Source organism: Corythoichthys intestinalis, chromosome 10 (genome assembly GCF_030265065.1).
Source record: "Corythoichthys intestinalis isolate RoL2023-P3 chromosome 10, ASM3026506v1, whole genome shotgun sequence".
Taxonomy (NCBI): Eukaryota; Metazoa; Chordata; class Actinopteri; order Syngnathiformes; family Syngnathidae; genus Corythoichthys; species Corythoichthys intestinalis.
This window is the reverse complement of record NC_080404.1, coordinates 39,715,802-39,821,545: the sequence shown is the minus strand read 5'-3', so window position 1 is coordinate 39,821,545 and position 105,744 is coordinate 39,715,802. Positions and strand designations below refer to the sequence as shown.

General features: G+C 39.0%; 5 protein-coding genes and 1 long non-coding RNA gene across 10 annotated transcripts; 3 read left to right on the top strand and 3 right to left on the bottom strand.

Moving 5' to 3' along the window:
* The first annotated feature begins 1,312 nt into the window (after positions 1-1,312).
* Positions 1,313-18,946, top strand: csgalnact2 (chondroitin sulfate N-acetylgalactosaminyltransferase 2). 2 transcript variants are annotated; one of them, XM_057848497.1, is made up of 8 exons: positions 1,313-1,457; positions 4,689-5,447; positions 10,636-10,852; positions 10,946-11,047; positions 13,027-13,205; positions 17,397-17,491; positions 17,557-17,638; positions 17,699-18,946. In XM_057848497.1, the coding sequence occupies exons 2-8, from the start codon at positions 4,796-4,798 to the stop codon at positions 17,989-17,991; spliced, it is 1,620 nt and encodes a 539-aa protein (XP_057704480.1). In that variant the 5' UTR covers positions 1,313-1,457; positions 4,689-4,795; the 3' UTR covers positions 17,992-18,946. The 2 variants fall into 2 exon arrangements, 1 of the variants encoding a protein (XP_057704480.1); XR_009064650.1 differs by lacking the exons at positions 13,027-13,205; positions 17,699-18,946 and having other exon boundaries at positions 17,557-17,606.
* sec23ip (SEC23 interacting protein) lies at positions 18,580-48,091 on the bottom strand. Of its 2 annotated transcripts, XM_057848496.1 has the most exons (19): positions 47,894-48,091; positions 47,272-47,440; positions 46,926-47,175; positions 46,642-46,852; positions 46,360-46,553; positions 44,559-44,648; positions 43,995-44,115; positions 43,826-43,915; positions 41,793-41,934; positions 41,523-41,731; positions 38,666-38,754; positions 38,395-38,550; positions 38,222-38,317; positions 34,570-34,722; positions 34,342-34,497; positions 32,905-33,007; positions 26,859-27,041; positions 26,623-26,791; positions 18,580-19,156 (listed from the first exon to the last, which is right to left on the bottom strand). In XM_057848496.1, exons 1-19 carry the CDS (start codon positions 48,024-48,026, stop codon positions 19,075-19,077), a joined length of 2,796 nt encoding a protein of 931 aa, XP_057704479.1. In that variant the 5' UTR covers positions 48,027-48,091; the 3' UTR covers positions 18,580-19,074. The 2 variants fall into 2 exon arrangements, with proteins under 2 accessions (XP_057704479.1, XP_057704478.1); XM_057848495.1 differs by having other exon boundaries at positions 18,581-19,156; positions 46,926-47,440.
* Positions 48,092-48,846: 755 nt separating this feature from the next.
* Positions 48,847-65,189, top strand: mcmbp (minichromosome maintenance complex binding protein). The gene is made up of 16 exons (XM_057848790.1): positions 48,847-49,008; positions 49,297-49,388; positions 49,469-49,609; positions 49,711-49,752; positions 51,724-51,811; positions 51,886-52,026; positions 54,781-54,908; positions 56,569-56,666; positions 56,739-56,911; positions 57,388-57,511; positions 57,586-57,703; positions 60,578-60,743; positions 60,845-60,978; positions 61,494-61,661; positions 61,755-61,843; positions 64,884-65,189. Exons 1-16 carry the CDS (start codon positions 48,942-48,944, stop codon positions 65,008-65,010), a joined length of 1,896 nt encoding a protein of 631 aa, XP_057704773.1. The 5' UTR covers positions 48,847-48,941; the 3' UTR covers positions 65,011-65,189.
* inpp5f (inositol polyphosphate-5-phosphatase F) lies at positions 64,591-88,555 on the bottom strand. 3 transcript variants are annotated; one of them, XM_057848786.1, is made up of 20 exons: positions 88,110-88,555; positions 86,171-86,251; positions 85,559-85,695; positions 82,171-82,299; positions 81,849-82,034; positions 81,702-81,758; positions 79,263-79,461; positions 78,508-78,687; positions 77,015-77,082; positions 76,126-76,250; positions 75,963-76,040; positions 73,979-74,099; positions 73,675-73,803; positions 73,466-73,583; positions 73,183-73,381; positions 73,038-73,109; positions 72,885-72,958; positions 72,566-72,694; positions 70,877-70,964; positions 64,591-69,128 (listed from the first exon to the last, which is right to left on the bottom strand). In XM_057848786.1, exons 1-20 carry the CDS (start codon positions 88,204-88,206, stop codon positions 67,970-67,972), a joined length of 3,426 nt encoding a protein of 1,141 aa, XP_057704769.1. In that variant the 5' UTR covers positions 88,207-88,555; the 3' UTR covers positions 64,591-67,969. The 3 variants fall into 3 exon arrangements, with proteins under 3 accessions (XP_057704769.1, XP_057704772.1, XP_057704771.1); XM_057848788.1 differs by having other exon boundaries at positions 64,592-69,128; positions 81,849-82,016; XM_057848789.1 differs by lacking the exons at positions 85,559-85,695; positions 86,171-86,251; positions 88,110-88,555 and adding an exon at positions 85,299-85,504 and having other exon boundaries at positions 81,849-82,016.
* A 5,093-nt stretch (positions 88,556-93,648) lies between these two features.
* Positions 93,649-100,447, bottom strand: bag3 (BCL2 associated athanogene 3). Its single transcript, XM_057849115.1, has 4 exons — positions 100,084-100,447; positions 97,020-97,355; positions 96,577-96,927; positions 93,649-96,500 (listed from the first exon to the last, which is right to left on the bottom strand). Exons 1-4 carry the CDS (start codon positions 100,279-100,281, stop codon positions 95,754-95,756), a joined length of 1,632 nt encoding a protein of 543 aa, XP_057705098.1. The 5' UTR covers positions 100,282-100,447; the 3' UTR covers positions 93,649-95,753.
* Positions 99,572-103,203, top strand: LOC130923421 (uncharacterized). Its single transcript, XR_009064704.1, has 3 exons — positions 99,572-99,905; positions 101,188-101,289; positions 102,823-103,203. It is a non-coding gene; the product is annotated as an uncharacterized LOC130923421 (long non-coding RNA).
* Positions 103,204-105,744: the final 2,541 nt, after the last annotated feature.

Sequence of the window (105,744 nt, the reverse complement as noted above, 5' to 3'; positions counted from 1 at the left end):
AAGGTTAGTAAACACTGTTATGAACCTTCCCCACCAGCTAAACACTCCATCGTGTTTAGTGTGGTAAAACATGTGATTTTTTCTCTCTGGCAAGAGATCTGTGTTGAGAAAGAGTGTGTGTATATAATGTAAACATGATACGAGTCATACACACGTGATTTTTATGGAAAATAATTCAATTATTTTTGTTTTGATGGTAATAATGTCTAGTTGTGGCTGTGGCTTAAGGCTCAAGGACTGCATTTATTTTAATTTCATTTAGAATATTTTGATATTTATTTTAACTTAACATTATATTTATGTGCCAATTTGCTAATATGTTTTGTTAAATAAAAATCTTGGTTTTTTTCAACCCAAATATCGTAAAGTAACACATTTTAGAGCTGTAATTGCAATACCATGAAACCGTGATATTTTGGCTTAAGGTTATCATACCGGCACATGCCTGCTTGTCTTCCAGATATGCTACACATACTTTCATGCACAAATTATGATTTTTTTGTTGTTGTTTTTGTGGTGGGCAATAAAATACATATAACAAAAAGAAGGTAAATAATTCTAAATTCTAAAAAATAATTTTAAAAAAATTAGGACCTAATGGGCAATAAAAATATATAACAAAAACAAGGTAAATAATTCTAAATTCTAAAAAAATAATAATAAAAAATTAAGACCTAATTTTTAAAAAATGGTTAAAAAAAAGAACAACAAATACATAAATTCAGATATGTGAGGCCTGTGTGCATTTTGTTATTGGAATTTTATTTATTTACTCATTTATTTATTAAATCTCTTTGGATGCCATCATTTGTTCGCTTCCAACCCTTCCAGTTAAAATGGATTGGACTTCTATTGCCGCCAATAAGTGTTTTCAATATTAATTTCCCACTTTTACGAACTACCACAAGACATCATGTTTGACAGTGAATATGTTCATCTTATGAGAACTTTTCAATTGATGTCCACTGTAGTGACCACTGTCATTGCAAGGGTTAAAAATTGTGGGGTGAATTTTTTTTTTTTTTAATTGACACTTGTTAATTCAGTATTCAGATCACACTGCTCGCAGTAGCAGCTCAAGCCGCAGCTCAAATGCACCTCAAATTGGAAATGTTACATTACATTCCATGCAAGTTATAAAGACAAGGATACTCTGAAATCGTAGATTTGCTGTGGAATTTTTGCGTGAATTATATTTTGGGGAATCTTCCCAACCTTTTTGTTAGCTAGGTATCAAATCTTACATATATTTTTGTTATTATCAGGCGCGTCAACGTGTTCTCTGACGTCATTTAGTAGCTAGGCTTCTATTGGCTGGTGGCAGAACGGAAGTGGATGGCAAGCCACTCTTTTCTTTTTGCTCCGTGGCATTTTGCAACAGAGGCTGACTGTCGCTGTGGGTTTTGCTCCGACGTAAGGCTTTAAGAGCCAACGGCGTGGGACGCGCACACGATGAGGTGAGGAATTGGTTTAGCATAGCAAACTTCCATCGCGGAACGTTTAATAGACAGACAAATATATGGAAACCGCTTTATGTAGTCCTGTCCCGCTAAGCTAACAGCACAACGTGCTTCACTTCCGGTTTAGGCAGTTCAAAATAATTGAAAACGGACTAAATGAGTGATGGTCCACTTTTGAATATTCTTAAACTAATTTTAAAATATTATTTTACATATTTAAAATTTCGTGTAATTTATTCCCCAAACTATTAACACATAAAATCACATGAATTATTGTATTTTCCAATTATGATTTAATTAATTTGCTTTAAAACAGTTGCTCTTTTCTACACAAATCAAAATAAGAATTAAAAAAAAAAACATTGTTTTAGTTGACTTTATTCGAGTGTCTTTGGCTTGGCATTAGGGCTGCAGTTATCGAATATTTTAGTAATCGAGTGTTCTACTCAAAATTCCATCGAACAATCAAGTAATCGGATAAAAGATTTTCTTTTAGGTGAAGAGCAATTATAAATAACCCTGAGAAAACCAGACATTTCCCCCAATATTGAACCATTTTTAGACAATGTCTTTATTTTCGTTACACAGGGTGTTCCAAAATGTTTGACCCCATTTCGTAGGCCAATAATTTTGACAATTTTCGTTGGAATTACCTCAAATTTTCACAGCTTGTGTAGAAACGTTTCAAGTTTTTGTGTGTAACATTTGGCATTTCTATCTTTTCAGGTTGAGAAATGCCGTTCACGTCAAAAGAAAAGGCATTTTGCTTGTTAGAGTATGCTCGGACTCAGTCACCGAAGACAGTGCAGCTTGCCTTCTTCACAAATTTTACAAAGAAGGCACCAATTACAAAACAAATTAGGACTTGGCACCAAAAATTTCAAGAAATTTCAGCGAGTTTGGCACAAGCTCGAATACCGACTCGACGTGTGCACAGTCACAGGTGTCGCTCATATTGAACATTTATGAAAATCTGTCATAGAACCAACAAATATTTGTACTTTTCTTTGTAAATTTAACCATTAAAACATATGACCTTCAACATATAGTGTATTTAATTTCATTAAGATCCATCAAGAAGTTTCCGAGATATGGGCATTTAGTAGGGGTGCACGATATCCATTTTTTGAAACCAATACCGATATCGATAACTTCCTGCTCCTCAAAGCCGATACCGATATCGATAACCGATAATAAATATATAATTTTTTAAATGTATATTCACCCGAGTTTTTGAACACCTGGAGGTTTAAAAAAATAATAATGGTGGATTCAACATACATTTGCCTTTGACCTCACCAGAATTTTCATAATGACATGAACATTATTATAATGAACAAAACAAAGACAAGAACAGTCTTGACTTCAAATAAAGTGCCGATATTTATTTTTTCAAATAAATTAATTTGAGTCAATCACAATCAATTAGTCATTATAATTGAAGATGTGTTTCCTGAACAATGAGCACTGAACTAAAACATAAACCCAACAGGTATTGTGCTTTGTCATCAGATAAAAATATTTGGTGCTACAGGAGACTGTTGTGGTCTTGGTCCATGAAACAACTTTCTTAACCTGGAAGACAGGTTAGGACAGCAAGCCTATCAATAACCAAAAGGCCTCTCAATAACTTACTAACTTATAACTCACACTGTAAAATGCAAACATTATATAGTAAGGTTGATCACTCATTCTTCATAACAAAAATATGGTAGAACAAAATGGATTAATGACTTGCCTTATAATAATCAATATAAACGGCAGTGAGTGAACCCATATTCAAAAAAGTATGAGGTTTCTCTGCAAAGTATAAAATCCTACCAAGCATGCTGACAGGACTAACATTACACGACAAGCATTATATGTATGCACAGCATAGCAAACTAGCTTGAGTTACTAGCCTTAAGCATTGGCTGGCTTCTATAACACAACAACTTATGAAGTTCTGTACATATGACCCTTCACCACCAAAGTAAACATATATTTCACATCCACATCTTCAGAGCTTCGCATCCTATTTACATTATTGGGATTTCAATTCTTGGACCACTCTTGTTTAACATCTATACGCTTTCCTTAGCTCAGATTATGGAACAGTATGACATCTCCTATCACACCTATGCAGATGACACACAACTGTACATTTCTGTGTCCCCACATGATTATAGTCCCTTAGTCTCCCTGAGTAAATGCATTCATCAAATCAATGAATGGATGTGCCAGAATTTTCTCCAGTTAAATGTTGAGAAGACAGAAGTGATCATTTTTGGGACAAAAAAGAAAAGGTCAAAGATAAGCAGGCACCTTAGCACAATGTCACTTACAGCTACAAATCAAGTCAGAAACCTTGGCGTAATTATTGACTCAGACCTAAAATTTGATAGCCATCTAAAGTCCGTCACTAAATCTGCTTATTACCACCTAAAAAATATAGCCAAAATTAAGGGGCTTCTGACTCAACAAGGCATGGAAAAACTTATGCATGCATTCATTTTCAGCAGATTGGACTATTACAATGGTATATTTACAGGTTTTGATAACAAATCAGTCAGGAAGCTGCAGCTAGTACAGAATGCTGCAGCCAGAGTCCTCACAAATTCAAGGAAGCTGGACCACATTACACCGGTTTTGAAATTGAAAATGTTCATTCGCTGCCACCCTCCCAGTTCAAATAGATTGGACGTCTACTAGTGATAAACTCATTCGAATTCACAGCAGAAACTTTTTTTCTCTTTATTAGTTGTTTGTAGAATATCCTAGAATGATTTCCTGACCAATGTAACAATCATAGTTGTATCGCCATAGCGTCAGATCATCTTTATCGTGAGCTTTGTATTGCAAATCGTATCGTATCGGGAGGTACCAAGAGGTTCCCACTCCTAACAATTATACTGTGAATACTATACATATACCTAGGTTTATTCGGTGGAGGGCAAAAATGTGGTGGTGTTGCGCTTTTATTTTCTAAAGAATAACTATTAAACAGGAAGTCGAATGTTGTATGTATTGTTAAACAGTCGTAGCGGGACAGTTGAGTCTATTTGCGAAAATCATGTTTTTTGTGTGAACTTTGGAGCCAGTTTGACTGTAGTGTTACGTAAGTGGCGTCAGTCTGGTAGAATCTGGCTCGGAAGGTGACATAAATCATACTCTCTTCCAAACAAGCCTTCATATTTTTCTGGGTTTGATTGCATGCGCATCTTCAAAATTCTTCTTCCTCTATTGCAGGTGACAACCGCATGGATTGCAGGGGAATATTTTGCCCAAAGGAATTTCCGAAAGGAATCTGTCAGATTTTTTTTTTTATGTAATGTCTCGCGAGACATGAGAGCGCAATGCCCAGACGGGGGTTGCTGGTCCACGGCCGGGTCCGCTGGCTTTTCCTGGGCCTCCTCCTGCTGCTGGTAATGCTGTTTTTCACCTACCTGTTGGAGTGCACCCCTCAGAGTGACGTCAACAGAGTCCTTCCCGGCATAGCGGGGGAGCCTTCCGGAAAGGAGTACTACCAAGCTCTGCTGCAGGAACAGGAGGAGCGCCACCAGAACCGCGCCTCCAGTCTGAAGCGGCAGATTGCGCAGCTCAAGCAGGAGCTACAGGAAATGAGCGAGAAGTTAAAGCTACTGCAGGAGAAGAAGGAGCTCCCCGATGCGCAGGGTATGGGGGAGAATAGGGAGCAAGAGCCGGGAGATTTGTTGGACTATCTGCACTCTCAGATTGACAAAGCCGAGGTCAACACGGGGGCTCGCTTGCCAAGCGAGTATGCCGTGGTGCCCTTTGAGAGCTTCACTTCATCCAAGGTTTACCAGCTGGAGATGGGACTGACGCGACACCCGGAGGAGAAGCCCGTTCGAAAAGATCGACGCGACGAACTGGCGGAGGTCATCGAGGCGGCGCTGGAAATAATTAACAACCCTGACGAGGAGGACGGCGTGGAGGACGACGTGCCGATGCAGAAGCAGACCTACAAAGAGGCCCACTTCATAGAAGGTAAAGTCACTTCAAACAGGCTTACTGACTACAATTTGCTCAGTTACTGTGCCAAGATATTTGTTGTTCAAAATGCTGAAAAATGTACGTAATTCGGATTAATATAATAGTCAACTAATCAGCGATTATTTTTTAGATTTGTAGACTGGTCATTTAATATATAAATTACATGATTTGCTGTTTATATTAAAGGTCGCCCGATGTATCGGTCAGCCGATATCAGGCTCGATATATGGATCGGCTATCAGCCAATGTAATAGAATAGTTATGTTCACTGTTTGTGTGTTGATCTTTCTTATAATGAAATTGAGCAAATAACCCTACAAAATTATTCTAACACGCCATGCTTAATGCTAATGCTAACGAGAACGCAAATGCTATGCTAACGCTACGAGCCACCTAGATAATCATCATCGCGTTTGCATTGAGGACGTGTTTTGGACGCGTTTGCACCCCCCCTCAGGCAGGCGGATGTGTGACAAAATCAGACAACTTGCGCTACGATGTTCAACCAAATTGTAGTAACATGTAGAGGTGTGCAAAATTTCCGATTCTTAGATTATTCGCGATTCGGCCGTGGAAGGTTCGAGAACGATTCACAAACATCCAAATTCCGATTATTGAAATATGCCAAGTAAAGCAGAAGTACAACACACTCAGCGTGCCGCGCGGTCTTCGGGTCGCAATGAGGAAGAACGCAGCGAGAGTAGCTAAACATCATGCTTCTCATTACCCGGCCCCTCGGGTAATGCCAATACTCAACTCACGGCTCTAGCTCAACTCATGCCACGAGATAAAAAAACACAACAACATACCTGAATGCTGCCGAAAAGCTGCTACAAAGTACGTCATCCACATAATGTTACGGTAGATATCATTTATATAGGACTAGATGCATCACAGATATGGTAGCGTTAGCAGCATATCTAGAAAAAGCTAGATGCCGTCGTTAGTAAACGGCCGCCATCTTAAAGCAGTACACTTCCCTGCAAGGCTGTTGTAGCGAACCTTCCAAGCAAACCTAATTAACTTTTTATCTAAAATACTCCTAAATCGGTAAAATATTGACTTGAATCTATCTTTAAAATAGTTTTAAAACTTTCACATGTCGAAAGTAGACAAAAGGGAAATTATGGAATAACGGGAGCAATTTTAACAACTTAAACGATTGATTCACAACATTAAATTAATTGAATGTAGTTTAAAGCTGCTGTTACAGAATGGGGACTGGAGTTTTTTATTTACTGTTATTTTTGTATATTTGTTTACTGCTATATGTTAACTTGATAGTGAAATAGTAGTTTGGTTTAGCCTGAGAGTATTTTTGAACAATTTTGGAACTAATGTACAAAACATTTAATTAAAAAAAAAAAAAGGAGGGGGGGGGTGCATCAATAATCGTTTTATAATCGAATCGGAGCCTCTGAATCGTAATCGTAATCGAATCGTTAGGTGCCCAAAGATTCCCAGCTCTAGTAACATGCCCCTTCACATCCTCAGAAGCGGTAACTGTGTTGCAAAGATGGGAAAAGTAATTAATCAGATTACTTACTACTGAAAAAAAATAACGCCGTTAGAAACGCCGTTATACTCTAACGCCGTTACTAACAACACTGATCTACTGATCTACTGATCTGAGCTGCACTTCTACTCCCGTCCAGTAGTTGGCAGCGCACAGCAGCATTGCCTTGTAGTCTGCTGAAGTAACAACTAGGCCTGTCGTGATAACAAATTTTAGTAGGCGATATATTGTCTCATAAATTATTGCCGATATGCGATACTGTTGTCAATTTCTTAAACTAATTCGACCATTAGTGACAATACATCCTAATAAATCACCCATTCAAATGCAATAATGTGTTATTCTTAAATAAAACACAAACTATATTAAAAATACTAAATATTAAAAAAAAAAAAAAACACAAAATGCATAATGAGTCATTTGAAAGCTAGGTATGAGCAGAATATGAAATAGATGAGAAATCCAATGCCATTTTTGTTCTCTGCCAATTAGAGTCCATCAAAAGTGTTTACACAGTATTTGATTCCAAATGACTGTCATCTAGTTCTGCAAAGTGCACGTTAGCAAATTTGAAACCAAATCATTCATTGCCAATCAGATTTTTCATAAAGGGTGTCATTTTAAAGCTATTCTTAGTGTGGAATCTGAAGTATGTGAGATTAACTCCAGAAATCGGTATTTATATGTTGAGCATGACATGCTTTTAGCTTTGATGTTCACCGGAAGTACGTTCGCTAAGCCGCTAACCATAAGCTTTACACTCCATAAAAAAAAAGTGCACTGCTCTTTTCGTCATGCATGTGGTGTCAGTAATAGTTTTTTTATTTTTTATTTTTTTTTCCTTTTGCAAATGCTGTTAACCAGCGATATTTCACGTTTGAAGTGTCAACTTTTAACCGGAAGTTTGCGTTTTGGAGAAGACTGCCAATGTTTAGCAGGCTAAAGTGGTTAGTAAGTTGTCTTTTTTTCCCCATTAGCCTTAATGTAGCAATGCTAACGTTTTACAGTGTTTAATATAGATGTGTTTTCTTATTTTGTATGTCTGAACTTTAATTCTACGGCGTGTTGATGACCAATAAACATCTGTGAAAGGAACTGGAGTCTCATATGCCGTCAACACGCACGTGCACATGCACGCACAAATGTATGCACGGACGTACGCACACGGCGAAAAAAACGCAGCCGGGAAAATTACCGCCCTCATTTTTATTTACCGTGCGATAAATGGACTTATTGCATATCGTGACAGGCTTAGTAACAACAATATCAGACTAATCCGAGTGAGATTTGTGTATGTTGCCCTCTTGTGGTGGCTCGGATTAGTGCTGTTATATGTCTGAAATTTGGGCTAATTATGGCTTTGACCATAGAAACGGAGTATTTAGAATTCTGCATTTAAGCAGGTTTGGACTAAAGCAGATTTACACTAAACAAGAAAAAATGTTACTATTAAAGCCACATGTTGTTCAAACATATAAAAAAAACATGTTTACTTAAATTCTGGATGAGGTTTCAGGAATAAATTGATACAAATGTACTTATGTCCATTTTGATTTATTTTTTACTAAAGTGATATACAAATAGTGCTGCAACGATTAATCGATTAACTCAAGTAATTCGATTAGAAAAAAGATTCAAATTAAATTTTGCTGCTTCGATTAGTCGTTTGATTAATGTGGCGTTGTAATGGTTTGCTTTGAAAGTGTTTGCATTTAGTTTTTATTGATTTGGGTGGATACACTGCCGTTAAGTGGCAACAGTGAATGACATAATTTATTTCACATGGCTGAATCCAGCTGCTCCCTGTTAAGACCAACAAGTTTTTGTTTGAGCTAATGTTTAATGCATTCGTAATTTAGTTTATAGGTATATTTAGCCGTTTTTTGTGAGAATATGCTTTTGAACCATTTGTGAAGCGCATTGTAAAAAAAAAAAAAATTAAAAAAGTTAGCAATTTATAGCATTTAAGCTAGCGGACTTTTGCTATGTAAGTTAGCCAATTGTTCATTTGTTGTACTTAGATTCTCTTTTTTATTTTTTTATACTGTTTGAGGCTCACTCAGATCAGGTGTTTTAATTTTTTATGTTCCTTATCCGATTACTCGATTATTCGAACTAACTTGTCCATCGATTAATCGACTACTAAAATAATCGATAGCTTCAGCCCTATATACAATTATCGCAATAGTTGTCTTCAAGTGTATCATCAGGATTAATTGGGATCGAATCGAATCGTGACCTGTGATACAAATCGTATCAACCCTAAAATGTACCTTTATACAATTCCTCTGGCTTAAACGCTGTTTTAGACTCCCGCGGACACATTCAAACTATAAACGATTCAAACAAACTGGTGGTTTGACCGACTTGGTGGATGCCGTGTGTTAAAGAAGGCGGGGCCAGCAGAGGGTGATGCTGCGCTCTGATTTAATGAGTATATCAGTGCTTACCATGCGAGAGCCATGCAGACAGTGCATGGAAAAATAATATTTAGTCTGTGGCGCTACCGCAAGTTTGAAATGAATTATTTGGGGTTTTTTTTACTAAGGAGGCGGAGCTTGGTTCCTTGGTGGCAGAGCTCCGCCCCACTTTAACCCCTATATATAACTGAAAAGTAGGGTTATTCCGATCATGTTTTTTTGCTCCCGATCGTTTTAGTTTGAGTATCTGCCGATCCCAATATTTCCCGATCCGATTGGGGTTTTTTTTTGCTCCCGATTCAATTCCAATCATTCCCGGTAATTTTTCCCGATCATATACATTTTGGCAATGCATTAAGAAAAAAATGAATAAAACTCGGACGAATATATACATTCAACATACAGTACATAAGTACTGTATTTGTTTATTATGACAATAAATCCTCAAGATGGCATTTACATTATTAACATTCTTTCTGTGAGAGGGATCCACGGATAGAAAGACTTGTAATTCTTAAAGGATAAATGTGACTTTGTATATTGTGACTAAATATTGCCATCTAGTGTATTTGTTGAGCTTTCAGTAAATGATACTGTAGCCATTTAACTGTTCTGCCCAAATGCATGATAGGAAGTGCAACCATGACTGTGCGTAGTGACACCAATTGATATATCTTCTCTGCGTTGGGAAATAACATAGGGTGTAAAGAAAAAGACTTTCTTCCCCACGTTGCTTACCCACGATATATCTAATTGTTGAGAGAGGGATTTTAAGGCTTTAGCCAATTAAAAAAAGGCTTCAAAGACTGCCAAAATTCACTCTACTCATTTAACGCTGCCTTTTAGCTCTATATAGTGTATGGGTAAAACGGCACCATTATAGATCAAACGCGACAATGCGTGAGTGGGTCGTGCAGTGCATGCATTAATTGCGTTAAATATTTAACGTGATTAATAAAAAAAAAATTTAATTACTGCCGTTAACGCGAGAAATTTCATAGCCCTACTTTAAGCCAAAACTAACTCACTAACTGGATGAGTGTAAGACCTTTTGTCTGTAACGATAAATACAATTAGAAAACGATTTAATTAATAAATATATATATATTAAAAAAAAGGCATGTCCGATATTTTTTTGCCGATTCCGATACTTTGAAAATGACGTGACATCTTTACTGAAAAGGTTGATTATGGTGTCTAGACAAATGCAGAATAAGTTTTATCTCTTCCTTTCATGTGTTTGCAGGCATGCATAGGACAGAGCGGGACAAAGGGTCACTTTACGAACTCTTCTTCGCTAAGAAGGAGCTCAGCACCATCCGCCACGTCACCCTTTTCAGACCTTTTGGTCCTCTGATGAAAGTCAGGAGCACGACCGTAGACACATCGGGAATGATCATCAACATCATTGTGCCGCTGGCGGGAAGAGTTGAAACCTTTTTACAGTTCTTGCACAACTTCAGGTAAAAAACGTTTTTCTTCCTGACGTGTTCCAGCTTGTGTTGTTCTTGTTATTAGCGTTGTAGAAAAAATGTAACACTATTGACTGCTCTTAGGAAGGTGTGTGTACAGCAGGACAGACGCGTTCATCTCACTGTGGTTTATTTTGGCCATGAGGGGCTCCAAGAGGTCAAGTCGTCTTTGGAATCAATGGCAAGGTTTGTCCTTCTACGGTCTTTCGGACGGGGCGTGAATATAGTGGAGAGCTTAGGTGTCGGACATATGTCACTGGGTCAGATTTGGCGCGTCGTGACATTTTGTTTGGCCTGTGAAAGTAAAACATCTTGCTAAAATTTTGGGACTACACTACAGAAATCAGAGAATATTTAGTGTTTCATTTTTCCTTTTTGTTAATTTTTAATTTAATATGATAAATACATTTTTAAACATACAAAAGAAAAGGGAGTACTGTTTTTTTTTTTGTCTTTTAACTAAAATAATAAATAGAAATAAGAATATTTAATGCTTTTCAACCTTGTGTTTTGTTATTTAAATGTAAAAGAAAAATGAAACATTTACTATGTTTGCTATTTTTAATTAAAACACATTAAAATATATGTACAACAGAATATTTACAATGTTTTTCCCATTTTGTTTTTGTAATTAAAATATGTAAAATATTAATGGGGGAATACTGTTTTTTTCCTTTTTTATTTTGAATAAATGCTTTTTTTTTTTTTTTTTTTTACTATTTTTAGTTTTATTAATATATGGTAGTGTTCATTTTATAGTAGCATATATAGTTGTATTTATTTGACTATTTCCTCCTTCTTCTTTTTTTAATGTATATGAGTAAATACTAGAGAGGTCCGATCACGTCATTTTCAAAGTATCGGAATCGGCAAAAAAATATCGGACATTCCTTTTTTTAATATATATATATATATATTTTTAATTAAATCGTTTTCGAATTGTATTTAACGTCACAGACATAATGTGTTACACTCTTCCAGAGTCTTTAGTTTAAGCTTAAGGTAGGGGTGAGAACTAATATTTTTTACATTTATCACGTTACAATATTTAATGCATGCGCTGCACGACCCACTCACGCATTGTCGCGTTCAGTCTATAATGGCGCCATCTTACCCATACAGTATATAGAGCTAAAAGGCAGCGTAAAATGAGTAGAATGAATTTTGGCAGCCTTTGGAGCCTTTGTTTTAAATGGCTAAAGCCTTACAATCCCTCTCCCAACGATTAGAATAATCGTGGGAAGCGATGTGGGGAAGAAAGGTAGTAGTTGATCTTTTTCTTAACACTGTTATTTCCCAACGCAGAGAAAATATATCAATTGGTACCACGACGCACAGTCAAGGTTGCACTTCCCATCATGCATTTGGGCAGAAGTTAAATGGCTACAGTATCATTTACTAAAAGCTCAACAAATACACTAGATGGCAATATTTAGTCACAATATACAAAGTCACATTTATCCTTTAGGAATTACAAGTCTTTCTATCCGTGGATCCCTCTCACAGAAAGAATGTTAATAATGTAAATGCCATCTTGAAAATTTATTGTCATAAAAAACAAATACAGTACTTATGTACTGTATGTTGCATGTATATATTTGTCCGAGTTTTATTCTTTTTTTTTTAATGCATTGCCAAAATGTATATGATCGGGAAAAATTATCGGGAATGATTGGAATTGAATCGAGAGCACAAAAAAAAAAAAAAAAAAAGCAATCGGATCGGGAAATATCGGGATCGGCAGATATTCAAACTAAAACGATCGGGATCGGATCGGGAGCAAAAAAACATGATCGGAACAACCCTAGTAAATACATTTTCAAAAATAATGAATAAAATCCAATATTTACCGGTACTATTTATTTTTTCAAAGCAATTGTTAAAAAAAAAAGGAAAATATTGTTTTCCCTTTTGTTTTCTTATAATAAAGAAAAAAATGAAAAACAAGTAGGAAAAAAATGTGCTATTAAGAGGCTCCAAAAAAGATTCAACGTCTCAAGCGATCGACTGTCAACATATTTGTCGATTCGTTTGACAATTGATTAGTTGTCAATTAATAGTGGCAGCCTTAGTCATATTGGACTTGTGAAGAAACTCAAAACTACGACAAGATGAGGTTGACACCCCAGATATATGTAACATCCATTACTTTTATTTTTTGTCAGGGAGGAGAATTTCTCAAACTACACTCTAATCCCAGTGGATGAGGAGTTTTCCCGAGGTCGGGGATTGGATATTGGCGCGCACGCTTGGAACAAAGGCGATGTGCTGATGTTTTTCTGCGACGTCGACATCCATTTCACCTTGGACTTCCTCAATACTTGCCGGCTCCATGCGTCTCCGAGTATGTTTTGACTTCTTGTCATTTGTAGAACATTTCAATCAGTTTGTTAAATAATAGACGTCCAATCCCTTTGAATCCAGTGTTCATTCGCTGCCACCCTCCCACTAGCTTAAATGCTACAAAATGCTTAAGTTTTTTTTTTTCTTCGCAATATTCTTAACAAATCATTCAAACACATATTCTTACCAAAAACAAAAACAACTACTAAATATACCTGTAAAATACAAAAATGTACAACCTTATGTTAGGCTTAACAGGGAGCAGCTGGATTCAGCCATGTGAAGTGGGATATGTCCTATTCACTGTTGCCACTAGAAGGCAGTGTATCCACCCAAATCAATAACACTAAATGCAAACACTTTCAAAACAAACCATTACTAGGCCACTCTAATTACACGAAACATTGAAGCAGCAGAATTTGATTTGAAGCTGTTTTCTAATCGAATTACTCGAGTCAATCGATTATTTCTTGCAGCACTAGTATTTAATTATAAGATACTGTGTGTGTGTACGTATACTGTGTATGTAAATATGTATATATGGCGGAAAACACTCAGGTGACTTAAAGTCCCAATTTGGCCAAATTTCAAAATTGTCCTACATGCACGTGTGTTACATCATTGGAAAGCTTAACATTTCAATTTTCTGGGGGAAGAAAAATTTTGAATTTGCATTTAAAATTTTAAGACACAGCTGTGAATGGCCTTAGCCGGTTTTTGGGGGGATTTTATGCGTGAAACATGGTAAAATAACAAGGGTCACAATGCAGAAATTGCAGACATCAAGGAGTGGCCGACATTTCTTTTTCATATATTTGCCTTTTTAAACGTTTTTTTTTTTTTTTTTTTTTTTTTTTTTTTTTTTTTTTGTTTGGATCGATTATTTATCATCTAACATACCGGTGGAAAATGCAACAGTAACAAAAAAAAGTACAATTGAGCGATAGTTATGAGGTAGATATCCGTGACTTATTTACAGACACCATTTTTTTTTATTGTGACGTCATTTGTTTTCAAGTTTAAAATATGCAAGTGAATAATTTTTTTGTGTTTTTTTGTTGTTGTTGTTTTTAACAAAATTTTAGACATCGATTTATGATTCTAAGCTAAAAATGACAGACATTTTGAATAATAAATATAATTATTTCTTTTTATGGCTGCGTTGAAACAAAAGCGGTGGCGCGACGTCTGTAAACAGGGGTTTCCAGGGTAAAATGGCCGAATTAAAAATAGTTTGGGGGCTTAATGCGCCATGAATCTGCTATGGCAGCATATAGACATATTATACACAGCAGTTCTTTTGGCTTAAAATACAGCAGTTTATTTTAAAGAGGGGTGCAAGAGCAGAAACTGCTTTTTCAGTCTTGTCTGTTTTCCGCCATATATTTTACATATACAGTGGGGAGAACAAGTATTTGATACACTGCCAATGGGTTTTCCCATTGGCAGTGTATCAAATACTTGATGATGATACTTGATGTATCACACATGCATATCGGTCAATTTTGAAAGTTGGCCAAATTATGGGTCTCAGAGCGGAACTTCCAAGTCACCTGAGTGTTTTCCGCCATATATATATGTATATATATATATATACAGTGCCTTGCAAAAGTATTCGGCCCCCTTGAATCTTGCAACCTTTCGCCACATTTCAGGCTTCAAACATAAAGATATGAAATTTAATTTTTTTGTCAAGAATCAACAAGTGGGACACAATCGTGAAGTGGAACATTTATTTAAAAAAAATTTTTTTAAATTATTTTTAAAATTTAAACTTTTTTAACAAATAAAAAACTGAAAAGTGGGGCGTGCAATATTATTCGGCCCCTTTACTTTCAGTGCAGCAAACTCACTCCAGAAGTTCAGTGAGGATCTCTGAATGATCCAATGTTGTCCTAAATGACCGATGATGATAAATAGAATCCACCTGTGTGTAATCAAGTCTCCGTATAAATGCACCTGCTCTGTGATAGTCTCAGGGTTCTGTTTAAAGTGCAGAGAGCATTATGAAAACCAAGGAACACACCAGGCAGGTCCGAGATACTGTTGTGGAGAAGTTTAAAGCCGGATTTGGATACAAAAAGATTTCCCAAGCTTTAAACATCTCAAGGAGCACTGTGCAAGCCATCATGTTGAAATGGAAGGAGCATCAGACCACTGCAAATCTACCAAGACCTGGCCGTCCTTCCAAACTTTCTTCTCAAACAAGGAGAAAACTGATCAGAGATGCAGCCAAGAGGCCCATGATCACTCTGGATGAACTGCAGAAATCTACGGCTGAGGTGGGAGAGTCTGTCCATAGGACAACAATCAGTCGTACACTGCACAAATCTGGCCTTTATGGAAGAGTGGCAAGAAGAAAGCCATTTCTCAAGGATATCCATAAAAAGTCTCGTTTAAAGTTTGCCACAAGCCACCTGGGAGACACACCAAACGTGGAAGAAGGTTCTCTGGTCAGATGAAACCAAAATTGAACTTTTTGGCCACAATGCAAAACGATATGTTTGGCATAAAAGCAACACAGCTCATCACCCTGAACACACCATCCCCACTGTCAAACATGGTGGTGGCAGCATCATGGTTTGGGCCTGCTTTTCTTCAGCAGGGACAGGGAAGATGGTTAAAATTGACGGGAAGATGGATGCAGCCAAATACAGGAACATTCTGGAAGAAAACCTGTTGGTATCTGCACAAGACCTGATACTGGGACGGAGATTTATCTTCCAACAGGACAATGATCCGAAACATAAAGCCAAATCTACAATGGAATGGTTCAAAAATAAACGTATCCAGGTGTTAGAATGGCCAAGTCAAAGTCCAGACCTGAATCCAATCGAGAATCTGTGGAAAGAGCTGAAGACTGCTGTTCACAAACACTCTCCATCCAACCTCACTGAGCTCAAGCTGTTTTGCAAGGAAGAATGGGCAAGAATGTCAGTCTCTCGATGTGCAAAACTGATAGAAACATACCCCAAGCGACTTGCAGCTGTAATTGGAGCAAAAGGTGGCGCTACAAAGTATTAACGCAAGGGGGCCGAATAATATTGCACGCCCCACTTTTCAGTTTTTTATTTGTTAAAAAAGTTTAAATTATCCAATAAATTTTGTTCCACTTCACGATTGTGTCCCACTTGTTGTTGATTCTTGACAAAAAATTAAAATTTTATATCTTTATGTTTGAAGCCTGAAATGTGGCAAAAGGTTGCAAGGTTCAAGGGGGCCGAATACTTTTGCAAGGCACTGTATATATATATATATACATATATATATGGCGGAAAACACTCAGGTGACTTGGAAGTTCCGCTCTGAGACCCATAATTTGGCCAACTTTCAAAATTGACCGATATGCATGTGTGATACATCATTGGAAACCTTAAAATCTCAATTTTCTGGGGGAAGAAAAATTTTGCACTGGAGGGCAGAATTACAGACGCCATGACTTTAACGAGATATTATCGCATACTTATTTTGTTTTTATCCAAAAACTCCATGCAGCATGTATCACTGAGTATCAAGACACAGTTGTGAACGGCCACAGCTGGATTTTTTGGGGATTTTATGGGTGAAACATGGTAATATAACAACGGTCGCGAGGCAGAAATCGCAGACATTAAGGAGTGATCAAGATTTTGTTTTTCATATATTTACCCTTTTAAACGTTTTTTTTCCCCCAATTTTTCTTTGTTTGGATCGATTCTTTAACATATCGGGGAAAATGTGACAGTAACAAAAAAAAAATACAATTAAGCGATGGTTATGAGGTAGATATCCGTGACTTTTTCACAGACGCCATTTTTTTCATTGTGACATAATTTTAAGTTTAAAATATGTGACTGAATAATTAAGTCTTTTTTTTTTCTTAAACGAAATATGAGACATAAATTAATGGTTCTAAACTAAAAACGACATTTTGAATAATAAATATAATTGATTACCTTCGTTTTATGGCTGGGTTGAAACAGAAGCGGTTGCGCGACGTCTGTAAACGGGGGTTTTCAGGGTAAACCGGACAAGTTGAAAATAGTTCGGGGGCTTAATCCGCCATGAATCTGCAATGGCAGCATATAGACATATTATACAGAAGTTATTTTGTCTTAAAATACAGCAGTTTATTTTAAAGAGGGGTGCAAGAGCAGTCTTGTCTGTGTTTTCCACCATATATATATATGTGTGTGTTTTTTTTTCTCTATAGATAAGAAAGTCTTCTATCCAGTGGTGTTTAGTCTGTATAATCCGGCCATTGTTTATGGAAATGCGGAGGTAGCGCCACCTGTTGAGCTACAACTGGTAAGCCATTACAGTTTAATCTTAATTTAAATTACAATTGGGTCATCAATATCCGTTTGAAATAGGTTCACAAAAAGGATGCTGGTTTTTGGAGAGATTTTGGCTTTGGAATGACGTGCCAGTATCGCTCCGATTTCCTCAGTATCGGTAAGCACAGATCTTTAATACTTTGGCATCCAAACATTTACTAATTCTTTCCTCTTCTAGGGGGTTTCGATCTTGATGTGAAAGGCTGGGGTGTAGAAGACGTCCACTTGTACAGGAAATATCTCCGGAGCGACCTAGTAGTTATTCGGACGCCGGTGCGGGATCTTTTCCATCTTTGGCACGAGAAACAGTGCGCGGACGAGCTGACTCCAGAACAGTATCGCATGTGCATTCAGTCAAAAGCAATGAACGAGGCCTCGCACCCCCATTTGGGGATGCTGGTGTTCCGGGAGGAAATCGAAGCTCACCTGCGCAAACAGGCCTTTAAGCCACAGAACAAAGGAGAGGAATGAGCAAAGCCTGTGAGATGCTGATGTTATCAATGCACAGCTGTAGACAAATGAATGTACAAAGAACTATGTGGCAATCTGAAAAGCAGATGATCCAATTGCTGCTTAACCTGCTGCATTTCTTATACATTTGACCCGCAAAAGTCGAACTATTTATCTGCTGTAAAATGGACCAATCAGTCGAGCCACAGTTTTGCTTGCTGGTATGATCAGTACATTTCAGCAATTTGTGGTCATTTGATATTTCTTCTACCAAGGTGAACTTCCACTTCTTGCATTATTGGGCTAATGATTGGGTTTTAATTGTATTTTTTTTTTTTTTTTAAATATATATAGTTTGTCGAGCCATATTGTTCAGTTAATATTTATTAGCTGTTTAATAAAAGGGACCTTTTTTAATTTCCTATGACGGTCACTGTCTTAATAAAGATGCATGTTGATGTGACTGAAGGTGCAAAGATCTAATGTGAGCATGAAGAACTAATATTAGGTCAGATGGTACCAATCTGTATTTTTAATTCTCCAAAACGTGTTAGTCGGCAAAGCTTCTTGGCACTATTTATTTCCAGGGCTGGACTATGTTGGAATGGTACTCTTGTAAATAATATTACAAAATGTTGTCTTTTATTCATGTGAATCGATTATTTTGATCTCTTACCACCTCCACTTTTCTTGCAGTAGAGGCCAGAAATTGAAAATCACTCACGTTGATGTGTGATCTTCATGAATGTTACTGAAAATATTTGGTAGAATAGTGTATTTCTTGGGGAGAAAAAAAACAAGTGAACACAAAGGCCATTTTCAAGTAAATGGTTTATTGGTCAATTTGCCCGTTGAATAATTGCTGCTACTTGATTCTTATCTGTTTCTGATCCAAGTATACAGACCTTTTCTTGGCCAGCTCTATAATTTATACTATGTTACAATAAACTTGTGAAGTCTTTTAAACTGCGTGTTCAATTGTCATTAAAGTAGTTTAATATGGTATTATACAACTGCGTACAGTAAATCAAAAGGATAGAAAATAAAAATGGCATGAAATGAACCAAATTGGGAAAAAGTCTTTAAGGATGGGGTTGCATTATGCTAATGAGCCATGTTTTCTGGTTGGACCCCCATGCTTTTGTAGATCTCCTTGAGGATAAGCAGAACTGTGTCTTCAGATTGCCTAGAAACACAAATTTAATAGTCATTATTCCTAAAAATGACCAGGAAACATCACATTTTTCAAAATTTGAATTTGTTTCTAGGCGTGTTAACCCTTAACATGGCAAGCGACTATTTTTGATGGTTAAAATTAGGGGTGTGACAAAATATCTAGTGATATATCGTGATATTTTGTATCCCAAAAGGTTATCGATATGCTCCTGCCAAGAATCAAGATATCGTTTTAAAAAGCTGTCTGTCTAAAAAAATAAGAATTAACCAACAAGTTGCTACCAAAATCATCCACCATAATAGTATCTTATGCCCCTTTCCCACTGAAACTACTGGGTCAACGCGCGTTTTTTCCAAGCCGATGCAACCCACTAGCAATTGGCATTTGGCACGTTTCCCATTGACAAAAAAAAAGCCGTCTTTTTTTTTTTTTTCACCCGTCTAACCCCCCACCCCTCCTCAGCCGTGCGTAAGCTTACGTGACGTTACCACGATAAGATCAACGTCGACAAGTGCGACCGAATTCATTCATTTCAAGGAAGTAAACAATGCAGAGCATTATGGAAGCCTACTTTCCGTTTGTGTTCTCTGTTTTCATGCTTTTTACTGCCCTCAAAATGGTTGAAATGCGGCAAAGGGTCAACACTCTGCTTGTGCTGAGGCAACGTAGGTGACGTGAATTCTTCTACTAGCTTTGTTGTTAGCATCGACGTAACTAGGCGACTGGCACGTTGTTATGACGCATCACGTAAGAGCCTACGTCACCACGTAGATTAGGGTGTTGACTGTTGACCCGGGGTTTTGCTTTCAGATTGCACGACGATCAGAGCCGAGGTGATTTTAACGCGGGTCGCTTGGCGGGTTGATTGACACGGGTCGCTGCACCTTTCCCACTGCCACCAAAAGCTGATTGTTAGTGGGTTGACACGGTTTTTTTGGCCACTGGGAAAGGCGTATTTGTTAACTCTAAAACTGCATTGATGGTGCTCCACGCCCAATCCATTTACACTGGGAACGTTCGTTCTTTCGAAACCAGAGCATTCACAGTCGTTCTGTCCGATTTTCAGGGCATTTACAGGTCACTTGCTGTTCATTTTAGGGCATTTACATTTTCTGTTGAGTTTGAGTCACTACCAATTCATTTGGGTGATTCCCTGGTCACTTACTGTTCTGTAACTCAAACAGGAAGTGACCCATAAAATACCCCAAAATCAACAGGAAGTAACTGAAAATCAACAGGGAAATGACCTTAATGGCCCAAAATTACCTCATTGGCTGCCACTACTGGCCATAGACGTTCAATCCGTTTGAAGTGGGAGGGATGGCAGCGAATGAACATTCGTTCATTCGCTGCCACCTTCCCAGTTCAAATGGATTGGACGTCTACTAGTGATAAACTTATTCCAATTCACAGCAGAAGCTTGTTTTTTCTGCTTTTTAGTCGTTTGTAGAATATCCTAGAATGATCTCACCAATGTATCGATAATCGTTGTATCGCCATATTGTCAGATCATCGTTATCGTGAGCTTTGTATCGCAAATCGTATCGTAAGGTACCAAGAGGTTCCCACTCCTAGTTAAAATATTCACATTTTAGGTCATATAGAATTCTAGATGACCCAAAATGTGATACTTGAAGAAAATAAGTATTTTTACACCCTGCAATTTTGTAAGTTCTTCCACTTAGAAATCATGTAGGGGTCTGAAACAGACTTCATAATTGTATTGACATGTCACATCTGTCAGCCACTGCGAAACACTTTCAAGTAGGGGGCCGTCCTACGGTCTGCTTCAGTTATTCGCAGTTAGTCAACATATTCAGCGATCCAACACCGGATTTAGGTTGGAAAACGTACAAAAGCTGTACCGCATACAAGAAGCATTGTTTCAGGAGTGATTTGTTCGAGGATTCAAAGTAGTTATATTTTTTGTGCCATGCATGCATTTTGAAATGTGGAAAAAAAACAATGAGAGAAATCAACCGCTACGGACAAGCATCATTCTTCGGTTTATTTACGTAAAATAAATGCTTTTTTTGGGGGGGGGGGGGGGGGGGGGGGGGCTTTTAACCAAGAATCAAGACTGTTTTACGTCCACATCTATAAAGAGGGATCGAAGCATTTATTCACAAGAATTTTCACCGGAAAAGCTCTGTTTACATTTGGCGGCCGCACTGACTAACAGACTAGCATCGTACTTCGACATATTCATGTAAAATAAATGCTAACTGCACGTTTTTTTTGTTGCTTTTTAACCAAGAATCAAGACCGTTTTACATCCGCATTTTCAGCGTAGGTCAGGGGTGGGCAAACTATTCCACAAAGGGCCGCAGTGGGTGCGGGATTTAGTTCCAACCCATCATGAGGCTAGCCTTTCACCAGTCTGGTGTCTTACAAATGCAATCAGTTGATTGCAATCAGGTGCTTCTTGTTTCTGCTCAAACCTCATTGGTTTTAACAGTCTGTGCTGAATCAGTTGGAACAAAGACCAGGACCCACTGCGGCCCTCGAGGACCGGTTTGCCCACCCCTGGCGTAGGTGCATGTCCACTGTGTGAGAGATAATCTAAAAAGAAAAATAATCATACATGATTTCTAGATTTAACTACTTATTTGTGTGATACTGCTGCAAATAAGTATTTGAACACCTGAGAAAATGTATGTTAATATTTGGTACAGTTGCTTTTGTGTGTAATTACAGAGGTCAAACGTTTCCTGTAGTTTTTCACCAGGTTTGCACACTGCAGGAGGGATCTTGGCCCACCCATCAGTCTGGTCAGGTTTCTGGGCTGTCGCTGAGAAACACTGAGTTTGAGCTCCCTCCAAAGGTTTTCTATTGGGTTTAGGTATGGCCACGCCAGAACCTTGTTATGCTTCTTACAGAGCCACAGTGTTGTTAATCTTACTGAAAAAAAGTAATTAATTATAGTTACAAATTACTTCTCCCAGAAAGTAATTGCGTTAGTAACTCAATTACCTGAATGTAAGAGTAATTAGTTACTTGGCAAAGTAATTGGTGATAATTACTTTTTTTTTTTTCCTCAAAAAAAAAAAAAAAAAAAAGTTTTTTTGTGAAGGTTTTTGGTACAATTGGCCCAAGCCCAATTCTTTACACTAATTTACCCTTCACCCTGAATCAACTGTTAAAAGTTGTTAAAATTGCTCCCATTATTGCATTAGTTCCCTTCTCTCTACTTTCGACAAATGAAAGTTTTAAAACAATTTCATCATTTAATGATATATTCAAGTCAAGATTTTGCCGATTTAGAAGTATTTTAGATAAAAAGTTACTTAGGTTCGTTAGGAAGGTTCTCTACAACAGAGACGTAATAAAAGGTCTACTGCTTTAAGATGGCGGCTGTTTACTAACGCATCTAGTGCCGTGTCTGTCATTTTGCATCAAGTTATATCTATATACAGTATATGCAGTGTTGTTAATTTTACTTTAAAATAGTAATTAATTACAGTTACAAATTACTTCTCCCAAAAAGTAATTGTGTTAGTAACTCAGTTACCTGAATGTAAGAGTAATTAGTTACTTGGCAAAGTAACTTGTGATAATTTTTTTTTCCTCAAAAACAAAAAACAAACAAACAAAAAATAAAAACAGGTCACACAATGTGAAGCTTAAAGGATTTGGGGGACAATTGGCCCTAGCCCAATTCTTTACCCTCCACTTAACTAGACACAAGGGTATTGCGATAACTAGCTAGTAACCTTTGCTATGTGTGAAAGTCATTTAAAGTTCTGAATCAACCGTTAAAGTTGTTAAAATTGCTCCCGTTATTGCATTAGTTCCCTTCTGTCTACTTTAAACATTTGTAAGTTTTAAAACTGTTTCATCATTTAAAGATAGATTTAAGTTAAGATTTTGCCGATTTAGAAGCATTTTAGATTCAAAAAAAAAAAAAAAAAAAGTTACTTAGGTTCGCTAGGAAGGATCTCTACATCAGGGCCTTCCTGAGAGGTCTGCTTTAAGATGGCGGCTGTTTACTAACGCATGTAGTCCTTAAAACATGTTGGCAATGCAGCTGTGTCAGTTTATGCATCTAGTTCTATAATATGATATCTACCGTGTCATGTGGGCGTAGTTTGTCGGCTATGGCTACAGTCAGGTATTATTGGAGCCACCTAGCATCGCGGTTGCAACGGCGTCTTCCCCACTGCTGCTCTGCTCTCGTCCCCGTGAGTCCGTTTCTCTCAGACTTTTTTTATTCAACCAACTTAGTAACGCATAGTAACGCACGCCTTTCCCGCCTCAGTAACGGTAACGGCGTTGCCAAGATGAGAAAAGTAATTAATTAGATTACTAATTACTGGAAAAAAAATAACGCCGTTAGTAACGCCGTTATATTGTAACGCCGTTATTAACAACACTGCGGAGCCACTCCTTGGTTTTCCTGTCTGTGTTTCGGGTCATTGTCACGTTGGGGGACCCAAGCATCCTGATCTCTCTGTCGTCTTCAGATGGATTGAACGACATTTATGTTTCCAGTTGCTGTGTGAAGTGTTAATAGTAACGAGGTAATGAATCCAGTTGTGGCTAAACAATAGCATATGACAATGTTGAAAATAAGAAATGTTTGATTTTGTACCGTATTCCCCTACCGCCCCCACCCTCACCCAAACTCGTCAGTGCTGACGAGTTCAGTGAGTGTGTGTGGGGGGGGGGATTATGCCAGCGAGGGAAAGCCGGGCCTGTTTATTCTTAGTAGGGGTGCAACGGTTCAGTTAGCCCACGGTTCGGTTTGAACCTCGGTTTTGGGATCACGGTTTCGGTTCGGTTTCGGTTTGCGTATTTCTTTTTTTTTTTTTTTTTTAAACTGCCTTTATTTTCATTAATTCATTCATTTTCCATGCCGCTTTTCCTCACGAGGGTCGCGGAGGTGCTGGAGCCTATCCCAGCTAACTACGGGCAGTAGGCAGGGGACACCCTGAACTGGTTGCCAGCCAATCGCAGGGCACAAGGAGACATACAACCATTCACGCACACACTCACACCTACGGACAATTTAGAGTGTTCAATCAACCTACCATGCATGTTTTTGGGATGTGGGAGGAAACCGGAGTTCCCGGAGGAAACCCACGCAGGCACGGGGAGAACATGCAAACTCCACACAGGAAGGCCGAAGCCCGGGATTGAACCCTTGATCTCAGAACTGTGAGGCAGACGTGCTAACCACTCAGCCACCATGCCGCCCTGCCTTTATTTTGCTTTTTTAAAAAAATGAAATAAACAATTAAAATGTAAACATTTTCAACTGTTAAAATGCCTCTTAGCTCTTTAGCTAGTGTAGTGACTGACTACTGAAATACACACACAGTAGTAAAAAAGTTACTTGGCAAAGTAACTGGTGATACCTTTCATGTTTTTTTTTCTTCATTCATTAAAAAAAAAAAAAAAAAAAAAAAAAAAAAAAAACCCAAAGTAACCTTTGCTATGTTTGGAGGTCATTTAATGTTGTGAATCAACTGTTAAAGTTGATAAAATTGCTCCCGTTTTTGCATTAGTTCCCTTCTGTCTACTTTCGACATGTGAACATTTTAAAAACTGTTTCATCCTTTAAAGATAGACTCAAGTCAAGATTTTGCCGATTTAGGAGTATTTTAGATAAAAAGTTGCTTAGGTTCACTCGTAAGGTTTACTACAACAGAGCCTTTCTGAGAAGTTTACTGCTCTAAAATGGCGGCTGTTTACTAACGCTACCGAGTCTGTCATTTCGTATGTAGTCCTATATGCATGTGACATCTAGGCATAGATTGTATGTTGTCGGCTAAGTCAGGTAATATTGGAGCCATCTAGCCTAGCATCGTGTTTGCTACAGCGTCTCAACATACACTCTTCCCTCTCCGAGTCTCTGACTTTTCTCGCGTCATTCAAGCAACGCATTGTCTCGTTGCAGAAACGGTGACCAAATCCCAACGGATGAAAAAAAAAAACAAAAAAAACGTAATGCACGAAAAACGTGCAGATTTTGAACGTAGTGTACGGCGTACACATTCAAAAATGAGTGCTCACTTGTACAAATTACGACGAGACCGTACAATTTGACAGGTATGAATTATGGTGGATCCTCACAGTTAGGTAATAGCACTCTGTAGCACGGGACGTCCAACATCCAACTATCAGTGGTCAGGGCGAAACTACGTGCTTAAGCGAAATCATCTTCGATGGCTTTGCGTGCCATTTCATAAATGTTGGGGATTATGTTGTTGGAGAAATATGTCCGCGAGGGAACAATGTAACGCGGGTCAAGTGTTGCAAGTAAATTAACGAAGCCCGCCGTGTGTTTTCACTGGTCTCATCTTCGGGGTTGTCCTACCCTGAGAAAGTGATATCTGTTGGTGATGCTGGCTGAGATGCCGGAGTCATGTTATAAAAGTGTTACCATTAGCATGGGGAACAAGCGCTGAGCAATGCTTGTATTTTTTTTCTTCAATATTTTTGCTCCCTCCGCATTGTAATCCACGGGGAAACTAAAATGTTGCCACACCGCAGATTTGAAAGAAGCCGGTGCTTCCTCAAAATTTGGTCTCTCCACTCCTCCGCTCGCCATAGCTATTTGTTTTCTTTCTTGTTTCACTTTCACTTCGCTCGTAAGCGAGAGAGGGCGTTACTCGGCTTCTATTACACAGGTGCTTGACAGCGATCCGACATTTACTTGCGGGGCGGGAATTTCTCCACAGCGGTGCTTCACGTCACACACAGGCACACAGAGCTCGCTCAATTCATTCCGTAAGCGTTCGGAATACATTAATTACAAAACCGAAAAGGTGCGGTTCATAAAGGCGTATTGAACAGTGCAGGGCGAACTGAACGGTTCGGCTTTGAACCGCAAACCGTTGCACCGCTAATTCTTAGGTGTCCTTTTATCCTGGTAGCCTCCCTTTTTTTGTCTCCTCGGACAAAACCTTTTGTCTCTTTTGTTGCTCTGCCATCTTTGCAGATTTCGCGCCAAAGCGTTCGCATCGACTTCCGTCTTTATAACGAATGGGGAAAGGGTAAGTGACGTATGCCGTAAAGAAGTCAGCACATTTATAGGTTTTTTGTGTGTGGCAGTGTTCCCGCCACCCTCCTCAAAGTTAATTAGTGCTGGGAAAGCGATACAGACCCTCTCAAGATATAAAAGAGGTGTCATTTTGATAGTTGTCAGTCGACATATCATCACAAATGTTATGAAAATATTTTATAAAGGTTACTAGTTGCTTTAAATTAGTGACCTATAAAGGGTAAACTCATTGCTTGCCATTTACAGCGATAGACGTCCAATTGATGCCAGGACTGGCTGTGAATGCTTATGTTTGAGTGCCATTGACGGCACTTGACATCCAATCCTTTATTGACCCTGAACAGTCAACATGGATTGGACGTCTAGAGCAGTCAACGGAAGCCAATGACAGTACTATAAACGGTTAACAATTCACCGCCAAGCTTCCTATTGACATATATAAAAAATAATAATAATAAAAGACTGATACCAGTAGCAGACATGGCTCTGAAGGGCAAACAGGTACTCATTAAAACTCTCGATGGGCTTCTCCTGAAGGACGAAATCGATCCGATTCCCTCCATTCAGCATCCCGATATGAACCTGAGGCTCCTCTTCTTTTGGGGGTTCAGGGATCTCAGAGCTTTTTTGTTCTGAAACTAAAAGTGGAACATGAACACGACCAAAAGAGCAGATCCGATTGGTATTAGTACAAGAGAGGCTCACGATCTTGCGCTCTTTTCTCCTGCTCTTCAATTTGATTGGCTACCATAGCCAACTCAGCCTGAAGTTGAGCGGACGAGGTGTGGGCGCGTGCAAAGTCGTTCAGCGTCTGCCACGCACTCTTCAACGAGCTGATGAAACCATGCTTCAGATCTGAGCCCATCCTGGAGAGACTCTCCTTCAGTTCTGGAAGAAAAAAAAAATCATTAAATAAGGGCTAGTCACAGCGACAACATGTTACTATTAGTGTTGCACCGATACCAGTATCGGTATCAGAACCAATGGGGCACTAAAATGACATCGTCGGGGAGTAGCTAAGAAATTATGTACTTTTCGAGATTTAATTTCCAACCACTGGTCGACCAACCAAACACAGCTGTCAGCCAAAAAAAAGGCATCCAATCATCTTTCGGCTGTGTGGATTTCTCTCGTTGACGTCCCATGTATTTCAAGTGGGAGGGCTGGCAAAATAAGAACCAAAGTTCTAGCGCTGTCAATGGTAGAAAATAAAATTTGTTCTTCTTGCCAAGATTCACCATCCCACCAATTCAGTTATCACTAGTGGACGTCCAACCCATTTGAAGTAGGAAGGTGGCGGCGAATGAAGGAATGTTCATTCTCTGCCAAACCTCTCACTTCAAATGTATTGGATGTCTAGCGCCATCAATGGCAGGCAATAAGTTAAAGGTGCTATAGACCCTACTCACCAACGTCACAGAATGACGTGTCGCTGTATCCGGCCGCCATATTGTCCGTCATTGTTTATCCGTATTCTCAATGGTTTCAATTTGTCGTGCAATTTATAGTGCAATTCATGGAAGCCCGGTGCTTTCAGACGCTGTACACTCATTGGATGCGTTGCATGAAAGGCGTTATGTGGAAAAGCTTCAGTCTATCCATTCGCCAGATCCATATTTGATGCCTAAATCGATATTTTTCGACCCGCTGTCTTCGCCGTCTCTGCCTGACATCTGCTACCCTGATATCTACAACTATCTTGTCCACAGAAACTCAGCCTATTCTCACGAAACTTTGAAAAACTTTAAGAGCAACATTACCCCGTGTGACCCTTTACTTCCAATTTTCTAAAATGGCGACAATCAAAAAAAAAAAAAAGTTGACTGCGATGGCCAACGCTTCAAGGATAGGTGGATATTGGACTATTTCTTCAATAAAACACGCAACAACTGTGTCTGCCTCATTTGGAAAGAGACAGTCGCTGTTTTGAAAGAGTTCGATGTGACGTGATAATGATATTACCGAACAAGACACGCTGACATGTACGACAACATTACAGGGAAGATACGCAGCGAGAAATTATAGCAACTTGAAGCTTGTTTAATTTCACAGCAGCAGTATTTCGCAAGAGCCCGAGTGTCGAACGAGAACGCAACAAAGACGAGACTGTTGAAATTATGAATAAAAAATAATAATAAAGCAAATGTGACACACAGAAGGGCTTGATAAAATTTGTTTAAATATATTGTTCTATGTAAATCAGCCAAGGTAGCCCCCCGCATTTTTACCACACCAAATCTGGCCCCCTATGCAAAAGGTTTGGACACACCTGTTTAACTGATGATCCGTAGACGAGGCCAGCTTCTTTCACTTGGTACCAGCTAAATATTATTCAAAATGTAATGGTGGTGGAAGAAATAAGCATCTTGAATTTGAAACTGTATGTTGTCGGCGATTAGCCTCGCAATGATCTTAATTGTGGTTGTCAGCCCAAAACCCTCTAAATATATATTAAATGCATCTTACCAGATATAAAATGACTACTACATAATCCGTGGTAATCGTTTAGAGCCCAGTTTTCCCGTCGAATTGCAGCAGTCCATCTCGCTCTCCTCTCCGGGTCTCTCGGAATACGGTAGAACTTCAAGTCTCTCCGTCTATCTTCTCTGTTATTGCAACCAACCGCCACACACGCCTTCACTATTTTGATTATTAATGTTAACGAGCAGAAAAACACGTCAAAATAGGAGGAATTTACGTAGCGGTAATGCGTCAACACGACGAGTTGACGGACAATATGGCGCGGATGCGTGGTTGTGACGTCATGTGAGTAGGGTCTAGGAGTGGGAACCTCAGGACACCTCACGATACGATACGATTCGCGATACAAGGCTCACGATAACGATTATATCACGATATAGCGATTATCGATATATTGGTCAGAAATTGGATACATGAAATTCTTCGATACAACTGTTGAAACGAAAAAAAGAAAAGATATTTGAAAATAGAAAAAATACTGTTTAAGTCATTTATTAAACAGTGACACCTTTTCTGTGCAACATTGCTGTAAAATATAAATCTACTGCAAATTGTGCCCCTGCACATATAGAGGAAACCAACCACGACCACTGATATTGCTTGGAGAGATCATGATGAATGGCACCCTTAATTTCTTTAAAGTTTTAAATCTTTAAAAAATAAATAAATAAAAAGTGCCGTAGGTGTCAGCAGTTGAGCTTGGAGTGGGGCAATGATAAAATTGGTGGGTGTTTTTTTCGTATATGAACTTTGTTGCTTGGTTTGAGCACTTCCGCTATCTGCTTCAGCATTTAAGATGTCAGACTTGCTCAGTCACAGTCTTCCTCACCTTAAAAACAAACAAAATAAAACAAAAAATATTAGCTACTTCATAGCGTTTGAGTTGAAATCCTGATTTTTTGTGTGTGTTGGAAGTATTGAATTAAAAAAAAATATGAATTGAATGTATAGAAATTAAAAAATCAATAATTACCTATTTTTAATATGTAGGCTACATCAATAATTACCTATTTTTAATATGTAGGCTACATTAATTATCATGCACATCACTTTATATATCTTGGAACCTATTCAAACCATTTTTATAGCTTATTGTATCAAAATGACAGTAATAACAGTTTGTGTAGTAAACTAGATGGAAATTGGTTCTCAAATAAATCGGTAAATTCATGCGGGCTTGTTCGATATTCATTTTCATCCAGTTTAGGGTCCTGGTTTATTTTATATCATTCAACACCAAATGTCATCAAAATAATACATGTAAATTAAAAAGTCAATTACATTGCAAAACTTTCTTACCTCAAGTGATGAAAGCAAAGCTCACAAACTCCAGTGTCCACTACGTCACCAGCTCCCAGTGAAACTTATTTTTCTTAGACAATTTTTGCATACAGCAAAGTCCTTGTTCACCTTACTTCCTTTCTTGTTGGTGTAAAATCTAAAGTGTGTCCCCATGTGTGATTTGTAGCAATATTTTTCTCATTTTTTCCTCCACCGTTCTCACGGAGCTTTTTTATTTTTTCAACCCACTTGGAGCTTCTTCTCTAGACAACTTATGCGCACTTTACCCTCACCGCCACTCCCGAGCGCCCCTAGTGGACCGCCAAGGGATTGCTCAACAAACATTGAGCAGTTTACAGCATCCATACTCCATTGTATGGCCAATATGTTAAATAAAAGTATCGATTCTTGGCGGGAGCATATCGATAACCAATCGGGTTGCAAAATATCGCGATATATCGCTGTATCGAGATATTGTCACACTCTTAGTAGGGTCTATATGGAGTTTGTCACTTTTTAACTCGCGACTGCCAATGTGTAACTGCAGCAAATCAGATCAGCACCAGAAACGTATAAACAGCAATGTGATTATTATTTTTTTTTTTACTGTTAGAAACAAGTCTGAAGTGGGTTGGAAACGTTTTTTTGCCAAGCGGAGACTAGGTGAAGGCTCAGTGAAACAGCACTGCAGCCACAGAGACACGCATAGACGTACGCAGGTTCGCCCAGAATGTTCAACCTGAACACTCGCTATTGAAGGGAAGGAAGAAAGCTTTTTAGAGCAGTCTCAGTTCAAATGTCAGGGCTCTGTGTCATAGGCTGAGTTTGACTTTTGGGTGGGGGGTGGGGGGGGGGATGGCACAAACATGTTGATGACCCCGAAACGCAGTGTCAGCAATAAAATTAACTTACAAGAATATTTATAATAATAAGTTGACAATGAGCGTTTTTTTGTTTCCCATCATTCTTGAGGGGAATTCTAAATCAGGCTGCTTAAGCAATACTTTTCGCCAAGATGGTCATCCATTGAATATGGTACGCCCGTCAGTGTCGTGCCAATGTAGTTACCACCGTCAAAAATTGTATCCCCTGAGCGGCGCCATATGGAGGTAGATTTGTGTCTTAATTATTCAATCAAAAAAAACAAGCTGTTTCAATCAAAATATATATTTTCAACCCAAAAAAAATCGCTTCAATAGAAAAAAAAAAAAGTGTTTGAATGTAAAAATAAATTTGAAACTCAAAAAACTCGAAAGATGTGAAAGCTATTTTTCTTTTTTTTTTTCCTTGGATTGAAGTTGTGCCAAATTTGCATATGGCCACATTTTGGCAAGGACATTTTTGTCTTTATTATTCAATCAAAAAATAAGTTGCTTAAAAATACATATGTTTAAAAAGAAAAATCCCTTCAATCAAAAAAAGAAAAACTTCAATCATACAAAAAGTTTCTGAATGCAAAAAAATATTTGAGATTGAAAAGTTGGCATTTGAACACGTTATTTTTCATTGGAAAAGTTTTCTTTGATTGAAGCAATCCTTTTTGTGTTTGGGCCATATAAAGGGTGGGACATTTGTGTCTCATCATTCAATCCCTCAAAAAGTTGCGTGGGTATAAAAAATATTTTCAATCATAGAACAAAATCATTTGAAAAATAAAATTGCCCTCCCCTATTTTTTTTTTTTTAAATGATAATTATATGCAAAGCAAATTACCGTCTAAGGTGCTAGTCACATGATCTGTTCGAAAAATAATTTTGACCCATTATAAAAATATATGTTTTTGTTCATTTCATTCATTTTTGTTGCAGTTTTATTGCTTTAAAATTTCTATATATATATATATATATAGAAAAGTGAATTACATGCAATGACACTTGTTGGCCTCCAGGGGGCCAACAAGTGAAGTATGGGGGTGGGTCAGTGATGCTGTGGGGCTGTTTCTCTTCCAAAGGCCCTGGGAACCTTGTTAGGGTGCATGGCATCATGAATGCTTTGAAATACCAGGACATTTTAAATCAAAATCTGTTGCCCTCTGCCCGAAAGCTGAAGATGGGTCGTCACTGGCTCTTTCAGCAAGACAATGACCCTAAACATATGGCCAAATCTACACAGAAATGGTTCACCAGACATAATATCAAGCTTGTGAAACAATATAGGAGAAGATTAGGTTCTGTTTTGTTGGCAAAAGGTACAAAGTATTAACACCAGAGGTGCTAATAATTGTGACACGCATTATTTGATGTCAAATAATTATTTTTTTAGGTGGGATTTTTTTCCCCACTGAATAAATGCACTTGTATTGAAGGTTGGGTTTTTCTCTTTTTTTCCATTAAGCTCCCATATTATTTGAATAAAAAAATATATATATATTAGAAGCTAAAAAACACATCTTAACCAGGGGTGCCAATAATTATGGAGGGCACAGTACTATCACCAAGTTGACGTTGTCCTTGGAAGACACTACAATATGTGCTCGCCTGCCAATGTTCATTCAGAATAGTTAAAAAGATATATTTATTATCTACCTATTTTTGGAGTAAATGTTTTTATTTTTACAGACGAAAACATTTTTCGTAAACGTGGACTGAAACTGGACGAAATTAGTCCTGAGTTTTCGTCAACAAAAACTCGACGAAGATAAACACATTTTGAGATGTCCAAGACTAATAAATATTATCGTCCAAAAGACTAAGACGAAAATTAAAAGGGCTGCCAAAAACAACTTTGCATGGAGTAGAAACGTATTTTAAATAAACACTAAAAATTCCGTTTAGAACCATTAAGCAGTGTCTGACCAAGCCATGATAGCAATTACTTTACAGTCACGTGAGTACGCAGTAACAATAGTTTTAGTATTCCGACAGGAGTACAGAATACTGATACCACACAGCCGGGTGTCGGAACCAGTATACGGAACCAAAAAATGGCAACACTACCTATTATGACAGACTTTATTGAAAGAGCCACACAATGACATTTTTGTACTCACCAAGATGCAGCCTTTTCCTTCCTTTGTGATGAGGTATCAAAACTGGCTTCAATTCCAAGTCTGGTATAATCATTGGCTCAATTCTGTATGCCACTGGGTCCAACTGAAATAGATGAAAGACTAATGCATCAGCCAAGTGGACAGATGCTACATCACGTACATGTGGACAAAATTGTTGTTTGCCGTTATGAGATTCTGACGGTATGATAACCTTAGGCAAAAATATCACGGTATCGCAATTAGTTGTAAAATGTGTTACTTTGAGATATGTGGGTTTAAAAAAAACACTTTTGTATTGAACAGGATTTTTATTTTTCAAAATATACTAGCAAATTGTAACATAAGCTTAATGTTAAGTTAAAATAAATTTAAAAGTTAACAAATATTCTAATTAAAATAAATGCAGTCTTTTAGGAGAGCGAAAACCCACAGCTTAACATTATTATCATCAGAACAAAAATAATTGATTTTCCATAAAAAGCACATGTGTAAGACTCGTATCATGTTTACATTATACACACACTCTCTGTCTCAACACAGACAGTTGCCAGAGAGAAATAAACACATGTTTTAAGACCACTAGACACACTATACACGCTACAGTTAACTCTCGTAGCTGGTTGGAATCGTTAATAACCTTTAATTTTGTATAAATGCGAAATCATATTGGAGGTATTACCTCCTCAGCAGCCACCTTCCGCAAACATGTTTTACATGTCGGTTGGCCCTCCTCCTCCAAGCCGTGGCATTCTAACTTTTCTAACTGTAGCTGAAGTATTCCCATACCAGCGATTTTGTTTTCTTCCATGGGGGGAAAAAATTTCAGGAGTTTCACCCCCTTCAGCCATCGTGTAGCACAGCTAACTCACTGACACTAAGCAACAACCAGTGGGGGAGGGCTGAGCCTTACACCTGCAAGTGAGGGATTTCTCCCTGCAATCATGGTACATAAAAAATAGCTGATGCCATAGGGACGGTATGACGGAAAATCTTTAAGGTTTTGAAACCGTGACGTTTTCATACCATGGTATACCTTGAAACCGGTTATCGGCACATGCCTATACCCCGCTTTTCAGAAAGAAAAAGTGGATACAGATTTTATTTTTTGAATGGATAAATCAATTAAAAAAATCTATAAATTTACAATTTATTGACAGGAATAGAAGACTTTATTTGTATTTACTCAGGTTTAATTTTTTTTGCATGAATCAATTAACAATAGAAAATGTAATTTTATGTTAACTAGGGTTATCTTTGTTACATTTTTTAGAAAAGAAAAAACCCCAAAATATTTCATCTGAATTTTAACTCATTCTTTGCCATTGACAGCGACAGCGATCATTCGCTGTCATCCCCTCTCAGTCCATATAGATAGGACGTCACTATCGCAAATAACGAGTTAATCACATAGCCCTACTTTGCTTTATTTAGGCTTACCGGATGGTAAATATTGAAGAATCCTTTGCATGTTGGCAGCTGATAGGTCTCCTCAATCTTCTCCAGGCCCCTGACGGTCAAGAACATGCCGATCGGAGATCCCAGCGCAAAGAAATTCAATGGATTGAAGTCTAGATTGTGGTAGACCACAGACACCTGTATGCACATTCACATTTCAACACCCTGTCAAAAAGGAGAATCGGCAGGAAATTACATGACTACACATACTTGTCCAGTGCCGACTTCAAAATAGTTGTAATCAACATGGATGGAGGAGACACCCGCGGGCAGATTTTTCTCAGGAGCGGTCCCAACAGCTTGGGCGGGCTCTACAACTTCACTGACCGCCTGGACTTCAGCTTTCTTCTCTTGGGCAGCCGTCTATGTAGGGGTGAACGCAGTTGGGTCATTTAAAATTGCAGTGCTATATAAAAATAAAACTCCTATGATGGGCCATTTTATGCCACGATACAATACATTTTTAAAAAGAATTATACAATTATGGCTGCTTTTACCCCACTCACTTTAATTTTGAATTGACATTAAACTGGTTTACAATGTTAAATGTATCAAGTAGTGCTGAAACATCAAACTATCCAGTGTAAACAGAAGCGGCAGAGTAGCAAACATATTTTTGCTCAAATTTAAAACGATATTAATTTATTGTCTAATTAACATTGCTATTGGAACGAATCGTGTTGTCTGTGTGGATTATATTTTTAACCGTCTTGCTTGCATTACTCAAGTACAATTGGCAGGAAGAGACAATTAGCTAATATCATGAGGCAGATTGGTAATACATATAGTCCCTGGGTTACAACGTACCCGACTTAAGTGATTTCGACTTTACGACTTTAGTTTTTGTTGTTGGTTTTTTTTTTTTAAGCCGTGTAACAGTGTCTTGTCGCCATCTCTCAGCATTGATGGTAAGTACAGTATATTATTTGTCATTTAACTTTGTCATTTATAAAATCTAAATGCTTGATTTCTAATTGCTGTGCATAGCTAGCATTTCATTATACTATACGTGCGGTCTGATTTCCTTTGTTGCGCTTTGGCCAGCGCTAAATTCCTGTTAAGTTTCGAGCGTTGCTTTCACGTTGGGAAGCTCGGGTGAACGCCAGTTAACATTACAACAAGGCAGAGAAAGGGTAAACGGCGCAGCTCAGTGATGCCCCCCGTTAGCTCGCTATTGCCCTCTAGTTTATTGAGCAGCGTTCGTTTTCACCACTAGACGGGTGATTATCTAATTTATGTATATAATATATGTAAAAGCTACCGTTTTCCTTGTTGAATTGCCCAAGATTAGGACCATATTTCCCTCGATAATATTGTACAATCATTGAGGTACGTTTTTGTAAGCAAATATGTCTCTATTGATTTACTTCATAGCATTATTACGCTCTGTCATGATGTATTTTCTAAATGTGTGTTCATAGTTTGACGGTGACAAATGAATAAATGTCAGTTGTAACGGTGGTGTGATCAATGTTAAGGGAGCGAAGAAATATATATCTACCTTATTTTTTTACTTTATTTTATTAATATGATATAAAATACAAGTTTTTCAATAGAAGGCTACTTAAAGGGTTAATTCCGACTTGTGCGGAAATTCGGGTTATGCAAGCGTAGAAATGGAACTCGTTCGTAATCCGCAGGCTACCTGTCATGTACTACGATGGCACATAGAATACAATCAATGTAGCAAATCATGGCAATTTAGGCGCCATCTTCTGGCCAAAATGTACACTGCAGGAACAGGTCTATTACGGCGAAAATGACAAAAGAAAGGTAAAACCGCGATAGAAAGTCATATAGCAATTTAGCAATACATACGTACTGTATGGCACCACTTTGAGTTATGTGTTGTTACGATTAAAAAATATAAGGAAAAAGTGAAAGTTTTGATTTACATTCTCTAGCAAGCCTGTTGCTTACTAGCTGTTAAGCTTTTTACAAAAATATATCTTAGGGTTGGTTGTCACTATCAACAGTTCAAAAGATTTGAAAGTGAAAGCAGCCTTCTGTTGTGTGCATCGTGTAAACAGAATATTAAAAACAAAACTCCAGGGTATAAAATCAAGGCAGTAATACACATCTATTAGTAGTGTGGTGTGTAGGCAGTGGGCACACCAACATATGAGGAGAGAACAGATCTTATGCCGGTCATCACTTTGTTTCAAACAGTGGATCGCCTTCAGAAAAGATACAGTGGGGAGAACAAGTATTTGATACACTGCCGAATTTGCTGGTTTTCCCACCTGCAAAGCATGTAGAGGTCTGTAATTTGTATCATAAGTTCTCTTCAACTGTGAGGGACGGAATCTAATACGAAAAAACAGAAAATCACGTTGTATGATTTTTAAATAATAAATTCGCATTTAATTGCATGAAATAAGTATTTGATACATCACAAAAATCGAACTTAATATTTGGTATAGAAACATTTGACAGGTACCAAACATTTCCTGTAGTTCTTGACAAGGTTTGCACACACTGCAGCAGGGATTTTGGCCCACTCCTCCATGTAGATCTTCTCCAGTGCCTTCAGGTTCCGGGGCTGCTGCCGGGCAACACGGACTTGCAGCTCCCTCCATAGATTTTCTATCGGGTTCAGATCTGGTGACTGGCTAGGCCACTCCAGGACCTTAAGATGCTTCTTACGGAGCCACTCTTTAGTTGCCTTGGCTGTGTGCTTTGGGTCGTTGTCATGCTGGAAGACCCAGCCATGACCCATCTTCAGGGCTCTCACTGAAGGAATGAGGTTGTCAGCCAAGATCTGGCGATACATAGCCCCATCCATCCTCCCCTCAATATGGTGCAGTCGTCCTGTACCCTTGGCAGAGAAGCAGCCCCAAGAAATGATGTTTCCTCCTCCATGTTTCACGGGTGGGATGGTGTTCTTGGGGTTGTACTCATCCTTCTTTTTCCTCCAAACACGACGAGCTGAGTTTAGACCAAAAAGTTCAATTTTGGTCTCATCCGACCACATGATCTTTTCCCATTGCTCCTCTGGATCATCCAGATGGTCAGTGGCAAACTTCAGACATGTCTGGACATGCACTGGCTTCAGCAGCGGGACCTTGCGTGCGCTGTAGGATTTTAATCCATGACTGCGTAATGTCTTTCTGATGGTTTTCTTCGAGCCTTTGGTTCCAGCTCTCTTCAGGTCAATGACCAGGTCCTGCCGTGTAGTTCTGGGCTGATCCCTCACCTTCCTCATGATCAGTGATGCCCCACGAGGTGAGATCTTGCATGGAGCCCCAGAACGAGGCAGATTGACCATCAACTTGAACTTCTTCCATTTTCTAATAATCGCTCCAACAGTTGTTACCTTCTCACTAAGCTGCTTGCTTATTTTTTCTGTAGCCCACCCCAGCCTTGTGCAGGTCTATTATTTTATCCCTGATGTCCTTACACAGCCATTGTGGAGAGGTTGGAGTTTGTTTGTTTTAGCATGTGAACAGGTGTCTTTTATACAGGTAACAAGTTCAAACAGGTGCAGTTACTTCCGGTAATGAGTGGAGAACAGGAGGGGTTCTTAAAAAAGAACTAAGAGCCGAAATATTTACTAGTTGGTAATGTATCAAATACTTATTTCATGCAGTTAAATACAAATTTATTATTTAAAAATTATACAATGTGATTTTCTGGATTTTTGTATTAGATTCCGTCCCTCACAGTTGAAGAGAACTTATGATACAAATTACAGCCCTCTACATGGCTTGCAAGTGGGAAAACCAGCAAAATCGGCAGTGTATCAAATACTTGTTCTCCCCACTGTATTGATGTTCATTTCTGGACCGAATTTATTAATTTGTCATAAAAGCGATGTAGATGTTTTCCACAAATGGAAATGCTAATTCTCTGACAAACTTGCCTGTTTAGCCACTCTTTCTTTGACATATTTGGCAATTTTTTTCCGGGGGCCAAGGGGAATTCCCATCTCCTTCAAATCCTCCATTGTACACATGAGCTAAAAGATTGGCACACAGATCCAGTCAAGTCAAATTAGCATGATGTGAGTTTGTACTAATATCAACTTTGACTTACCAAAGATTCAATGTCAATCTTCTCCTCGTCAAAGGTGCTCTTGTACTCGGACAGACCAAGATGTTCTAGCGCAGCAGAAAGGTCTTCCAATTCCTCTTCTTTGGGCTCTTCCTCCACAGCTGGAGGGATGACTGCCTGTGAGTCAGGGGCTGCCACCTTCATTTCAGAGGCAAATCATAACAATGACTTTGAAGCTTAATTGTTTACTGCTCTCGAAACAACCATATCCATGTCACTATGTTAAAGTACAAAAAATAAAACTGCTTGTAACCTGTTTGGCCTCTTCGTTAGTGGTGGGCAACGCAGTAGGGGTCGTGTCAGTCTTTTGATTTGAAAGCAGGTCAAAAAGGATAAGTGACCCTGCAATGACAAAAAGCATGAGGAAACAAGAAAATAAAGTGGAAATTAGAGATGTCCCGATCTGATATTTGGATCGGATCGGACGCCGATATGGGCAAAAAAATGCGCATCGGTATCGGATCGGCCAACACGGAAAAATTCCGATCCAGACTTCCGATCCAGTTTTTTTTTTTAAAGTCCAGTCTGGGTTTTCCAGCGCACCGATTTACATAATCCATTCCAGTTTTTGCTTCGGTTTCCCTAAAATCCGGTCCGCATTTTACGGCAGACCTTCAACACACTACATTTACATTACCGTCTCCCAGTTTACCGAGAGACTTTATCGGTAAAAATGTCAGCTGTGTGGGATCATTTCACCTTAAAGGACGACAAAGACGAAGAGGCAGAGTGCAACATATGCCACAATAAAGTCAAGCGTGGTGGTAAAGCTGTAAGAAGTTTTAATTCAACCAACCTAATCAAGCATTTAGCGAAATACTACCACAAAGAATATAAGGAGTATGTTAAGAAAGCCGAAGACAAAAAGAAAGGTCCTACGCAACTAACACTGGCAGAAACTTTTGCTATCCGTGACAAACTAGCACTCGACAGTCCCAAAGCCCAGGGAATAACAAGAGTCATTGCCGAAGAATTCATTCTGGATGACGAGCCATTATCTCTCGTGAGTAAAGACGCACCATCCAACACTTAGAACCACGGTACAACATGCCCAGCCGTCATTACATCCTTGAGCGATTCGAGAACGATTCACAAACATCCAAATTCTGATTATTGAAATATGTCAAGTAAAGCGGAACTAATACACAGCCCGGTCTTCGGGACGCAATGAGAAACGGACTGCATTGTGTCCCGAGAGTAAACATAATGCTTGTCGTAGACCCGGGTAATGCCAATGCTCAACTCACGGCTTTAGCTCAACTCGTGCCGCTGGATAAAAAACACAAGAATACCTGACTGCTGCTGACAGCCGCTACAAACTACGTCAACATCGTTTTACTGTGGATAATAGATATCATATGTATATAGAACTAGATGCAAAATGACAGACTCGACGGCGTTAGCAACAGCCGCCATCTTAAAGCAGGAGACTTCCTTAATAGGCTGTTGTGAACCTTCCAAGCGAACCTAATTAACTTTTTATCTAAAATACTCCTAAATCGGCAAAATCATGACTTCAATCTATCTTCAAAACAGTTTTAAAACTTTCACATGTCGAAAGTAGACAGAAGGGAAATTATGGAATAACGGGAGCAATTTTAACAACTTTAACAGTTGATTCACAAAATTAAATGAATTGGATGTAGTTTAAAGCTGCTGATACAGAATGGGGACTTGAGTATTTTATTTACTGTTTTAAAATGTTAACTTGATACTGAAATAGTCGTTTATTTAAACCTGAGAGGCTTTTTATACAATTTTTGTAACTAATGCACGAAACATTAAAAGCATCTGATAGCTTGGGGGGTTTGTGGGATTTTCCACTGAGGTTGTTTGTGTGTTTTGCTTTTTTAAGACAGTTTACAATATTATTTGCACGTTTTAATGACTGACTATGCCATTTCTGTTTGTTATTTATAATGTTTTGTGTTTGTCACTGAATAAACAGGTCAGTTTCTTGTTACCAACCATTGTGTGTTATTCAAACTCATCTAATTCAGCTGGCTAGTTGTTATCAAGAGTACTAAAACCTTTTTCAACATGAGTCTGACAACTACGTAAGGAGGCTAAATAACTTTAAACTTTACCACATGCTCAGATAGGCCGGTATCGGTATCGGCCAGTATCGGTATCGGGTCGGAAGTGCAAAACAATATCGGTATCGGATCGGAAGTGCATAAACCTGGATCGGGACAACCCTAGTGGAAATGTATTTGGCGACAAGCTAAGACATTATGAGCACTTGTGTAAATCCATCTAATTGACCTATTAGCAGAGGAAAACATGCCAGAGTTGAGATCCAAAGGTTAGAACTGTGAGGCAGACGTGCTGAACAATATATCGCCGTAGTGGTGAATTATTTTTAGGCATTTAATTCCTTTATATCCATTTGCACCTTTGACTAAAAAAGGATTTGACATGGAAAATAAATTTAAAAATCATTGATGGAAACCGCTTCCCTTCCTAGTTAAAATTTTGAAAAGTGCATACTTTTTTTATTTAAAAAAAAAAAAAATCACTTGCAGAAATTGACTTTCTGCCTGCTTTATTTCTTTTTTTGTTTTTTTTTTTTTTGCGTTTTTAATAAAAATCACTGTTGCGGACTTCTTGTCTGGTAGAAAAAAACTACCGGTAGATATATTTTTGAAGTTAAAAAAACAAAACAAAACAAAAAAATCGCTGCCAAAAATGGGTTTTCCACTTGGTTAAACTAAATTTTTGAGGTGGTTTTTTTTCCCCACTGGCAGAAATGTGCTTCCTGCCAAGAAAACAAACGTGTCTGGCAGCAATAAGCTTTTATTAACAAAAGACACACTGTAAAAAATGAATGTTGCGGCAATTTAAGGTTAAAGTAAGCAGAACTCAAATTTTTCCAAGTTTTTAGTAAGTAACTTGTTATTTTGAGTATTCCTAACTCTTCCAGTGAACACCGTTTACTATCCATAAGATCTGCTAACTTAAATTTTTAAGCTCTGCTTACTTACCAAAAGTTCTGCTAACTTAAAATTTTGTTTTTGGCAAAAATATGCAAATGCAAGTGAAATTGGTTTCCTCTTTTCTTTTTTTTTTTTCCAGTGTAGGGGAGAAAAGGGGGGGGGGTAGTACATTACCCAAGCTGTGCCCAGCAACGGACATCGTCCCTTTATAATCAGGATTTCTCTTCATGAAAAGGGCATAAAGTCGGTTAATCTCCGAGGCAACTGTGTCCATGATGGTTTGGCAGTAGGTCGGACTATTGTAAAATAGCACATCTAACAAGGTCTCATTCGTAAAGTGTCGTAGTCGTCCAGTGCTGGGCAAAGTGATTTTCTTTATTCTCCTGTGAAGAAGAGTACATTTAAGTTGTAGAATAATTTTGCAAACATGTAAGGTCCACTAACCTGTCCACCCCTGTTGCATCTCCATGTAACGCCGTATGCCAATGAACCGGCAGGAACTCCACTCGACTGATGGCGTGATCGTCCAAGGGTTTCTTAAAATGACTCTGCAGCAGTTTCAGTGATACACTGCGGAAGTCATCCACTGAGAGTACAGGGATTTGTATTGATTATATTAGTGCTGCAACGATTAATCGATTAACTCGAGTATTCGATTAGAAAAAAATATTCGAGTTAAATTTTATTGCCTCGAGTATTCGTTTAATTAAAGTGGCGTTGTAATGGTTTATTTGAAAGTGTTTGCATTTAGTTTTATTGATTAGGGTGGATACACTGCCCTCTGGTCTGCCTCTTTTCACATGGCTGAATCCAACTGCCCCCTGCTAAGACCAACGTAAGTTTTTGTTTGAGCTAATGATTTTTAATGCATTCATAATTTAGTTTATAGGTATATTTATCCGGTTTTTGTGTGAATGTTTCTGAACCCTTTGTTTAGAGGAATGTAAAAAAAAAAACTTTAGTATTTTGTAGCATTTAAGCTAGCGGACTTTCTCTATGTAAGTTAGCCAATTGTTCTTTCGTTTTACATAGATCCTCATTTTTTAAAAATAACGTTATACCGTTTGAGGCTCAGCTCAGGTATTTTAACATTTTAAGTTCCTTATCCGATTACTCGATTATTCGAACTAACTAGTCCATCGAATAATCGACTACTAAAATATTCGATAGCTGCAGCCCTAGATTATATTAAGCAAAAGTACGGATGATTTTTTACATAGTGTTCACGGTAAATGAATTCACACTGTATGAAAATTAGGCATTTTATAATTTGTCAAAAGACAAGCACATTTGCACACTGTGTAAATACAGTGCCCTCATAATTATTGGCACCCCTGGTTAAGATGTGTTTTTTTTAGCTTCTATTTTTTTTTTTTTTTAATTCAAATAATATGGGACCTTAATGAAAAAAAAGGGAAAAATCCAACCTTCAATACAAGTGCATTCATTCAGTGGGGAAAAAAACCCCACATAGAGAAAAAATTATTTGACATCAAATAATGTGTGTCACAATTATTAGCACCCCTGGTGTTAATACTTTGTACAACCCCCTTTTGCCAACAAAACAAGGTCTGGGGACTGAGATAGCCATGGGAGGAGCTTGATTTTGTGGCTGGTAAACCATTTCTGTGTAGATTTGGCCATATGTTTAGGGTCATTGTCTTGGTGAAAGACCTAGTGACGACCCATCTTCAGCTTTCGGGCAGAGGGCAACAGATTTTGATTTAAAATGTCCTGGTATTTCAAAGCATTTGTGATGCCATGCACCCTAACAAGGTTCCCAGGACCTTTGGAAGCGAAACAGCCCCACAGCATCACTGACGCACCCCCATACTTCACAGTGGGTATGAGGTGCTTTTCAGCATGTGCATCTTTCGTGGCACGCCAAACCCACTTAGAGTGTTTGGTTTCAAAAAGCTCAATCTTGGTCTCATCTAACCAAAGCACACGGTCCCAGTTGAAGCCTGGGACCGTGTGCTTTGAAAGCTGAAACCCTTTGAAAGCTGAAGATGGGTCATCACTGGGTCTTTCAGCAAGACAATGACCCTAAACATATGGCCCAATCTACACAGAAATGGTTCACCAGACACAAAATCAAGCTCCTCCCATGGCCATCTCAGTCCCCAGACCTTGTTTTGTTGGCAAAAGGGGGCTATATAAGTATAACACCATTTACCATTTGTACAAAGTATTAACAACAGGGGTGCTAATAATTGTGACACACATTATTTAATGTAAAATAATTATTTCTTTATGTGGGATTTTTTTCCCCACTGAATAAATGCACTTGTATTGAAGGTTGGATTTTTCTCTTTTTTTCCATTAAGGTCCCATATTATTTGGATTTTTTTTTTTAAATTATTAGAAGCTAAAAAACACATCTTAACCAGGGGTGCCAATAATTATGGAGGGCACTCTAACTTCATATTGGCTCTACTGTTTAACTGTTTCAAATGCTGGCATTAAAATAAACTCACCGCACTCAACCATGCTCCGAAACCTCAGGTCACATACGGGACCAATTCCATGAACCATAAATACAAGGTGGTCCACTTTGGGGAGCTCACCTAAAATGGTTTAAAAAAAATAGATGTGTTGTTACTTGTCTAGTTACAACTTTCACTGTGTAAAGCTAAACTCGCCTACCATCAGGGACTTGATCATGGTCATCATCAATCCCTCTCTTCACCACTCTGGGCCTGGTCTGTGGATCTTGATTCGGGCCCCACTCATCAGGCATAGGGGATGGCTGAAACTGCACTATGACCTATAGAAGAAACATTTCAATCTAATCTTAGGGTCCACGCAACTTTCAAGGTTCAATATCAATAGAAGGCTACGAGCATAAGTGTAATTTACATTGCAACCCACTCAATAATCCAAACCGGCCACCACAAAACCCACAAAATCAAAATCATCTAAAATTATTATTAGGTATTATAAGCAGCAGTCAAAAATAGTGATATTGTTCTATAGTTCTAGGTGTTAAAAGATTTTTTTCATGCAGATTATGTCCTTAGATCTGCTTGAGGTGGGATAAAAAGGTTCGACTTTAAGTTACACCTTTGAGTACAATAGATTTTTAAACTCTTTCAAAGTCAAAATTACCAGTGTCAGTGTGTATTTGCTAAATGATATGTATTTAAAAAACTATAATCTGTAAATATTAATGGTTTCGCTTCATAACTGTGGGACTTGTAACAGGTTTACCTTTGGATTGTGCATGACAATGGTTTCTCCAGATGGGAACTCTAGTCTACGGTGCCATTGGTTAGTAGATACAGCTTTCTTATATTCTGCCTGTGGATATAAAAATATGAATGGCATTCACAATACAGGGTTCTGAATGTTAAGGAGTGAACTCTTGCTAAAATTCATCATTTGCTGCCAGCCACTCACAGTCAAAATGGATTGAATGTCAAGTAGTGTTGTACTGATACGGCACTAAAATTGAGTCATCGGTATCAGGGAGTACTAAGAAATACTAAGAAAACGTGCCAGTGCTATGGTACTTTTTGAGATCTAGTTTACAACTGCTGGTCGCCCTACACAAGATGGCCGTCAGCTAAGCACACCACAGTAAAAACAACAGGAAAAAAAAAAAAAAAAAAAGAATACTTGTCGCTAAAGATGTCCCGATCGATCACGTCATTTTAAAAGTATCGGACATGCCTTTTTTTAATATACGTATATATTTTTTTAAGTCGTTTTCTAATTGTACTTAACGTTACAGATGAAATGGCTTACACTCATCCAGTCTTTAGTTTTGGCTTAAAATATGGCTATCAAATTTATCGCGTTAACGGCGGTAATTAATTGTATTTAAATTAATCACGTTAAAATATTTTACGCAATTACCGCATGCGCTGCACGACCCACTCAGGCATTGTCGCATTCAATCTATAACGGCGCCGTTTTATCTACATATAGAGGTAAAACGCAGCGTAAAATGAGTGGAGTGAATTTTGGCAGTCTTTGGAGCATTTTTTTTTAATTGGCAAAAGCCTGAAAATCTTTCTCTCAACAATTTGAAATATCGTGAGAAGCAATGTGGGGAAGAAAGATAATGGTTGATCTTTTTTCTTAACACCCTATGTTATTTCCCAACGCAGAGAAGATATATCAATTGTTGCCACTACGCACAGTCATGGTTGCACTTTCCATCATGCATTTGGGCAGAACAGTGAAATGGCTACAGTATCATTTACTGAAAGCTCAACAAATACACTAGATGGCAATATTTTGTCACAATATACAGAGTCACATTTATCCTTTAAGAATTACAAGTCTTTCTATCCGTGGATCCCTCTCACCGAAAGAATGTTAATAATGTAAATGCCATCTTGAGGATTTATTGTCATAATAAACAAATACAGTACTTATGTACTGTATGTTGAATGTATATATTCGTCCGAGTTTTATTCATTTTTTTCTTAATGCGTTGCCAAAATGTATATGATCGGGAAAAATTATCAGGAATAATCGGATCGCAATTGGATCGGGAAATATCGGGATCGGCAGATACTCAAAGTAAAACGATCGGGGAGGGGGCAAAAAAATATGATCGGAACAACCCTACTTGTCGCCCTTTCTAAAATGATGATAGACGTCCAGTCATGTTTTTGCTGTGAATTTCAATAAGTTTATCACGAGTAAATGTCCAATCCATTAGAAGTGGGAGGGCTGATATATATATATATTTTTTTTAAACATCGTATTAGTAGAGTGTTATAAAATTATATTGATGCAAGTATGCAACACTAACATTTTCTGCCATAAATGGCAGCCAATGAGGGAAACGCGTGCTCTATAAAGAGTTAAGAGAGTAAGTTTAGAAGCATATCACATATAAAAAAAAAAATCTAAAAAAAGGAACTTAAGGTTTACCAAAAATCTGAGGTGTGTTGTACTCACGTATGCGGAACCCTTTAATTAAGACTTTCACTTGACTTCAACAGCCACCTAATTTGAGTTACTTCTGCTTCTAGTCAAATCAATTTGGGTGACAAACCTCTAGTTTGTCGCTGAATTCTTCAGAATAAGGAACGAAGCGACTATCCGCATCCCCCTTATAAAACCAGGAGCAGCGGCGAACTTCCGAATCCTCCTCTTCCCAGTAAACAGCTGAGCGCATGCGATCATAGAGGTGAACATCAAACCGACCTCCGTCTGTACGCACGATCACATTTTCTGGGTCTGGTTGAACTACAGCAACAAAACAAAACACATTTTAAATGTAAAACGATCATGAGAGCTCAAGTGACGCTCAGCAAAAATAATCATACGAGAGTACCAGAGTTATACGTCTCCTCGAGTAGGAGGGAATCAATGATGCTGAAAGGAAGCCACACGCTTTTGGACTCCACAAGCTTGCAATAGAACCAATGTGGTTGAATAGGCTCATATACATTGTAATTGTACTGCATCATAGGGCCAGTGGGGACAACTGCACCAGCAGGGTTGGCTGGGGGTGGCGGTGGTGACTGCATGTGAGTGGGAGGAGGCTGAGGGGAGGAGAAGAAACTGCTTAAATAACTTTTTTATGCATACGATCCAGTACTCACTTAAAAAAATTACCTTTGTGAATGTGGGACCAGAGAGTGGGAAGGACTGTGAACCTGAGGGGACAGAGTAAGGATTGTGCTGTGATGTATGGGCTGCGTGGCTTGGCGGCAGGACCTCAGGTGCTGGAATATAAGGGCTGGCTCTGCTGCTGGTGGCGGTGTGTCTATACGGATTATGATTCTGTGGTTGCATTTGAGGAGGTGGCGGTGTCATTGTACTAGGAGGAGGAGTGTGGCGACCCATTGAGCTTTGATACACGGTACTGCCGAAAACAGGAGAAGCAGTGTTTAACTGTGAGCTTGGAGGCAGCGGAGGGGTCATATTAACACTGCTAGGAGCAGACGCCGTGACAGCACACATGGCCGCAGCTGAAGATGATGGAGGAGGGCACGGTAGTTGGCCAATAGATGCAAACGGGTCACTGCTGGTCACTGGGTTGGAGAAGTAACTGAAAGTCGTAGGAGCTTGCACATTTTCAGAAGTCTGACCCAGAAAGCTATCTTCCTCACCAACTTCAGAAGAATCCTCTGAGAGACATTACAGTGGATAATTTAAAACATTATCTGGTTTATCCAAGCATAAACAATGACAGTTCAAACGCAAATGTAATATGACTTATCTGTCACAGTCCAATTAGAGCTTAATAACAAATGTTTTAAGAATTGCTCTACGATCAAGTTAAATACACTAAGCGGTAGATAATACATGGATGGACAGTATATAGAACATTACAATATTTTCTATAGAATCTCAGTAAGAAACATTAAAACAATTTGTAAATCAATAACAGTTTAAAATAGAGGCTGTCAAAATTAGTTTTAAATTAGTGCTAATCCCTTCCGACAGCGGCACACAACATAAATCCTACTTTTAATGACTTTCTCTAATGTGGAGAATGAAAACAGTTGACATCCCAACAGGAAGTCTGCTAACTAGTTAGCTTGTATGCTAATGTTTCGGCTGTCGGTATTGCTTCTTACCTCCTGACAGCACCACCGGACCAGAAGCCTGACTTACTGGCATAAAAGGCAAATTGAAGTTAAACTCGGGAGCCCCGCCGAATAATAAATTTGCTCCGGTGTTTGGAACATTATTGTTCTTTCTATCTGCCATTTTATTCTACATTTACACGTAGCCACTACCGGAGAAGGCAGGCAGTACGCATGATGAGTTCAAGTCTGCTGGGAGAAAGGGAAACACTTCATTAAATGACGCATTGACGTCTTCAAGTTTAACAAAAAAAAAAAAAAAAAAAAAGATATTTCCAGGGCTGTATATCTGCAAATAAAAAATAAAAATATTAATCTCCATAAAAGTATTGGACTCCTATCTTCTTAAGATACATGTTATACATGTATACTTTTGTAAGTTACACAACACATTCACATTAATTTGATATATTTGAAGCGTGCATGCGTCTAACCTGTGACGTACAATTTCGTATAGTTTGTTCCGTTAATGATAATTAATAATGTCACGTCATGTTGCTCCACTACGGTGTGACAATACTGTACTGATTGCAGATGCTGCAATTCCAGCTACTAAAAAATACAGCTATTTTACAATCCTCAATTTCCAAATGGTGTACCGAATTCCAAATTAAATTGAACTCAGCACCCTCATACACTAAGCAGTCTTTGTGTTTTGAAAGCTAACAACCTTTTTTGCAGTGCCATCTGCAGGTGGGAGGTTGTCCTCGCACAGTGATAATTTTAGTTTAGTTGTCTTTTTTATCTCTATAATATCACTTAGCGTGTAGGTCTCTGGATATGGAGAAACTCGCGTTCATACAGAAAGACCATAAAACTAATTAAAAATAAGACTCGTAAGTAATAAGTGACAGCTTTATTTCCTTCTCCGGCAGGTCTGGGAAAACAAAACAAACGCACTCGTGCCATCGCCCAATGACGTCTGTTTCCCGCGCTGACTTCTTCTTCTGCGTTCTACCATCGTGTTTCAAGTTAACACTAGTAACAATCGTTTTCGCACATTTGAATTGGTATACTTGTCATAAGTACGGCATTATCCATGGCGATGATGCCATCAACGCACGACTGGATTAACAACCCGCTGGATGTGGTGAATGAGATGTTTGGTAAGATCCTCAGGTTAACTTGACTTTTCAACATCAAAGTTGAACGCGTGAGTGTAACTTTTAAGTGGCCATAAATTCCAGAACCATCAAGTGGTCGGTGCAATTTCTATCCATCAAAGATGATTTTTTTTGCTGCAACTCTGGTTTGAACCTTTTGAGAAGAAACATAAGGGTTACATTTTGGGTTTTAAAAATACATTCACTCGCAAGAGGAAAAATCTACTACTAAACGCAGTTAAGCAAATTTTACATCTGTCAACAGCGCTGACTCCTCTGTTTATATTTTAGCCGCATCTCAGAACAACTCAAATACCGGTTGGGAGGAGAAAGTGGTCCATTTCTTTAAAGAGCACTTAAAACAGGCGGATGCTCACACCTGGGTAACACTGAAATCCTTTATGATCCCAAACTTGTGTCTGTCAGTGCTGAATTCCTCTTAGAAATCATCATATTCTTCCAGGTCCCATCTATGAATGATGTCCCACTACACTACCTAAAACCTGACAGCCTGGTCAAGTTTCGCTGTTTAATTCAGGACATGTTTGATCCTGAGTTTTACATGGGAGTGTATGAAACTGTTGATCCCTCATCACAAGCTAAGGTGGGTGCTAACTCTCTTTTTAAGTAACCTTTGTCACAAAATCCAATTTTAAGTGCCAGTACTCTCAACATATTAGTTCTGACTTAATTTTGCCATTCCAGAAGTTAAGATGTGGAAAGTACAAAGATGTGATCGAATGTGAGGTGAGTCCACCACAGATACATCAATTATGAGGCATGAACAAGGGCGTAGGTTTGCATAGGGACGGTAGGGACATAACACTAGCAACTTTTTAGGATGCTCAAATTGTCCCCACCAACTTTCAAGCAACCTTAAATGATTTCAGTTATATAGGTAATTTAGATTGTCCGTATGTTGTGAGAATAGAATTGAGCCTACCGTTATTAAATGAACATTTTTCATTATGTTCAAACTTACATTTACCCCTTTTCAGTTGCTGAATGCACCGGTCCACCCCCCCCCCCACCTCAAACGCATGTTTAATTGGCTCATGACTTGACCCACCCCCGACACACATGCACGCTCACACAGCCCCGACAAAAATACATGTCGGCAACATGCCGCCTCCTCTGCTCTCTTCGAAGAAGGGGATATTAGAAGTTTTTTTGGGCCAGCAGCAGCCACTGTAAGTAATGTAAAAAGACATCAGTGTTGTGGATGTGGGGAACACATCTTTTGCTACTGAAAGTCCGACCTGCATCAGAGTTAGCGTAACATTAAACTGTTTGAACTCCTGTAGGAAGCTGCTTAGAGAGAAGTGTCCTTTTGTTTGTGTTTTCTACTGTTAACGTTAATTAAACTCTGAGAAATGTAGTGAACTCTGCTGGAAACTGTAGAACTGGAAAAACGTGAGCAAGAAGGTGCTTAGAGAGAGAGAGGGGTGCTGCATAACCTCATATGTTGCTAACACAAAACAACATCGAACGTAATCATAATTAACTATGTACATTAATTTTTCGTCTTATTTTATTTATTTATTTATTTATTTATTTTTTATGCCACAAGCTACCCACATTAGCGTTGCGATCAGAGGTTGCGCTAGACTTTTTCGTTGTCTGTCATTTTGACTGACAGGGTCATAAAAATCCGGTCATAATCTATTTTTACCCGTCACTTAAATTTTTAAAATGATGATAATGACATTGTGGTGACCATTTGTTTGGCATAATTCACCTTCCGTACTTGTGTGTCCATTTGGCCGAGCGCGTTACCGGCTACGACACAGTCACGTGACAGAGACACTTAAGAGCCGCGCGCGTTCCGGCTTGAATAGAGAGTTCACAGAGAGCAGCAGAGCTACAGTGGCTGGACACAGCAATTCGAGCTAACAAGACTCTTAACATTGCATACCGCTTCAACATATTCAATAGTATTTAGTTTTCATTCATTTTAAATTAATATTCTGTCCGAACAAGCTTAACAGAGAATCCACACCGTGCCATCACACATCAAGCAGATGAATATGTAACTTTTTCTCCACAGTGACAAAAACAGCTGACTGTGGCCCCAGTAGGTAGGCTACATTTGGAACAATGAAATTAACAGTTCACCTGCTGTGGCCTGAACGGAGTCTTACACCTTCCTCCTGGTGCGCATGGACTTGAATTGCATGCCCGCTTGTGCAGTCCCTGTTTTTTCACCTCTTTTATCAACACCATCGTCGTTTTGGGGCTTTTTGAAGAAACTTCGGACACTCAGTTGCCTTGACATTTTTCAGAGTAAGGCCAACGACGTCATGCATCAAGAGAGACAATAGCTAATTAATGTGCTCACTTGCCACCCTGTGGTCTGGGGTGTGAATTGCAACCTGTCAAAATGACAGATGGACTTCATTTTTTTCCGTCACGGTTTTAAAAAATCGGTCAACAACGGAAAATATTCGGTTAACGCGACCCCTGGTTGCGATTAACTGGTCGATCATGATCGATGTAATAAGCACCCCTAAATTAGCATATCAAATAATTAGGTTCATATTCGTTAGAAATGTAGCCCTGACCCCTGTTCACCCAATCTGTTTGGTCTTATTAAAGTCCCATCCCAAGCAAAAAGTGTGCATGCCGGTTATGCTGTGAATCGTCCCTACCAATGTTGACACCAAACCTACGCCCTTGGGCATGAATATCTAAATCCATAACTTTAATGTTTTTCCGAAGGTGGATTTTAACTCTAAAAACACTGTGGCTTCTGAAAGACAAACCTTCTACTGTGTACCTGTTCCTGGAGAAAACTCTTGGGTGAAAACTATATCCTCATCATGTACAGTGATGGAAAAACGTATCAAGCAACTACTGCCAAGTTTACCTTAACTCTATTACACTGTTATGCTGACTCAAGTCAAGCAAGAGTTCTTCTACCTTCCACTTCATATGTGCCAAACAGACAGAAACGAAGCCATGAAGATGATGACATGGATGGAACGGGTGCTCAACCACAGAAGCAGAGGGAACCTCATCTTGGTAAGAGAACAGTGCAGTCTATCATTAAATAATGCTAATGAAGTCGTTCAGTCAGAACATTGTTTATGTATAACACTTTTAAGCAATAAATATAAAATGCTAAAATATAAACACAGTAAGTATGCCACTGTGCAAATGAGTTCGTGTCTCATTTATAACCGCAAAACAATGTCTTAAAGTACGGAAAAAGCATTTGTATCAAGTCCAAAACATTTTTGATTTTTTTCAATTTTGAGCCACTCCTTAATTTCTCCTACAGTTTGTTTTAGTGCTGGGTGATATGGGGAAAAATATATTACGATATGTGCCATTTTATATCACCATAATGATAAAACACAATTTAGTAGATTCTTAATTTTTTTGATGGGAGGGAAAAGTATTAAAAGAGAAAAATAATGTTTTTTAAAAATGTGTGTTATCTTTGTTAGGGAAGATTAAGCCACCTGTACATTGTTGAAGGCATGTGCCGGTATGAGATTCTGACGGTATGATAACCTTAAGCAAAAATATCACAGTATTGCAATTAAAGCTCTAAAACAGGGGTCCCCAAACTACGGCCCGCCTCCACATTTGGTCCGGCCCCCTGAACAATTTTTTATTTTATTTATTTTATTTTTTTCCACTTGTGTTATTTATTTCCTGGCTTTTTCTGTGAAGAACCCAGAGAGTGTTATTTGGGTATTATATATTTAATTAATAGTGTTATTACTATATTATATCATATTGTTATTACATTATATTATTTTTATTTTTATTTACTTTTGTTCCGTGAAGAATCCAGAAAGGGTTATTTGAGTGTGGCTTTCTGAAAAACAATTTTTACATTTTTTTAACATTTTTACATTACTCCTGCAATCGTCACACTTTTTCTGTTACAAACTGACCCCGGCCCCTCATCAGAGAAGGAAAAAGTTGTTTGGCCCTCATAGGAAAAAGTTTGGGGACCCCTGCTCTAAAATGTGTTACTTTGAGATATCTGGGTTAAAAATAAATAAATACTTTTTTCCATTGAACAGGATTTTTATTTTTCAAAACATATTAGCAAATTGGAACATACATCTAATGTTAAAATAACTGAAATATTCTAAATAAAATGAAAATAAATGCAGTTTTTTAGGTTATCTTAAACCCACAGCTTAACATTATTATCATCAGATCAAAAATAATTGAATTAAAAAACGTGTGTATGACTCGTATCATGTTTACATTATGCACTCTCTTTCTCAACACACAGTTGCCAGAGATAAAAAACACATGTTTACCACCGCTAGACACACTAAGCACACTGAAGTTAACTCTCGTAGTTGGTGGGAAACATTCATGATAGTGTTTACTAACCTTTAATTTTGTATGAATGCAAAATCATATTGAAGGTTGTGCCTCCTCGACAGCCACCCTCCACAAACATCTTTTACATGTCGGTTGCCCCTTCTGCTCGAAACCGGGGTTTTCTGTAGCTGAAGTATTCCCATACCAGCGATTTCGTTTTCTTCAATGGGGGGGGAAAGTTCATGCGTTTCACCTCCTCGACTCACTGACACTGAGCAACAACCTGTGGGGCAGGGTTGAGCCTTACAGCTGCAAGTGAGGGATTTCTCTCTGCCTATATGGTACATAAAAAATAGCTAATACCTTAGGGTGGCGGAAAATTTTGGCGGTTTTGAAACCATGACATCTTCATACCACGGTATACTGTGAAACGGATTATCGGCACATGCCTACTTCGTAGTAGTAGTTGTAGTAGTGACTGTGTGTTCACTTTCATTAACTGTTCAATTCCACTCTCTTTTTTGTGTTTGGTGATTTAAGGAGAGATTTAAGAAGTATGACCAGTGTAGAGTTGAGTACAGCGTATTTTTAGAGGATATTATTAAAATTAATAATCGTGAATAATGATCGCCAAATAAAGCTTGTTGAAGCAATGAAGCTTTGCAGCCAATTGGTTTTTACATGGTCCAAAGCTTCATAATGGTTCGTTTGCTCTATGGCTCCATCAAGTGGTCTTGTAACCCAAGAAGTCAACAGTGTTGAGAATTCTATGGCTACAGTATTTAAGAAAATTCAAAATTATATGAATGTGCTTGTGTTACTAAATGAACAAAATTTAACATCTACTATAAGGATAATGATATTTTTAAATAATAGCTTTTCCACTGTGTTTGGCTTCAAAGTTTTTTTTTGTTTTTTTTTTAAGTATTTCACTAGCTTTAAATAATATTCTTTAACAGCCCGCAAACCACAAAATGTGAGATAATAGGCAATCGATTCGTTAGTGTGTTTTGCAGCCGCTTAAATACTGTAGTCTGTACTACATTTGCAATGCCTGCCAAACCGTCTAACCACTCTCTAAAGTAGTCATGTAGTACAGCTGGCCAGCGCAGCTTCAAACGTCATCATTCCCGGGTTTTGCCCAAAAGAAGCGCGCTTCGAGTCACGCTTTGTGAAAAAGCTCTTCAGATTACTCGAGGCAAGCCTCGTAGCCTCGGTACAATTAGGCCATGAATGAATATTCATTCGTTCGCTGCCACGCTACCACTTTATATAGATTGGACAACTAGCGTTATCGCCGTTTTAACAAGGAAAATTAAAACATTTTCTTCATTTCTATCAAGAGTAGTGCAAAATCATTACCTCATGACAACAAATTTATGGTGACCAGTGGTCATTCAAAAATAAATAACTGTATCGATAATTTTGCAATCATATTCAGATACAACATTTCAGTACCGAAAATTTTGGTGACCCTATCTACAGGGCTTCACATTCCTCCAAACCAAAAATGGGGGACGGAAGCCGCTTCGGGGCCTGTGCCGCGTGCTTCACATCTTGAGCTCTTGAACTTCCCTCTACCAGATGAGAAAGGTCCCTCCTGCTTAGTGAAGGTACATTATCCATCTCTGAATCTTTAGTATTCATCGGATTGAAGTTTGTGACTATTAGCCCATACAGTGGGGCAAATAAGTATTTAGTCAACCACCAACTGTGCAAGTTCTCCTACTTGGAAATATTAGAGAGGCCTGTAATTGTCAGCATGGGTAAATCTCAACCATGAGAGAGAGAGTGTGGAGAAAAAAAAACAGAAAATCACATTGTTTGATTTTTATAGAATTTATTTCCAAATTAGAGTGGAAAATAAGTATTTGGTCACCTACAAACAAGATTTCTGGCTGTCAAAGAGGTCTAACTTCTTCTAACGAGGCTCCACTCGTTACCTGTATTAATGGCACCTGTTTTAACTCTATCAGTATAAAAGACACCTGTCCACAACTTCAGTCAGTCACACTCCAAACTCCACTGTGGCCAAGACCAAAGAGCTGTTGAAGGACACCAGAGACAAAATTGTAGACCGGCACCAGGCTGGGAAGACTAAATCTGCAATAGGTAAAACGCTTGGTGTAAAGAAATCAACTGTGGGAGCAATTATTAGAAAATGGAAGACATACAAGACCACTAATGATCTCCCTCGATCTGGGGCTCCATGCAAGATCTCACCCCGTGGTGTCAAAATGATAACAAGAACGGTGAGCAAAAATCCCAGAACCACACGGGGGGACCTAGTGAATGACCTACAGAGAGCTGGGACCACAGTAACAAAAGCTACTATCAGTAACACAATGTGGCGCCAGGGACTCAAATCCTGCACTGCCAGACTTGTCCCCCTGCTGAAGCCAGTACACGTCCAGGCCCGTCTGCGGTTCGCTAGACAGCATTTGGATGATCCAGAAGAGGACTGGGAGAATGTGTAATGGTCAGATGAAACCAAAATAGAACTTTTTGGTAGAAACTCCTCGTGTTTGGAGGAGAAAGAATACTGAATTGCATCTGAGGAACACCATACCCACTGTGAAGCATGGGGGTGGAAACATCATGTTTTGGGGCTGTTTTTCTGCAAAAGGACCAGGATGACTGATCTGTGTAAAGGAAAGAATGAATGGGGCCATGTATCGAGAGATTTTGAGTGAAAATCTCCTTCCATCAGCAAGGGCATTGAAGATGAGACGTGGCTGGGTCTTTCAGCATGACAATGATCCCAAACACACAGCCAGAGTGGCTTCGTGAGAAGCATTTCAAGGTCCTGGAGTGGCCTAGCCAGTCTCCAGATCTCAACCCCATAGAAAATCTGTGGAGGGAGTTGAAAGTCCGTGTTGCCCAACGACAGCCCCAAAGCAACACTGCTCTAGAGGAGATCTGCATGGAGGAATGAGCCAAAATACAAGGAACAGTGTGTGAAAAGCTTGTGAAGAGTTACAGAAAACGTTTGGCCTCCGTTATTGCCAACAAAGGGTACATAACAAAGTATTGAGATGAACTTTTGGTATTGACCAAATATTTATTTTCCACCATGATTTGCAAATAAATTCTTTAAAAATCAAACAATTTGATTTTCTTTTTTTTCTCCCCACATTCTGTCTCTCATAGTTGAGGTTTACCCATGTTGACAATTGCAGGCCTCTCTAATATTTTCAAGTGGGAGAACTTGCACAATTAGTGGTTGACTAAATACTTATTTTCCCCACTGTAAATCAATGTGTTATTTGTCAGGTCTATGAGGACATGGAGAGCTTCAAATTGAATGACACCATAGAAGTCTATGGGATTCTCTCAGTGAGTCCTGCACTCAGTGCTCTGGCAGAAGACAAGTAAGAGACTCGGAGTAGTTTGACATTCCTAAAGCGGGGATCTGAATGTTGAGGTGTTGTACATCCACACAGGGACGAGTCATCATCCTTTTCTAATGAATTGGACTCAATTGTGACTGCGAAGGAGAATGAAGTGCACAACCCGCCTTCCTCACTAGTTCCTCGCCTTCACATGCTCTATGCCAAATCACTGGCACAAAACAACCCTCTGCTGCCCTGTGCCACCTTGCAAGACAACCATGAATGTGAGCAAAGTTCTTGTCCTTTGCCGTTGATCTTAAATGAGACTGTGCTTTTTTATATTATTATATTTTACTGTAGTTACAGTTTTGATTTAAAAATGTGGATAGTTGACAGAGAAAATGTTGCGACTAATATTTCGAACTTCAAGAAAATACTGTACTTATCATCTGTGAAATGCTTCGGTCAAAATAGTGACGTTACATTACACTCTTCAACCCCATGAGGGTGGTGTTGCCACATGCAAATGAGCAACTCGCCTTGCCTACTACTACAAGACCTTTACCCATAGTAATAGCATTTAAAGGTGGAATCTGCCACTATTTGCAGAATACACACTTGTTGATTAGTATCTTGAATTGTTGAAATTGTGACCTCACTTAGGCCAAATCTGAACCGCTTGCTTGCAGACAAAGGACATTTTTTCTGCGTAATTTTACTGATATTAAACATCAATCTTATTATTTTCTCCCTTTTCTAGTTTTGTCTTCAACTTTGAGTGGGATGGCATCAGTCAGAGAGGAATTCCTTACATATCTAACTCACGTGCTTTTGGGAGATTCCCTGGCCGCTGAGTACCTCATCCTCCATCTTGTTTCCACCGTGTATGTGTTTTCATGCTTACATTGTTCCCTGGCTGAAGGAAAAGATTTCAATCAGGGGTTTTGTGTTTTTGTAGGTATGCTAGGCGAGATGTGCTACCACTGGGCAAGTTCGCCCTAAATCTGAGTGGATGTCCTACCATCTCCTCATACACTGAACGCCTCTACAAGGTCATCCAACAACTTGTTCCTTCTGTGAGTAAAAACCAGCAATCATATTATTGTGGTAGCTTCATTTATCCCTAGCACTTGTCCTCATTACCATCATGATTAAGTGGCCAGCTCTCTGACGAACAATCAATACTGTATATATTCAAAATGTTATCTATCGCAATTTTGGACTATAAGACACACTTAACTGTAAGCCACACCCACCAAATTATTTTATAATATAAACTACACTAAACTACTTTATAAGCTCAAGGTGTCCTTATCCATTTTGTAGAAACAATTGCTAATAACCGTTTGATTATTTAATTGGTTTCAGAAATGGCTCATATGAAAGCTAAGACCCTCCCAAATGATGTTGAATGTACAAAAATATATTTGTTTCAATGAAAAAAAATTTATCATTTAATGAAGACATAAAGGTCAAATTTTGGCAAGACAAAAGCTTTGTCACCTACAGAAAGCAGTGTGAAAATTGAACAAAAAATGTACTTCAAATGCAAAAATATGTTACATAACATAAGCGAATTAAGTAGTGGTGCTGTGAGATTCAAATTTAATATTTTGACTTGCATGGGATTCAGCAAGGATTCATACAATTTATTGATGAAGTCATCAGGAACATCAAAGAAAGCAGTCTTGCATGCCTTCGAGTTCATCAACATTCTTGGGTTTCGTCTTCCATGCTTCCTCTTCATCCTACCCCAGACATGCTCAATGATGTTCATGTCTGGTGACTGGGCTAGCCAGTCCTGGAGGATCTTGATCTTTGCCTTGAGGAACTTTGGGGTAGAGATTGAAATATGTGATGGAGCAGGATGATGACAGCAGAATTTGTCCCTTTTTATGGTTGGGAATGTAAGAGGCAACTAAGATTTGTTGATATTTCAGACTACTTATGTTGCCTTCCACCCTGCAGATCTCTCGCACACCCCCATACTGGATATAAACCCAGACCATGATTTTGGTAATGATGTAACCACCAAACTTCTGTTTTCTGAGTGAATCTCGGATCCATGCGGGTTCCAATAGGTCTCCTGCAATATTTGTGGGGACTGTGGTGTAATTCACTGGAAGATCATCTGAAAAATCCACCTTTTGACAGGCTGTGGGCCTTGGCAAATGCCACACGGTTTTTTAATTGTCTGCACCCTGAGAGATAAATAGTCTGAAAAATCAACAAATCTTAGCTGCCTCTTACATTCCTAACCATAAAAAGGGACAAATTCAGCAGCAGGATGGTCCTCCATCGCATAATTCAATCTCTACCTCAAAGTTCCTCAAGGCAAAGAAGATCAAGATCCTCCAGGACTGGCCAGCCCAGTCACCAGACATGAACATCATTGAGCATGTCTGGGGTAGGATGAAGAGGAAGCATGGAAGACGAAACCCAAGAATGTTGATTAACTCTGGGAGGCATGCAAGACTGCTTTCTTTGATGTTCCTGATGACTTCATCAATAAATTGTATGAATCCTTGCCGAAGCCCATGGAAGTCATACAAAATATTAAATTTGGATCTCACAGCACCACTATGAAGGGAAAAGGTACCGTCATCGCACACACCATATAATTGTTTGCATTAGTCTAACACATTCATCCAACTATTGTTTAAGCAGACTCCACTACATGGCCTTTGACACAGTAAAGGCTAACGAGGGGGAGATGAGAAAAATGGTACAGTTTCTCATAGGCACCGTCTAACTGTTCGCATTACTCTAACACACGCAATATAATTAATCAGGAAATGGTATCATTTTCATATTTACGGTAGGACTGCACTACTAATATAAAATAAATAGCACACCATAGTTTAATGAGAAGGAATAGAAGAGATACACAATGCCGTCTTATCACAGAAGCCCAACACGTGCGTCACGAACAAGATTGACGCACCAACTGTTGCAATAAGCTCTCCCAGCAAACTCCAAGGACAAAGTGCTTTGTCCTAAAACAAGTAGAGACAGCCCAGACAACAAAGTTGATAGCGGGCGTCCCATCCGTGCACGAACCTAAACCGGCCACAGAGGGGAAGACCCAAAAGCAACGCCTAGACACACCTTCGGACACACCTTCGACACGGCCCGCTTCACCAAGGACTTTAAAAAGACTGGACACTCAGATAACACAGATTTTGCTGCTCGGAAACATGTAGCCTTGTTTTGGATCCAGAATTGTCCCTCCGTCGTCTGTTTTTTGCCTTGTTTTTGACCATTGTCACCGAATAAATTGTCAACCGGCTTTCGGCGAGTCTTTTTCAAACTTTTGGAACATGGAGTCAGTACAAAGGTTTAATGTCAGAGAGAACGCGCGAAGTTCAGCCTTCCCGGTCGGGGCGCGCGGAGGCAGCATCGGCAGAGCGGCACTTTGTTCAGCTGTCGCTGTTTTCCGTGCGCCTTGGCCTGGGGGGCGAATTTCAACAACTACTTAATTTGCTTATGTTAAGTAACATTTTTGTATTTGAAGTACATTTTTTGTTCAATATTCTAAACCCTTTCTGTGGACGACAAAACTTTTGTCTTGCCAAAATTTGACCTTTTTTGTCTTCATTAAATGATAAATCATTTTTCAGTGAAACAAATATATATTTGTGCATTCAACATCATTTGGGAGGGTCTTAGGTTTCATATGACCCATTTCTGAAACCAATTGAATAATTAAAAGTCAGGTTATTAGCAATTGTTTTACATAATGGAAACGCGAAAAGACTTTTGTCAGGGACTGTATATCTTCTCATCCTATCACCTACCCTGCAAATCACTTCTTCACCAAATTAACCGTAGATTCATGTTTTGTAGTTTCTTAGGGGGACACTTACCTGGTAGTTAACAAACTATAAAATCATTTCTGAAAATTTGAAGTATAGATTTCCTGAAAATGTCCTATGTCAACCCTTTTCTAGTCCTTTTATCTGGGCATGAGCCTTCACAACATGAATCAGATGCGGCTGGTGCCAAAGAAGGACTACCAGGCCAACCGTCTGGTTAGCGGAGCCTTGCAGCTGGCTAAAAACACTTCCCTCTTCCTTGATGAAACTCAACTGGAGCAGGGACAGCTGGACACGACAGGTGAAACTTGCACATGGCTCAATTTATCTAAAAAATCATATGACACTAATGAGACTGCTTCTTTTTACATGCATTTGTGTGTGTGTGTTTGTGGTGCTTAGGTGTACGCAATGTCACAGCTTTGGGGAATGTGATCTCGTGGCAGAAGGTTGATTATGACTTTAACTACCACCAGATGGAATTCCCCTGCAATATTAACGTGCTGGTGGCATCAGAGGGCCGCTCACTTCTGCCGGTGAGGACACGCAGCCGCACTGAGCTCACTTGACGCTACGCCCACGCCACAACCGAGCCTCTCCCCGGACAGGCTCGGGAGGTGTTAAGTTTCTGTCAGCCTCTCCTGAGGCTGGCTCATGTCCGACGCTGGAGGTTGTTTCCAACCGGCGTCACGCTTCTGTCTCGGCTGCCATTGGCTGGGCATAGAAACCCCCTCCAGCTGGGGGCTTTAGCTTGCATCTCATGCTGTTGTGAACAGTGCAAGGAATGTGCTGTGTGCTATTCTAGTGTGCTGGGCTGATATGTTGCCATAGCAGCAGCTGTGTGCCATAGGAGCTATCCAGAAAGAGGCGTCAGTCTGCAGAGAAGGGCAGCACATTGTAAACAACCTCCAGAGTTGGTCAGAGGTCCAGTTGTGTTTGTATTGGACTGACTAGTGGTCAAACTATGCTCCTTGGTGGCAGGCAGCAAAGATACATGTGTTCCAACATCTGTAAAAGTGCAAATGTTTACATTTCTTTTTTAACCCCACAGTCAGATTGTCAGATTCACCTGCAGCCTCAAGTGGCTTCAGATCACATGGATGAATATCTCAGCAGCATCCCCTTGCATGAGCAGAGCTCCTCACAGTTCAACAATTTCCGACTTTATCTGAGTGTGGCCCGGCAACTGGACTATAGTATCCCAGACGAAGTGACCAAGGTGAGACCTTGTCCAGGAAAACTGCAGCTGCAGTTCATTCACTTAAGACTATCACACCCATGTTTCAATTATTTCTTTCCCTGCTATCCTCAGTCAGTGGAGGATGATTTTGTAGATATGAGGAAGGACGATCCCCAAAACATAACTGCCGAGGACCTTCATCGAATGCTTGTTGTGGCAAGGTGGGCACTTACGGGGTTTATTTTGATTTATACAGGGAGGGACTGAGAATTACAATTTCAAGCACGCTTTGATTCCCAATTAGTGTTCGTAGGAAATGACTAAAGTGCATTCAATTGGCATGCAAAATATTTGTTGACTACTAATTAGGGTTGTTCCGATCATGTTTTTTTGCTCCCGATCATTTTAGTTTGATTATCTGCCAATCCCGATATTTCCCGATCCAACTGCTTTTTTTTTTTTTTTTCTGCTCCCGATCATATACATTTTGGCAATGCATTAAGAAAAAAATGAATAAAACTCAGACGAATATATACATTCAACATACAGTACATAGGTACTGTATTTATTATGACAATAAATCCTCAAGATGGCATTTACATTATTAACATTCTTTCTGTGAGACTGATCCACGGACAGAAAGACTTGTAATTCTTAAAGGATAAATGTGACTTTGTATATTGTGACTAAATATTGCCATCTAGTGTATTTGTTGAGCTTTCAGTAAATGATACTGTAGCCATTTAACTTCTGCCCAAATGCATGATGGGAAGTGCAACCATGACTGTGCGTCGTGGTACCAATTGATATATCTTCTCTGCGCTGGGAAATGACATAGGGTGTTAAGAAAAAGATCAACTACTACCTTTCTTCCCCACATTGTTTCCCACGATTATTCTATTCATTGGGAGAGGGATTGTAAGGCTGTTGCCATTTTAAAAAAGGCTCTAAAGGCTGCCAAAATTCACTCTACTCATTTTACGCTGCCTTAAAGCTCTATATACTGTATGGGTAAAACGGCGCCATGAAAGATTGAACGCAACAATGCGTGAGTGGGTCGTGCAGCGCATGCGTTAAATATTGTAACGTGATAAATGTAAAAAATATTCTCACCGTTAAAGCGATAAATTTGATAACCCTACCTTAAGCTTAAAGACTCTGGAAGAATGTAACACATTCTGTCTGTAACGTTAAATACAATTCGAAAACGATTTAATTTTTTAAAAAAAAATATATATATATATATATATATATTCAAAAAAGGCATGTCCGACATTTTTTTGCCGATTCCGATACTTTGAAAATGACGTGATCTGACCCGATCGATCGGGATGCCGATCGACCGGGACAGCTCTACTACTAATGATAAAAATTGTTTCATTAACATTAATGCCCTGCACCCTGCAACGTCTGGTGACGGCAGAACAAATTATTTACTTACAAAGTATTTTTCATAAAATTAAAAGGCACGATTGAGACAAAAAAAAAAAAAAAAAATCACACTTGAATATACAGTAACTAACTTTTTAGGGTTGGGGGGTTAATTCTATCAGATTAAAATTTTTTATAGCAGTGTTGTATTTGGAAAACCCTTTTAATTTTCGTCTTTTGGACGTTAATGCTTATAAGTCTGTCATATTTTACTCATCTCAAGATGTGTTCGTCTAGTTTTAATTATTTACTAAAAATGTTTTCGTCTGTAAAATTTTAAAAAATTACTCCAAAAATAAATGTCTATTTCGATTGACAGACGAACACAGATTGTAACGCCAACTTGGTGATCATACACACTCAGCAGGAAAACTGTACGTTTTCAAGGAAAAAATACAGTCACTACAAAGTGTTGTCTAAGAGTTTAATAGTACGCTCGCGGTTAACATTAGCCTAATGCGAATGCTATGAGTTACATTTAGTGTGTGATGATCACTCAGCACAGACCAACATCGCCTATTCTGTGGAGAACAAATCCTTACCGTGTGTGCAAGCCTGCATAGAGACTGGAAATGACACACTGGTGAGTCGGTGGAGGGCACGAAGCTGGTCACGAGTGACACAACGAGTCACTGCTAAGATGCAGGCCAACTACACATTAAAATGTAAAGGAAACTATTGCGCATTTATGCAAAACTGGCCTTCTTTTTGTTACGCTTTAGTCTCCCAAAAACACATCTTTAGCTCATTGTCTCATCGTCATCATGCAAAAAATTGTTCGTTGACGAAAACAGCACTGCTTTAAATTAATAAAATGGAGGACAACAGGTCACATAGATGTCTGCTAATGTAAAATGTATAGTTATTCATATAGCTATAACCTTGTCGAAATGTGGCGCAAGTACCACCACTGGTACGCAAGATTTACTAAATTAAATGGGCAATGCATTCATCAAGTACTGTTCAGTTGTATTCAAATTCAACTAAGTTCATGTTTAAGAACTTTTTCTTTTAAAATGTTTAGTGACACTCTAGTTACAATATAATTTAACCTAAATCATTTTAGAGCTGCAAGTATCAATTATTGAAGTACTTGCTTAATCTATCAATTGTCAAGTAATCTGATTAGGAGCATTTAATGTGTTGCAGAATAAATTAGAGATGTAAAAGAAAGGCTAGCTAAGATTGCACTTTCAAAAGAGAATCAAATGCCAATACAAAATAAAATTCCCGACTTTTTTTCTCAAACTTTGCAGAATTGCTCTTTCATTTCACAAGATAAATGCATTTTAAAATGAAATACTTGGTCTTAGTCTCAAACATTATATAAAAAGGCGGTGGAAGTACAACAAAAGAACAATTGGCTCATTTGCATAGCAAAAGTCCGCTAGCTTAAATGCTAACTTTTTTTTTTTTAACAACGCTCTTAATAAATTGTTCAAAAACATATTCCCACAACAAACTGCTAAATATACCTCTGAACTAAATTATGAATACATAAACAATCCTATTAGCTCAAACAAAAATTTACAATTTATGTTGGTCTTAACAAGGAGCAGTTGGATCCAGCCATGTTAGATAAGCTATGTCATACTCTTGCCACTAGTGGGCAGTGTATCCACCCAATCAATAAAACTGAATGCAAACACTTTAAAAACAAACCATTACAACGCCACTCTAAACGCTTTGAATTCAATTATTAATCGAATGAGTTAACCACTTTTTGTGAAACTTTTGCCTTGGGTTTTTCACAAGGTCAGAAAAATGTGCCTTAGGAAATACTGTAATTGATGTGCGAGGGGAGGTGATTAACCAGGTCTCTGTTGTCAGGTTGCTGTCTCTGAGCCTGGGACACACCTCTCTGTCCAGAGATACATGGCAGAGGGCCAAACACTTGGAGATTCAGCGTAGGTACAGGATGGAGCACCACAAGAGCGTCAACGGAAAAGAGCCTTAATTACTGTTGTTGAATACCATGGCCTTTCCTATATTTTTTTTGTACTTAATATGGCTTATTTCTTGAAATGTGCATTTATGTTTCCACATGCCTTCAATTACCAGTGTTACAAATCTTGCTCAATGTAAATAAAGTTGTAGAAAAAGTCACCTGGCTTGTTTTACAAGTCAGTAAAGTATCCAGGCATTCCAATGTTCTCATTTCAAAACAAACCTAATCTAACACATTCATTCCTTTTTTTCTTTTAATTTTTAATTCCATTGGAATATTTGACAAGTGAACAATACTTTGCTATCAAGTGACACCCAAGTAGGATGAGAATAAATAGGAGACTTTAATATACAATACAATGTCAACACTGGAAGATTTCTTATAAAGGGGATGTAACCACAACCAGAAAACACGGTGAAACGGTGAACAAAATGTTTTAAGACCACTTTAGATTATGCCATGTTGTGGAGTCGTTACAAGGGAGCAGAAAAAAGCAAAACAGAAAATTAGATGGGTGCTACAGAACTTGTATCAAAACAAAACCTCTCACCAAGCATAACAATTATAATGACTACCAATTCTTGCATTAAAAGTAGCATTGTAGTTTCTATTTGTCATGTTAAAGATGAACTTCCTTTTATACTAGCTCCAGTGTTATACTCCCAATGCATCATTTAAATACAACCTCTGCATTAAAATTGAATCCCAGCAACATCTTAAGCTTTTGGCAGCGCCACTCTTAAGTATCGTAGCAAGCACACAAAGCAAACTGGCTGCAAGAAAACAGCAAATTTAAGAGTAAATATGAAACGTGGGACCAATTATTCTGGTTATTGCATGTTAAAGCAGGCCAGGGCATTACAGTGTGGTGCAGTATTGAAAATCAATAAATGACTAATAGTGACCCAATGTTATTTTTAGAAAACGATGAGGCATCTGAATTCGTAATGAAAAATATAGGCAGTTTTCTTGAATATGATCAGAGTTCTGAAATCTGCATCATTTATGGCATTTTACTTTCTTGACATAGAACAGCTCTCCCAGTACAGTGTGCCTCAAAAAATAAGGAATGAAAGTGTCATCTGATAAAGCATCCCAAAAATGAGTTAACCTGAACATTTTATACAGTACAGTACACTGATGTTAACATGTAAATGGTTCGAAAATGTAGATTTTACCATAAATACCTGATTTTTAGTCCCACTTGAATTCCCTGTTAAGGCAAGTAAGCTTTCAGTTTTGGGAGTGTTTATCATTAGATTGGTGCATTTGCATATATTCTGTCAATGTGCTACTTCAGCAGTCTTGGTCAAATATACAACATTCTACAATGTGAACCATTCCAAGACTGGTAATTAAAACACACCCTTCTTAGTCATGATACAACTTTTTAAAATATATATTTATATTATATATATATATTCCCATTTAGCTGCCACCCTGCCATCCATACAAATAAATCCTAAGTAAACGTGGTGTGAATCATGATACTCTTCCTAAGTTCTTGTGGAGTCAAAGTTTGGACCACATTATAGCAACACTTGACACCATAGATATTACACAGGCTAACTACGTACGGATTGTTTTCTTGTTAGTTTCGGACTGTTCTACAAAGGCTAATAGATTACACCAAAACATCATTTTGGATCCACATAAGTTATTTGGTCAGACACGAAGATAGCTGTTACAAAAGGGTATAGTTATCTACCACAAATACCAATAGGTGCCCTGTACAGACCGTGTACTATAATATTAATCCAGTGTTGTTCTGTCATCATGCAGCTAATAATTATCTGCCCTGTCAAAGTCAGCCATTATCACCAACCTGTCATGCAAGCATTGTGACAATTAAGGCGGAGAACATAATTTTGGGGCCAGAAAGAGGTTAACGGTGCTATTTTGCGTAAAAAAATGTGTTGGAAAAAACATGTTACAATGCATTTTTCAACCAAATAGCACCTCTAACCTTTTTGCCAGATACTACAATGTTCTCTAACTTAATGCTAACATTGCAATACCTTTCTGTCACGTCATTATGCTGGCAATGAATTAAAATCAATTGAGTGTTGTTTACATGCACGAAAAACTGCACACCTTTCAAACATCATCTGGACGTTAAAATATATGTTCACCCTGTCAAGAAATCTACCGTTTCCTAGTTTCTGTACCAGCAAGAACCGTACCAAAACACCAACAAATCCAGCAAAACATAGCTAGATTCGCTGTTTTGGTACTGGTACAAAAACCAGCATATTCTGGATTTTTTTTGCAGGAATTTTTTTATTCTTAATCTTCATCAACAGCTATGTTGAAGGGAAAGACAACAACTTTATCAGCGGAAAGAATCTTGTTTAATAATTGAAAAACAAAAACACTAATTCTTTGAATGTGTAAAAGTCAGTAAGTGGCCGCCCGAAATGGGGACAGATTTTGTATCAGTGCCAGTACTATTTGAGTATCAAATGTGATTTCCCGAATTGCAAATTACTCATTTGCTGCTATTGACAGCGATAGATGTCCAAGCCATTTCCACAGTCCAAATGGACTGGACGTCTTATCGCTGTCAATGGCACTGAAACATTTTTCAATGCCAGTCATCCAAATAAAATGGATTTAACGTCTATCCCTGTCAATAGCTGTGACTGAGTTAAAATATTAAATTGCACATTTTGTCAGGAGTGGCTTAAAAAGTCGAAATATCCCAAGAAAATACTAGTATAGTGATGGCAACTGGTAATCGATAAAATTGACAAACACCTGAATTCCGAGCAAAATGTTCCTTTTAAAAAAGGAAAAAGGCGTGTTCTTAGGTGCATGTGAACATTCACGGCCACGTTAGAACTGCCTATAGTACTCTAGTCTATACAACACTGGCTACTTGGACTAAAGGGCGTAACGGAGGGCACGTGTTGGGCAAGGAGTGAGGCTAGATTGAAGCCTTTGCTACTGACGACGTCCTCCAAAAGCACTAGATCTGAATGATCCTGGTCTGGCACTGTGTAAACATTGCCTTCAACTCATTCTCCTGGGCCTCGTTAACCGTATCTGGTTCTGGGCTCTTTTGCACCTTCGCCACCGCAAAATTGATGCCCTGAGTGAGCCCCGCCTGGGTGAGGCTGGCCACTTGGACCATGGAGCTTTTGATCTTGGCAAATGGGGACACTACCCTGCTGCCGTTACTGTCGGCGGGCGAAGGGCCGAGGCTGCCTTCCATCTGTGAGCCCAAACTCCTCTGAGAACCACCCGAAACGGCAGAGTTGGGCCTATGGATGTTGAGAAGGTTTGAAGCAGAGGTAGTCTGGACGTCGAGCTGGGATGGCCTAGGAAGGTTGGTCTCCTCCTGCTGATGCTCTGGCTTTGTGCTTGGCTGCTTGGGGTCCGCTGGGCTTTTATTCTGCTCAGGCACAAGGGGCTTGAGTGGCTGGGCGGGCGCGGGTGGTCGCTCTCCAAACACCTCGACTGGTTTGGTCTCCGCGTCCTGGACAAACTGGTGGCAGTAGGCGTCGAAGGGAGTGTCAAAGTCAATCAGAATGGCTTCTTCAGCCACCGAGGCAGCCCCTGGGGACTCGTCTTCGCGGACCTGAGAAGTGCTCTCCTGCTGTCCTTCACAGCCACTTACACGGATAACAGAGGGAATAGTGAGCTCTGCACTACCGACAGACTGTGAGCGACTGCCCAGTCTTGGGTTAGATGCTACGATGCCACAGCTGGGCAGCACGTAGTCCACGTTCTCAAAAGAGCCTGAACACAGGTGCTCCGGATCAGAATTATAAGAGTCAGAGTCATCAGAGATATCAAAATTTCCATCATTAATATCCTTTAAGGTCCCTGCACCGGCATTGCCATCTGATGTTTCCAAGCTGCTGTCTGACTTCCACAGATTAACGTGCATAGTTGGCTTCAGAAAATTGACCTTGACTTCAGGCTTAGAGAAGCTTCCAAGCTTTCCGAGGGGTTTGAAGGTGCTGATGTTCACGCTCGTTTTGGTCTGTTTTACTTTCTGATTTAGAGAGGAGAACTTATTGAGAAGGAAACTCTTGCCTTGAGCCAGACCAGAGCTGCCCTGTGCCTGCTCACCAGTTTTGTTCTGGATCCCCATTATATCTTCATGAGGTCTGCTCTGTCGCCTGAAGTGCAGAATCAAACAGGAAGGGATAATAGTTTTTGGAACGTTCTAAAAATGTTTTAGATCGATCTCAGTGATCAATCGTGTCATATTTAATCGACAATATGCAGATGCAAACTGACTAGTAAGGCAGATTACCTAGCCCTAGTATACAGTGGGGCAAATAAGTATTTAGTCAACCACCAACTGTGCACGTTTTCCTACTTGAAAAGATTAGAGAGGACTGTAATTGTCAACATGGGTAAACCTCAACCAAGGGGGGTAGAATGTGGAGAAAAAAACAGAAAATCACATTGATTTTTAAAGAATTTATTTGCAAATCATGGTGGAAAATAAGTATTTGGTGACCTGCAAACAAGCAAGATTTCTGGCTGTCAAAGAGGTCTAACTTCTTCTAACGAGGTCTATATTATTGGCATTAATTGGTATTGGTATTAATGGCACCTGTTTTAACTCATTATCGGTATAAAAGACACCTGTCCACAACCTCAGTCAGTCACACTCCAAATTCCACTATAGCCAAGACCAAAGAGCTGTCAAAGGACACCAGAGACAAAATTGTAGACCTGCACCAGGCTGGGAAGACTAATTCTGCAATAGGTAAAACGCTTGGTGTAAAGAAATCAACTGTAGGAGCAATTATTAGAAAATGGAAGAGATACAAGACCACTGATAATCTCCCTCGATCTGGGGCTCTATGCAAGATATCACCCCGTGGCGTCAAAATGATAAGAACCGTGAGCATAAATCCCAGAACCACACGGGGGGACCTAGTGAATGACCTACAGAGAGCTGGGACCACAGTAACAAAGGCGCCGCCAGGGACTCAAATCCTGCACTGCCAGATGTGTCCCCCTGCTGAAGCCAGTACACGTCCAGGCCCGTCTGCGGTTCGCTAGACAGCATTTGGATGATCCAGAAGAGGACTGGGAGAATGTGTTATGGTCAGATGAAACCAAAATACAACTTTTTAGTAGAAACACAGGTTCTCGTGTTTGGAGGAGAAAGAATACTGAATTGCATCCGAAGAACACCATACCCACTGTGAAGCATGGGGGTGGAAACATCATGCTTTGGGGCTGTTTTTCTGCAAAAGGACCAGGATGACTGATCTGTGTAAAGGAAATAATGAATGGGGCCATGTATCAAGAGATTTTGAGTGAAAATCTCCTTCCATCAGCAAGGGTATTGAAGATGAGACGTGGCTGGGTCTTTCAGCATGACAATGATCCCAAACACACAGCCAGGGCAACAAAGGAGTGGCTTAGTATGAAGCATTTCAAGGTCCTGGAGTGGCCTAGTCAGTCTCCAGATCTCAACCCCATAGAAAATCTGTGGAGGGAGTTGAAAGTCTGTGTTGCCCAACAACAGCCCCAAAACATCACTGCTCTAGAGGAGATCTGCATGGAGGAATGGGCCAAAATACCAGCAACAGTGTGTGAAAAGCTTGTGAAGAGTTACAGAAAACGTTTGGCCTCCGTTATTGCCAACAAAGGGTACATAACAAAGTATTGAGATGAACTTTTGGTATTGACCAAATACTTATTTTCCACCATGATTTGCAAATAAATTCTTTAAAAATCAAACAATGTGATTTTCTGTTTTTTTTTTCCACATTCTGCCTCTCATGGTTGAGGTTTACCCATGTTGACAATTACAGGCCTGTCTAATATTTTCAAGTGAGAGAACTTGCACAATTAGTGGTTGATTAAATACTTATTTGCCCCACTGTATGTTTATCATACTGACCTGTCTAGCTTCTTCTCAACCACCAGAAGGTCCAGCCCCCTGGCCTCTTTTGTAATGCGTAGCATCTCAGCAATGCATTGTAGTGTATCTGAAACATAAAATAAGAAAATCCTTTTGTGAAACCCCGAAATTAAATCACAGTGTGTTATAGGGGCGTGATAAAATATTGAAATGGTGATATGTCGTGATACTTTGCATCCCACAAGGTTATCGGTATGCTCATGCAAAGAATCGAGAACGTTTTCAAAGGGTGTCGAAATGTTTAAAAGTAATAATAAGGAACCAACAAGTTGCTACCAAAATCTTCCACCATAATATTGTCTCAGTTAACTTTATGGCTGACATTGACGGCGCTCAACGCCCAATCTATTTATATTTATATACATTTTATATTTATAAAATAGTTGTTTTTCTGTTTATTAGTTGTTTTTAGAATGATTCCCTGAACAATATATCTATTATCATTGTACCGCCATATCGCAAGTTCATCGTTATCGTGAGCGTTTTATCGCAAATCATATCGTATCCTGAGGTACCAAGAGGTTCCCACCCCTAGTGTGTTAGCAGTATTTGGTGAGGCAGCACATAACAGATTGTTTAAAAATGACAATAGTATCATAAAAAAAAAAAAAATTCCATATTATACTGTATTTATTAGGGTTGTTCCGATCATGTTTTTTTGCTCATGATCCGATCCCGATATTTCCCGATCAGATTGCTTTTTTTTTGCTGCCGATTCAATTCCAATCATTCCCGATAATTTTTCCCGATCATATACACTTTGGCAATGCATTAAGAAAAAAATGAATAAAACTCGGATGAATATATACATTCAACATACAGTACATAAGTACTGTATTTGTTTATTATGACAATAAATCCTCAAGATAGCATTTACATTATTAACATTCTTTCTGTGAGAGGGATCCACGTATAGAAAGACTTGTGACTTTGTATATTGTGACTAAATATTGCCATCTAGTGTATTTGTTGAGCTTTAAGTAAATGATACTGTGGCCATCCCAAATGCATGATGGGAAGTGGAACCATAACTGTGCGTCGTGCTAGCAATTGATATATCTTCTCTGCTTTGGGAAATAACTTAAGGTGTTAAGACAAAGATCAATTGCCACATTGCTTCCCATGATATTTCTATTCATAGGGAGAGGGATTGCAAGGCTTTAGCCAATTACAAAAAGGCTCCCAAGGCTGCCAAATTTCACTCTACTCATATTGCACTGCCTTTTATCTCTCTATATAGGTAAAATGCCGTCATTACAGATTGAGCGCGACAATGAATGAGAGGGTCGTGCAGCGCATATATTAATTGCGTTAAATATTTTAACGTGACACATTTTTTAATTAATTAATTGCCGCCGTTATCGGGATATTTTTGATAACCCTACCTTAAGCCTAAACTAAAGACTCTGGATGAGTGTATTATGTCTGTAACGTTAAATACAATTAGAAAACGATTTAATTAAAATATATATATATTTAAAAAAGGCATGGCCGATATTTTTTTGCCGATTCCGATACTTTGAAAATGACGTGATCGGACCGCCGATCGATCGGGACATTTCTAGTATTTATGAATATGGTATGAACATTATTTTATTGAGCAGCAGATACTATATACTGTAGGATTCACTTAAAGATTCTCTAATTATTCAAAAGTATATATGCAACCTTTTCCGTCATCCTCAGGATTTCGAGTAGCTGCTCGCAGCGTGTGAAAGTATCCGCTTGACTCTTCACTTCTGTAATGCAACCGCATACAGCAGAACTTTGGCTTGCCAAAAAGTGTCGGTTCTGGACCTGCAAAAGAATACCAACATTGACAACTTCTACTTTGCGGTGGTTTTCATTTCCCTTGAATGAATCATATTCTGCAAAAATATTACTATAGGGCTTCTGAGAATCTGTTAAACCCTCTTTTAGGAAGTGTTGAATGACTCAGTCAGTGCAGAACAGGTCACTTCTCCTTTGACTGACACAGCATACTTACCAATTTCAATCTTTTCCAAACCCTCTAAATTGAGGCGCTGGTACTGGTTGACTTTGTCCGCCTCTTCATCATAACTGTGGATGAACGCAAGCAGAGGATGATTCATAGGAACAGATTCCACTTAAAAAGGTTGGAATATGGAGTTCGACTTACTAAGCGATGTAGTAGGCTTTGTCGGACAGAAGCAGAAGCACATCAACATCTTTATTTGTAGCATCGATAAGGCTGAAAAAAAGATGAGGTATATTGTGCTTTTTGTTTGAAAACAGCTTAAATGTGAATAAGATGTGCCACAAACCTCATGTCGCAGTTGATGAGAGCCCAACCACCATGAAACCTCTCATCGTCGGGCAGGAGAAGCTGCATATATGTCTGCAATAGCAGGCTGACTTGCTCCTGTGCTCCTCTTTGGCTTTCCTGCTCTTTCTCCTCATGCTCTTTCTCCTTACTGAAAATTGAGTAGAGGTCTTCAGTCACCGGGAGACCCATCATGAGGTCTGAGGGAAGTAGAAAGTACACTGTAATCAGTTGTTTATACACAAGGACACGCACTATTTCAGCAGATGTTTTTGTTTTGATACCGATTACTGCTTGTCTATAAGCATCTCTGAAGCGGTTTAGATAGTAGCGGTTGGCTGAGTTAACGCCGTCCTTCATCACACCAGCTAGTTTCCTCTCACCCGTCCTGGTAAAATCTCCCTAAAAACAAAACACTGATATATTTAGCGCATCCCAGAATAGTAACCAAGCATCAATGGGATGTTGGTAAGTAATAGTATAGTTGTAATACCTTAAGTGCTGCTGTGCCAGCATACTGTCTGCTGATGGTGTCACCATTGTTGGCCCACATGATTTGATAGATCCTGTAACATTTGAGTGGCAAGGGCTGCTCTGGAGGCATCACACCTAATTTCTTCAGCTGAGAGGAATTATTATTAGAATTTTTAGGATGTGTTTTTGCAAGAATCTTCTCAAGCAGGTGTTGATAAAACACCAGTTAACTAGTTTAAGTGCTACGTGAAATTGTAAAAACTGCAATATAAGAAGTGCTAAATAGATTGGGGGAGAAAATAATATACTTGTTCATATTTTACCTGTTGTTCCATAACCACACGAGCAATTGCAGCCTGGACCACGTTGGTCCTGTCAAGACAATCCATGCAGTTGACCCGAAAGATTCCCTCTTGTTTGCAGATGACTCCAGCTTGGTCCACCCTAGCAGAGAAACACAAATGGAAAATGCATTTTTGTGTATGTGTGTGCTTTGTATATAACCAATATGTAAACCAGATAGTAATTCAATGCTAGTTTACAATATACATGTTTTTCTCTAATCTCAAAAATTACAATATCAACTCTTTCGCTGCCATTGACGGTGATAGACGGCCCATCCATTTCACCCCATCCTTACAGCGACTGATCGCTGACAACCCTCCCAGTCAATAGAGATAGGATGTTTATTGCCGTCATTGGCAGTCAATGAGTTAATGTGGTTTTACCAAAAAACCAGGTGTCCCCAATCCAATCGCGTGATTGGAAATCAGGCCGTTCGGGCCATTTTTCAGAGGATCGAAATCGGGTGAAAAAGATCGGGTTTTTAATTTTATAATAATTAAATAATTTAAAATATATATATATATTAGACCTGTCAACAATAACGTGTTAACGACCATGATTAATCTGGAAATAGTAACACATTAAAAAAAAATAACGCAATTTACAGGTCACACTAAGTTTGGCCACAACTGCCTCCCGTAGTCCCACACGGTGATGTTTACATTCTCCGCGCGGCAATGCAGGACAAAATGCAGCCAGCCACGATAAGTGAGGCTGACGACCCAGGACTGCTTCATGGCAAATTCCGTTTTAAAATGCTGCCTAATGGAAATCTGGGTAAAAGAAAAGTTGTGTGCACATACTGCTGTGATGAACTGTCCTTCCATCGAAGCACAACCAGCCTAAAGTACCACCTTCGGGCTAAGCATATCTTCGCTAGTGTTAGCAATGATGCTAACACCGCAAAAACAAGCCGCAGTCATCAAACTACACTGGCAGAGTGCGGACTCGGACTTGTCAACAAAAGGACAACAAGTAGGCTGACTACTGCTATCGCTAGATGGGTAGCCAGAGACTGTAGAGACCCATTAACTTAGTCGAAGACAAGGGCCTTGAAAATCTCATCCAGATAGCATCGGGCGACTCAACATACAGAACACCTTCACGGGCAACATTTGCCACAGAAATTCATGAACTTTTTGAAAATGAAAAGGCAACGAAGGTGGAGCAACTAACCACAGTTACGTTTGTTGCACTGACAGGAGACCACTGGACAAAAAAAAAAATGGTATGACTGGCTAACTTGAGCAGTGTTTCTAAACACCTTTACACACATTTTAGTGTAATGTTTTTCAGTTAAGTGTGTGAAAATTGACTTTTTTTTTTTTTTTTTTTTTTTTTAAATATCACACAGCTTTCAGGCCATTTAGTGTGAACTGCAAATGCTGCATTTATTTGTGTGAAATGTTTAATTTAACAGACAAGTTGTTTACACATTTTTTGAAACACTAGCTATTGTTACTGTATTGTGCTTGTCTGCTCTTTAAGTTGTCAGTTAATTTTGGGCAATATGCCAAACAGTATTTGAGCCACATTGTTAGTCTGAGGCACTTTAATGTGTTAAGCTCTTTTCTGTATAATACTGACAATTTATTTTATTTTATACGAGCAGAGTTGTTAAATAAAAATTTAAAACTCTATTTGGTTAAGTATTAATTCATTCAAAATTTTAAGTCAATTATAGTATTTTCCTAGATTTTTTTTCTTCTGAAGAGCAACTTTATTCATCCCGAGGGAAATGTGATTAATCATGATTAATCACACAGTTGACATATGATTAACTAGATTAAATTTTTTCATCATTTGACAGCACTAATATATATATATATATTTTTTTTTTCCAACTAACTACCGCAACACATACTTTGTGAATACTACATGTACCTGCCAGTAAAAGTTTAAATGACTATCCTATCTTGAAAATAGCTTTCTAAAAATGACAAAATAGGAAGTGACACTCACCAGGCCCACTTCATGTCAGTGATGATTTCAAAGATGGCATCTGTCAGTATCTGCACATTTTCAAATTTCATCCCACGACTAAAATACAAAATAAAAGAGGAAATGCACTGTGTTATTAATTAAAAGAAATAGCAATGCATTAATATCACTACTTAAGTCTTACCAGTGCTCATGGAAGTCAAATGACACATAGGTGAGATTTCGGTTGTTGAAAAGGAGCACTTGCTTTAGATACGCATCCCCAATCAACTTCTCTCGCCCACTTTGGTCAACCAAATTGATGATTACCTGGAGTTAATCAATAAAAAGTGGCATAAATGATTACAACATATATGATTAATAAGTTTCTAGGACAGTTACTGTATACAAAAATATGGCAAATATGTTCAAAAATTTCAATGTACAGAACCACATCATAATTTATCTTTTTTCTGAGCATCTAAAAATTAGGCCACCACTCCACAGCCAGCATGTTGAGTCTCGGTGACTCTCCTTCATGAGGTTACTGCGATACTGAAATAAAATGTAATATACTGTAAACCCAATCCTTCCATTTCCTGTATCTCCCCGTGCATTACCATCGTGCTCGTGCTCGTGTGTGGGCCCTACAAGAGAGCACAAGTGTGGTGGAGGGAAAAGTGGGTTTGCCCTACTATGATTTGTGTGTCCCGACTTGGGGAAAAAATGCTTATATTGTTTTGTGAGCGTTTATAAAATTAATACATGATGTTATTGCCTGATGTGTATTACAGTCTTTCATTTTTGAATGACTCGTATTTTTAACAATTATTTTCTAATTTCAACATCATGTACAAGTACCATTTTATCGAAACATCAGGAAAAAAAGTTGACCTACTCATCGAAAGAGATTAGATTAATATGAAATACAATTGAGATGACTATGTTCCTGAGCCTTTAGTCATTTTGATTTAACTCATGCTAATGTTACAAACCGTGAACAAACAAACTATCTAAATACACTTTAATACCACATATAAAGTAGGATAGTGTAAACTTGCTAACAATCATTTTAAAATCATAATTGCACCTACTTGTTTCTTGTAGAGTCTAAGCTGTTCTTCAAAATGGGCAGCAAAGTAGGACATGGTCTCCTTCTCTTCTGAAACACCAGAAACATTCTGGTTATGGCCCCCAATAACACTCTAAAGATTTTTTTTTTTTTAACATCCATTCAAAAGTGAGATAATTTGCTGGATAACACTAAATGACATCTGTTATAAGCATTCATTAATGCTAATGACAGTGTCGTGTCATAATTATGATTGTCTAATGACAGTCTTATGGCACCACTGTCAATTTAAGTGTTACTAAATACGATAACTCGCAATTAATGAAACAACTGGAACAGTAACTGAAGAAATAATTAGCAAAGAACATGAATTTTGATTGTTATTTACATCTGTAGCGCTAAAATGCATGCAAGGAGGCATGTTGGACAACAACAGTGTTGAAAGCAGGTGGAAGCAGAAGTTGACTGTCTCCCACAAGGGAGGAGTGATGGCCAAATGAAGCATCTTACAGCATAAATGAATGGTGGTTAATTTGGTCTTATGACAGTCGTATGATGCCGCTGTCAAATAAAGTATTACCGGTTAATATTTTTTTGGTGTAAATATCCCATGATACAGTACAGCTGTGGCTTATAGTCCAGTGCGGCTTATCTATGAACAAATGCCGTTTTCGTGCCAAATTTGGTGGGCGGCGGCTTATAGTCAGGTGCGTCTTATAGTGCGAAAATTATGGTTTTTACAGTATCTCATTGCCTGCTATTGACAACAATAGACATCCAATTCAACTGGGAAGACTAGCTGTGAATGCTCATCTTTCGCTGCCATTGACAGCAATAGGCCTCAAATTTATTTCGACTACGGTTGGCACCAAACATTCGCTCTCAACCTCTCCCAAGTCTTTTTTGGCCTTAAACGAATTTCTATCCTTTCCACCACGCGAAATGCCCACTTTGCATCCGTTCGATTGTATACGGTAATATTTCCACACAGCAGATTTTACCACTCCAGCAGCTACCCATTATGTTCCCGCGTTAGCTTCCAGAATGTTCTCCAATCGGGGCTGCTTTTTCTGGGAGTGTTGAGAAGCATAAAACATATATATTTTTGTTTTGTTTGGCAATGCCATTGTATTTCTGGGCTATTTTGTTGCTTTGTAGCTCTTAAAAATTATAAAATATTTGTACATTTTTTAGAATTATAAACCCGATCGTTTTCACCCAATTCTGATCCTCTGAAAAACGGCCCGATTTTCGATTACGTGATCGAATCTGGGACATTCTTAGTAAATAGTTCGTTGGTGTTGTCTCTTTTGCCAAGGTTCTTGAATCAAATGATGTATATTTTGTTTATTTCATACAGCAATGTAGTAACAAAAGGAGGAAAATTAGGACTGATAAAAAAACAGCAATAAATTAAGTGTCACTATAAATAACCACAAATATGAGAACTGCAATAGTGCCCTGGAAATTATTTCCATCGACTGAATGCACGCAAGAAGATGATGTTCCACTGACCTTTCTCCAAGCGTGGCCGGGGATTGTAGCGGTATCCTGCCTGGCTCCAGAAGACAGGCACAGAGCCACGAGTCTGCACAAAGGAAAGAGTGTGGCTGTGCACGTGGATCAACTGCTCTGTCTCCACATAGTTAGCCACATGGCCATCTGTATCCACTCCTCTGCGCTTGTACCTCATCCCTTTGGGCAAAGAGAATGGATGAAGACTATTAAAAGAATGTTTCACACCATGTGCATTAATACTGTGTTTTCTATATTATGTAAACCTTCTCTCAGGGAATTTTATTAACCATTACAGAGACATAACTAGAGGAGCGCTCAAAGAGCAAAACTCCGCCTAAGCAACCAAATTCAAATCATCGCCATATTTCTGACCTCTGTGACCTTTGAACTTAGACCTCAAAATTGTTTCATACTACAAACATATGCTGCAAGTTTGATAACAATCCCTTTATTCATTCTTGAGTTATCTTGAAAACAACTGACCTCTGTGACCTTTAACCTCATTACCACAAAATGTAATCACCTTTTCTGTATCATATTCCAAACATATCCTGCAAGTGTGATAATATACCTTTATTCATTCTTTAATCATCAAACAGAATACATAACCTCCACCTTCCGTATGTTTCTCCTGGCAGAGGTAAAAATTACTTTTTGGTAATTAGCAGTGATGTTCATTTATGACAGCCGTGGCATAAACCTTACATAGTGTAATGGCATAGTGTTTTCTCTCAGCAATAGTTTAGTGGTACCTGCACGATGTCGGCTACGTCTGGAAATGAGTGCAACGGTGAAGCGGGGATGGATGTCATCAACACAGGTCACCTCTTGCGGTGGAGTTTCGGGACTGCTGCGATCCTCATCAGACGTCTCGTTGTAATTCACAACAAGTTCCTCAACTTGAACAAAGCCCTGGATGATTGGTATCACCCAAAAGTCCACCTCTGGTGTCTGACATAGAAAAAAAGTAGGGATATCAAACGCTTAAATTTTTTAATCGAGTTAATCACAGCTTAAAAATTAATTAAGCATAATTAATTGCAATTCAAACCATCTCTAAAATATGCCATATTTTTCAGTAAACTATTCTTGGAATGGAAAGATAAGACATGCCTCACTACGTAAGGTGATGGAAATACACCACAAGGTGTCAATGGTGAGTTTTAAATTGCTTAGAAATCAAGCTAATGAGTGTGTTTTATCCCTCAACTGACGCCGTAGGTCCCATCCATTGTACTTCACGGTCATTTGAGTGCTGGCTTCAAAACGTACGAGACCTCTAATAGTTTGTATATTGTGACTAAATATTGCCATCCAGTGTATTTGTTGAGCTAAACGGAATGTTTGAATAGAGTTTGACCAAAGTCTGAGTAGGTTTTATGTGTATTTTGCATATCTATTTTGATTGGTAATGCCAGCTTTTCGTTTTGTGAACATTATTTTTTTTTGAGAGATAGGAATATTATTTTTGTTGTGCTTTTACTAAATGATACTTATGTTTGTTGTGAAAGAGTTGCCGAAGCTTATGCCAATAAACGGCGCGGTCCAATGAACGCCTGTGACCACTCGCCTTTCTCTGCCGCTTAGCTCTCAATTTGCAAAAAACAGCGTCATTGTAATCTATTTGAGGCAATGCATGAGCGGGTCATTCCGCGCATGCGTTAAATGCGTCAAATATTTTAACGTGAATAATTTTTAAAAATTAATTACCGCCTGTTAACGCGATAAATTTGGTAGCACTAATAAAAATTGTTTAGAATAATATCTTTATCAATTACATGTCCATCAAAATACAAACCTTCACTAAAACCAAATCATTGAAAATATAGTGAGCTACATAGATTAACAAAGATATATTTGGAATTAAAACTCATTTGCAAGCAAATTAAAGCAACATTAGGTAACTTTTCAGTTTTGGTCGATTTTAGCAACACAGGTGGACAAAAGCGGTATTGTTTTGCCTCAAGGAAGACTGAGTTTCCCGTTAGGACCAGCACATGGGCGCACAGTGTCATAAAATCCTGATCTACCGGTCGCCTGCAGATGGATTAAACAACATTTCTGTTTCCAGCGGCTGTGTGAAGGATGAAAAGTAATAGGGTAATGAATCCAGTTGTGGCTAAACAATAGCATATGACAATTATTTGAAAATAGAAACGTTTGAATTTGGTTGGGGGGGGTCATGCCAGCGAGTGAAAAACAGGCCAATATTTATTCTTGAGTGTCCTTTCACCTTGGTAGCGTCCCTTTTTTCTTTTTTTGTCTATTCGGACAAAACTTTTTGTCTCAATTGTTGCTCTGCCAGCGTTCACATCGACTTAAGAAATGGGGAAATGAAGAATTGACGTATGCCAAAAAGGAGTCAGCTAATTTGAAGTTTTTTTCTGCGGCAGGGTTCTTGCCACCCTCCTCAAAGCTAATGAGTGCCGATGAATGCGATACAGACCCCCCTCAAGATATAAAAGAGGTGTCATTCAACTAGTCGTCGGTTGAAATATCACAAATGTTATGAAAATATTTTAAGAGGGTTAAGACGTTTCCTGGTGTTTAAGTGACATTGGTTTATTTTCCACAGCAAACTGATAACTTCTTTTGGCACTCTTTTGGATAGCATTATTTTTGGTGATTGTAATATATAACACATCTCTAAGTGGGTGCCAGCTGCCATTCACACAATGTATGCAGAGTAAAAATTTTAAGTCGAGAAGAAATTATAACCATAAACTGCCCCTTGAATGATTTTTGCCTAGCTGGTGAGATCATTTTTGTTTTGACAAGCTTGTAGCAGTTCATCTGATCTCAAACTGTGACTATGTTCTCAAAAGAAATATCAGTGAGTCACAGTTGCCCTATACCGGAAGACTGTTCACTGTTGCTATGCATTTGTTCGCCAGTGCTTTCACTGGCCATGGCGTCATGGGAAATGGAATGATACAATAGAGTAGGTGTGACTCCTGGTAACTGCACATTGGAGAGGCAGGTCTGACATCAAAATTGTTTGCACTGTCCATTTGAGTTGCTTTCCCTTTCCTTGTGCTTCTTGCCCCATGGCAGTAAAGGAATTCTGATTCATATCTTGCATGCAATGACTAATAGTTTGCTGATTACAAAAAATGTGGACACCTGGGTACAATATTTTTTTCCAATCTTGATTTACAGTGTAAGAAAAAACTATGTGGGAGAGGCATTACCTGTAGGTCTATAAGATCTTGAATCATGTGTTTGTTCCAGAAAAAACGGTCATCCACCTTTGACAAAAAAATAAAGTCTCTGTCATCCAGCATTTTTACTTATTACTTTTGATACATTGACATATTTAGTTGTGTTTCCATCCAGACCTGTTTCCAAAGTGGTAAGTTTGATTTATCCAAGTCTCCTTGGCGCTGCACAGTGTTTGTCAGGTCATAGGTAGGGCTATAATAGAAGGAGTCTGAATCCATGAATATTTTGTATAGCTCATCAAGCAACCGCCTCTCCAGACGCTCCTTTTCTTTGTTTTCCTTTACCTGGAAGGCAGGGGAATACTACATTGGGCAAGGGTAGGTGGGTAGGTAGACAGACAGGCAGGTGGGTAGGAAGGCGGATAGGCAGGTAGGTAGGTAGAAAAAGTGTTGAATTGGTAGAGTAAGAATGAAGCTGGAGAAAATGAACAGAACCTACCTTTTTCTTAATGGGCACAGCCACATTGGATTTTATATGGCTTAAGGTTTTCAATAAAAACTTGGACTCATCAGGGGACTGAACAAGTTTCTCCGATTTGTCAATTCCAAAATGATGCTTTTTGCAGAGCTGAAAAGGAGGAGCTTGTCAGTTTAGCGTCTATGTCATTTGCAAATCATCTCCAGACAAGGGCAGATACAAGGAGTCCTCAAATTAATAAAGTGTTCTGTTCCTACGCTGGTGGCATAACCCGAATTTCCGCTTAAGTCGTATTGCACGTTAAAATCTAAATTTATGTCAAAATACTTTGTATAAAAAAACAAAAAATACAGAAACGATTTGGGTTGCATGTTTTCATCAGTTGCAGTGTTGATGTCTGGCTTGTTGTTTTAAATCAAATGCTGTCGTTAAAGTGCTTATGACACACAAATGCATGTTTATTTCATATTTCATGCAGTCGTTTATGCTCCTGAACGAAATGGACCGCTTGGATGTGTGCTGAAGCGATTGATTTATTTCTTCAATTTTTGAATCCCGCGCCATGAAAAGGAGTGACTTCCAGCTCCAGTCTCGGGTTGAGGAGAATGCGAATGTGACGTCACCCGGGTCAGCAACTCACAATACCGCATTGCTTTATAGCATGCAGATGTACTGCTGGTTCACCTGATTTTGCTGATTAATTCATTTATTTTTCGCATCACGCTAGCCAAGTGTGCTGCAAGGGATTTGTTGCTGCACCAGGGAGAGGTGTGTGAGCCTTTTTGGGTTTCAAAAAGTTCCCGTTCACCCTCGGAAAATGGCCAAAACAAGTCAGTCTGTGGGACCATTGGACTTACAAGGAAGTGAATAAACATCGTATTTTGCATTGTGTCAAATACTGGGATCATGGCACACGTTTTAATACGGAGGTGACTTGCATATTGTGGCTGACAATGCTCCTTGTACACGAAGAATGCCACTCGGCCGATGACCAACAGCTTGTCGCACACACCCCTCGGTCCGTCGCGTGCCCGCCGGGAGAGCGCTATACTCAAGTCAAGTTCAACACAAAACTGCTTTTGGCATAACGCAAGTGTGGCGTTTTCGTGTGACGGTTTAAACTTTGGTCTGAATGCAACATATCTTTACCGATGTTCATCAGTGTCTCTCCTTTCTCTGATCTTTTTATGATGATATGCTTTGTTTCCGTGGTAATTGTTTTTCTTTTGGGTGGACCAGCATTGCCAGAAGACCCAGCTTTCTTCTTTGTGACCATAATGTGAAAAACAGGGGTGCAAAAAAAGGCATACTCTCAACACACAAACACACACAATCACTATGTACTAGCTGGGGACTGATATATAATACTAATATACAGTGGGACAAATAAGTATTTAGTCAAGCACCAATTGTGCAAGTTCTCCTACTTGAAAAGATTAGAGAAGCCTGTAATTGTCAACATGGGTAAACCTCAACAATGAGAGACAGAATGTGGAAAAAAAATAGAAAATCCCATTGTTTGATTTTTAAAGAATTTATTTCCAAATAAATAAATAAATGGAAAATAAATGGAAAATAAGTATTTGGTCACCTACAAACAAGCAAGATTTCTGGCTGTCAAAGAGGTCTAACTTCTTCTAACGAGGCTCCACTCGTTACCTGTATTAATGGCTCCTGTTTTAACTCATTATCGGTATAAAAGACACCTGTCCACAATCTCAGTCAGTCACACTCCAAATTCCACTATGGCCAAGACCAAAGAGCTGTCAAAGGACACCAGAGACAAAATTGTAGACCTGCACCAGGCTGGGAAGAGTGAATGCCCAATAGGTAAAACGCTTAATGTAAAGAAATCAACTGTGGGAGCAATTATTAGAAAATGGAAGACATACAGGACCACTGATAATCTCCCTCGATTTGGGGCTCCATGCAAGATCTCACCCCGTGGAGTCAAAATGATAACAAGAACGGTGAGCGAATGACCTACAGAGAGCTGGGACCATAGTAACAAAGGCTACTATCAGTAACACAATGCGCCGCCAGGGACTCAAATCCTGCACTGCTAGACGTGTCCCCCTGCTGAAGCCAGTACACAGGAAAAACAAAAAAAAACTTTTTGGTAGAAACACAGGTTCTAGTGTTTGAAGGAGAAAGAATACTGAATTGCATCCGAAAACACCATACCCACTGTGAAGCATGGGGGTGGAAACATCATGCTTTGGGGCTGTTTTTCTGCAAAGGGACCAGGACGACAGACCTGCGTAAAGGAATGAATGAATGGCGCCATGTATCGAGAGATTTTGAGTGAAAATCTCCTTCCATCAGCAAGGGCATTGAAGATGGGACGTGGCTGGTTCTTTCAGCATGACAATGATCCCAAACACACAGCCAGAGTGGCTTCGTGAGTAGCATTTCAAGGTCCTGGAGTGGCCTAGCCAGTCTCCAGATCTCAACCCCATAGAAAATCTGTGGAGGGAGTTGAAAGTCTGTGTTGCCCAACGACAGCCCCAAAACATCACTGCTCTAGAGGAGAGCTGCATGGAGGAATGGGCCAAAATACCAGCAACAGTGTGTGAAAAGCTTGTGAAGAGTTACAGAAAACGTTTGGCCTCCGTTCTAGCCAACAAAGGGTACATAACAAAGTATTGAGATGAACTTTTGGTATTGACCAAATACTTATTTTCCACCATGATTTGCAAATAAATTCTTTAAAAATCAAACAATGTGATTTTCTGGTTTGTTTTTCCACATTCTGTCTCTCATGGTTGAGGTTCACCCATGTTGACAATTACAGGCCTCTCTAATATTTTCAAGTGGGAGACCTTGCACAATTAGTAGCTGACTAAATACTTATTTGCCCCACTGTATATATACATATATATAAATGGCAGACGAAACATGGGCGTCGTAAAATTGAAACATCGTAAGCTGAGGACTCCCTGTATTATGTGTAAACTTGAGAAAATGAGGAAAAACTATCCCTCCTCACAAAATAATATAGGTAGACACCCTAATAGCTACATGGAGCAACGGGACAGCAACAGAATTTCTTTGCACAGTGCAGAGAAGGGGTTGGGATCATTGCTCCACACAGGGTGGAATCTAATAAATCTATTCAGGAACAACCCATCACTGTCAATATTACTCACTTGAAAATACTGTGCCTCACCATCCACGAAGCTGCCCTGAAAGACTGAAACTTAGTAATATCTTTTTTTTTTTTTTTTTTAGATAATATGCAATCTTTTCAGTCTTGGTGTGTGGCCTTTTAAAAATCTAGAAAATTATAGCAGTAGCTCACAGATTTTGAATCATACACTGAAATGCTGCTAGTATTCTTGACAACATTCGATGAGGTTAAGCATCATACACTTTTCCACGTGTTTCATTACAGACTTAGGATGCACACCTCCAGTTCCAGCTCCTGTGGCTCTTCATCAGACAGAGGAATGACAGCTATCTTGGTTATCTTGTAGACTATGTGGTTGCCTGGCAAATGGCCAACAAGTGCTTTCTGGCGGATTAATACAAGGCCGAGAGGAAGATCTGGCAAGAGAAGCAGAGGAAAGGAAGGTGGGTTGGTAAGGGGGACTGCATCACGGGTGCAGAATTCCTCACATTCTAAAAGGTGTGAAGAACTCGGTCGGCCTTGAAGTAGCTATTAATTAATTATAGTACAGCACTACAAGACATTTATTAAATAGATATTGAATTAAACAGCGTGAGCTAAAGTTAAATTGCCATGTCTGTGAAAATAATAATAAATAATAAGCTTGAGTTAGATAAAAATAACTAGTACTCTCTGATTCCGAGAGCAAAAGTATGCGAGGGGAAAAAAATCATCAATTGAATCATCACATCACTCCCCTTCATCACTACATGCATTTCAAAGTACATTTGCACTAATTTTCACACCTTTCCTTGTGAATGTGAAACGAGTCACAGTAATAGAAGACTTGCGGTCTGAAGAAGCCTCAGAGCAATTATCTCTTGAAACATTTTTAAGAAGAAATATTCTTACCAGTGTGAAGCCGTATCTTTCCAATGATACCTTCCACCAGGCCCAGACATACTGGATTCCAAGCAAGGAGCAGGTCCGTTGCTGAAAAACAATTAATATTTCATTAAATAGGGGTGTGACAAAATATCGAAATGGTGATATATCGTGATACTTTGTATCCCAAAAGGTTATCGATATGCTCCTGTCAAGAATCGAGATATCATTTTAAAAAGGTGTCAATTAAAAAAAAAAAAAAAAAGGCTGCCATTGATGGTGCTTGACGCCCAATCCATTTAGACTGGGAAGGTTAGTTTATTCAAAACCAGAGCATTCACAGTCATTCGGTCCGATTTTCGGCGCATTTACAGGTCACTTGCTTTTCATTTTAGGGTATTTACAGGTCATTTCCTGTTCTGTAATGCAAAATAAACAGCAAGTGACCCATAAAATACCCCAAAATCAACAGGAAGTAACTGAAAATCAACAGGTAAATGACCTTAAATGGGCCAAAATTACTCATTGCCTGGCATTGGCTGCCACTGACAGCCATAGACGTTCAATCCGTTTGAATTGGGAGGGTGGCAGCGAATGAACGAATGTTCATTCGCTGCCACCCTACCAATTCAAATGGATTGGGCGTCTACTAGTGATAAACTCATTCCAATTCACAGCAGAAGCTTGTTTTTCTGTTTATTAGTTTTTTGTAGAGTATCCTGGAATGATTTCCTGACCAATGTATCGAAAATCGTTGTGAAGCTATATCGTCAGATCATCGTTATCGTGAGCTTTGTATCGCAAATCGTATAATATCGTGACGTACCAATAGGTTCCCACTCCTATCATTAACTGCCAAAAACATGTTTTTTAAGCCTTTTCTGTTGTTGTTCTGAAATTGGACGTCTATCGCCATCAATGGCTGTGAATGCATTTATTATGAGACGAATTGGAGTGTCTGCAAGTGTGAGTGAATGCCAAGAATAACAGTCAACATATGTAATCATATTTGTCTCAACTCTATTATCCATCTGGAAATTTCATCATGTGACGTAGCAAATCAAATCGCATTGGTCTGTCATTCCTCAAGTACATAACAGTTCAAAATACAGGCACTCTGTATTTCACCAAGGCCGAACATGACATCACATGCCATGCAGTGGTAAGACTGAGTCAAAGGAAAAGTGGTAAAGGGTTCATCATCATACTGGAGAGAATTGAAAACATGTGAGGGGTGTGGTAAAGGAAGCAATTTCATTTTTGGCATGAAAATCCTACAAGACTAGTATATTTCTAAACACACATTAAGTTGATTTGGTGACGAAAAAGAAATCAAGACCAATGTAACCCTAGTTGAAATATTTTCAAGAAATACTTCTCTGTGCTAAAAAGAGTGGATGGAAGTTGAGAAAGGCGTGGAAATTCTCCTTCCAATTAAATTATGAAACAGTGGTGCAACTGTAAACCTGTTCAGGATGGCTACACAACCGCAGGACCTCAGGTATCAACATCCTTAGTAGTCTGGAAAGGCTCAATTAATTCATCAGATCCTTTATTTCTCGTCACAACTACATGTAACACATATGAGATTGAACATTGGTTTAGTGTTCTAAAAAAACAACCCTTTAGTCAAGGTAGCTGCTAAACCCACAAAGTGTAATTAAGAACTCGAAAGTCTGGTTTTCGTCCATGTCTGCATCATAATAAGTCACGAGAATTCCCCAGCCTGTCTTTGGGTACACAAAAATGAAGTACTTACTGTTCATGGTACAACACTCCTTTCATACAAGGCGAATTTTTAGTAAAGTTGACCAAAGCACCGTGTATTCTTTCTACAAGATTGGCATATTATTAGGAGCATTCTAGGTGATATTAATGCACTATTGGCGTATCAGTAAGGTTTTGATTTAACAAGATAACGAGGGGTGCTCGTTCAACGAAAAGACCGACGAGGAATGTTACGTACCAGGTTTGACTGTTATGGTCCCGTCTTTTCGGCTACACCAAAGAGCGCGGTCCCCATTCTGTAGAATATAGTCGTCTTTGGCTTGGAACAGCTCCATTTTTGTCCGTATGAGTTATACAAAACAAGTCGCGAGGTAGCGAAGCAAGCTTATAGATATAAGTGTCAACTCCGGAGGATGACAGGAGTTAGCCAGACAGCGAATTGCTAACCCTCCGACCGGTGAGCTACTGCTACACGCTAGCAGCAACTGGATGCTTGTCCGATGGGTTTGCTCCACTTGAACGCATATTGACGATTGCTCTCCCTCACCATTGGATAAACATTCCTCCCCATTGTTAGGCTTGGTAGAAAATCAAAGCAAAGGTAAATGAGAACACGTCTCGGGAAGCTGCTGCGGAAGCCATCCAGGAGGCAGGAGCTTCCTGCTCTAAACAAAAACACGTGACCTGTCGTCAACATGGGAAAGCAGGTAGCGTGTGAGACAGGTCACTCATTGGGAGTGCAATGTTCTTATTGCTGTCAAACCTGTTACCCGAATCTGTTTACGTCTATATTTTGCAGCATGCAATTTGTAAATGTTTCTTTGTATTTTTTTTTTGCTCCCACCCACACGGAAACCAAACGGTTAACACTTTCTCAACAATGAGTCAGAAGCGTCCTTCAGGGAAATACATGAAGAAGGACAGTGATGGCACAAACACTATTCTTAATCTTAGTATGAGAAGCGCTTAATCATACCAACAACCTTTCAAGAGTGGAAAGAGACAGACATGGGTCATCGTTCAAAGTTAAATGTGGCTTTGCGCTTTCATCTTTAAACACACAGTTATTAGACTCATGATACAACTAGAAGTACAGTGATCCCTCGCTACTTTGCGCTTCAAACATCGCGCCCTCAGTCCATCGCGGATTTTTTTTTCAAGTAAAAAAATTCAGGATTTTATTGTAGGGTGACCATATTTTGATTTCCAGAAAAGAGGACACTCAGCCCGGCCTCAAGATACTTGTATTTTACTCGAAGTTCACTCAAAGATGTCTTTATCACTTTAATATATTTAAAGTGTGCCCCCGCACTCTGGATGGGAAAATGCAGTTTGAAAATAAAAAAAATAAATAATAATGACGAAAACATAATATGATATAATATATATATATATATATATATATATATATATATATATATATATATATATAAAATGCAGACCCATGGAAATGTAGTCCAGTCAATACACATATACACAGTAGGCTATGTGCCAACTAAACATTTTTATAAATTACTATCACGACAAATGTCCTTGACAAATTGTTATTCCCATTCAATTGATATTCTCATTCAATGTTCTAGATTGCACACAAACAATAACTGAAGTAAACTGACAAACTATTCAACCAGCATGTTTCCAAACGTAGCAGTTCAAAACTACGTTTCCCATAATGCCTAGCATGGTTTAGCTTACTGATAGCTAGCTGAGGCAAAAATCGAACTTTGCTAGAAAAGTTTACAATCATCGGCAGCGCAACGATGCGACACCAAATGGGATTTTACTGTCGAAGCTCCGACAGAAGTCAACAGTTGCCATTATTTACGTATTTATCGTTAAAAAATTAACAACTGGGCAGGTGTTGTGGCCAAATTGTCAACCCAGTAGATGGCGGTAATACCTCATGATAGTGGTGAACTCCCAACAAAAACAAGAAGAACTACTCCTTCCCTCCCTTCTAGTCGGAGCCAGGGGTGAAAGTGGCTAGAATTTCTTGCCGGAACTCCCCATCGTGAAGGTCGCCACTGAGCCAGAATTGTTTTTTTCTTTTTTCTTTCATTTTTTTGGGGGGGTCAAACCTCTTAAACTACTGAAATGCAAAGAAAACTGTTTTAGCACAGTTATTTCTATAACACATACAAAAACTGATTTTCATTCAAAATTTTATTTTTTCAATGATTTGCAAAATAAAAGTTATAAAGACAGCAATAACCCCCACTTCCATCTCCTAATTTTTATTTTCCCTCATTTCCTCACATACTAAATGCCAAATCTCAATTTTAACTACTTAAAAACAGGATATATATTAAAATTGAAGTTAATGTTAACATTTCCTTTTTTTTTTTCAATAATAAAGATACAAGTAACATACATTCAGAAAAATAAGTACAAATGACTTATATTATGCAGAGTGAAATGGAATATATTTTGAAGACCGCGCAAACATTGACTTTTTTTAAATCATAAAGAAATGAATAAGTAGCCTAACATAAATGCACAAATATAAGTCCAAAGTGCAAATTGACTGCTAAGATGTTCTGAACCTCCCCATCAGAGCAAATAAAACTAAATAAGATAAATAACCCTCCTCAACTCTTTTGTTGCTCTTAAAGATTTGATCAATTTTATGTTACATTGCCCTTTTTTTGTCGCATCAATTCAACAAGCTTTTTTTTTTTTTTTTTTTGCTGTTCCAGAAAACACGCACAATCAGAGCTAACCAACCCTGCCGATCACATGTCAGTATGTCAGCCAATTGAACAGATGAATGAGTCTAGGAGTTTTGCTTTGCTGCATGCATTCGCACATTGACGTGACTCATCATTGTTAGACTCAGATAACTGCAGCAGCTCGGGAAACCTCCATGCTGTAAGTGGAATAAAAACAATAATAAATATTGGTGGAAGCAGATTACGCTACACAAGCACTTTATTATGCTTGTTGTTACCACTTGTATATGTAAATGTGATGTTGGTAGATTGTTTTCTTCTTGGATCTGAAAGGCATGTGTGGCAGCCTAGCATTTTTTTTTTTTTTTTTTTACATAGCGTTTTGACAGTTGCTGTCATATTTTCGGAATCAAAGCAGTGTGGACCGGAATGTTGTTCCGGTCCTTAATCTTATACCGGAACTGCGTTCTGGCCCTGAATCTTATACCGGAACTGCGTTCCTGACCGTTCTGGCCCAGTTTCACTTCTGGTCGGAGCCATGTCAACTGCTGCCACCCAGTGGCCGGAGGGATTCTCTTCAAATTGGTCCCGTGAAAAATCATAAAAAAACGGACATTTTTATGAATTTATAAAACCCGCCCGGACGACGAGGATACTACGTGAAAGGAGGACTTGTCCGGGCAAAAGAGGACGTTTGGTCACCCTATTTTATAGAGATGTCCCATCTGATCACGTACTGCCTCTCACTGTCCCTCCTGAAGCGTTTCTTTCTCACCATGCAGCTTCAGCTTGTTAACGTAAACGATGACTAGTGTTGTTAATAACGCCATTAGAGTATAACAGCGTTATTTTTTTCAGTAGTAATTAATCTAATTAATTACTTTTTTCATTTTGGCAACACCGTTACCGTTACTGAGATGTAAAGGCGTGCGCTACTATGCGTTATTAAGTTGTTTGAATGACGCGAGGAAAGTGAGAGACACGTACTCACGGGGAAAGCAGAGCGGGTGTGGGGAGGAGGGAAGGGAGTTGTGACGCCGTTGCAAATGCGATGCTAGGTGGCTCCAAACATACCCGACTGTACCTGATAGTCTATAAACTACTAAACATGAACATGATAAACTAAACATGATGCTACGGTAGATATCATATGTATATAGAACTAGATGCGAAATGACAGACACGGCGGCGTTAGCACATGTCAGGGCCCTGGCACATGTATAGAGGACTAGATGCGAAATGATAGACTTGCCGACGTTAGTAAACAGCCGCCATCTTAAAGCAGTAGACTTCTCAGGAAGGCTCTGTTGTAGGTACCTTCCTAGCGAACCTAAGTAACTTTTTATCTAAAATACTCCAAAATTGGCAAAATCCTGACTTTGATCTCTTAAAATGATAAAACAGTTTTAAAATTTTCACATGTTGAAAGTAGACAGAAGGGAACTAATGCAATAACGAGAGCAATTTTAACAATTTTAACGGTTGATTCACAACATTAAATGACTTCCAAACAAAGCAATGGTTACTATGTTTTTTTTTTTTTTTTTTGAATGAAAAAAAAAACATGAAAGGTAACACCAGTTACTTTGCCAAGTAATAAATTACTCTTACATTCATGTAACTGAGTTGCTAACTCAATTACTTTTTGTGAGAAGTAATTTGTAACTGTAATTATTTTTTTAAAAGTAAGATTAACAAGACTGATGATAAGTGACAAGGGAGCTGCCTCCACCTCATTTAACTTTTTAAACATTGGCTTTAGTCGCTATGGCAACTCATTGTGTTGTGTCGTGTGCAGTGTTGTTAATAACGGCGTTAGAATATAACGGCGTTACTAACAGCGTTATTTTCTTCAGTAGTGAGTAATCTAATTAATTACTTTTCTCATCTTGGCGATGCCGTTACCGTTAATGAGGCGGAAAAGGCGTGCGTTACTATGCGTTACGATGTTGGTTGAATGACGCGAGAAAAGTCTGAAAAAGACGGACTCACAGAGACGAGAGAGCAGAGCAGGAGTGGGGAGAAGGCAAGGGAATGTGACGCCGTTGCAAACGCGATGCTACTATGCTAGGTGGCTCCAATAATACCTGTCCCTAGCCGATAGCCTACAAACTACGCCCAAATGATGCTTCGGTAGATTTCACATATATACACAACTAGATGCAAATGACAGACAAGGTGGCATTAGCAACATGTATAATAAAGAACTAGATGCGTTTGTAAACAGCCGCCATCTTAAAGCAGTAGACTTCTCAGGAAGGCTCTGTTGTAGAGAACCTTCCTAAGGAACCTAAGTAACTTTTTATGTAAAATGCTCCTAAAGCGGCAAAACTTAACTTAAATCTATCTTTAAATGATGAAACAGTTTTAAATCTTACACATGTCGAAAATAGACAGAAGGGAACTAATGCAATAACGGGAGCAATTTTAACAACTTTAACGGTTGATTCAAAACATTAAATGACTTCCACACTTAGCAAAGGTTACTATCTAATTATCGCAATATCCGCAATACCCCTGTGTCTAGTTAAGTTTAGGGTAAAGAATTGGGCTAGGGCCAATTGTCCCAAAAACCCTTTAAACTTTTTTAACGTTTTTAGCGTTTTTAAACTTTTTTTTTTGTTTGTTTGTTTGTTTGTTTTTTTGAGGAAAAAAAAAGAAAAATATCACCAGTTACTTTGCCAAGTAACTAATTACTCTTACATTCAGGTAACTGAGTTACTAACGCAATTACTTTTTGGGAGAAGTAATTTGTAACTGTGATTAATTACTTTTTTAAAGTAAGCTTAACAGCACTGGTTGTGTGCTGTTTTAAACAGCATGAGTTGATCTGAGATGACTCACTTAATGAAGAACTTAATAAAGAATTATACTTTGTGGGGGAAAAAAGGGAAAATCATGTCTTATATTTATCTCTTTCCATTGCTTAACCTGAATAAATACATTGACCAACCCCCCCCCCCCCCCCAAAAAAAAAAAACAAAGTTACACCTCTACTTTGCGGATTTCGATTATAGTGGGCGGAGGGGGGGGGGGGGGGGGGGTTCCCTATTAACCGTGAAAAAAAACGAGGGAACACTGTCATCAACTCCATTGGAGCTTAGACGTGAGCCTACATATGCATGTTACTTTGGAAATTTATTTTTTACAGCTATAACTTACCCTGTTGAAAGTGCAATAGTAGTGAAAGTATTATATACAACAACCAATAGTTGAAAAGGAGAATGGGAAAAGTGGCAGTAAAAATGGCCTACATGAATGTGTAACTAAAAGCTAGTGTAAAAGTAATTACATTTCATTCAATTTTGATTACTTCATTGATTCTAAATAAATGTTCTCAAATATCATTTTTCTTGTATTTATATGCACAGCATATGGAAACATGATGCATGTTTACCTACAATAACGTGGCCAAGTTAAACCGTAGCACTGTCATAAAACAGCCTAGATACCCAAGTAATGCATTAATGCTCCAAAGAAAAAGTCCTAAATGATTTGAAAAAAATATTATGTATTCAATTATGAATGTAGTAAGGTCTAATAGTCTAATTTTTTTTTCTAATAAAAAAAAATCTCACACAAGGTGACTCTTTGTTGACATATATAAAGAAAAGCATGTTTTAGAGCTTTATATTACATAATTCAAAACACTGTTCTTGCATCAGAAATTAAATCGATTTTGTTATTATTTCGCCTGCTAGGCATGAAAACACTTGAAGGGTTCCCTTTACTCTCTTTTCATTGTAGCTTTGTGAATATTATGAGTGCTTGCAGTTCCTATGTCATAATCTGAGCTTTTGTAGCATTTTTTTAAATAACACTTACTAACAATCCACCATGCAAATTTAATTACTGTACTTATTTTCTCCCAATATAACTGAGAACAATTACATACCTACATTTTTTTATTATGATATTGTGGGTGATTAACTGTGAAAACCTTTTACAGTTGTATCAAATACATTTTAAAATATTTTCTCCTTTTCTTTGCTAAATTGAGTAGAATCAGTACTTCTGCTTTTGACGGCTATCTGTCCTTTGACTGAAATAAAGTGGGTACTTTTGCCACCTGTTTAGTTGAGCCAAATATTAGTCAAAATACTGCCAAATACAATTTATTTCATCTATACCAATATGACTTGCTTTGAACAATGCATTTATCTGCTACTCATCACCCGTGATCAATACTAAACCACAATCCATAATCGGTGAGGGTCATAACTTAAGGCATTACAGAGGGCTTACTTTTGTGACAAATCATAGCAGAAATTGTGCGAGGGTAATAATAAAACAAATTTTGACAGTCGTCAACTAATATCTTGGTGTCATATTGCAATTTTAAGGCAGATTTGTATGTGATATTACAGATTGTGGCTTTGGTGGTTCTGGAAAGAACATTCTAACAATCTACAACTCGTTTCCATTTTAGCACCAAGTGCTGATTGTCACACATTACAGGTCCATTTGTCTTAACACATTCATCGTAAATATAGTAAAATACTATATAGTGAAATATAAATACTTGATAAATTGCATTGAAATTACAAGTTAACCGATGTCTATACAAACACTCAAAACACATCAAAATTAGTGTAACAAATGTTTCAAAAAAACCTGCTGCTCATTCAGTGAGATACATTTCCAAGATGAAGTGCAAAGATGACCAAACAATCAACATACAAAAAAGCAACATCCTAAATAACAACAAATTCATTGTGTTTTTGTCACAAAAACAGCTCCAACATTGTAATAAAGGGTGAAATGCTTTTGTGTTGACAGCATTTTGCAGTGAGTTCACTTTAAAGCCCCAAATGTTTGCAGTCCCCATGCACTGTATACAAACAAATGTGCCGACTGGGTTGAGGAAAGCGCCATACAATATTGAATCGAGACAAAAGGCAACTACACATAACATTCATTAAGAAAATATTTGTTTTCTTTACTTTATGCTGAAGGCCTCATTAAATTTGACTTGAATAAATGTCATGTCAACCTTGCTCATGGCAGCTTGTCTTATTATGAAGACACTGGCACAATACTGAAGGCAACAATGTTGTTTTGAAAAGCATGACAGTACTGAGCTCCCATCATTTATGCGGTGAATGGCAAAAATACCAACACTGTTAATGAATGCATGCAACTTTCACAAATACTGTGCAGAGTGTGATCAGGAGCAAACTTGTTCGTCGTCGAATAACACTTCCAGTTTCTTGTTAGGATATCTCCTTTGCCATCTCGACATTGTCCTTAGTGAACATACTGGGTTCTCCTTTCGACGTCAACCCATCTCCCTCCACCGAGGCTTCGCAGGCAGGTCTTGTTGACTGCTCCTCCAGTTGCTCCAGTTCCTCCAGTATGGTCTGGACGCGACGGACACCGTCCCGTCTTGCCTGCCGTACGTCCACGCGCCCTTCTGGATCAACTGAGTCTAATGCCAAGAGCTCTTTGGTTAGCAGTTCCTCCAGTAACAAGTATTTCTTATCATTTTTTTTCCCTTCAAAGCTTTTCACCTCTTCTTCCAGTTTAGCGACCCGCTCAACTATCTTCTGTACTTTAGCTAAACCAGGGTGGACGGGACACTGGAGCGGTTGTTCTGCCTCTGCCTTTGCTGGCGGAACTTCTGTGGCAACAGCTGCTGCGTCATGTGCTTCCGGTTCTGGTGGCATTTGGACGGTGTTGTCAGGGGTATCTTGCTCTGCTTGATGGGGCTGCGGGAAGTGTTTTGGTAATTGCTCGGACTGCGGGGATGCCTGAGGCGGCGCCTGCTCGAACTGCTGTGGTTGCTGAGGCGGAGGTTGTTGGAAGTGTTGATGTTGCTGAGGTGAAGGCTGTTGAAAGTTAGGCTTTTGGTCATCAGCATCTGTGCGCAAAGGCTGAGGGACCTGGATATTCTCTGGTTTTTGCAGAGGGCTTACTTGTTCCTGCTCCACTTTCTGAGGTGGCTCTCTCATGATGATATGCTGTGGACAATCAGTTTGTTTAAATATTTGGAAATCTGGACCATTATGAACTTTGAATCTATGTTAAAGTAATTACCTGTGGTTTTTCACCCAGCAACTGTGTCACAATCGGTGACTGGCTTCTGATATTATGCGGTAGGTGAATAGCAGCAGTATCTCGGTGCTGGGGATACAATACCGGAGAAGCCCTTTCCCGAGGAGGCTGCATTGCTGTAGCATAGCTGGGCCATTCTTCCTGTTGAAAGCGTTGGTAGGGCTGCGGAGGTTCTGAATATGGGACACGCTGACCCTGGACTGATGGATTTAACTGAGGCTGTGCTTGTGTTTGGCCTCCTCCGCCCTCATGGATTACTGGTATGGGGATATAACCTGCTTGAAGACCAGTGCTGCTTGGCCGTGGAAGTTGGTTATGATGTCCAGGGTAAACCTTGAAAACAATTCATGAAAGAAGTTCAAGTTTAATACTACTTTTTAAAAATTCTTTAGATAAGTTACATGTAGTCTTTGTTATAGACTAACCTCTGCTGTTTGAGATACAGGTGAGCTGGCTTTTCTGGGCCCTGTGGAGCAACTGTCACTAGGTCCATGTAGAGGCGATCTAGGTCTACAATGAAACCCAAGTGTCGGTGAAGGTATCCGCCCCTCTGTGCGGATATTCTGTGCAGCGGTTGGCTGGATGTAGGAAAAGCACGGGTGCTGTTGCTGTCTTACATCCGCTCCTTCATGGAAGACTGGGATTGGGACATAACCAGGGCGAAGGATGGGGTGTTTCATCTCTTTCACAAAGGTTTTCTGCACCTCCTGAGAGCTCGGTTCTGGTGGTACACTGGGTCCATTTGTGGACAATTCCCTAACCTAAAGTATGTAGACATGACTTAAACATACATAATGCTGATAGCGAACTTCACAGCTTTTGATTAATTCATGATAGTGGATCCAGCATTAGCAAGCAATACAAACCCAATTTCAGCCATTGATGAACCTGAACTGTACCAATAAAAATTCTGATGATGAATTTAATATCCACAACACTAAATTGCTGTTTGGTTATGTAACAGCAGAGGCAGGAGTAATGTTTGGACCTCAGAAATTATTCAAATTCCAACTCATCCATAAAGATATATTTAAATTGTGTCAGGCCAAAATACACTTCAACACCCATCCATTTTTCTGTTCTGCTTTGAGGTTCACCAGTGAACTCAGCTTAATCATTTTTGTCATGTGAAAAAAGCTCTCTGGAAATCCAAGGCCTATTGAAGAAGATTACCAGTCCTTGAAAAAATGTTAAAGTTATGCAATGTTAAAATCTAAACTGGAAAATAAGGTCTTTTGAACTTTACATTTTCCTTAAAAAAGATGCAACCATTTTTACGTGCATATGTGTGTTACTGTTCATGTTATAACTAGTTAAGAACTATGGAAGATTTTTGTTCTCAGTTGTAATGCCTTGCTCTGAATCAAGAATTATTTTTGCTATGTGAATAACACGTGGGTTACCCAGAATACATTTATATGCATACTGAGCATAATCACACACGGGGACAATTGTGTGCTACTGACTAATATCGTTCATGCAGGTTCGCACAGAAAAAGTATTTAGCATTGCTGTCAAGATGACTCAAGTGTCTAAGACAACTCGCAGTAACAGCCAAGGAGGAACAGGTTTACTCATAGCCTTATTCGTTGATTTCTGACAATCAATCTGAAACAACATCAACACAAAAACTGTATTCAAACGCGACTACCCAGATAGCAGACCGACATTGAATAAACGTTGATTTTCCATCAAAATCATCAGTATTAGGAGTGGGAACCTCTTGGTATCTCACGATACGATACGATTTGCGATACAAAGCTCACGATAACGATGATCTGACGATATGCTGATACAATGATTATCGATACATTGGTCAGAAAATCATTCTAGGATATTCTACAAACAACTAATATACAGAAAAACAAGCTTCTGCTGTGAGTTGGAATGAGTGTATCACTAGTAGACGTTCAATCCATTTAAACTGGGAGGGTGGCAGCGAATGCCCTCCCACTTCAAACGGACTGAACGTCTATGGTCATCAGTGGCAGCCAATGCCAGGCAATGAGGTAATTTTGGGCCATTTAAGGTAATTTACCTGTTGATTTTCAGTTACTACCTGTTGATTTTGGGGTATTTTAGGAAGTGACCTGGGAATCACCCAAATGAATAGGCAGTGACTCAAACTCAACAGCAAATGACCTGTAAATGTCCTGAAAATCGGACAGAATGACTGAACGCTCTGGTTTCGAATGAACAAACGTTCCCAGTGTAAATGGATTGGGCGTCAAGCACCGTCAATGCAGCCTTAGTTAATTGAGACACTATTTTGGTGTAAGATTTTGGTAGCAACTTGTTGGTTCATTTTTATTTTTTTTAGACATTGGCACCTTTTTAAACGTATTTCGATTCTTGGCAGGAGCATATCGATAACCTTTTGGGATAAAAAGTATCACGATATATCACCATTTCGATATATTGTCACACCCCTAATCAGTATGGTTGACATCAAAATTTTCAACGTCAAGTGACGTTGAAACAACGTTGTTCTATGGTATGTCAGGCGATGGTTGGGTTAACATTGTTTTGTAGTTGATGAACTAGTGTTGACAAATAGTTAATTTATGATTGACTGGGAAATATGATTGAAAAGTCATTGAATTATGGATGAGCTGACGTTTTGGTCGAAATCATAACATTGATTCAGCGTTGTTCCAGTTTTATTAATAATCGAAATGACGTTTAGGTTTTGTAAGGACTTCAACGTTGAAACAACATTAATTGAGGGTGTTAATTCAACGATATAAGATCGACAGCGGAATGTTGATCCAACATCTTTTCAACGTCGGTCTGCTATCTGGGTAGGCACTTTTTCACCATCAATTTTCTATCTAAAACAAAAGTTGTTAAATTTCCTAGAGTGACCCTTTGCCCTCTGCCATTTCAGTATGGGACGCTGCACACAGGCAAAAGCATTGCACCCATTTTATCCACTGACAGCTGTCCTCTTTCCAGCAGCTTCTGCCTTCGACAGCGACGTCTCACTGAAGATTAACAAGTGGCAACATGCGAGACCCTTTTTCGTCCCTCGTCATTACATCAATATCGGTTTTCAGCGTCGCTTCAAATCAATATGATATATAATCCGAACATATAGACTACACCCTGGCGACAGTGGTCCTGCGTCAAAGCCTTGTAAGGCAAAAGTTTAATATGAGGACGCCGAGGTGTTTGTTTGTCGCCATAAAAGAACTGATATTAGAAGTCAAAGGTGGTCTTTACATATACTGCAGGATGAGTCACCGAGTAATTATGTAGTTAGATCAGCACTCGTGGACAAAACAGGGTTGGTGAGCCGTTCTGAAAAGCTCGTGAGTAGAATGTGCGTGTGCGGGAGTGAGGGGGAGTTTATGGGGGCAACACGGCCTATAGTCAACACGTCCATGACATAGACTAACTGCGCACCTCGGAACATTTAACGGGTCGGAACAGCCGGTAGCATGATGATGACAATGACGTAACACGCGCGCCTCAATATACAAACTTTACCTTTTTCGTGTCGTGTCTCGGGTCGTTCCAGGTTGTGGTGCGGTTATTGTGATCCACGAAAAAGGGCCAGCCGGTCTGTGGGTCAATTTTGACTTCCCATCCGAGGGGCAAGGGGTCGTTGTCGTTATTCGCCATTGTCGTGGTCGGCGACTGCGTCTTCATGCCGTTCATGCTTCTGACTACCCAGCACTGAGACATTTAATACCGACGACGGACGCTTTAAAGATTCCTTCAAATGACGTGGAAAAGTGGGCTGGAAGTTTCTCGAAATAGCTGGGTTAATGTCGGGGGCGGACAGCGCTGGATACAGAAGCATGGCTTCGCTAACCAATGTCGCAGCGCACACCCCCAGTCCCAGCAAGACAAACGCAGTAAACACCTTTCATCATTTCGCCTTTACATTTTTCCCTATTTTTGTTTGACACACTATTTCCTACAAGCCAATGATTTCGAACTTCTGATTACAAAGCCTCCCAACAACAGGGACCACTTTGAAAAGTCAATGTTGCATATTATTTAAAAGAGAATCTCACCTGTTAGCATTTGAAAGATATTTTATTTACCCCACATAAAGGGGAAGTTCAGAATTTTAGATATTAGGCCTAATCTTCGAATTAGAGGGGGTTTAATTAGTCGGTAGAGTTGATTTCAACAAATTCAGTGCAGTTTGTCAGTTATTGGCAGAGGTGGGTAGTAACCATAAGCGGATTTTACGGGGGGGGCCGGCCTCCCCTGGTGGCCGAAAAGTGTCATTACATGTAATTGACTTTCCTATAGACCCCAATTATGTGACGTCACAACTCCGCCCCCCCGATTGGTCAGCTCATCATATTTACATATTACCGCTACGTACATTCCTCCTATTACTGCGTGTTTTTCTGCTTGTCTAAGGAATCACCGCCGAGTAAATGAACCCAAAAACCTTCCTGACAATCGTTAACATTAATTCATCAAAATGGTGAAGGCATGTGTGGCGGTTGGTTGCAGTACCAGAGAAGATAAACGGTCATTTTAGTAGTTGCTGTGTGCCCATTGTTAAAAGGGCAAATCTCGAAAGCAGCATGGTTTGTTTTATCTCGGTACATGATGCGTTTGTGTCAACAGCCGTTAGACAGCGGACGAAAACATCAATATGATGCCAACACGATCGCAGACATCATCAGACGGAGACTACGAAGCTCGTCGCCACGATCGCGCAGCAAGAAGGTGAGCGCAACAACAGGTGTTGTTCCGAAAGATAGCCGCCCTGCGTGAAAGGTCCCCCCTGACGGGAGCGCCCACACGGAAACGACTTTCTTGTACCGTGGATATGTATTATTTTACTCTGCTTGAACTAATAAATGTCATACCTGTGTGATTGTCATTGGGATATGGTTGTGAAAACCTGTAGACTAATACAATTATGTTCAAAGATGATTATGTGACCCAGTCCACGATTTGTTACTAAAATACAGTACTAATATTTTGTGTAATTTAATTATTTAAAACTGATCTTACAGTCCTAAATCCATTACTGTAATGCGTCCATGAAAACGATGTTTTCACGTCAATAATGCGTTATAAACGGGGTGAAAGTGGTTAGAATTTCTTGCCAGAACTCCCTGGCGGGAAGGTCGCCACTGAACCAGAAATTTTATTGTTTATTTTTATTTTTTTTGGGTTCAAAACTACTGAAATGCAAAGAAAACTGTTTCGGTCAGTTATTTCTATAACACATACAAAAACTGATTTTCATTCAAAATTGTATTTTTTCAATGATTTGCAAAATTAAAGTTAACAAAAACAGCTATAACCCCAACCTCCATCTCCTAATTTTTATTTTCCCTCATTTCCTCACATACTAAATGCCAAATCTCAATTTTAACTGCTTAAGAACACAGGATGTATATTAAAATTGAAATAATGTAAACATTTTTTGTTGTGTTTTCAATAAAAAAAGATATAAGTAACATACAGTCAGAAAAATAATTACAAATGACATATTATGCAGCGTGAAATGGAATATATTTTGAAGATCGCGCAAACATTGACTTTTTTAAATCATAAGGAAATGAATAAGTAGCCAAACATAAATGAACAAATATAAGTCCAAAGTGCACATTGACAGCTAAGATGTTCTGAACCTCCCCATCAAAACAAATAAAACTAAAACTCTTTGCTTGCTCTTAAAGATTTGATCCATTTTCTGTTGCATTGCCCTTTTTTTTTTTTTTTTTTAAGCTGTTTCAGAAAACATGCACTTTTGAACCAATCAGAGCTAACTATCTCTGGTGATCACATGTCAGTATGTAAGCCAATTAAACGGATAAATGAGCCCAGGCGTTTTGCTTGCATTCGCACATTGATGTGACTCGTTATCGTCAGACTCGGATATATATTTTCGGAATCAAAGCACCGTACACCGGAACAGCGTTCCGGCCCTGAATCTTATACCGGAACAGCGTTCCGGCCCTGAATCTTATACCGGAACTGCGTTCCGGCCCAGAATCTTATACCGGAACTGCGTTCCTGACCGTTCCTGCCCACTTTCACCCCTGGTTATAAATAAGCGCTCCCATCAGGGGGAACATTTCTTGCGGGGCAGCTATTTTTTTCGATCAAGTTTCATTTAACAATCGTGACAACGGTGACGCTCAGCTGACCAAATGTCGATTTATATTCGGGCCGGTGCCTATTTTGGGTCACCGACTCCTCATCATGACATAAACTGGAGTATGATTGGAAATTTTCTGGTCTCAGGACGAGCTCTGACGCACGGGACGGGACGAGGAAAGATCGGTTTGGGCATCAAATACGGATCTGGCAACTGGATCGACCGAAGCTTCCAAATGACGGCTTTTATGCAACTCATCCAATGAGTTTACCGGAAAGCACCGGGGCTTCCATAGTTTGCAAGTGAATCCACCTCTAGAAATTACGATCAATGACAATACGGACACACAATGACGTACAATATGGCGGCACAATACAGCGATCACGTGATTGTGTGACGTTGGTGATTGGGGTCTATATATGATTTTAAAATTAAGAATTTCCCAGTAAAATATTGTCTATAAAAGTTGTGAAACAATAAAACAAACAACAAAAATGAATGAAATGTACAAAAAAATGGATAGATAATATAATGGGTCAAAATTATTTTTCAGATTATGTGACTATTGTATGATATGAGCAAATTGTATTTGCATGTTTGATTAGTAATGTCGGCTCGTCACAGCACACGAATGTCAGAGATACGCAGCAAACTCGAGACAGCTGATAAAAAGCCCTCCAGTGGACAGTTAATGTTGATGATGCCTCTCTTGTTCTGTAACTAAAAATCTGTTAGTCAACCCTTTCAGTAAGTTGCCTTATTCAAGAAACCCACAAAGTAACACAACTAGCACCTTAGATGGTCATTAATTTGCTTTGCTTAGCAAAAACCACCTGAGGAATGAAGAGGCAAGATGGATATACGTAATTTTTTTCAAACCTAAGCTTTCAAAGTGACAACAACTACTGACCAAGAACCGATGATTGAAAATGTGGACCATGAAAAGCCAGAGAGCAGCGCCAAAATGGTGAGCGGAATTTCAATTTGCCCCACTAAAGCTGCTAATTGTACAACAAATTTTGCACCCTTATAATATTTTTCTACCAAAGCTGTTGTGGCGGTGAATAAGCCCTCTTTTACATTCAATTGGATTCTCAATGTTATCCACAGGTGCTAAATAAACAGGTAACATCGTAAACATACATGTTCCACATGAATATGGCGTAAATTAATGCTTAACTACACGTGGAAGATGTAAACAGTGAGAGAGCGGTGTGCAGTTGTTGTGTGCAGCTAACATGGCAGAATGTGTCTGGGGAGAACATCTCTACATGTCCGTCCATGATAAAACGTAAGTAAATATTTCTTTATTTAAAGAAAGTGGAGGGTTTACTTTGTAACCGCCATTTTTGCGGGCATTTTTAACACAAAGTTGCAATTTCTGATCGGGTGAAAAATTTGACAGAACACCTGTTAACACCAGCGGGCATACCATATTCAATGGATGACGATCTTAGCGAAAAGTATAGCTGTCCTAAGCAGCCTGATTTAGAATTACCTTAAAAAAAGATGGGAAACAAAAAACACTTATTTTCAACTTATTATTATAATTATTCTTGGAAGTTAATTTTATTGCTGGAACTGCGTTTCGGGTTCATCAACATGTTTTGCCACCCCTGCCCAAAAGTCAAACTCTGCCTATGGTAGTAACGCGTTACATGTAGTCCTTTACATTTACTTGAGTAACTTTTTGAGAAAAATGTACTTCTAAGAGTAGTTTTACTAAGCCATACTTTTTACTTTTCCTTGACTAGATTTGTGAAGAAAAACACTACTCTTACTAAACAAGAGTTACTACATTTTACCTTTTTATTCTACTTTTTTTTTTTTTTTTTTTGCTAGCGATGCTATTGCCAAGAGTAGCGCTACTAATTTCACCAATGAGACGTCGCAACAATAATCACGTGACTCCATTACACCAATCAGACGCAAGCTTGCTGCTCTATGATCACGCAAGCCCGTTCAATCACGCATCTTTAAAGCACTGTAACAAATGAACTATTTGACATTAAGTGCTGCCCTCAACATGAATCAAAATCGCGGATTTAAAACTCTCTCCCAGTTTTTATTTGGCACCGGTTGACTATGGAAAACCGGCGATATGATCCTTTTAATTTCATCATAGTAACAATGACGAAACTACAGTAGAGGTGTCCAAACTTTTTGCCAAGGAGGCCAGATTTGGTGTGGTAAATATGTGTGTGGGGGGGCGACTTTGGCTGACGTCCTTTACATTAAACAATATATTTAGGCAAATTTTAGCAAGCCATTCTGTGTGTCACATTTGCTTCATTATTTTTTTTAATGAATAATTTCAACAATCTCGCAACTAGCCTTTGTGGTGTTCTCTTTTGACTCTCGGGCTCTTGCGAAATACTGCTGCTATAAAATTAAACTAGCTTCAAGTTGCTTCAGTTTCTCGCTACGTATCTTCCCTGTAATCTTATCGTACATGTCAGCGTGTCTTGTTTGGTAATATCGCCTTACATTGAACTCTTTAAAAACAGCAACTGTCTCTTCGCAAATGAGGCAGACACAGTTGTTGCGTATTTTAGTGAAGAAATAGACCAACTTCCACCTATCCTTGAAGCGTCGGCCGTCGCTGTCAACTTTTTTTTGTTGTTGATTGTCACCATTTTAGAAAATTGGGAGTAAAGGGTCACATGGGGTAATGTTGCTTAGAGTGCTGCTGTCTTTTAATGGGTAAATGAGAAGCAGCATTTAGTGCGTAAACTGGGAGCAGTACTGCTGACCAATTTATTAAGTCTGTGTGCGAGCCAGACGCTATTGATTTTGTGACAGAGGCTGGGGGCCGGATGAAATTTGACCACGGGCCGCATTTGGCCCCCGGGCTGGACTTTGGACATGTCTGAACTACAGTATTCACTACTCAAACTAGGAACTAATTTCTCCACTAGAGGGCAGGGCACTCATGCTCTTTGGATGAATAATTCTTCATTACTGTTTTTTTTTCTCTCTTTAACGATTTTTTCCCCCCTTTGGCTTAGTGTGGTTATGGAATGGGTTATTGTACAGTATCATTAAAACAACAGTTCATAAATATAAGT

Excerpts from the sequence above, each read along its gene's own strand:
- mcmbp (XM_057848790.1), top strand. The coding sequence starts at position 48,942 with ATGGCGATGATGCCATCAACGCACGACTGGATTAACAACCCGCTGGAT. Across the intron at positions 52,027-54,780 it reads GCAGAGGGAACCTCATCTTG|GGCTTCACATTCCTCCAAAC; the intron begins GTAAGAGAACAG and ends CCCTATCTACAG. Across the intron at positions 56,912-57,387 it reads CTTGCAAGACAACCATGAAT|TTTTGTCTTCAACTTTGAGT; the intron begins GTGAGCAAAGTT and ends TCCCTTTTCTAG.
- sec23ip (XM_057848495.1), bottom strand. The coding sequence starts at position 48,026 with ATGGCAGATAGAAAGAACAATAATGTTCCAAACACCGGAGCAAATTTA. Across the intron at positions 43,916-43,994 it reads CCATGATCAAGTCCCTGATG|GTGAGCTCCCCAAAGTGGAC; the intron begins GTAGGCGAGTTT and ends AAACCATTTTAG. Across the intron at positions 27,042-32,904 it reads AAGGAAAAGGCTGCATCTTG|AACTGAAGGAGAGTCTCTCC; the intron begins GTGAGTACAAAA and ends TTTTTCTTCCAG.
- bag3 (XM_057849115.1), bottom strand. The coding sequence starts at position 100,281 with ATGTCTCAGTGCTGGGTAGTCAGAAGCATGAACGGCATGAAGACGCAG. Across the intron at positions 97,356-100,083 it reads CGAGACACGACACGAAAAAG|GTTAGGGAATTGTCCACAAA; the intron begins GTAAAGTTTGTA and ends TACATACTTTAG. Across the intron at positions 96,501-96,576 it reads TGCTGGGTGAAAAACCACAG|CATATCATCATGAGAGAGCC; the intron begins GTAATTACTTTA and ends GATTGTCCACAG.
- csgalnact2 (XM_057848497.1), top strand. The coding sequence starts at position 4,796 with ATGCCCAGACGGGGGTTGCTGGTCCACGGCCGGGTCCGCTGGCTTTTC. Across the intron at positions 10,853-10,945 it reads CAGTTCTTGCACAACTTCAG|GAAGGTGTGTGTACAGCAGG; the intron begins GTAAAAAACGTT and ends GACTGCTCTTAG. Across the intron at positions 11,048-13,026 it reads TCTTTGGAATCAATGGCAAG|GGAGGAGAATTTCTCAAACT; the intron begins GTTTGTCCTTCT and ends ATTTTTTGTCAG.
- inpp5f (XM_057848786.1), bottom strand. The coding sequence starts at position 88,206 with ATGGAGCTGTTCCAAGCCAAAGACGACTATATTCTACAGAATGGGGAC. Across the intron at positions 82,300-85,558 it reads CACAGGAGCTGGAACTGGAG|CTCTGCAAAAAGCATCATTT; the intron begins GTGTGCATCCTA and ends CCTCCTTTTCAG. Across the intron at positions 73,584-73,674 it reads CTGGCACAGCAGCACTTAAG|GGAGATTTTACCAGGACGGG; the intron begins GTATTACAACTA and ends TTTTGTTTTTAG.